The sequence below is a fragment of the Lonchura striata genome, chromosome 4, assembly GCF_046129695.1.
Source record: "Lonchura striata isolate bLonStr1 chromosome 4, bLonStr1.mat, whole genome shotgun sequence".
NCBI lineage: Eukaryota > Metazoa > Chordata > Aves > Passeriformes > Estrildidae > Lonchura > Lonchura striata.
Genome location: NC_134606.1, coordinates 31,889,210 through 32,009,326, shown reverse-complemented (window position 1 = coordinate 32,009,326; position 120,117 = coordinate 31,889,210). Strand labels below are relative to the sequence as shown.

Genomic DNA, 120,117 nt, shown 5'->3' with positions numbered 1-120,117 from the left:
ATCACAAAATTAGGTTGGCAGAGACCATGGATGTCAGCAATCTACCACCTCCCAAAAAAACACTGCGGCCTAGAAGGTGACTGTGCACTCCTGAAGTAGGAAAGGTCAAGGAAGAGGTTGGGGAAGCAAGACATAGGGTGCTAAGTAGGACAGTAAAATCAAGCATCTCCTTCTAAGCTTCTATAGAAACATTCCCAGCAGTAAGGAGAGGTCTACATTCATGTGGAGGGACGCAGGTTCCCAGAGCAGCTGCATAAGAGAAGCAAGGAAGGTACTACTCATATGGCTAATATTCCTAGATACTTCCAGAAGATACTGATTTCCATGAAGTCACAGGGGAATGAGAATGAGGGTCATGTGACACCTGGTTCAAACTGGGATTTTGACTGAATAGATGTGTAGGGAAAGAAAATATTCAACAAGACATGGTAATGACAGACCACAGCTTATGTAGGAGGGTCAGACTAGGCTGTGGCTATAGGGAAAGGGGCTATGAACTACATGACAAAAGAAGCAGCAAAATCAGCAAACTCCAATAACTAAAGCCAAATTTTCACAGATTTAAGGTCTAACTAGGATAATGGTAGGGTATTAGTGCCCTCTGACCAGGTTGGAGACGGTTAATATGGCCGGGTTGAATTAGAGAGAAATAAACTGATTGAAAGTGAGAAATTTCTAACCAATTTATTCCCACTCAGAAATAAGATCTAACAGTTGAATAAGAAATAAGAAATAACTAATGGAAATGAAAGATAGAAATAAGATCTAACATATGGAAGAACTGGTTCAGAACTCCAAAACTATCCCAAAGCTGGTTGGAGATGGCAGAGTGAAACGCAAAGAACAGAATGGGGAGGGCTGCAACACAGCAAAGATCCAGGGAAAAGCAACAAACATAAAGAAAAATATGGAGCCACTCTAATGTTAGAGTGATTCGAGGATTTAAATGACCAAGATTATGCAGGATGGAGAAGTGATAAACAACAAAAAACAGACCAGAGAAAATAACGAGCAGAGAGGAGTAGGCATGGATTATTTGCTTTCTTTTCTAATGTAAGAACTAGAGAGCATCAAGTGAAACTAGCAGGTGGCCAATTTAAAACAAACAGAAGGAGGTGGATCTTCATGCAGCAGGTAATTAAACAGTAGGACATCTTCCTTTGAGGTGCCAGTGGGGATCCCAAAAAAGCACCTTTACACATTCACAGAAGAAAAAACTCCACGAGTTCTATTAAATGTAAAAACACCAACTCTGACTCAAATAGCCCCCAAAGCCACAAATTTCTAGGGACTAGAACCTCTTTGGTGCCCTTCAAAAAGTCCTGCCTGCAAATGGCTCAGGGCAGGAATGCTACTCCAACACCTCCCTCCAAGCAAAGAGCAGAGTGACCTGGGCTGGCTTTTGCAATACTCAGTAGCTGTTATTTTTTCTAGTATGTGCTTTGAATTTGTTTGCAGAATAAGCCAGCTGTGAAAAATACTATAGTTTATGTATCAGTAAGTATTGGGTAGAAAAAATACCATCATTTTAATAATTTAATGTCTCATTCAGAGGACACTATTCACTAAGTGCCATTGCTATGAGTTACATTAATTAGTTTTGGTCAAGGGAAACAGTCAACTTCCCTGAGAAACGCTGGCCAAGCCATCGGGCAGAACTTGCAGCTCGCTCTTGCCGTTTCCTCCTACTACCTGCACCTGATCTCAGTGGAGCACCTTCAAGGATTGTGATGCATTCTGTGCATTGCAAAGGCCTTTCCTGACACATCTCCTAGCACCACGAAATCAGAAGTTATGCCAGAAGTTAAATCTTCTGTTGTGATTCCTTTTTTTAATGCTGAAAGGGAATGGGAATGGGAGCTTTAATTTTTTAAACTTAACTTTCAGCAGTGACTCATTTCCTCCAAAAAGAGACTTTAACTCTTGTGACTTTGCTGTTTCAGGGAGATATGGCAGCTTTAAAATCAGAGAGTTTAACCCGGAAGTGTCACATATCCACAGCCTTTCCTCAGCAGCACTGCCAAATTTTGCAACTTATTATTTTAACCATCTTCTTTATGGATCTGGTTACTGGAATTAGTTGTTTCCACTAGAATCTTGCCTTTCCTTCACAAATGAGTCTGTTTTCTAGTCTGGAGTTCATTTCTGTGAGAAAAAACCTTCAAACTGGGAATCTCTTAAGTTCCAGAAGGTAAATAAATATGCAATATGCCAGCCATTGTGGTGTGGTTTTTGTTTGTTTTATTATTTTGTTTTGTAAGTTTAATAATATTTTTGAAAAGCTAAATAACATTTATGACATCTTCCCTTTTTGCTGTTTTTGTTTTGTGTTTTACCCTGTCTTTATGTGGAGCTGATTATACCAGCATTTTGGTTCTTAAAATCACTGTCACAGGCATTGGGACTATTCATATATAGAACTGGAGAAGGTGAATTTTTTCATGGAGCTGGGACTCAAGCTTACCTACTCACCTACAGCTGATCTGTTTATTTTTCTGATACATTAAAGTAGGAAAGCTAATTTATGTTATGGGCCAGTATCAAGAAAAGAAATCAATTACTAGAGTCTTATAATTCTCACTTTAATAGTATTACCCACATCTTCCTGAGTGCCTACACCCATTTTTAAACATGATGCACAGTTAAATTTATTTTCAGTTTTAATTTGTTCTGTGAAAAACATTCTGATGGTGATGTAATCTTTTGCACAGATATTTTTAGATACTAGATAGTAATGACATCTTATTAAAAAAGTGAAAATCAGACAAACAAAAAACCTATGAGATTTTTAGGGCTAAGAATTTAAAGTATTTGCATATTAGTGTAACACAAATAATCACCCAAAGGATAATGGAAAAGTGTTGACTAACCTTTTAAGAAGTTCTACATAATTTGTCCTCTGAAATCAGTTTCATTTGTTGGAGGGTTGGTAAGTTGGGGGTTTCTTGTTTAATTTACTTTGTGTGTATACTGTTGAAAATAAAGGGACTGTCTGGGCTTTGGTTTTTCTGCAGTGTTCTAAAAGTATTTATGCTCATGTTAAAATTCATAGAAACTAAAGCTTGTTGCTAGAACCCTGGAGATACAGCTGGATCTCTTCTTCCTTACCCAGCCTCTGAAGGGAAAAAATTAACTCACTTCAGTCCCAATTGAGCAAATAGTCTCTTAAATAAAAGGACATGAGCAATTCCTCTCGAGTACAGGGAGAGCCTTCATGCATCTGTAGTTAATATGCACACAGGAGTGTGGATGGGTAGAACCTCCCACCTCTCCTTCTTTGCCTTGATTTAGTCCAGGTTCCTTAACTCAAACTTTTTGTGGTCTTTCCCCCGTTTTTTCCTCCACTCTAATGGCTGCAGGGAAGTGTGCAGCTTGCTCGGGCTGCTCCTATGTTCCTGGCAGGGCGCAGCTGTGTCACCTCCAGCGGCAGAAGTCCGGGCTGAGCCCTCCTGGCTGGACAGCAGCACCACCCCAGTGCCAGTCACACAGCACAAAGAGGGAATTCCCTGAACGCGCTTCGGGGCAAATCCTTCCGTGGGATATTTCCTTTGGTTTTGGTTGGGCTGTGCCAGCAGGGACAACTACCTGTGAGAGGCTTAACAGGGTATCTAAACTAGGGAGTACTTCTCAGCTCTATAGTCCAGCTGTGCTGTTCTTCTGACTGCTAAGAAATGAAATGGTGGGAGCATGGCTTTGTTTGTATTGGTAATAATTAAGGTAATAATTACAAAAAACTGTCCCAGATGGAAAAATCTATTTGCTCAGACCAGATATCTAAAGAATAGCCTCTCTAAACTGCAAAATAAAACTTTTCCATTGCAATTCAAAGCCTTTTGTGCTTTCAGGAAAGCCAAGTGTCTTCACAAAGGTGTTGTTTTATCCAGCCCTTAGCAAATTCAGTCAGAAAGAGCCAAGAGACAAAACAATAACCTGTGACAGACATTATTCTATTAGGATATTGTTATGCCTTCCCAATCATAATGGTCTGGCTGCAGCCAGGTGCTGCAGGAGGACAGGTAACTGAGAAGAGCCTGTTTCCTGAGCCCAAACCAAATAGATGACATAGCAGAACACTATTGAGGGCTATTGTGCCTATTCATGTTACTTGTCACTGCTTTTGTTTGGCTGCAGTACTTCAGCCCATCGCTCTGCCAGCTCAGCTGCTGCACACAATTAGCTTTAATAGGAGAGAAGAAAGAGAACCAGGACTTTGCTTAACAGCATTGTGAGATGGTTTTGGTTACTCACATCTCTTGGCCCACACAGCAAAGTTTAGGGAGGAAAGAAGTCCTTAAAAACACATACGGCTGGCTTGACATTTCAGGGCTGGAGTGGAGTTTGGCACAGAAAGCCTGGATAGGAGGCAAGCTGCTTCAGCAGATCACACCTGAAAGTAATCCTGCTTAGCCCAGCTTCAATAGAGTGTTTCACTGAAGTGGAAGCTTTTATGGCAATATTCCCAGTGAAACTGAGGTAGAATATAAAGATAAGTGATATGTTGCCCATTGGCTTGACAAAGCAGAATGAATATGTTTCTTCAGGATAATAATCAGGTATTAAGAGCTTTGCTTCATATAATGTATAAACACATCCTTTGATTTATTAATGCAAAACTTATTTATTTTTAAAAACAGTTCAATTATCTTTGTAGAGGGGAAAGACACTTTTCTCTTTTCACCTTCCTGTTTGTAGTGGATTTTCACATTAAAAGGAGACTTTCCAGGGATATGCATTGCAGAAATGTTCACCAGGAACATTGTCCCATCAATCACTCTCCCAAGCAGATGATATTCTTCCTTAAATCCTGCCATGGTCCCATGGCTTTGTGGGGAGAAAAGATCCCCCCCATGATAGGGGTGTTTTCCTCCCCTCCACAACAGGAGGACAGGAGGACAGAGGGAGTCAATCCACCCCTTGGTCTTACCCCAGACCACGCTGGGGTAAGATGTGCCCACATGGACAAACCAGCATCCCAGCTCCCATCCCCACTTGTCATGGTCCATGCCAGTGCACCCCTTTGCTGGGCAGTGGGAGTTGTCAGGGGCCATTGCCCATCTCAGAAGGAGAGGCAAGAGGTGCTGGGATGTGGCCACCTCACTGACTTCTCAATGGTGGAGGAGACATAGGGGTGTCAAAAAGCAGGGAGTCCTCCTCAGGAGGTTTCCTGCTGACAAAACAGGAAATTCTCTGTGTGTCCCCCAGCTTGTGTGACCCTGCAGCAGCTTCCTATGCTACAGCTTTGGGAGGCTATTTAAATATAGCTCCAGCCTTTCCTCCTTGATGCACTGCAGCTCATACTGCAACACCACCCAACATGACCACAAAAAGAGGAAAAAAAGAGGGACCCAGTTATAAGCAGTTAAGACTTTTCTCTCTGAAGTTAAAATGGTCACTACAAGTTAGAAATCTGTTTCCAACTCACCACTCTCTTTAAAGCTTTGGCTCTTTCACCTTTTCTAATCAGTGTTTAATTATTAACAAAAGAGTAATTTTTGGATAACAAGTCCTGTCTGCTGACTGTCTTCATGTATACGGTCTGGCAGCACTGATCTCCAGAGTTCTTCTCCATAACCTCTGCACATCCAGCTCACCATCCTCTCAAAGCAAGAGCAGATGCAGCATCTTCTGGATGCACTGTATTGAGCTGAGCTCCCCTGCTCAGTGCTAGCTTGTCAAGTCCAGCAGGTTAATTTCATGAAAGGCAGCAGCTGGCCCTGCTGAGCTGTTTCTGGAGTGCAGCTCATCCTGACTCATCTCTCCTGCAGCCCATCTCACTGCACTTCTTTTTTGACAAGTAATTTCTGCCACTGTGGCCGTTGCCCTGCTCTCAGGTTTGCTAAGCCCACATAACTGAGGCTTTCAGAAGTGAGTGGATAATCAGTGTCAGAGTCTGAACAAGGAACCTTTCATGGCACAGTAAAAGTTGACATCAATTTTAAGTAATCTATTCCCAGAATCTTCCATTGCTAGTGACATCTTGATAGCATTACAGGGACATCATGTGGCATATTTTTGAGGAAACCGCCTTGAGTTCTTCAGAGAACTGCTGTAATGCAGCTGGGAAAATGCTGAGTTGGTGTCTGAGCGCAAGGGATCTCAAAACCATGGACAGGGCTGCTTTATCACTTTAAATGAAAGAGACTGTGGGAGGGTAGGGTGGAGGAATATTAATAAAGAACATGAGTAGGAGCTTTATTTTGAATGGCTTCTTTAATTAGTGACATGCAAGGCAGAAGAAAGGCTCATGATGCACTCTACCTGCTGACTTCCCAAGCGCAGATCAGAGAGAGGCAGACAGATAAAAGACCATTGCCATGCAGGGGAGTTTTGAATAGGCTGAGCTAAAATGCCCAAATTAAAAAATAACCAGGAGATCAATCAACCTTGATCTTCAGAGGGACTGTCTCTTAAGTTAGGCTAGTGGAGTCAATGCCAGCTCAGACTCAGGAAATTTGTTACCTTCCCAGTCTTGCCTGTCTGCTGTGAGTTTTCCTCATTACTTTTATTTCTCTCAGGCTATGTGGATGATAAGTTCCCAGAGATAACAGCTGTCTCTTCTTACTCACTGTTACAGTGTCTAATACAAAAGGGTCTCTCTGTCTCAGGAGCCCTGCTCTTGTGCAGTGCTACAAGAAATAATATTGCTTTGTATGGTGGTTCTCCAGTAGCACAATTAATTTGTGCTTGTGTTTTTAGAATTTCAAATAAATCAACAACAATCAGAAGCAAAAATGTAGGCAATTTAAAGCTAGGAGAAGGCTTGCTTCCTTTGCTCTGTAAGTCATGGAATGACACCTGGACCCATGAACCCAATTGGATTTCAGTAGTACATTATGACAGTGGGACTATTTTGAAAAACATAACTCAGGTGCCTGTGGTCACTATTTGCACCTTGCTTTCAGTAATTGCATGTGGGGTGGCAAATCCTACTGAAAGGACTACTCCACAGGCATGCATGTTGTGATGCCTATAAGCAGTAACCAGCCCTGCAGGAAAATTTTAGTATGCAGATACCAAAAGCAGAGGCAAGAGTAAACAGCCACCTGGCTGAGGCAGAGTTCCTTCTTCACAGTAAAATAGTTCCATGGGAATGCTGACTCACCTGTTCCCTGTATAGTAGAGGTGGAGAAAAAGCAATTATGTATAATTTCACTGCATTTCTTTTCCTCCTGCACTGCCATTTCACTTGCGGAGTGGATCTGGGTGAAGAGTCAAGAGTTCTCTGTATGAGAAAGCCTTATAAAATTATGCCTTGGGCTGGATATGTACAAGTCTGATAAGCAGGTGTTAATAGTTCCAAATCAGCTTTAAAGAAAGGGTTGTGTTTCACTGCTTGGCAAGCCAAATCTTAATGCAAATAAACCTGTTGTAAATAGTTTGTTGAATAGTTGCAGAGAACATTTACACAAAAGCTGTTTGAAGATCTGCTGGTAGTGTTTGTGCAGACTTCCCCACTCTTTTCCAACCGAACTGTGTATTTAAGGTTTTCATTACATTCTCTCCCCTTTCTTCCCAACCGGGGGAATCTTGTTCTTCTTGAAAAAAGAACATTTCAGCTCATCTGCAAGTACTTGCTCATCTGCTGGTACTGGTCCATGACCAATTGTCCAAAGCAGCGTGACTTTTAGAACCTGGCACTCCGCAGCATTTCACTTCACCAGCTGAGAAGTCACAGACATTGTCCAGTCAGTGACTTCCCTCCCTTGGTCAGAGCCAAATACCAGTGCATTAAATGGTTTCATGTGCAAAAGGGAGCAGACATGGAAGATAGCTCTGAGAAGAGCTCCACTCTCTGGCCTGTCATCACTCTGACTACTCATGTCAAGAACTTCAACTACACTGTTGCTTTCCTGTCACTCAGCTTGACAGCACAACTAAACCAGAGCCAATCAAGATACACTATTGTTTTTTCTCCTTAAGTCACAGGGTCTGAATTCATAGAATCAATAGAATGGCTTGGGTTGGAAGAGACCTTAAAGATCATCTAGTTCCAACACCCTTGCCATGGGCAAGGACACCTTTCATTATACCAGATTGCTCAAAGCCCTATCCAATCTGGCTTTGAACACTTCCAGGGATGGAGCATCCACAACTGCTTAGGGCAACCTGTTCCAGTGCCTCACGACCCTCACTTTAAAGAATCTCTTCATACTATCTAATCTAAACCTGCCTTCTTTCAGTTTGAAGCCATTCCCTCTTGTCCTGTTGCTACATGTCCTTGTAAAAAGTCTCTTTCCATCTCTCCTGTAGGTACCCTTCAGGTACTGGAAGGCCTCAGATAGGTCACGCTGAAGCCTTCACTTCTCCAGGTTGAACAACCTAAATTCTCTCAGCCTTTCCTCATAGGAGAAGTGCTCCATCCCTCTAAACATCCTGATGGCTCTCCTGCAGATTCACTCCATGTCCTTCCTGTGCTGAGGACCCCAGAGCTGAACTCAATAGTCCATGTGGGGTCTCATCAGAGTGCTGGCCACACTGCTTTTGATGCAGTAGTTATAGTAGTCCTGATAAGCTGAAGACATGAGGAAACTAAAAAAAGACAGGTTGCTCAAAATGCCTCTTTGTTCCACTTTGTTCATAGTTCTGGTGAAAATATGACCTCTCGCTAAAAGCCCAGTGCTCTTCAGATCCTCATCTCCCACTTTGTGCCAGAACTTCAATGCTGTTACTTGCACACTAAGGCTAATTAATTTGTTAACTTAAAGGAAATTCACAAAGGGCAAAACCCACAGGGCTTGGAGGACTCATTGAACGTCCATTATCACAGGACTGCTGTCCACCTGCCTTTGTTAGCTATGATTGTGGAAAACTGGGAATAGTGGATGAAAAGCCCCCAGCTCACCTGACCTGACATGTTTGTCTGGATTTTACCAGGTCAAAGCCAGCTAATCCTTGCTGGAAGTTAAATTTCTGTAAGGCAGCAGGGCTTGATGCACTGCCAGGTACCACAGCAGTCAGGGAGGCACACGGGTAAGACCTCAGGTAAGGCCTCTCCTCGCTGCCCAACGCTGTGCCTATGGCAGGGCTGATTGTGCCTTAAAATGCCTTTTCTCCCATCCCTCCCTTCCCACACAGCCCCCACTCAGGATCTCACTTTATCTCATTAGATCTGAGTTTCAGTTTTCCCATTTCCCAACCAAAATCCCCGTGAGACCTCAGTGAGTTGAGCTGCAGAGTTTGGCTGTGGCTGTGCTACTGTCTCCCATATACGCCTCCGAGACGCGGAGCAGAATCAGCCTGGAAATGGGCGGCACCAGCAATGCTGTTGACTTTTGCCTGCAATCAGTGTTTGGAGTGTTTTGCAATATTTTTCAAGATGGCAAAACAAATGACCCTCTGTTTTAGAAAGGAGGTAAATGGTGAACTCCACTACAGATACCTTATCTCTTGTAGTTATGGAATGATCAGGATACAGTTGAAAAAGGAAGCCTGAAGTACAGGAAGCTTGCCTCTGTATTTTTTACACTTTTCAGCTCTTATTTTTGGATTTGTCGCATTTTTCTCCAATCTTTTGTGGGGGCTTTGCCCAGAAACATCTCATTGCTCAGTGCCACATCTGCCCGTACATCCATGCTGAAATCTTGTTTCCCAGCTTTAGTGTGATACCACCATGGTTTTTTTGACTTGCTATCATGATTCAGCTGCAGGTGTCATTCCAAGGGACACAGCTTAGAGCTAGAGTAAGGCCAGAGAATGAACTGGCTCCCAATGAAATCTCCCCAAAGCTTCATACTTGTAACCTAAATGCAAAATAGTGGCAAGTTTAATGGGGTAATTATCAGTCCTGTGAAATGTAGATTCTTTTTAAATCACCTCCATCATTAAAATGAAGGAATAGTAGTAGGTTACAATGTCTTTGCACAGCTTTCATTCTGCTCAGCTGCACACAGGTTTCAACACCCTGTTAATCTCAGGCACCATAAATGCCTGTGATCAGTGCAAGAACAAATCACTCTCAGCAGCTGTCGCTCACCTTCTCCCTGGTGAACAAACATGCACAGGAGTCCTTTGCCACAGGCACCCAAGAAACCCTGATAAGACCTCACCCCTTCATATGTGTGGCATGAAAGGAACATAAACAGGAAGCAAAAGCCACAGGAAATTTGACAACTGAAATTTCTCTGTTCATAGGGTTTGGGTTTTTTCCTAGTTCTATTGCTATGTCTTATGTTAGTAAAGAGTGTTTGCTTTCTCACTCTGTTTAGACCTTGGGTAAGAAACATATCCAAGGTATTATCCCTTTAAGTTATGGATTGCTTTTTGTTCTACCTCCCATGATGTTACAACCTGGTAATACCAAGCTCTGAAGATTCACACCAGGTGATGCTGAATCTGAGCCATAGGGACACAGCTTCAGCCAGAACCTGAGAAGACTGTATCAATGGGAATATTGTATTGATTTAAATGGGTTTTAGAGCTTGGCACCTGTGAATGTTGCTGCTGTCACTTGTGCATGCACTCAAGTGTCGGCAATGAGACCTTCAGTTGCAGTACTTGTTTCAGGCACTAGGACAAGGCTGGTAACTACTATTTTGTTTTAATGGAGGAAAAAGGTATGTGCTTTGTAGCATCTCTCAGAGCACTCTTTTTAATCCTTCACAACACCTCTTTTTCTGCTTCTCTCAGCAAAATTCTCTAATCTGTGGATTTCATAGATGAGCTGTTTTACTCCCAAATACTCCCAACTTTCAGCAGTGAATGAGGAACACTCCGTGCTTTTCTCCTCCTTTTGTCCTGACACACATCTCCTCAGGGATTTCTTTTCACAGACACAAACTCCATTCCATCCCGTGCGCTGCTGATCCATTATCCTGTCAAACTGAAACCCAGGCTATACTCAGAGGCAGGACAGAGTTAAATGTGAGCTTCCAGGTCGGTCTGTCCTGAATAATCCCTCTCTCTATTGATCTGCCTGCTCTGTGAGCTGGCCGGGAAACAGCACAGGGAGACCTCAGCACCTTTCCGAAGGTGGAAGCAGCGTGAGACGGACACCAGCAGAGCTCACCTTCCCTACACACTTGCCTGCAGAGGATCCATGACCCGGCGTTTGCGGGGCATCCTCACAGCTGCAACTCTTGCCCAAGAGCTCCACAGCTTGGCTGCCGCCGGCGCTGTGCCGGGGCTCCCGCAGGTGCTTTGCCCACGGACAGCTTCCTGCGGGCGGCTGCAGTGGTTTCCCAGCCCAGCTGGTCAGGGCTCTATTCCTCTTGCATCTCTCTGCTGCTTCACTGTTCTCCTCCAAACACGGCTTTTTGACACAGCTTGCTTGTCTGTTTTCAAGGCCTTTCCTGGACCCCATGCTCACCAACACCATCTTTGCCCCACTCCATTTTCTTCCCAGCTGCCACTCCCATTTGGATGATGCTCTAGAGCAGAATCCTGCAAATCTCCTGGTATCTCTCCAGTGACTCCTTACAATTCCTCTATTTCTTTAGAAAAACCCACCGCAGGTCTCTTTCTACACTGCCTGGCATAATTTCCTTGCCTCTTTTTCTGCCCTGCTGGTCCTGCCTACTGTTTCAATTGCTTGTGAAGTCACAGAATCATTTAGGGTGGAACAGATTTTAAGATAGTCAAGGCCAAATCTTGACTGATTACCATATTGTCAACTAGATCACAGCACTCAACACCATGTTCAGTCTTATCTCCAACATCTCCAGGGATGATGACTCCAAAGTTTGAGGTTGCAAAGTTTGGGCCTTTCCAGGGATCTTTCCTGAAGCTTTCCTCAACTCTTTGGAACAGTACAGGTTTAGTAGCCACTGCTCCTCAAACTCATGGCTGATAGAATCAGCTGCTCCTGGGTACATTTTGTGCCCATCTCACAGGGCTGGGCATGATTCTCAGCTACAGCAGGTGTCTCAAGCTGTTGGTCACTCACAGCTTGCACTTCTCCTTCCCTACCTCCTTTTCCCTCTCTTTCTGCCAAGCTCCATTAAATGCTTCCACAATTAGCTGAACACAATTAGCACTGATAGTTTACTTGGAGGTTTTTAGTGTATTCCCTTACTTTATTTAGTGCATTCCCTTACTTTTTTATTATGCTGGTTTAGTCTTTTTTTATTGCAGGTTATTGTTGTGTTTTAACTCTGAGGTAAGCCTGGTTCATGCCTGGACTGGGATACCTCTCAGTGGCTGTCCTCCCTCCTTCTTGATTTTCTCTGCTCCCTGGCCTGTTCTCCCTTGTCTCTCACCCCCAGTTTTGTAAGCCAGGCTGCTTCCTCTTTTCCCTCTCCCTAGGACCATTTTTGAGTATTTTTTTAGCACTTCCCTTTTCCAGAGTTGCTGTGCAGCCATAGATGACAGAGGCACAGCATCTTTAGCAGACACTGGAGTAGCCCTCTGCTTCCAACTGCCTGTGGCAGCACATTTTAATCTCATCAACAACTGCACAAACTATTTATAATCAGCTCTCTGATTACATTCCTGAGGTCAACATCCAAGTTAAAAGACTCAGTATAGCTGATACAGAGCTGCAAAGCCTCCTGCCTCCCAGAGGTTTCCAGAGCTGCTGGTCAGTAGTTCAAGGCTGCAGTCAGAGGTCCCCCTTCTGACCTCCTGATCAAGTCTCCCACCTCACTGCTGCCCTTCCCCTGCCTTCCCCCCTGCCTCTCACAGTGGTACCTTTGGGAAAAGCTGATCAAAATGTGCCTGTGTTGACATGGCCCAGGGGGTAAAGCCTGCATTCCATATTCCCCAGCTCATCCAGCCTGTGTCTGGCCCTGAGGGGACTCAACCCTTGCAGCACCCAGCTGGTGACAGGGATTCCATTGCCCTGCTGCTGTCCCTCCCTGCTGCTCAGGCTGTTGTTCTGTCATCACCACAGAGCCAGGACACTTTGAGCAGCTAAGGCACCTGCTGTTTTTGAGCTGATTTCAGCATGACCCAAACTCTCACTCTTCTTTTGTGGCTTACTGGGAAGCCCCATTAGAGCAGGGTGCTGGCCAGGGATGCTTATACATCACATGCAGGCATAAAATATGGGAACTAGTGAAAGGGGTGGAAGACTCTGGTTTTCATTTTGCCTTTGGATGTGGGTTGGTCACCCCAGTGGAGGGAAGGCTCTGGGATGACCTTACTGCATTCATTTAATACCTGAGGAGTTTTAAAAAAGTTTAAGAGGGACTTTTTACAAGGGAATGTAGTGATAGGGCAAAGGAAAATGGCTTCAAACAGAAAGAGGATAAATTTAGATTAGATAAGAGGAAGAAATTCCCTACTGTACAGAGAAATTGTGGATGTGTCATCCCTGGAAGAGTTCAAGGCCAGGCTGGATGGGTTCTGAGAATGTAGTCTGGTGGAAGCTGTCCAGGCCTGTGGCAGGGGGTGTTGAAACTAGATGGTCTCTAAGGTCCCTTCCAACCTAAAACATTCTGTCAGTCTGTGCTTTCACCCAGCAGCAGCTCAGCAAGCAGAAACTACCAAACATAAGGCTGAGCTCCTGTTGTGCTGCTGGAGACTCAGTAAAGCTGGATCTTACTTCTGATGCTTCTCCCATCTTCCATAGATCTCAGGAGACAATTTTATCATAATAGTGCATGCATTCTTATATAGAACCCCTCCTGGGAAAGGTTAACCAAGAGCTATGGACTCTTGGCTTTAAATGTCAAGCCTGAAGAGCAGAGATTAAAGCCCACTTGGGGTTTTTTATTGGCTTCCTGAGGTCTTAATAACAGGCAGGCTGAATAAAGAAAGCAATACCTGTGGAGTCACCAGTCTTACCAGCAGTCTGGGCAATGGGACCACATGTCAGGTGGGAAGCCACAGTCTCCTGAGTGCATGTCCAGGCTCAGGACCTTCTGCAGCCACAGCATCCCCATCACCTAAAGGTCATCCTGCATCCAGAAAACTCACAGCCTCAGCTGAGGCGAGGTGAGAGTGTGCTGGGCACAGGGAGCCAGCTGAGGATGAGGAGGCAAAGAAGAGTGAAGAGGCTCATCAGGAAAAGCACTCTATGCAGAGAAGGTTCCTCCTGCTTTCAACCAGCCTTTTTGCATTGCATCATGCAGGAGAGGTATGGGCTGTGCATTTGAGGAAGTGGCTTTTAGCTGAATGGAATAAAAGGAACACAAAATGTTCTGTGTTCAGAAATAGAAAGAGGAAATGCTTGCATATGTTAAGAAGGATCTTGCAAATTTAAATCACCCTGTTGGTGTTTATACTATTAATCATGTTTTTATGCAGATGTTGGTAAATTGCACAGTGATGGCTCTTTCCACTACTCTTTGTAAAGGTCTTGTAGTTAAATAAATAGAACCAACAATTTTTAATGGTCATGAAGTACTGTGGTTGGTACATCAGATACTCTCAAACCACTCAGACAATATTACTACTGCTTTATGCATATTCTGGAAAACCTGTTACTGGTCGTCCTTCAGAGGTAATGAGACAGATTTGCACAGTACTTTTCTGTATACAAATTGAAACCAGGAGGACCTATTAGATCATCTAGGTTGGTCTTCTAACACTCCATCCTATGGAATTTTATCAAGTAAGTCCCTGTAAAACTCACCATGTTCAACTCGACAGAAATATTCTGGTCTTGTGCTCAGCAGCAAAGGAAGAGCATCATTGCCAGTCCTTTGACAGTGGGGGTAGCACTGTGAGCTGTGTAACCTGATGCCAAATCTTGCCTGCAAACACTAAGCAAAAGCACTTTTGGAAAATGACTACTGAGCATCTTGTTTTCTTTTGAGACACTTTAATTATGCAACTGTCTTTGTGACAGAACATCTTGGTCTCTTGGAAGAAAAGAATTGCTTCATTTCTTAGAAGAAGACAGGTCCTGATTTTTTGGTTTGTGATTATGTGGGAGAATCTGAACTTCAGAATTTGATTTGAAGACATAAAATTAAGAGTTTACAAGGTTTTGTTCTCTCTTTTTCGACTAATTGACTGTTATGATGCAGGCAAAGCAAGCTATTGCACCAGTCTTGTTTGAAGACCATTGCCACAGAAATAGCAGAACCTATTTTGTGGGAGCACTGTGGATTTTTGAATTAAATGTAACAGGACTATCTGCGGTATGAAAAGTATCTGCAGGGGGACATGCTCCATAGTTGGAAGTATTCTCTGTGTAAGCCTAGGGCAGCAAAGACAACGCTTTTTTCCTCAAAATCAGTCAATTCTTGTTTACTTTGATATGCAATAAGACAGTGTGGCTTTCTTGGGAAGCGGCAATACGATGCTCTCACATACTTTGGGATGCAAGTCCCAGGATGCAATAAACACACAGGCTGACAGCAAACAACCAGTGACAGCTGTGAAAGCGTTGCTTCATTCAGCAGGCCTTTGGATTTCATTGTGCATGCTCATTAATGTGAGCTTTGGAGACTATTGTGCTATCTGCAGTGACACCCGGTGGTGATGAAGCAGTAGTTTACCTCTGATCCTGGTCCCTCAGAAAGCCAGAGTTCCGTGACTGTTCTGCTATCTGCTATCAAGAGCAGGAGAAAATACACAGCTGAAAGGTTGTTTTTCCTGGTAATGAGTACCACTCCTCATAGAATATGAAGTGACAAGTCTTAATTTAGCTGTTATTATTCATACTGTTAGTATTTCTAATCACTAGATGTGATTTCATATGCATACTGCCTGGCTTTAACAAAAACTAACTAATATTATAGTTAAAAATATGAATTGCATGTGACTGTATATAATCCAGTCAATGTATAGTAAAGCAGTTTAAAATTTAGGGAGAAACCATATAAACTTTCAAGAGCAATGCATCATGCATAAAAGGAGACACAGTACATGTAAATAAGCTTATCATCATAGAAGCTAAGAATGATTTGTGTTGGAAGGGACCTTTAAAGACCATCTAGTCCACTGCTTCTGCAGCAAGCAGGGGTACCTTCCACTAGACCAGGTTGCTCAGATCCTGTCCAACCCAACCTTCAGCATTTCCAGGGATAGGGCATTCACTGGGCAACCTGTTCCTGTGTTTCACCACCCTCATCATAAAAGAACTTCTTCAAATTTAGTTTGAATCTACCCTCTTTTAGTTTAAAACCATAATCCCTTGTCCTATTGCAACAAGCCCTGCTAAAAACTCTTTAGATACTGACATGCTGCCCTAAGGTCTCCCAGGAGCCATTTCTTCCCTAGACTGAGCGACCTCAGATTTGTATTTTAAGTAAATTCTATGGGTTTTCTTATGGAGCAGACTACTAAAAGTGTGGATTTTGTTCTCAAGGAAAGACTGTTTCCATGGGACTTACCATCATTAGTGTCTGACTTGCCTTTTTTCTTTTAACAGACTCTTTTAGTACTTGAAATGGGTACTCTCAGAGACTGTTATAGGAAGAAGGCAGACTGCATTCAAAATAAGGATTTGCTTAGCTACAGGGGAATATCTGACCTGCTGTAAACCAGACAGCACGAGTTGACTCCCCAGTTTCAGCCTCCTTCCATTGCTTAACATTATAAGTTTTTATTTAAAAAAAAAAAGGCACTGGTTTTATTGCTTTGGTTTTTTGTTTGTTTTGTTTTCTAGAAAACAGTAAAAATAGGTAGGTATCTCATATGCCATCTTTTTTTTAACTTCCTAATTGATTTTTTGAAAAGTTTGTGGTTCTGTTGGCTTTTCAAGTCAGCAAAATACTAACATCAGACTTCTTAAAAGTCTTCTGGACATGATTTAACTGGACTTAATGATCCAGGTAGTCACAGACCTTCAGGTGAAAATAGTTGTTTGCTTTCCAGCTCAGCTTGAAACTGCAGCCACACTTGGCATGAAAGATCTCCCTTGTGGAAGTGATGAACTGTTCCCACCTGGGTATTATACTCACTTTCATGGAAGTGTTTTCACCCAGCCTTTCACCTGATTTGGCTTGGCAAGGAGATGGTGAGTCAGTGAGCTCACAGATAATTAGAAAAATGTGATCCAGTAAAAAGGTTGAATTTGAGTAGGAGGCAGTGAGATGAAAGATTATTACAAACAGAGTATTTAGGAAAGACATGAAAAAAATAGGAGAGACAAGTAAGACATAGCAAAAAAGGATGTTATCACCTCTCCTCTGCCTTCTTCAACAGGCTCTGCCTCTACAAGCAAGTCCTACAGACTGGAACACCATCCCTCAGAAGTATCTAGATGCCTCCTCAGCATTGTGCAGCAATCTACTGACTTGGAGTAAAATGTGGCTCCAAGTGGCTGAAGACTTGATGGGAGTACCTCATTTCCTAAGCCCTAGCTCTAATAAATGATTGGTACTTTGAGTATAGAAATTCAACAGAAAATAAACTCCTTTGCTTTCCAACCAGTCCTCAGAGATCAGAGGGGCTGGATGGGGCTAGGTTTAATTTCTGATTATAACTAATTCAGCACTGTAAGTCTGGTTGTGTTCAGTAAGATCTCAGATGCATAACGTGGGCTTCATTCTAAGCCTGGCCTCATTCATGACCACATGTTAACAAATAGTGCAGTTTACTGGAGCAACAGGCAATCTAACAGATCGCTAGATTGCCAGTGATAAATTCACTAGAGCTACATAATCTGAGAGTACAGCACTAAACACAAGTGTTTCCAGGCATACTCTGGTGCAGGTGGAAATCTTACCAGAGATGTCCCTGCTTTAGGGAGAAGACAGGAACAAGCCCATCACCTTGTCTCCATGGTGGTCACATTCTCATCCTCTGCCATAGAAGATTTCAAATACTTTTTGGAGAAGTGAAAGTGAGACTGTAGTCAAGTATCCTGTTACTGTCATCATGAACTGTGGGGTGGTGCAGCCACTTCATATACAGAAGAGGGATATGGAGAGTTACAGAAACTCCAAAGACTGTGGTCATGCCTGGGGTAGAACATGTAGTATCACTCCCTCTTCCATCTGGTCAGTTACAGAGCTAAGGTAAGATTAATGAGAACCCCTCACCCCCCATCACCAGGCCATCATGCCCACTGTAATCCCTCCAGCACCTATTTCTTGGCATACCTCAGGAAATCCCTTCACCACATATGCCAGAGTGTATCTCAAGGCTGCAGGCATCATTTCTCCAACTGGCTACTCATTGTAGCCCAGCTTTGGTTTTGTTTTACTCTATTTGAAGGACCACTAGAAAAGCTGTACAGTAATTTTCCTTTAAAGGAAAGAGGAATTAAGACATGTAGGAATTTACAGCATGTAACCTTGCAAATGCTTGATGTAAATCACAACCTACAAGAAGAAGAGGCCTATTTAATTTTTCAACAGGAGCATGGGCAAGAATCTGCCCAGAAGTGAAATTTCAAGGAGTTAAACTAGACCTACCTTTTCTCACAGAACATTTCTAAAAGAGAGAGACAGTGTTGCTCCTATCCAGCAGGCAATCACCAGGGAACTCATTTACAATCTTTAAAACTGCCTCCTCTACATCCCTTTTGAACCTGCATTTCCCATGTCTTAGTCACTACTCTACTACCTGGCTATACAATGGCATACAAAGCTTTAAAGTAGATTCTTTTCTGTTTCAGGTGGCAAGGCTGATGGGGGAGAAAGGACAATAGTAATTTGAGGAAAAAATGATAGAATTAAAGTTAAAATTAATCTGCAAAAGCTACCAGATCCTAAGCAAATAACACACATAGAAAAGCATGATACAATCCAGGAAACAGTATTTAATTTTAAAAAACAAGTACAAAATACTTTGTTCATTTTGTGGAAGTGAATATCAATTTGCCAACATTGTTTTTGCTACAGAGTTTTAAGAGTTGCAAATCTTGTTTTACAAGCACCTATAATAATTTAATATTCTGTCTTCCACAGATCTTAAAGACTGATGCAAGTTGAAATATCAGCAAAAATGTTTTTCAATTTTGTAAAAGCCTGTCTCACAAAATTCAGAGTCGAGATAGAAATTTACTATTTGTTAAGCATGGAATGAGCATTATGAAGTGAAATTTCTCCAGTATCACAAATCTAGGTTTTCACACAGATTTCTTGTGCCACGCACAGAGCCAACCCATTCTTATTTAAGGCATAAAAGAGGAAAGCAGACTGTTAAGAATGCAGACTTCCTTTTGCCCTGGTTCTTATAGCCCCAAATATGCCCCAACCGCTCTGCCCTTAGGGAGCTGCAGAAAAAGACATTTTGGAAGACTGGTCCCTTGGGCACTCAGCTTCAAGGTCAGAATACAAAATTTCTTTTGAAACAGCCACCATGTTGATATAATTGTTTTGTGTAATATTCCATACACAAAGTTAGTAAACTATCACAAATTATCAGGAAAAATTGACTGTACTCTAAACATGCTTCGTAATTGTATGCAAAAATATGAAATGTCCTTTTTCCACAGTTTATGCCCAAAAGTGTAAAAATAGTTTAGGTTAATTTATAACCTAAACTTTAAGAACTTGAATTAAGAAGAAATGTATGACAACACTACTATCATATTACCATCAATGGCATTCTTAATCTTCTTTGTAAGATATGAAACCAAACTATTTACAAGCTCTGTTTCTTTTCTCTGCCCCTTCAGCAAAGTGAAATGTAGCACCAAATATCTCCAATAAACAATTTGATCTTTCTTCGGTCTCCCCTTCCCAATTTTTTGCAATACTCAGAGCACTGCTTTCAAATCTGCTTCAGCTACTCAGCTTTTTTGCATTTCTACACAAACATAGTATGTTTTACCTCTAACAACAGACATATATCTAACTTTGAGACACTTCATTGTGCCACAAACAGTAGTGAACAGTTATTCAGATTTAAAAGTGGTATTTTGAACTAATATTGCATATAAAATGCAGATAAAAATGCAGAAAAAATATTTTAAGAAGGGAAATAAAATTCTTTGGTGAGCATAGAGACAATACATGGAATCTGCTTCTTTGCATTAAAATCCTGTCGAGTTGAGCAGGATTCATACTCTGCTACTCTGCGATTGACACGCGTTAAAATCTGCATGAGTTCAAGTTTCCTTGCGTGTTCCTTCAGCATTTTACACAGTGACTGAATAAACCACGAGCCTTCAGCTGAATTCCTCCAGGAGTAATAGCCTGTGGAAGAGAGCAATGTCAAAGTGATCAGATGGAGCAGCCTTTGATACAGGACAGGTCAGCAATTAGGAGAACAAAGCATTCTTTCCAATAGCAATCAATGTTTTAAAATAACAACTCAAAGCCATGAACCAACAACATGTAGATTATATAATCTCCACAAATTCCAATTCAAAATTTTTTATCTTTTATAATCTAAAAAAACTTAAGAGGAAGAAAATCAAATGTCAGGAAAATTATCTTCTGCTGCAGGAATCTTAGTCATCAATCACTTACTAATTTTCATGGGGTACACAAATACAAAGAAGAGGTGACAGTATAGATGGAAAATGGTTTATTGTGTCATTATGTGCAGAATTAAATACTGAACCTACTTCTGCTAAGTGGAAATAAGACACATGAAGGGCTTTGCCATTATCAATTTTGCTTAATATAATAATATGCTGGTACTTATCATCCAGTTCTGCATATCTGATTGTTTTGTTCTCTCAGAATAATATACTTTCCTCTTGCTGTAAATTATTTGCACAACTCAAATTAACTGAATTTCCAGCAGAGGAACATTTGAGGGTTTGCTAGTGAGAAGGATATATTCAGGGTTTGGTAGGGGTTTTGTAGGAACTGAGAATACCAACTACTTCCATAAGAAATCAAGTCAAATTTTAAATGAAGTGATTGAATGAAGTAAATATTTATTTCCATGAAAGAGTGTATTGGGTCTGGCTGAGCAGGAGTTCATAACACCCAGTGCTTTGACTACTGCTGAGCAGTGCTGCCTCTCTCAGAAGGAGCTGGGACAGGGCAAGATGCTGCGAGGGGACACAACTAGGGCAGCTGATGCAAACTGACCAAAGGGACATTCCATACAAGTGACAGCACCCCCTGACTGGGTCCAACTCCAAGTTGTAATTTATAGCATGAGTACAGGCTGACAAGGATGCAGTCCCTCACCTGGAGCTGTAGAATAGGCATACAGGAAGTCTGCCTCTACAGGTATTTTCTGACACATTGTTTCTTCTGATCCACTGTCTGTCTCAATACCGGAATCTAATTCTGTCCCTCTACAAGCCTGTTTGGTAGAAAGAAGAATGGGAAATAATATTAAAATAGAAAAGGCAGTGATCATTATAAAAACATTGATATTTTGTGTTTTTAAAATTATAATATCATGATTAAAAAACTGCAAAAATAGCAAGAATTTATGTGTCACATTTCCATTCAACAGACTCAGAAAAAAAGTAGTAACATTTGTTTAAATCAATTACACAATTTGGGTAAGATAGATATTCATTCAAAAGTGCACTCAGAAACTCATTAAAATATTACCTAAGATTTTATTTAATACATAGAACTAATGCAGCATCAGTTGTTATAAATACAGCCTATGTAACAGGGAAAATTATGCCACTTTTGATCTGAAGAGAATCTTACTCTGAAAATAATTATATTCAAATCTATTTTAGATTACCTATTAGGATTAACTTTTTGCACTAATAATTAGTGGAAAATGGTATTTTTTTTAACTATCTGATGGTCATTGTTCAGCTGTACATCACCTGAATGAAAAAGAGCTTGGGTTTTCCTGCTAAACTTCTGCACCTGTCACCTCTGAAAAGGCTTGTCAGTGCTTTCAGTTCAAGAGGCCCATCTGTACCATAGATCAATCCTTCGTCGCCGTGGCTTAGCAACACGCAAACAAAACTGCTTCGCTTGCTGTGATCTTCTTCAGAAACTTCAGAGAAAAAGGAGAATTATCTTAACTTCCTGTACTCTCTAAAAATTTGGAACATTTGATCCTTCCTAGGTTACAGAAGTCTTTAAGAACTAATTTGTATGTTTAGAAACCTCCAAAGAGTTTTCACTTCGGAACACAAGAAGCCTACCTACTTTGGGCACAGGCAACCCCAAATTAAGGGCTAACCCTACCCATTGCAAGACACAGCCACAGAGCTAGCCCAGGAATACTGTAAGGAGCCAAAAAGGGTATTTCCACAGTGTCTTAAAGTTGGAATGATACACATCATTCATGCAATAATGGTCAGTCTCATGATCTGGGATTGGACTGATGGAATAACCTGGGTTTTGGGAAAGAATGGATGACTTGTTCAAATTTATGAAAAATACAAACAAGGTTAGAAGAAAGGATCCAAAAGAAATGATGAGTGGTAACTCAAAAAGATGCAAGAGTTTGTAGATGAAAAATAGTAAGAGTCCCTAAATCTGAAGTCTTACTGTTTTGTGCTTAACAAAATACTAAATTTCTGTTCTGGAAGAAATTAATTGTTTCAGCTTTACTCAAGTGATGTACATTCAGGCATTTCTACAATTTATGGACAAGCACTGCATTTAGAAGAGTCACATTTTCAGCTATTGTCAATAGACCAGCTGCAACAATACTAATGAATTAACCATGTCTGGGAACATTTTATGGCATAAATATTAACTGGTACTAAAGACCTACATCTATGTTAGCAAACACTTTCATTAAAAAACCAACCAAACAATCCCAAACAACAAAACCCAAACAAAACCAAACACAAAAACCAAGACCAGGATTGCTGCAGGCTAACTGCTGTTGGGAATAACCACTGGAACACTTTTACTGTTTAAGTATGACCTGGAACAGTCTGGGAGAGCACTGGTGGGCATGAGGCCCAGCCATGGCAGAGAACCTTCCAACACTTAACTAGAATGGCCGGTGTTCCAGGGCTACTGATACCTCCAGGCACCATTTAGTGTACAGGTCTAGATGTAGCCAAGTCTAAAGAAAGCAGGACTGACACAGTAATATAAAGCTTTCACTTGAAAGAAGGGTGTTTTGATTCACAAGTTAAACAAAACTTGAGTTGTTTATCCAAAAGAAAATTCTGTCCACACACCTGCGCTTCTGGTCCCTCAGTCAGAACCTCTCTTCGGGACACACCACTAAGCATTAAGCACAGAACCCCTCTACCCAATCTAGCAGTTTTCTTTCCAACTCACAGAGCTTCAGTGATCCCAGGGTCAGAATATAAATCAGTCTGCATTTAAGTTTCAGCCTTTTTTCCATCCTTCTTTAGAAGATGAGAAAGGATATGGAGACAACAGTCATGGCAGACAGAGAGACAGCTAAGATTAATAAACATAGAAACTATGAAGTACATTTCATCCTTAGCAATAAATCACCACAAAGTGTGAAATATCATCTAAAGGAACCAGAAAGAAGAGATGTGAGGGCTAGAGATGTATTTGGAAACAGTGGTTGACTTAATGCACACACATAACTTACCATTTTTCAATAAATTAAAAATGCCCTCACATGAAAGATCATTGTTAATCTTTATTTTATATCCCAACTTCATAAAAACTTCTCTGACACTTGCAGCATCCGCATCTGTACCTGAACGGGGCGACATCCCTGTACAGAAGAGAAATGTGCTAATTTTTTTATATTATATAGATGGCATGGTCTGATTGAGACAAATTCTTTTTCTTGTTTATAGTTGTACCAGTCTGAAATACTCCATTATTCCAGATTCACTGTTGCAGAGACAACATTGCATTGTTACATGGGCATGCCATCCCAACCCTCTGTACCTGTACTGAAGATTTATCTGCATCTTATTTTTATATCTATTTATCTATTTAAGGACATAAGAAGAATTTCATTTGCTAAATAGAAATAATGACTAGTAGACTTGTAATAGACTATAATAGACTTGTACTGCTGATCAGTTTTCCTCCTCATTACTGCTACACCCTAATGTGTTCCCTCTATGCATATTTGGAAGAATGGACTGAAGTGAATCACACCCGTGACTTAATTTTAGAGCGCAACCAAAACTGGTCTGTGTATTTAACTTTGAAGAGTACACACAGCACGAATTTATCTAAATAAAGGAAAAAGTCAAAAACTTGTGAGTGGTACCTGTATATCTATGGAAGTTCTTATTGTTTATTATTACACATTCCCCCATCTCTGGATAATCCATTCTGTAACTGTAGTCTGGCAGAATTCCAGAGTCCATAGACTTGCTAGCAGGTAGGTTCTTTCTGCATAGAAACCAGACAAAATTTCTGATTTTTTTTACAAAAAAATGACAACAACAGACCATTTCAGCAAGCCCAATGAAACTGGTAATGTTGTGTTTGTAATAATCTTCTGTGAAACTTGCAAAAAACTGGAAATTAAAAGAATCAAGGAAGAACTGTATTTAAAGTTGTAATGCCTCTGCACAGAACTATTATGAAAACTATGAAAACCTGGTTTAAGGATGCAAATTACTGTCAACAAAAAATCAGTTTGACTCTTTTTCTATAATCTTTTGAAATCTATGTACCTGGGGGAAAGGTTAGCTCTGAGAAAGCAAATCTTTTCTGAATTCTAAAAAGAAGTTATTATCATTGAATTTCCACAAGAAAACATTCAAAACCTAAAAAGATATGGCAGATATGTGCTCCTTTTCTGCTTAAGCAATAGCCACCAGCATGGTGGCTACATCTGGTTGAAGCTGGACTTTGGGGAGACAGCTAACACAATAGCTAAGAGCTGTAAGTCTTTTTCAACATCTAAGGGCTAGCTGAGCATGCACCATCCCAAAATATGGCTCATATGCGAGTATGTAAGTCACTTGTCTTACTCCAGATACAGCAGGCTGCACACCAGGATCTCCCCTCGAGATGGGATGCCTCTCTCAGTTACTCCTTGAGGCTGAGAGATCCCTTGCCACAACAGCTTCTTGCTAAGTAATTGATAGCATGCTAAACTTTAAAATCTTAGCTCAGTGATATTAAGGATTGATTGTGCACATATAATCCCTTAGACATAAACTGCTGACCAGACTTAAATTGAAGACTTAAACCAAATGTATCCCACTTACCCTTTAAAACCTGGAATAGATTTTGCATCTGCCAGATCTTTCCCCAGATGTGCTCCATCTCCTATGTCTGTCATTGTTGTTTTCAAGTATCAGCTTGAAAATGCAAGAAAAGAGAAGTATTATGACAGTTCACAGAACTACTTTAGCCTAGGATATTAGTAGGCAAAAAAAAAAAAAAGCTGTCTGAGTAATCCCTGCACATATTTTATATTTGAAAGAAGAACATTAATTATTGCTTTCTAAAAGGACTCCGGGAAAAAGTCTGCAGATCCCTATGACCAAATCATTCAAAAGACCTACAAAAAGCAAGGTAAGAGAGAAACAAAAAATCTTTAAAATATTCCAATGTCCCCACATGCACTAGAAATTAAGAACCAAAATCAATACAAGTTATTAAATATGTGCAAAGACTAACATAGATTAGAAATTAGGTCACAGTAGTTTGAGAAATGAGTCATTTCTCTGCATTCCATTTCAAATGAAACATCACTGCGTCCAATTCTAACTGCTGTATATGAAGGCAATTGCAATAGTAGTGAAATAAAACCACAACAACAGAACTTAAATCAGTTGATGAAATGAACTCTATGCTGTGGGCTATTTACTTTTATGAGAACACAGGTCAATAAATTATAATGGATACCAAATCAGAAATAATTTTAAAAGCATTAAACCTCCTCCTTGGTTACTTTGTATATATTCATGTAACATACTACCAAAAGTTACCTTAAACTCAAGTTTCTGAAAACTATTCAGAAAATTATGCATCATAAATTTAAACCACCAGACAGGACAAAGTAATAAATGCTTAGAAGTGCTGGGACCTCAAGAAGGTCAAACAAGGCACTACAAGGAAAGAACTTTGCAAAAACTTACTTTAGCAGATATATTTATGGTAAATAAGAAGGTATAAGTAACCAGACCAAGTAGCAAGATTGGCTGGCCAGATATGATGACAATTCTTATTTAAGGCTCAAGTTCTTTGGAGAAAATTATATTTGCCATCTTACATCATGATATTATTATTATCAGCTTTGTATCTCTACTCTTGTTAGTACAACACAAACACCCATTTTTGTGGCAACAATTACTGATGCATCAGAAGCACTAATTTGGTTATGTATAACCTTCTTTCCTAACTTCATTCCAGGAAGACATTTACTTACATTTTTAGTGGCTTCAAAAGATCTTCAATTTTACTCGGAATATTATTTCAGAGCACTGATGTAATTAAATCTTCTTCTTCACCAAATTATTCCTGACTTGACAACTGTATTATGTAATGCAGCAAACAGCAATTTTCCTGAAAATCAAATTTTTATTTTAGAAATTTACTTTAAAGGCAGTATCATAAGGTTGGAACTAAATCTACAATGCTGAACTTGACTGCCTAGCATCTTGATCTGTATTCATTCATCTAAACTCCGAAGCCTAATTCATTAAAAGTACCTTGTGGGAAAAAAAAGGCAAGCAACTCCCAAGGGCAATTCAAGTACCTCTGACTATGGCATGACAGTGATCCAACCCTATGCTCTAGGGAGCAGGGAACATTAGCACTGCCAGCAAAGTCTAGTCTACAGTGACAACTGGTGTGTGCACCCAGCCCTAACTGAAGAGCAGAGCTTCTGATCCCCAGCAACTGGAAAGCACAGCTTTTATTGACAAGGAAGTTCTGCTCCAGCACAGTCCAGCTTAAGGAGTTTCTATGTCTTTTCAGCCATCCCTACTACAAAATCTTTGGGTTTGGCTCTCAGCTTTCCCGAGCTCTCAGCCTGAGCAAAATTTGTAGGAAAACATCCAAGCAGACTGACCTACCATTCTGGTGCCACTCATACTCTCCCTTCTGGAGAAGAACTAGGTGCATGAGCTCAACCCAAACCCTTCAGTGTGGCTGGGATTCATAAGAGAGACAGGGAAATGGTTAACTTCCTTCATCTGTTCTTTGTCTCTCAATAGTAATAAATAGCCACATGATATAAAAAAAGCACAGCATCATGTGCCAACTCTATTATCAAAACCAACTAGCAGGTGCACTGACAGCAATGTAGCCATGTCAGCACAGAAATCAACTTCTGCTAAACCCCAAGTGCTCATCCCAGCTGCTTGGCCCTGTGAAGTTCTGCAGTGCCTGTGCTCCAAGTCCATGAAGGAGAGAGTGTAAACTAGTAAATATGTGCCTCCATAAGCTGTGGCCAGCTCCTGTATATCAGATGAGCCACCTACCAAGAGCTACTTGAAGAAAGACTCAGCCGAAGCACAGGGAAAGCTAGAGCTCTCTGGCTAACAGATGAACGCTTGGAATCTCGAGGGAGGGAAGTGGCTTATTAGGCTCTCCCAGGTTCATATCAGGTGTGTTATGAACAAAACAGCCTGGCTGGGACACTTGGCTCAAACTAAGTACTGACATTGAAATGTTAATTAGCCAATTGCTCCTGGGAATCACCTACAACCCCACCCACACTAGGACCGGGATGCAAAATAATCCAGAAATAATCCAGTGGAATCATGGGGGGGGGGGGGTTGAGGATGAAAAACACCCCAAAATGAAAAAGAGGGGCACAGTGGAGGGGGCTGGATGGGTATGCAGGTTGGGGAAAAGGGAACCCCATCCCTAGTCTGTGTTTGACCTGTCACTATACCCTGCAGAGGACCAGATTGGACTGGGCTGTGGGAAGCAGGCACAAGGAATCAGACACTCTTCCTGGTGTTACCAGGAGGGAAGGAGAGGGATAGCTGCTGCTGGATCTCGGCAGCAGGCTCTGCACATCCCCCCAGCCTTGGGCTACCAGTGTGCCAGGAGGAAAGGAGAGGACGGTCTGCTGGGACTGCAGATACAGACTGGACACCTCTGCACCTCCGGCTGCCAGCGTGCCTCGGAGACTCCAGGGACAGACTGTCACCTTCTCACCCTTCGGCTACCGGAAAAGCTACAACACCCCCCTGCCGAGCTGACTTTTTAATAAAGAGCTGAACACTAATAAAGGCATAGACCCTGTCCATTTCAAGGTGCTCCAACCAAACTGCTGAACAGCAGCAGCCTTAACTAAGCAAACTGCAGACCCCTGCGAGCACTGAATGCTGCTTACAACGTAAATGTAAAGGCACGATGCAAACACTAAGAGAGATCTCCAACATTTAAGTGACCTTAAAATAAAACTTATCTCCTTGACCCTTTAGCAACCTTCAATTTTAAAGCTGTAAAACTGCTGTTCTTGATCCAGCATCAAAGAAACAATGAAACTGGAAGAAGTAGCTAGCAAAACCTACAATTCCAATCAATTATATTAGTTTCTTTCTGAAAAATTTAAATCACAACTTGTATCATAAAAATACTTCTTACTCTGCAAGCCTAGTTCAGAGTCTACAGTTACAGTTGTTCAGTGAAGTGTTAGAGCTTCCTGCACTCCATCACAACTGGAGCTTGTCTCAGAGACTTTACAGAAGCTATAGGGATTATCTAGAAAAACTGGTTATAACACGTTAAGTATTTGAAATGTGCATAGTTTCTCTTCAGAACAGAATCCATAACTCACTTTTAATATCCATCAGTTCCTGAGCACCCTCAGGCACCAGGTCACCTGCACTTCTTTAAAGAACAAAAGACACCCTAGGCACTCAAATGCGTGCCTGAATCAGCAGGGCATTTTGTGCTCTGAAGCAGGGTCACAGCAATGCTCTCTGGAGGATGCTGCTGATTCTAACAGGCCAGTAAGAATTGCCTCATCTTGCTTTAGGTAATGCAGTGATGCCATGCATTTCCCTGTGGAGGATGATCTCATCCTGGTGAGGGGAGGTGTGGGGGGAAGAAATCATTGCAGTGCTTTAAAAATTTATTACAAATTTTTATGCTGCTCTTTGATATTTTCTCTGAAAGCTTAGGTAAAACGAGGTTTCAAGTGTAAGGAAATATAAACAAGTTATTAAAAAGAGCAATAGCATTTTTATAATCTAGCAAAATATATTCTGTAGATTTTAGGAAGCTTATTTTATAATAGTGAGTCTGAAAAAAAATACAATTAAAAAAAAACATGATACAGAGACAGCAAACATAAAGGTGATGCTACAATGATCTTTACATATACTAGGTAATAAGAAATAAAGTGTCTCAAAAAGGTTCAAAGCTATGTTCTGCAAGCTACCAAGAAATGACCAATTCATCTCTGTACAGCAATAAGAGCAAAAAGATTTTTTCCCCTACATAAATGTAGTTATTCCAATACTTTTCTTTTGACAGGAAAACAATAAATAAAACAACTTTTTACTCCATTGCAGCCTGGATTTACTTATTCCACCTGGACCTAAAGAAAATTAATTCACATCATCATGTGTTACCACATGGTTACTTATGGTGGCCATAAAAACCATCAGTTTTTTCTTTTTAAAGCAATATTTCTTTGAAATGAGAACAACAGAAATGTGATAAAAATATATAGTGATAAAAATACCAAAGCTTCCGAGATGGGAGAAAGCAAATAACTAAACTGTCTTTAGTTACCAACTGGATCCTGAAATATGCAAACCACAGGAAACAACACATGTTCAGAATATATCTGTTGCTACAAAGCAATGAGTATAGCACTGCTAAAACATGCTCAAAACAGACATCAGCAATGTAAAACATCTTCTTAAAGATAGGAAAAGGGCAGTTTTCTACATCACATGAATGCAAGAGAAAATGTCAAGCATTTAAAGAAGGTATTTTTTGTAGACAAACATATACATGACATATCATGATACTAATGCAGACATGCAAATTAAAAATCTTCCCCTCTACAATGTATAATGCTAAACAATAATTATCTGACTAATAAGAGAAGGAAGATACAGAAGCAGACTATATGAAAAAACAAAAAACATCTGAAATACAGCATTACATTTTCTGTGAGACACTATCCCCCTGCTAAATACTGCTACCAAAGATGGAAGCAGGCCCATACTGAGACAGCTTTTCCCATTGCTTCTGGTCTGGATGTAGTTGCTGGAAAGTCCTGACACTGGGCCAGCATTCTGATCTTCCACAACAAACAGACTTTTAGGTACTCAGCATGAAGCTGTAAAATCAGCTGAAATTACTCCAAGTGTAGAAGGGACCTTGGAGTTATTAATTTACCTGTAGCTATTAATCACATCTATATATATATATAATCACACTGCTATAAGCAACAGCCATATCAGCTCCTTAACATGAAGGGCACGGTGTGCTAGTTTGAAACCTACCCCCTGGCAAGCAGATACCTGAAGGAGAGAGCTCTGAGTTACAGAGTAAAAGACAGACAGACGATAGATGGCCAGCCCTATCCTTCAGCCCAGCAGGGAACAGGCAGGACACAACACACGTCAGGGCGTGTTGCCTGCTACCAAAAGTTAGCCACAGTGCCTGCCAGGACCCCAGGCATGCTTTTCGTCAGTACAGACGAGGTTTAACACGCTTTGTTTCGGAAGATCCAAATACAGCTTCTGACCCCGTGTTTCCGGTTAATGGTCCACCGAGTGGTCACCAGAGAGCAGCTCAGAATTACAGCGCCTTTTTTTTCCCCTTCTCTTTGCCCTCTGTTTCTACAGCGTCCCCACAAAGACAGGCTGAAAGGGAACAAACTCGCTACCTTAAGCTTCTGGAAAGCTAACACCGGAGGCCCGGGCTCTGCCCCCGGGCAGGGGAAGCGGCGGGGGCTGAGATGGAGCCGCGGGCGCTGGGATGGGCACGGCGGGCGCTGGGATGGGCACGGCGGGCGCTGGGATGGGCACGGCGGGCGCTGGGATGGAGCCGCGGGCGCTGGGATGGGCACCGCGGGCGCTGGGATGGGCACCGCGGGCGCTGGGATGGGCACCGCGGGCGCTGGGATGGAGCCGCGGGCGCTGGGATGGAGCCGCGGGCGCTGGGATGGCGCCGCGGGCGCTGGGATGGCACGGCGGGCGCTGGGATGGAGCCGCGGGCGCTGGGATGGAGCCGCGGGCGCTCTCTCCCGCCTGGCCCGAGGGCCAGGCCGGGGCTCACCCGCCCCAGCACCGCCCGAGCGCCGGGCCTGCGGGGCCGGGAGCCCGGCGGGCAGACGGGGGAACGGCGCGCTCAGCCCGGCCCGCCCCGGCCAAACGCGGCTCCCCTCCTGCTCCCCGCTGCCGACTTCCTCCGGGACAAATGCTGGCGGCCACGCGGCCCTGGAGAGCCACAGCTTGGTCCACCCCCACCCCCACGGCTTTGTTCGGCTCCGCCGCCGCGCCCGCATCCCGGCACCGCCGCTTCCCGGCACCAATGCCCCTCACCGGCTTCACTCACCGGCTGCTCGCTGCGCTCTGAGCCGCGTTTTCCCGAGCGCCGCTCAGCCGAGCGCTGCCCCGAGCACAGAAAGCCCCGCCGCCGCCGCCCGGCCCGCCGGCGCCGCGCTGGCCCCGCCCCGCGCTGGGCGGGCGGCGCGCACCGGCGGCGGCGGCGGCGCGGGCCGTGAGTCGGGCCGGGGGAGCGGCGCGGGCCCGGCGGGCTCAGCTCGGCGGGCTCTGCGGGCTCTGCCGGCGGGAGGGAGACGTGCGAGGCCGCGCTGGGGAGGCACGGGGTGGCTGCTCTGCTCTGCTCTGCTGGCAGAGCTCGCGGGGCCGGGCCCTGTGGCGGAGCCACCGCGCTCGGAGCGCTGAGCCGGGTACGGCTGTCCTTGCTGCTCTTGGGTGTGAACGATGCGCTGTTGCTTGAGTTCCTCTGCCTGCTGAAACAAATGTAGCGTTCTAGTATATTACACCATGTTGGTGCGGCCTCATATTAAATGCTGTGTGCAGTTCTGGGCACCCTGAGGATGGTGAAGGGCATTTCCTCGTTGGGAAACCATAGGAGGAGCAGCTGAGGTCACTTAGTCTGTTCAGCCTGGAGAAGGGGAGGCTACGGGGAGACCTCATTGTGGTCTTCAGCATCCTTGTGAGCAGGCACTGATCCTTCTCTGTGGTGACCAGTGACAGGACCCGAGGGAACAGCCTGAAGATGTGTGAAGGGAGGTTGAGGTGGGATAATAGGAAAAGGTACATCACCCATAGGGTGGTTGGGCAATGGAACAGGCTCCCAGGGAACTGGTCACAGCACCAAGTGTGACAGAGTTCAAGGAGCATTTCGACAACATTCTCAGGTACATGGTGTGACTGTTGGCGGTGGCAACTCAGACTGTTCTGTGATTCTGACAGAATGGTGGTTTGTAAAGGAAATGGCCATCTAGAGCAATCTGTGGGGACAATAACTAAATGAGCAGCCCCCCCTCTTGACCTCAGTGAGCGAGATCCCCATGGATGAGCTGGCTTGTACCATGGCAGTACCTTCCCTTGGACAGGGTTTTCACCCACCTGCGTGGTGGCTGTCCCTGGCTGCCCACAGACCTGCCTCGCAGAACAACAGCGCTCTGACGCTGAGGCCTGATTTTGGCTTCATCAACTTTCAGGTCAGTTAGTTTCATATCTGTACACTGACCTTCAGTATCAGAAGTCAGATAACATTGGAAGCTATGTATTCCAGCTTCTGATAACAGGTACTAACCTACTTTTTCAGGTCTTATCACCAGGTCTGATCTACTGAGTTTTGCACTTGCAATCTTAATTTGAGGAACAGGTTGTCCAGAGGAGTTGTGGAGTCTTCCCCACTGGAAATACTCAGGAACTGACTGGACACAATCCTGTGCCATGTGCTCTAGGATGACCCCGCTTGAGCAGGGAAGTTGGACCAGATGACCCATTGTAGTCCCTTCCAACCTGAGCCATCCTGTGATTCTGTAAATGTAGAGGCAACTTCCTCTATTAGGAGGGCAAGATGAACATTTGTTATTGGGAAGATGAGTAGCGTTTGTTAATGTGACATTCATCAGATGAATGTAAGGATAGCTAATTTTCACTAATGTTAAGGAATTTAATGTGTTCTTCTAAGGCTGAATCAGTAGCTGGGAGAAAATCTCATGGATTTATTTTTGTCAAGGACCATGAACTCTGCCATAGAACTATGTTGCATGGTACACACCAGCCAGGAAACAAGTGTAATGTTATTTTGAGTAGCAGTTGATTTGCATGTCTGAGCTGCAGGTGTGTGTAATACGTTTTGCTGTTATAAGAAGTAAAGGGAGAATAGTCTTCCATAAAATAGAGAAAATTAAACAGCAAGTTCTTTAAATCATTGCTCAGGAGACATTTTTTCCAGGCTCTTCATGCAGTCATCCTGCTGAGTCAATAACACTGAAGTCCAAACATGTTTGTGACAAGATTTCTTTCAGTCAAGTCAAACAAAAATAAGTACTGCCCTTACTTCTGGTGGGACATAAGAGAGGAAGATGAAGTGAGAATTTCCCAGTGAACTCAGAAGGCTGATCTGTGTTAACTGTATGTGCTCTAAGTAGATGTGTTGTGTTATAGCTCACACAGGAATTGAAATTGCCTTGAAAAGACTTGACATGTTGGACTCTTGAGATATCGAGTGTTTGGACTGCAAGAACCATGATAGTTTCAGTTGAAAGTAAGGGTCATCACTCTTCTCCCAGGTTCAGGTCCTCCCAGCTGTGTTTCTGCAAAAATACGGCCTAATGTAACTAGAAAGTTTAAAATTAATAAAGAATTATGGGGCTTCTCCTTTGCTTTCATTTTTTAATGGTCACCTTGTGGGAAAATGCTGATGTAGGGATTTCTTTTGCACCTAGTTAATTTACAGCCAGCAGCGCCAAAATGAAACTGAAAGTTTTGTTAGCACTTCTGAGAAATGCTGATTGCTATCTATAATCTAACTTTTAATTCCCAGAGAAGAAACTAAGAGCATAGAAAAGGAGTGAAGAAAATGCACAGGTCAGAAGATGGACAAGGGGGATAGAGGTAATATGTTTGACCCCTGTTACAGAAAAAACATTCTGTTACTTAGACTTCATTCAGGCACTGACTATCAAGACATTGGCAGGCTTCAACAGTGGGCAGAAATGTAACTGTTCCAGGAAGATTTGCTATGGAAAACCTGGAGGGGGAAATGAGAGGATCTAAAATTTGGGCTTCAGGGCTCCACAAGAATATTTAAATACTTAAATTTGCCTTGTGGATCCAGCTTGTTAAAGGTTTGAATACCTTTGAGTACACTCAGTTTCATTTTTATCTTTCACTGCAGCCCAGGAGCTGTTAGAAGAATGAAGTGGTTATGCTGGGCAGAACAAGAAGATTCCCCTTTGTGTTTGTTACTTCTTGCCTCTCTTCCTCTGTTTCACAGTTTCCTGGCAGTGCTTTTTACTGATTTCCTGGTGTTCCACTTACAGATAGTTGTACATAAATGTGTTTATGCTTTACTACATTACTCTGCATCATTTGGATTACTTTATGGGACTGGAAACTTAAAGGTTGCAAGATAGCAAGAGTTACTGCATGGCTCTATTTCTTGAAAAGAGATAAGATTGCTGCTGTAAGGTTGTGAAAAGTACATGAGCTTTTAAAGCAGGTGAAAGTATGAGTGATCAATAGCAAAGGCCAGCATGGAGAATGGAACTCTCATTTTGGATTTCGTTTCTTATACTTTAAGATACAGAGCTCAGAGCTAAAGTCACTGAAGTCTTAACTCCTCCTATGAACTCAAATATTATACTACCCGTAGAAATGATCTCATTTGTCTCCTCAACCACAAAGGAAAAATATTTTTTTACTTTTAGTATTATTTTACTCCTTACTAACGTTATGTGCCTAGTCAACAGTTTGTATACTTTCTGAGGAGTGTAATACCATTCTGTAGACCAAAATGAAAATTCCTAGGCCTTCTTTCACTGTCTTTATTCTGTTGTGTTTATCTTTGATAAGTGTTAATATGAAGCTTTTGTACTCCCAAAACAGTGTAGAGACATTTAATATTAAAATGAGTATCATAGCAAGGTTAGGTGTTGATTTGGAACATTGGCTACTCCCAGTTAATTAATAAATTACATTCAACAAAATCAGAATCAAAAGCAGTGAGGAGTACAGGATAGATTGAAATTAAAATTGCCTTGCAAACAGATTGATACTGATTTGACTATCTGTAATTGCTTTAGAAGAAATGAAGAGAAAATGGCAAGAAAGACTGAAGAAGGTGGAAGAACTAGCATCTCACTATGAAAGAAATCCTCTTCCTACAGTTTATAGACCAAGACTTTCCAAACCCTCTATGCCATCCTCTGTTTGGAAAATATTTTCACGACAGGCTGAAGCTTTTTCTTATGTAAAAACCTGCCAAGAGGTATATTACGTGTTAGGTGAATGTCTCTACTCTTTATATACTTTCAAGATTGAACATCATTTAAAATTGCTGTTGGGAATGAAATCTTTATCAGTTTACAAGATCTTTTTATTCCCAATCCTGAAAGAGCAAGTTTTGGTTTTTTTTGTCTTTGTAGGTCATGTTGCACTGGAAGTATCTCTAAGAAGTACTAGTTCTGTTCTAACATACAAGTTGATATGTGGTGTTGACTTTGAACAGTAAAAGTGCTTTTTGGGAACATTGTAGTGATAAATTTGTTCCTCCTCAAGATGAACAAGCTGTCAGGGTGGGCAGGAGAATGGGAAGGTAGTGAGAATGAGTAGGAAGAAAGAGGAGGAAAAATTGATAAGAAAAAGAGATAAAGAAGAGGCAGAGACTAAATAAAAACAATACAACTCTCCAATGGCATCTGAGTAGCAAGTTCAGATGATTAGACGTGATTAGCCAAATAAAAATTGTTTGAAAGGTATCCTCTGTTTTCAGTTTAACACTTTTTAAATTGATTGCTCTTTTAAAAGAAAGTATTGTGTTTTTCTCCATACCTGTTTCAGGTATTTAAGTAATCCTAACAGCCTCTTTTCCAAAATGGGTTCTCACTGGCTTGGCAGTAGGTTTTTTTCTATTTTCTTATCAGATTTCTATTTTTGGATCTAAACAACATAATGTCTGAAGAATATTTGCCCATAAAGCTTATACTGCCATCATGTCCATGAGGCTGCTTCTTTCAGGACATTGTTCCTCCTCCCTTTAGATGCACTTGATATTGATCAGAAAAAAACAAGAGTTCAAAGAGAAAACCGTTTACATTACTGCATAGCAAAGAAGAGCTTCACAGTTTTACCTGTGTAAATGAAATTAGAATTATGTTCAAAATTAAAACTAGATGCTACTGAGTGTGGAAAAGTATCTGTTTATAGTTCTCTAGTATTTACTAACCTTTAACTGATGCCAAGCAGGAACTTATATAGATTTAAACTGGTTTTTAAAATAAAATGAAAAAAAATTTCCATGTTTTTATTTAAAAAGGATGTTCATGTGTTTGCTTTGGAAAAGAACACACAGACTGGACAGAGGTTTTACCTTGTGACAACGTATGAAGAGCTTTGGTTTTATTACACGTGAGTATTTGAGAAGGTGCCATGTGTGTTAGTAGAAGTTAGTGGTATACTGGATATCACAGCTAGTAAGAGCTATCACTGGATAGGCATTCCCAGAAGCCATCTGCTGCTCTGAGTAGCACAGAGCTGTAATGGGTTACCTGAGGTTTTATCTTGGCAATGGGAAAAATCTTCATGAGGACAAAACAATATATTCTATAGTGAGTTTCAACTAACTTTTGAGTAGCAGGTTGCCATTATTTCCTGTGAATTAAGTACTCTGTCTACTGAACTGAAATTTATTAACAGAAGATTTGCTTTTGCTATCAGCTTTCCTCAGGGGATCATACCAACACATGACAAAAACATACTTTTCTGACTAGTCATACACCAGTTTCAGTGGGCATTAATGCAGATGTCTGGAAACTGATTTATGGGTTTGCATTTGCATGATGTAGTTCCAAGTATTGACAATTCAGTCATGTACTGAAGTTTTTCTCCCATTTGTTTCTTTTACAATAAAACATTTGGCTATGGAGTGAAAGAAATCTGAGTCAGTTTTTATATTTAAAGCCTGATCTTTTTGTGAAACTGACAATGAGATTATTTTTTTAATTTAGTTAGAAAAAAATCCATATTTTTGTGCTAAAGACATATAAGTGATGACTTAAGTTTTTTACTGTAGTTTTCATAGTTCCTTGAATTCTCAACATTTCTGTATGTATTGTAAGACTGGGGGGTTGTGGAGAGGAGAGTACTCTACAAAATTAAAAGTCTAGGCCAGACAATCTTTGCTAATACTTGATGCTAATGTTAGTTACAAATTTTTCCAAGCATTATAGTGCTACTACATTTTAAAAATATGGATGGTTGATTGCAGAATGAAATATATGGGATCCTTGTTTGCAACTGATAAGCCTGTTTATCATGCACATAATGTTTATCATGAGAGGTTGTGATTTGTTTTTGTTTCTCCTTAGCCAAGGTTGTAAAACAAGTCTTATGCATTGCTATGAAGTAATTCCTGAAAAAGAACCTTGCAAGCTTTATTTTGATTTGGAGTTTTACAAACCAGCAAATCCTGATGCAGATGGCAAGAGTATGGTCATGAAGTTAATTGAGGTAAACTGGAGCAAAGTCATGCTGTGGATAAATATGAATTTGTTGTTAATTTAATATGAAACCAAAGTATTTACTACTTTATATTGATAGTAAAATTAAAATAATTGCAAAACCAGTGTATATTTTTAATTAAGTAAAAATATATTTTAATTAAAGCAAGGGCTTAGTCTAAGTGAGACAAAAAAATTAATTGAAAGACAAAAATAAAGAATGATGGCTGTTGGACTGTTTTTATTGGTGGTAGGTTTACTGACATGGTAGGTTTGCTTTTGAAGATTGTGTTATGTGCTCTGCCACTTCAAAGCTGTAAAACTGGAGGAATGTTTAGGTACTCTTTAAAGTAGCATCAATAAAAGTTCCATTCATATGTTCCTTAGTTCATTCCCTTTGCCTAATGGTGCAGTTGTGTATCAAAGCTTAGATTAATCTCTCCTGAAAGTTTCTTTAGATGACAGTTCATTATAATTTAGTTAAATGATGATGTAGAGAGCATCATGTGACTGCATTTACCAATTTGGTACTTAAAATTAAATACCTTTACTAATTATCTATTTTATTAAATAGTGCAGTTTCTATTTTATTGCATTTTTTTTTGTAAATTAGCTCTCTGCAAGTTCAATATGGCGTTCATATGTTTTTAGAAGAATATCTTCTGTTTTAATAAGATCTCATTGTCTGTTTGTGAGACTTCTGTCACCTACATGTCTCTAGCTAGAAGTGAACAAAAGTAAAAGATTATTGATGTAATTCCTTCATAAAGAGCCCTTAATTGATACAGCATCTGGAGGGGTTTATCCATTGTGAATCAACTCTGAAATACAGAGACTCCTCAGGTTAAGAAAAGGATTTTGGATTTGCTGGGTGGGGAATCTGAGCTGCTAAAACCCAAAGCTTCCAGATCATTAGGTTCTGAGTCCCAGTCCTAAACATGAGTAATCACTAACTTGGTTTATGAAAGGTTTTTTACGAGCTAATTTAGAGTGAAATCTGTTTTCTGCTTTGCTATTGTTCATTGGGCCGTACCAATGAATTAGCGAAATCATAACAGTGAATTTGCTCACCAGTCCTTTATGTCATGACAGCCTCTATCTTCCACTCCTGGTGAGTCTGCATTGCAAACATTGTCACTGTGGGTGGGAACTGCTTTGTGGCGGAAAACAACCTGCAGGGTAAAGCCTCCTAACCAGACTTTGACTTTGAAACTGAAAGTCTTCTCAGCTTATCACTGTTAGCTAAGTGACTTGTGTATTTAAGGAAATAAAGTCTATTAAGTCAAACTTGGTTAAAACTTGATATGAATTAGTTTGAATTAAATTATTTGTATGCTCAAAATGAGGGAAAAAAAGACCTTGAGAAAAATGTAGAATCTGAATTTGTTAGGTTTTATAGATACAACTACTAGAGTAAAACTACATAATTAATGTGTATAATTTCAGCTTGTCAGCCAAAAATTAAAAGAATTTTATGATGTAAATTGTTCATCAGAAGATGTCTTGAACTTGGATTCCAGTACTGAGGAAAAATTTAGTCGGCACTTAATATTTCTACCTGAAAAGACTGTATTTAAGGATAACACTCATATTGGTAAGTGTGTTCTTTTCTCTTACACCTAGAAATAAAAAGTGAAGTTTTGACTTTATACAGTGCCATCTCCCATATGAGTATTTATTTTAATGGAGTTATATGTGGAAACAAATATGTATTCCCAGCATAAACATAATTACTATTTCATTAAGCCTCATTTTTTCTCATCCTCTACCTTCTTTTCCAATAATTAGCATGTGTGTTTGCAAAAATGTAATTTTTGTGCCTGTATGTTTTATTTACAAAAATACTGTTTTCTATGAAACTGGCAAGTCTATGACTCCTTAATTTTCAGATTAATGTCACTCTAAACAATTAAAGCTGCTGGTTTTTGCTCAAAATGCAGTTAATTTCTGCTCAGCACATTGTCAGAAAGGCAGGACAAAGATGATTTCAAGCCACCTGTGCATAAACATGCTTAAGAGAAAGCTGAAAGCAATTTAAATTGCAACCCCAACACAGAGAATTGCCAGTTTAGGGTTGTCTTGACTCATTTGTGTGTCCCAGTAGTCCTGTTATGAATTATGAAGATGATGATTTTGATGCTTGATATGCTGAGTCATTCCACTGATATGTAGCATGGGAGAAACAGTATTTCATATTCATTCATGTTCCCTGTGGAAGCTTCATCCAACAAGTGCAGAAGCATCCTTGCCAGTATTCCTTCCACTTTGTAGTTTTTTTCCCCACAATGCAATGTGCTGTATTTATTCTCTTTGCTTGCTTTACCCTAGCACTAATTTGGCCATGGTTTGTATTTGTCTGTCTTTGGTTACCATCTAGCAGAGCCTGGAGGTCCAGTGGGAATTGAATTACAATACTGGGAGTTTGAAAAGTCATTACAAAATACTTTTGTAAAAGTAATTTGTTGTTTGAATAAGCTTTGGTCAAGCTCTTACATCAGTAAATACACCATGAAGCTGCAAGTAAACATTTCAATAATTCTGAAAGTGAAATTAGGGAAAGCAGTAGTGAGGGGGACAATCACAACCTTATTAAAATTCTAAATCTTAGCTTGTTAGTATTTAGGGTTGTTTTTTTTTTCTTAAAGACATCTAGTACAAATTCTTGTGAGGCATTGGTTTCTCAGTCACTGGCCAGAACAATTTTACACAGTGGGCTGGTCAAAAGATTTCTTTTTAAAAATCCAGATGGGCTAAAAATACCCCAAACTTCAACCACTTCCATCTTGGCTGTTTTGAAAACTGTTTGCACAGAAACTCTGTACGTTCTTTCTTGACTCATAAATGATGTCATCTGCTTCTGACCTTTTTTGGTTGTTTTTAAGGTAACTTTGTGAGAACCATTTTGCAGCCTGCCATAAGATTAATGGAGAGCAGGGCTGTTGTGATTCCAACAGAAGAAGCAGAGAATGTTTTCCGGTGTTCTGCAGGACCTGAATTAGATGGTTCTCTTACAAACCTCACAACTGTTAAAGATGATTCTAAAGATGGGCCAGCCATTGCTCATGAAACAAAGGCTATGGAAATGCCACACCAGGGAGAAAATTTGGATTTTTCCTTCCTAATAGTAAAGGATAAAGAAGGCAACAAGCAGCTTTTTGTGGATCTAGGCAAGTATAAGTGTTTTTAACCCCCTTTGGGATGCAACAAAGGTTAAGAATGAAATGTTCCTTAATCTTCAATTGCTGTTGTCCCTATGGTCTTTAAATGTATGCTGGAACTGTTATCATAAATGCTATACTTTTAAAGGAACCTTAACTTCATGGTCTATGGAACTTCTTATATTACTACATTTAATTATTTTGTTCTGAAGTTTAAAGTAATTCTTTCCACACAAGACTAATTTTTTTCTATCCTTAAGGCTTCAGTGCTCCAATTTGGATTGAAAAAGGATAGCATATACTGCATTTTTGTTATTTCAGTTGAATTAGAAGCTGCTTAATAAAGAAACGAGTCTTACAGGCATGGCTTTCTGTATTCTTCTACATGTATGAATTGAGCCTTTCCCTGTTTGGAATGGCAGCTGTTAGCTTTCAGTGATGGAATAATAGGAATTTTGGGTTAGGCACCTCATGGTCCAGCTGGGCATAGCCTGCTCAGGATATTAAAATGTTACAAATCTCCAGAAGCGTAACACCCATAGTGTTATGGGTAGAGTTTAAAAGTTCCGCCCTTTTTGGACTCCATATCTGTTTTTCCTTTTTTATTTTTTTTCTTTTTGCCTTATCTCAGGAAAATAAAAATAGTATGCTTTTGCATAGCACTGTGTTACATATTTCAGGACTTTACTTTGGGCTTTATCTTTGGACTCGTCTGAAGAACCCCCATTCCTTCAAATTTTTCTCATAATATTCAGGATCACTTTTATTGTGGGCCTCTTCAGTATGCCTGATCTACTGAAGTGTAATCCCAAAGTTGGCTACAGTAGGCTTTCCTGTTACTGAGTCAGAGGGGTTACTGTCACCTGCTGTTCAAAATTCTTAAAAGCATATTTGTGAATGGAATTTAAATCAAACAATCTGTTTCCCGTCTCACTTTTTAAGAATTTGATGTTAGTTTCCCATAATTAACCATCCATCCTCAATATTTATGTTATACACATTACCTCAAAATTGGAAAGCTAAAGTCAAAAATGCTGAACTCCTGAACTATATCATGAGGCTGCAGTGACAGAAAGCTTTGTGTTCTTGTATGAGCTCCGTAAGTGCTTCTCTATTCATGAAAGTCAAATGCAACCTGCAAATAAAACTCACTTTCTCAATCAATCATTAGATAGATTATGCAATGTTAAGATACCTGATCATTGTTTTGCTGTTTGAGATTGGAATTAAGCTTTCCTGATACATACCTCAGACAAGTTATGAAGCAATCCACAGAAAACAGAAGGTTTGATTAAGTTCTTTCTGGTTAAAATAATTGTGCAGGTTTTTGGGCTCAGTTGTATTTCACAAGGTTATTGTGAAAGAACCAATTCCTTGTATTGAAGGGAAACTTCTAACAATTATGTCAGAATGATTAAAATGCCTATGTAGAGGTGTTGAGCATTTTTCTTAATTATTCTGTTAACATAAAGCTGTACATGTGTGCATGATATTGCTTTGTTGCATTTCTTTTATGGGCTGTGACCCAGTCAGTAACAGACTTTGTCCATTCATTAGACTCTTAGCTGGACCTAAGGAAAATTGTTTAATTTACAAGTGCTCAGTATCTTAGTTCCAGCTCAGTATCTTAGCCAGCACTGCCCTGTTAAGAAATATCTGTTTCCCTACAGGAGTTTATACAAAGAATAGAAATTTCCGGATGTATAAGTCATCAAAAGCAGGAAAAAATGTGATTCTGAAGATAGCAGAGGATAATAAGTTTGTTCCCAACTGTGAAAAGAGTGTTTCCTTGGAAGAAGCATATTTTCTTTCCTCTCTAATCTGCAATGTTGGGTAATTACTTAATTCCAGTCAAATGTACAGTATTTTTAAATATCTATTTTAAAGATAATTCTCCTGTAGCAGTTACAAATAAAAATTATGAATAAGCAATTATTCATTCAACATTGTTACAGTGTAATTTAGGAGTTCCTGGTAGAATTTCTTGGTTTGAAGAAAAAATTTCTTGGGAGTCTTGTTCTTTCATTAAACCTGCCTTCAAATGTGTTACAGCCTCTGAATTATGCCTCATTTCTCTATACACACTCAAAATGCCAAAACATAACCATTATTAAGTTTGGTTAGTTTTTGTGTAGTTCTGGAAGCAAAACTTAACAGATTTCTAGTCAGTTAAATGTAAGAAGTCTGAATAATTTTCAGAGTAGGATAAGAAATACAAAGGGTTTCTCTCTGTGTTTTTTTGCATACCAGATTTCCCATTTGATGATACAGACCCCTCTGTAGGCTGGGTACTTGTACAGACAATAATCAAATTCTCTATATCTAATCTAAACCTCTGATATGACATACCTTATCTTGAGAAGATACTAATCATTTGCTGTAGCAAAAAGGTTAAAATAGGATTAATATTTTTATTGAAAGCATATTTTTGTTGACTTCACGTTTTATGTCCTGAAATGTTTATTATTCTGAACTGATGCCAGTAAACCACACAGTGTATTCAGATCATAGACATCAGCTGAATCCACCATAAATATGGATGAGAATTTAGACTTCTGTTATCATCTGGCTTCCAGTTAGCAATATAGCAAGGAAAAGCAGTTCATTGTAGAGAGAAAAAAAAAGAAAATTAAACCTTCCAAAGGGTATATTTGCATAAATACTACATCTAGAGCACATCCTGCTGTAGGAGTGTGGACCAGCAGCTGTTAAATGGGTGGGTCCTGAGACTTTGGCCAGGAACCAAATGTTGCTGTTGGGGAGGAGGAACCCCTGTCCTGTGGTGGGAATCAGGGAAACTGCCAAGGCCAGAAGGGAAAAGTGCTCCAGGAACAGGGAAAGGTGCACAGTGAATCATAGGCTGGTGAAGGTTGGCAGGGACCCCTGGAGGTCTCCTGGCCCACCCCTGCGCGCAGGGCTGTGTCATGTTGTGCCACCCTGTGGGATGTTACAGGGAGTTATATTGTACTGTGTAATGCTGTAAGAATAATACTCTTTTCTTTGTATTCTCCCCGTTCTTTAGAGCAAGTGATGACATAAAAGTTCTATCATCTGGCTTTTCAGAGGAGAGAAAAATGTCTGCTTTTTTAAACAGCAAAACTACCAGAAGCAGCAGAGGTACCTCAAACCTTTTCTACTGCATAGAAAAAAAAACCCCAAACTTGCAATTCAGGTGTTCTGTGACTTGTACACCTGGTAATTTCTAGGAGGGCCCTTCATCAGCTGCCTTTCTGCAGGAGGCAGAATATATTTGCACTGAAGGATGCTCTGCAGCATCTGAATGCCACTGACCCTCCCCTCCTGTAACCACAACTGTCTTGCTTTGTCCCAGCTCCCTCTGCACCTTGGGGGTGGGGGTGGCACTTTAAAGATCTACAAGAAAGTAACAGTGGCTTTATCCCTGCTTTTATTTAAGAGTGTGATGTGATTCCTGTACATTTTCTGCCTATGGTCTATATAAAGTGTAAGTGTTACAATGGCATATTACAGTGGCAAACCCTCTAACAGTGTATGTTTGTGACCTTTGGTTTAACAGATCCCATGGAAGGTTACCAGGGTTCACCATATCCAGAAATTGATAATTTTGTTCATTCTTTGGTTAATAAAGATGGACTACAAGGAGGTAAAGAGACCACCTTACTGTTTACAAATGAGTCTTCTGCAGCACTATTTCAAAAGAATTTAAATATTTTTTTTTTTTCCTCAGGGATACGACAGTGGAGTTACTTCTCTCTCAAAGAACTACTTATTTATGATATTTATGGTTACCGTTGGTGTGAAAATATTGGAAGAGCTCACAAAAGTAACAATATAATGTATGTTCTTTAACTATTCCGTTTGAAACAGCTTTAGTTATTTTCCTGTTCAACTGATATTCTCTAGAAATGCTGAAAAAACTGTTATGGATAGAATCAGCAACTGTTACAGTTTTTACTGCCTTGCTATGTGGTGATACAATGTTTTAATCACAAAAAAAAGCCCACAAAACCAAAGAAACACTTTATGCCCTCCGCAAGTTTACTTTGTGATAACTGGACTTTTATTTCTAATAATTCTACGAAGTAATCTTCACAATATTTAAAATATGGGCCCAAAGATGCTAAAATAAAAGTCAAAGTATGTTAAAGCTATTAAACAGTACTATGTTTTGATACTTCCCAGCTAGGAAGCTGAAAATAAGAAAGCAAGCAGACTGCTTTTAAACTAATTTACAGTGCTTCCTAAATTATATTCTTATGTTATTCAAATTACTCTGTCATTTTATAATAATTGCGAATTGCTATTTTAGAATGGTAATTCCTGCCACATGAATCAAGATGAGTTTTGTTAGTGACTCTACAAGGATTCAGACTTCCTATAGTTTTAGCAAAAAAAATGATGGAAAGTCAGTTTTTTAGATTATATTAGAATTACAGTATATAATTAGTATAAATATTTAAACTTTAAAATAATTTTATGTAACATTTTAAACCACTGAAACATAAGGAATGCGTTCCTGAGAAACAAGTTAGCAATATAGCAAGGAAAAGCACCCCACAGCTGGATCAACTTGCTGTTTCTCAAGTGAATTACTTGAAGTTTGGTGTTTCTAAAGCACAGTTGAAAAAGCTGGGTGGCCTATTCAGTTGACAGAAAAGAGTGATTTTATGTGGCTTTTATAATGAAATTATCTGTAACAGCAGCAGCAACAAAATCTTAAGTCCCATATAATAATCTTAATTTGATCACTTTCTCTTCCAAGCTTAATGTAATGAAATTGACTAAATTTACTTTCATATGTTAGTCTTAAAAATTTATTTCTTTAAACTTAAGAAGCCTGAAGTTTACTAAAAACTGTACAAAACAAGTTTGTAGTAAGTATGCCAAGAATATGAAAGCAATGTCCATAGCTGAAGACAAACAAAACCTGTTCATTTAGTATTAGAATTTCCTACCACATGAATTCACTTAATTTATGTACTGTTACTAAAAAACTAAATAATTTCATTCTTAGGATTCTCATAGATCTAAAGAATGAAGTCTGGTATCAAAAGTGTCATGATCCTGTCTGCAGAGAACAAAACTTCAAATCTCAAAGTATGTAGCCTGTGATCTCAGTTATACTTAGTAAGTTTTGGAATGTTAACTTTAATTAATGTCTTACATTTGATTTAGGTTTTCCATTGCCACCTGGGATATGCCTCCCCTCTCTTTTCAAAGAGGTATGTTTTTGTCCTATTGAGACGTTTAAGTTCATGTGAGGCTCTGGAAGTCCATGGATAGTCCCACAAACATCCCAGTGTGCTGGGAGAGTGCCACACACTGTTACAGTGGTATAGAGATCCCCAGAGCAGCTGTGCTGGTGTGGTAGTTCCATATATTCATTTTTAAGTTCTCCAGCAATGCTAAGTTACTGGAATTGTCCAACTTCACCTGGAACTAAAGACTTTCTGTTCTGATGTGATCAGCAGTTCCCAATGTCTAAGCCACAAGGCTGCTCCAGGTGCAGAACAGAAAAACTGCCCTAGTTTAGCTCTCCTGTGCATGCAAGGTAAAACAGAACTGGTTCTGGAACTCTTGAGTCAGTCAAAGTCAAATGTAAGTCAGCAACCCTCATTTCTGAAATTAATTTATCTCCATTTTAGTGTACTAAAGCAGCATGTTTCCCCAAACAAGCAGAATATTCAAACTGACCTGAAACTGCACCCTAGACTCTACACCCTGAACATACAAGTTTTTCCAGTGCTTAAGCAATAAGAATTGGTATATTTTTCAACTTTTAACTGTACAGCTCTAAATATCATACAGCAGAATGGCAAGTTAAGCTCTACTCAAGCAGCTCATCAATAGCTATTAGTTTTTTAGAAAGTGTCATTTAACTCTATTTTCAGGTCCTGACAATATATTTGAACAGACACTTAAGTTAGTCTTAACCTTGTATTATTTTATGAAGCTGTATTCAACAGGTTACGTGTAGGGTGCTAGGAAAACAGTGGATTTCTACTCCTATTAAAATAGGCTTCCACAGGTTATGTGGCTATATATGAATATGCTGGAAAATCTTGTAGTGTTGGCCAGCTTTCTGCAGTGTCCATTCTATGTGACAGCACAAACTTCAAACTTGCAGAGCAGTTGAAGGTATCAAGAGTTATTTGCATATGGAATAAGTGGTGTTCTTGTCTTTCAAAGGAAGAGTCCACACTAATGGATGACAGGGGGCACACAGAAGGAAAAGTAAATCCACATTCTAATGTGTCAGACTTGTCAAAAAGCTCAGTATTTCCAGAGAACAGCTGGTCTCAAGACTTCCTGTTGTCAGACAATGAGTGGGAAAACACAAGTGATGATGCCCATTTCCTAGAAGCTGCTGAAGATGTGGAACTAGCTGAAGCTGCAGATGACAGTCTGAATTATGGCATGGAAGAAATCCCAGATGAAGTTCTTTTGGAAGCTTTAAGGAAAGAAGACCCCTACACTAAAGAAGGCAGCTAAACACAGTTGGCTAGCAGTGAATGACACTTGTGTGTCGCATGCTGATGTGGAAGTTCCTGCAGGGTGGTTCACAAGCACCACTCCAGAGCTGTAAGACAAAGAATGGAGTGCCTGGATGAACTTCAACAGGCATGAGGGGATCATGGAAGATTACGTGGGGGCTGAAGAGACTAAAAAACTCTTTATGAATGCTGCTCCAAGCTTAGCACCTTTAATGATCTTTGCTGTACAATTTCTATTTTATTAGTTGTATGTCCAACTTTTATTGAGAAACCAACAATTTATGGACTTCTTATTTCCATAAATGATGTGAAATAATTTATTTCAAATGTAAATTTAATAAAAAGATTTGTTTATTCATCTTTGTTCAACCAGAGTCTGTGTTCTCTTTATGAATATATCCCTTTCAAGATTACTCTAATAGGATAAGATTAACACCCAACATTGCTCAGAGTACAGAAAAGTTTTATTAACTGTGATCACTATTTCATTTCTTTGATATTGGACTATAAAAAGATACAATCTCTAAGTTGCTGACTTCTTTTAAACACTGAAACAAAATAGAGTAACAATGATTAAACAAGCTTTAAGCACTGACAATTCTAATAACTGTGACTACTAAATGTCTGAAAGTCTTAAAAAGACACTTAATTTTTCTTTGATTTCTGCTGTTTTTGTAAAGCCAGAGCCCCTTCCAGTTTCATATTGATATTCTCTAAGTGCCTTTCTGCTCCTAGAATTCTCCGAGATTCCACCAGAAGAGCAGGGAGGCTGAAAGTTCCATACTGTTGATAAGAAGATAAAATTACAAGGCAGCATTTTTAACTTTTGAAAATATAACTTATATATCAGTATTTATTTTTCCTCTAAAGTGGAGCAACATGACCTTTAAGAGTTAACAACATCCAAAATTAGAGTGTCTTCTGAAATGTGAGGATTTCCCTTACAAATGGCAGGTGTGTAAGCCTTGTCCACAGAAAATGCCACACCAGGTCCTTGGTACAACAGGAATGGGTTCTAAAGCTACATGAGAAGTGACTCTGGTCATGACATACCAGCACTGTTCTCAGCATTAAATATCTTACATGGAAGTGCCAGAGCTTTTTCTGCTTTTGAACAATAACAACGCAAAAAAAGAATTACTTCTGTCCCACTGTTAATCTTCAATTTCTGTAAAAAAGTTACAACTAAGGACAACAGTTTCATTTCTATTTCTTTTGAATTCTGGATACAGAGAGCAAGGCAGCAGAATCTTCTCTGAAATACTTTCGCTTCTAATACCAAAAGAACAAGTGAAAGACCAAAAGAACAAACTATAGCAAAGTTCAGCAGTGATTTTCAAGCTGCTTCCACAAAGACAATTAACAAAAGACTTCTACTTAAGAATGTTAATAAATAAATTTCATAAATTAAAATAAAAACACTTAGAAAACTGAAACACATGCAGAATATGTACTTACTACCACTTTTTCTTTTGGGTTTTCTTCTCTATAATCCAAACAGTCTTGCTGTAGCTCCTTTAAATCAGTAATTAATTCAACTGTTTGCCTCAAGGAAGATTTCCTTTCCTGTAACTCAGCATATTCTCTTTGTAGTTGTGTCAGTTGTGGTTCAGCTCTGAAAGACCAAGACTTTTATGCTTACATCTGCATATTTATTGCATGAATAACTATGACCCTATTTCCTCTGAAGGAATTCTTACAAGGTTGGTTAGAAATACAAAACATAGGTTACTATGGAATAGTGCTTAGGTAGAGCAAGCAGAGTACTTAAAACAAGGGTATGAGTCCAAATCCACCAAAAATACCCAAACCTCTCTCGAGTCTGGCAATGTAGCCACTCTTTCTTAAGCATTTAGGTTTTTGAAGTGTAGTTTCTTAAATACAAAGTGTTCTGCTTCTGCACACCCCTGCCTGCAAAGCTCAGTTGTTCAGAATCTACAAACTACCTACACCTCTGCTAAATAAACTGGAGTGCTTGATCCATTAAAGTAGCACTCCAAAAACTGAGCAACAACAGTGATTTTCATACAACAGGGTTGCAGGAAAAAATGATCAAAGGATTAAAACACAACACATAAAAATGTGAAGACAGTTTCCAGGGGTTTCAAATAGTTCTCTGAGAAAAGTTTGTCCATAGTACTACATAGAAAAACACCTCTCATGGCCATAGAGAAAAGGTTTTTACCCTGTTTTAGTGGATCCAAGCCCATGGTTCCCTACAGTGTTACCTTACAGGGTAAGTTACAGGGTATGTTAAATGCAGCTTCAGTATAAAGCTTGTCACTACCAACCCAAGGGATTTGGGGTAGTCTAATGGTTCCTCCAACCACATAATTCCTGTGTCGTGTATCTAAATGACATTTTAGATTAATGCCAAGTTAGAGAAGGGGAATTGTGTGGCCACATGAGAAGGAAATAAGCCATGTACTCAGAGCAACCCCTGCCCACATGCAGAGGTGAAATACAATCTCCCACCTCAAAACCGAAGAAGTCTTCTGCATTACCTTTGTAATTTATGATCCAGCACCATTGCAATTCATATCCTAACACTGGTGTTCTTCCAATGACCATATGTTGTGAAATACCCTCCTAGTATCTAGTTAGCTAAGAGAACTTGCAAGAATCACTGTCTAGACAACTGAAATATGTAAAGGAGAGGTTATCACGAGCTTTTGTAAAAACAAAAAAGGAAGAGTGGTAATTTCATCAAAATAAAACAAGCAAATGAAAAAAAATTACATTCCCTTCTGAGTTACAAAATACCGGACTCTTTAACTTCTTCAGGATATTACTGTGCATCATTAGAAACACACCCAATTAGCTCTTCTCTGACTTGCATCAGTTGCTGGCTTTTCTTTTTGATGTTTGTTATTGCCTGAAACAAACAGTGAGAAAAGTCTGTAAAGCAGTTCCTAAAATTTCAAAGGCAAACAACTCAAATTTCATTGCCTTTTACTTTTCTGAGGTGTTACGCTGGTTGTCATTGTGGAAGATTCTAAGATACCAGACCTGATAAACTGCCATATGTTACATCTGTATTTTAAACAATTTAAAGCTGTTTAAAATGTCAAACTCTAATCTCCACCCAAATTTTTTCTTAAGAGACATTGGATTTGCAAGCATACAAAAGGAGTTTGTGACTTTTAAATTTTAAACCTTATGAACTCTAGGAGATTTTAGGTTTAAAAATGAAAATTAATACAAATGTATGTTCCGGATGATTGCCATAGCCAAAAAAGCTTTCTTTTATACAACATACAATTAAAAAAAAACCACCCAAAATTTATCATAAATTTAAATATAGCAACTAAAAACTTAATTTTAACCAAATGTCTAAGAAGCAGACTAAGGATAAATCGGAGTGGCTGTCAATGCTAGGTGTGTATTAAGACTTTCATTTTACATGCAGAGCAGTTTACTATATCACCCCAAGTCAACAAGACCTTAGCATATTAATTGCTACTTCCCAGGATAAGCTTTATGTTGACTATTTGTTAAAGCTATTTCACCACTGAAAATTTTGCAGAAGATGTTAATTTGTGCAGAAATCCAGACAGTGCCTAAGCTGCTCTTAAATCTCTCTTCTGTAGGGCATTCACCTCTTCCTGATGAAACCACTGCAATGTTTTTCTGCCCTTACACTAGTGCCTCCTTCTGTCAACATTCCCATTGCATAGTCAGCAAATTCCTACTTGCTATAAATGAAGAGAGGAACTGTTTTCCTCTGAACAAAAACTGCATCTATTTAGGGAATGCAGCTGCCTGAATCTTCCCTTCTTTAAATTAAGCAATCCCATTCCATCCTCAAAGGTTGCTATCTTTGCTGCTCTCCTAGATTTTATATTCATTTATGTTTCTTTAAGGTTAGCTCATTATTTAACTGGCTCTCCAGAGGCCTCACTCTTTAAAAAAAAAAACAAACCAAAAAGTCAAGAGTAACTGACATGCATAGATCTTACCCATCCTAATGTGCATTCATTCTTTTTACACAATATAGCAGTATACATCTGGAGTTTGCAATCCACAACATTTACTCAGATCTTTTCCAAAAAACTTTGTGTGGTTCCCTAACCTCTGTGCAGTTGATTCTGACTACAGTACACCTTTCTGTAAATTATTCTGTCTCTTCTAGTCAAGTTCTTGACATTTCAATGCCCACAACTGTATGCTCTACAATCTAGTGATAGATATGTATTTACCTTAGCATTTTTTTTCTTCATATTCTTTAATTCCTGGACTCCTGCTATCTACAGAGAAGAAGAATTAGAGGTTGACAAGTTGAGTTCATCACTATCCTCTTAAAAACATGGTTGCAAGAATTACTTTGGAATAATATAAAAAGCTGGGTTTTTATTTTTGAAAAAACAACCCTGGTTCAAAGGGACATCACTGGTTGTGTATTGATTCTTTCCTCTCTCCTCATGCCAGAAGAAAACTGTTGCACAAAAGGAGTTAGTGCAAATAATACTCCTTGTACCAATTCCTATAATACTACCTACCTTAATTTTTCAGTATCTTTATATAGATGTATAAATCTGGCAATTCCAACACTTGTTACTTCTAATGAATCACTCAGAACTGTAGCTTTAGTACTTAGCCATTGCACTTGGCACAACTCCTGCAAAGTCCTGAGTTCATTTTACTCATCATAATCACCTTAATCTTTCCAGCCAATAAATCACAGGATGGCTCAGGTTGGAAGGGACCACAGTGGGTCTTCTGGTCCAACCTGCCTGCTCAAGCAGGGTCATCCTAGAGCACATGGCACCGGATTGTATCCAGATGGTTCTTTAATGTCTTACACTTACAGTTATGTTCAAAATGTTTAAAAGGATGATTTACCCTGGAATACATTAGAGGCCTTACTAAGAAGTCACTGAGACAGCAGAAAAATTAAATCCACCTTTTAAAACTCTAGTCGATGAGCTTTGAAAACAGTGTTTGACATAGCTGTATGCTCATTTAAATTATGCAGCTCACCAGTTTTACTACATAATGATTTAAATATGGCCAGCATTTCAGGATTAATGGATGCTTCCCTATTCTCAAAAGGTGACAATTTGGCAAAGTACTTGCATGACCCGTGTTGTGTCTAGAGGCAATTCTTGTGAAAGCATGCACAGAGGCAGCCAACCACAACCTGCACACAACAAATTGTCTTTTCACATTACTTATACTAACAAGAGACTGGAAACTTTTGCAGCTTGTAAAATGAATGTGTAAAGGGCAATATAAACTCATCAGTATTCTGACCACAAAACTGATTTTATCTCTGGTGTACTTACAAGATCAGTGATTTGATCCTTGAAAGCAGAAGAAAAGTCACTGATAGCCTTTCTGCAAATGTCTGATTCTATGCTTTGTCTGGAGAAGTCAGAGGGACAAAACATATTTGGTTTAGTAAAGGGGAAATCTCATTCAAAACCCCTCCTTTGAGTAACAAATAAAGTCCAAAGTTAAGCAGCTACACAACTGCAGTTCTTTCATATACTAGCAATAGCTTCATTTCTACCTTGAAAAATACCAGCTGAGATGTGTTGTTATTGTTTGGAAAAATATGAAATCCCTGGAGACCATGTTAAGAAACATTTGTATCACAAATACTTAATAATCATTAACATCAGAATGTAACCATGCAATACTGATTCCCTAAAGGAGAGCCCATTAGCAAAAGCACAGATATTTCTTTTTAAAACTTTGATTATCCAGTCATGGAAAAGCAGAATATGTACCTGTAATTTTCTGCTATCTTCTCAACTTCAGCCAGAAGAATATCCAGTTCTGTAATATCTCTAGGAGATCTCTTCAGATCTTTGGGACACCAAATCTGTACAGAATGTGGGCTATCCACTGGAAGAACAGAATGAACATAAACATTGCACAATTCTGGTACATGCAGTAAAACACTAGAAATCTCTTGTTCCCATCATCAAAGCAACCATCTAAAAGTTATGAGTATTTTAACATTAAATTTGAGAAGAAGAATATTCTATTTCATCTGTCTTTGCATGCGTAACTTTGATAGATTTACCTGGGAACACCTTAGAACTGATGATAAATTATATGTAACTTAATTCTTATTTTTATTGAATCAGACAAGCCCAGGAACACATCAGTAATAGGTAATAAACTACATAGTGTACTGTAGACTTGGTTTTTTGTGTTAAAAAACCATTAGCCTAAATTTTCACCTTGCATTACTCAAAGAATCATGAGCTTTTATATTTATATACATTAATTTATTAATACCATATATGTTTCAAAAACCCACTATACACAAATACATTTCTTTAAACTTTACAACAGCATCATAAACCAATTCCACAAAAAGTGAAAACATGTTTCTTCACACACTCCCTGGTGTAAATCCAGTACTAAAACATCATGGAGTTCTGTTCAAAGGAAGCAAGATGACATAAGGGACAGTTTCTTCCTACTGAAAAATGCCACTGTCTTGGAGCTCCCTGTCACAAAGGTCTTTACACCAACAGCTGTGCCTGTGCTGCAGTCACAGGCACTCCAAGTTCTGCCCCACAGCTGCTGCTCCAGGCTTCCAGACCAAGGAATGTACTGACACCTCCTACAGCTTCACAGCCATAGCTCCAGGCTTCCCCACAAAGGAAACCAGGCTGACTTAGAGTTACAATGCACATCTATGCTTTACCCTTCAGGAGAGGAACGGGCAAGTCTAGGGATGCCAATGATGGGGATCAAACAGGGGTCTATACCAAAACTGAAATTAACACTTCCCATTTCTAGAAGCACTGTGTTGCTACATTCCAGAAATGAAAACCATTGAGAAATTTAAATCTTTAATGAAGAAAAGCTATATGGGAGTTCCAAAAAGTGTACTTTACCAGAATAATCTGATGTGCTCTCATCTGAAGACTGCTTCTTTTTTGCCTTGAATTGAGTAGTATTCAGAGTTTTCTGTGACATGAAAAGCACATTAATTTCCAGAATAAACCCCAGGTTTACTCATCTAAACTCCTGAGAGATGACAATTAGGCAGAATGCAGAAAGCATTTCCTGACTGAAGCATCAGCAACATTTCCTTTGGCCTGTTCCACCAGTCCCAGCTCAGTGGTCACCTGCTGCGGGACAGTGGGTGCCTGACCACGCTGGCCACTGATCTGTCAGCCACTGGCCAGGCAGCAGGGCTGGAGATATCTAAGGAGCTAAAGGACCCTTGGTTCAGCACAGTCATTGACCAGGATTACTGATTGCAGAGTGGCAGCCACTCTGGCCAACAGTGCCTGCTCACCTTCCTTTTCACCCACATTCTGTCCCAATCCTCTCTCTACTTCAACTACTTTTGACACCACAAGAGCACTTGTACAAAAGTGCTGCATGCATCTAGCCTTCTGATGAAAGACTAACACTTTGTACTGAGTGTACAATTTCAATAAATTTCAATACATAAAAAACCCTTGTTCCAACTACTGCACAGCTTCTTTTATCATAGGTTACTTTCTTGAGCCTGAAGACAGTTGATTCCTGCTGTATGTTTGGCAGCTAAGTGGGCCAAAAGCATTTTACACTAATTGTGGAGTGTTCAAAAACACTCATTCAAAACTGAATGGCATTTAATTCTAACACATATTCAAAATTAATTTTATCAATATTATTTTCCCCATAAACCCATTTTGCTTCAATATCAAACAAGTACAAAGGATTCATATTCCATCTAGTATGCCATTCCTCAAGAACATATATTCTAGATACAAAGAAGATAACTGAAAAAGAAAAGAATATGCTCCCAAATGAACAAGAGAATAGGCTGCAGGATCCAGGAACACCTGGCTGTTTGATTCCTTGTTGACGCGATGACTTGTAGCTTTAAGCATTTCACTTGGCCACCTCACTGGAATACTCTGAGGACTGATATTTTGGATACAATTAAGTACTGAGAAACAAATGGAAGGTCTTTCTCTCTCCCCACCCTCTAATGCAGGCATGGCATTAAGTAAACTAAAATTAAATTGACTGATACTAATCATGAAACTTTTTCAATACCACAGTCTCCTTAAGGGGTTCCTCTTCAGCACCAGCTGTGTTGAATTTCTGAACATCACCATTGGAGGGCTTTGAGTGACGTGGTTTTTTACTGGGAAAAGAAAAACATATACTACTGACCTCTGAGGAAGGATGATCTTCAACCACAGATATAAAACCTTGTGTTTTGGGAAGCATTTTGTACAGCTATGTCTCATACAAGTACTATTAAAGTTCTTGCTTGAATTAAATAGCAAGACAAATTTGGATTTAAACCAAATTTGATTTAACATATGTGAAATATACTAATAAAATTATAATTAAAATATTGAAAAGATAATTTTCTGTGTTACGTATAATTTAAGTAGAACACTTTCCCCTTTAAATCTTAAAATCTAAAGATTAAGTTGAATGCTCACAAGTTTTTTTTTTTTCCACCAGACCGTCTGTCTGTATTTTGCCCTTGTGGTGCTGAAACATGACTGAGTGCCTCGTTTTGTGAATGTTCCTCTCCATAAGCATCCACAGCAGTACTGTGCAAAGGGTGATCTATAAAGAACAAAAAATAAACTGTATGAGCACTGCTCCCATCTTTTATGGTGAAGAGCACTGCCAGCCATTAAGCATTTAGTTAGAATATTTTTGGTTTGCTAACTAATAAAAAGGAAGTTCTTGTTACAAGTATTATTTGAGGATTATGGAAAATATATAGTGAAAGGTTTCATAGCTTCTGTAGCCATCCACTTGCTATTTCTTTATGAACCCAAACCAAAGGTAGCTCAGCATGTACACATGGCATAGAGCAAGCAAAATACTTGGTACAGTTTATTCCAAGTCTCTCTTTGCTATGGCATACGTAAACCTTCTACACATTCAAACAACTACTTTCTTTTTTTTAATATAGATTTTAAGCTGCTTTAGTGGATATTATGAGAAGGCAATCACTGCTGCTACAGAATATTTGTAAATGTGAAAAATGTAGGTTTTAGCATGCCTTCCACAGTATAAATTTCCTTTTCAAGCACACTGAAACAAAACTTTTGTGTTAATTTATTTTTGTGTCAGTGGGCATCCTTTTTTACAGTCTAAACACATACCACAGAAAAGGAAAAGCACTTTCCTTTTTACAGCCTTGCTGTACAAACAACCCTTTTGCTATATTGTTTATATAGCTCATTGTCAATGCTGTTCCTAAGCCACAGTTATATTTCCGTAGTTTTCTCAGAATAATAACTATTACAGTTGAGAAATAGCTGTTAACATTTTCTATACAGCTTCTAATTACACACTGGTTTAAAAAAAAAAAAACAAAAAACAAAAAACCCAAAAAACAGATACAACAGAGGACTCTACACAGAGGTGCATTTATGTCATCTAAATTCTCTTCCTGTGTATTGAGGCCTCATTACACAATTCCAATATAAAGCATGGAAGTAATTGTAATCCTTCACCAAAAAATATATGGTTTTTTTGCTTATATTTTTTTTTAAGTAACATCTGAAAGTGGCAGAAAAACACCCCTGCAAATGTCCGAGTCCGCTACCATTAATACTCTTAAAATAGTAAAAATGCCAATTCATAATTTGTGTCATTTAATAAATAATAAGTTAAGATACTGAACTTTGGTTTTTAACTGTAAGTTCTTACACAGTGCAATGTTATGATGTGTGAAATTCTACCATACAGACTATAAAGGTGGAATAGCCTGTATTTTTCCATTGGCTTTTATTTGCATATACTACAGCATTATTCCTGTTACTTACTAAATTACAGAAAATAACACAAAATCTCATCTGTCTCTCCTCTCCATTACGTTCTCTTGCAAAGAACCAAAACCTTTTCCTAAGTAAGAACCTCAAGTATTTTGTCCATGTGGTTGGTTTGTGAAAATCATACATTAAATGGCATTCAAGATAATACTAACCGAAAGAATCATCCAGCTCCTCAAGTTGATTTCTTTCTGCTACCTTCAATATCCTTGAAACATCTGGTTCCTCAAGCGGAAGTGATTTCCACTGAAGATTGGAGCCAGCTTTGTTGTCCTGGATGGGTATGAAATTAACAGCCAGTTTACCCAGCTCTTTGAATGTACAACAGATTAAATGCGACAATAAATTTCAAGAGCATTTGGCTAGGACCATACTGACTCCTAAGCTATGACATAAGGATTTGAAGCATATTTTTGTCTCAGGCTATGGGGTTTTTCCCCTAAAAGAAGTGATGGTATAAAATGTTTATGTACTGCTATTTGATACTGTATTCCACTGCAAGTTTGTCTTATTTCATAAAAAGTGTATAAGTTTAGAAGTCTTATAACACTCATAATACCTAGTTTCTATGATCTGTAGTTTTTTTCCTTTTCAGGCATTAAATTATTTGTTCTTTCATCTCTATATCACATAAATTTCCACCTTTGTCCAATTTAATTACTTTCAGCTTAAGAAACTAAAAGGCTACAAAGTAGCTTCTTACTAAAAAAGTGGAATTTATAAATCAAGGATTACAGAGACACTTCTGTAAAGCAGAAGGGTAAGTTTATGAAGGGTAGTTTATGAAACAGTTGTGGAAACACTTGTGAGCCATTCACAAAATGCATGAGTGACTTTCCTCTCTAATTTCTGTGTATACCTGTAGGGTGAATTATAACCAGAAAAGACCAACCTCCGGAGCTTTTTTATTTTACCAGTGCTTAGCAGTGCCCCAGCATTTCTATTATAGTACCAATAATAAATAAATCTCTATAAATTTTCTTTTGTGAGATTGTTTTTTTATCTTTTGCCTGTTTGAAAGTGAATGGTCCATTTTGTGTTACTCCTAAAAGGAAAAAAGAAAACTCCACATCAACACCTTAAACCTGCCCCAGCAGGGACTACACAGCACTTCCCAGCGCAAAGCAAGCCCTGCATTACCCCTGTGCATCCGCCTCTAGAGAAAATGCCCTGACTGCACAGTAACACGGAATCACAGAATATCCTGCACTGGAAGAGACCCACAAGACCCTGCACAGGATACCCCAAGAGTCACACTCTTACTCCCGTGCCTAAGAGTCCAAACAGTCCTTAATTCTGTCAGGCTCGCTGCTGTGACCACTTCCCTGGGGAGCCTGGTCCAGTGCCCAACCACGCCAACAATCAGAAGAAGTTCTAATATCCCGCCTCAACCTTGGAGGCCGCCGCCCATGTTCCCCTCAGTGGTCCCAGAGCGAAGAGATCGTGTCTGCCCCTGCAGCCCCTTGGTCAGGAAGCTGGCAGCACCATGAGGTCTCCCTCCCCAGTGCCCAGCCCGACAGACCACTCCTCCCAGCACTGTAACACCACAGCACCGGCTGTTGGAGTTCTGCCCTACGTAGCGAAACTTGCCTCTAGCTTGTAGCTGGTATGGTTCTTCTTTATTTTCTTCTTTGAGGACATTTCGCTGTTCACAATATGCTGCGGAATACAAAACCGAGGATGAAGCTAGTTAAAAACCGTCCCCGATACAACCCAGCTTTCCCTATGTCAGTGCTTGGGAGAGAACGGGAAATCACTTCAGGCTGTGATGCTCAGCTCGCTTGGAAGCGGTAAAACCGCGCTCCGCCGGCCCGGCCCTCAGCGAGCCGCCCGCCGCCTTCGGACCGCGCGCGCCGCCGGCCGGAAGGAAGGGCAGGGGCGGGCGGAGCCGCCGGCCGGAACGGGACCCGGGACAGCGCCGCCGGACGGCGCCGCGCCGAGCCCTGCGGCGCTCCCGGGAGTGCACCCCGCCAGCACGCTCCTCCACCGCTCCGCGGGGCCCTGCGGCGCTCCCGGGAGTGCACCCCGCCAGCACGCTCCTCCACCGCTCCGCGGGGCCCTGCGGTGCTCCCGGGAGTGCACCCCGCCAGCACGCTCCTCCACCGCTCCGCCGAGCCCTGCGGCGCTCCCGGGAGTGCACCCCGCCAGCACGCTCCTCCGTAGTTTTCTGATAATGACTCTGGTTAAATACAAAAAACAAACCACAAGAACTTCCCGGTTTTTTGCCCTCTCCCTTTCCCTAAACTGACGCTGTGCCTCTGGAAAAGCAAGCGAAAGAGACTGCTTCTGCAAAGATAAAGCAAAAGCTATGGTCACAAACAGTTAAGAAATTAATTTAAGCAGCACCCAAAAAAAAAAAAAAATAGAAAGAAAAAAAAGTAAGCTTTAGCTTGACAACTTAAAATTCCCTCTCTGGCAGTTGTTAAGAGGAGACAGCAATTTGTCAAGCTTCGTCATTTGGAGGGACTGCCACAACCTCTTTAATCACTGGCGGTGGTGAGTGACACTGACACCCACACACAGCCCTTAGGCTTTAGACAAATAAACTACAAAACTGAAATAGACACTTCAGGCTTAAGAGGTGGTAAGTTCTCTTTAGACTTCTATTTTGCTGGCTATAGCACCTAGCCCCATGAGCCACAAATAATACAGTACAAATTTGTTTCTGTAGCAATAGATGGCTTTCCCGAAAGGTTTCTTCAATAGAATGTTGTTAAGAATGTACACCCTGGATCCAGTTCTCATCCATCTCTCAGCTATCTCCAGTAGGAGCCGTGTGGTGACACTTCCCTGCCTTTCCAAGCAGCATACACACAGATTTCAGTATGTTACTGAGTAAGTGACCAATTTGGTTTAGGTTTCCTTCACCTATGGAAGAAATGTATAAAGGAACATGCAAAATTACTTAAGAGGAGAAACTCTGCAGTGAGTAGAATCAGAAGTTGGCTTAGCATCTTGCACTGACATCTATATTCACATGGAGCTTCAAATAGTGTCCAGATGGTGGTGCTTCCTCTCCCTTGATCTGGTAACTCCATCCCTGAAATCTCTCAAACCATAACCCTGATTTAAGCCAAATGCATGGTGTGAGGGCAGGAATAAGGAAACTCACTACCACCCAGGCAAAGTTTCAGAAAACTCCACCTTTCACTTAAAGTCATTTGAGGTGATGGTAAGAACACAACTGCCAGGAAAAAGACAAAAATAAAAGTAAAGACTTGTTTGTTTAGTAATGTACTGAAAGAGCAAATTACATACAACAGCATCCTTTTCTTACAAATATTGGCCAACATCTTAAACATAAAAAGTCACTTTCCAAATGCAAAAATGTAAACAACCAGCCTTTATACTGTATTTAGCATGTCTGTACCAGTGGAGTTTTACAGCTTGTCAGTTAGAATATTACACTCAGGCTTGCTAGTCAGCAGCATATTTCCTTGATAAACAAACACATCACAGCACTGAAATGCAGAAATATTTATTTTGGTTTCCTTCATTGGTTTTGAAAATTGTTTTGGTTTTTATAAAACATAGAAATAGCCAACACTAAGCAAACATCTGAGTTTCAATGTAAAACTACTGCTCTAACAGTTGACTTGGATTTGTGTACCTGAATTGTATACACATATGAAATTATGCTACAGAGTAGTGCATTACAATCACACACAAATCTTAGTGCAAACCTTGTTGTGCTTGTATTTTACATATATCCATGTTTTCAAAAAACAGCAATGAATGTTAATGCAAAACCAACTCTGTTAAGGATAACAAAAGACTTATGCTGTAATAAGGCTTATTTCTGCTGATTTTTCAAACAAAAGATAATAACTAGTTATTATTTTGCAATTTATCTGGGAATTAGGTACTTATCCCTGAACAAATACCTATCCTGGACCAACACACAGTTTTGTTGGCATGTCTAAATCATTCCAATTGCTGCAAAGCATCAGGCAAGAACATTCTACCTGACCTATTTTGCAATTCAGTGGCTCATACATACAGCACAGAAAACAGATTATGTCAGAAGCTCTTCCACTTACAGAGGGCCTGGCACATTTTCATAAAACACATTTTAAATACAAGTTCATTGCAGGTAAACAAGTGTCTGGTACAGGTGCAATGTTTACCCTGACTGTTAGCATAGCCCATCCTTCTGATTTGGTTTTTAGGTCTCTAGTGTTCTTGCCAGAGTTGGGATCTGCTCATTTGCAGGGCTGGCACCACTCCAGGATCATGCTAATGTAGCAGAGGCTACACTTGCTGAATGAACTGCATCCACACAGTGCAGAACCACCATATGCAGACTCTGAGGAACTTCTATTCATCAGTCTTCTTTGTGTGGAGTGCTGACTGCTACCTTATAGAAGTACATCCCATAATTGGCTGTAGATGTAGACAGGAGATAGAGCTCAGATGCCTTGTCCCAGTTAATATTTGGACCAACAAAAGATGTGATACCAGCCATGCAAACTGTAAGGGTTTGGGTTTTTTGGTGGGGTTTTTTTGAACACCTTAAGTAATTTTTCTGAGGATGCAAGATACTTAGAGGCATTTTCAAAACTGCCAAATCCTTTGTGGAATTGACAACTGCAAAACACACTGCAGACAGCAAACATGCTGGCAATAAAACCTTAGCTCCTTGGTGAAGGTGAGTCCCATTTTTGACCAAGGAAAAATTAAATAACTTACATATAGTTAGCATTTATAGTTAAGGCTCTTTTAGGAAATTGTAGGTCACCATAAAAACAGTATGCAACACGACTTGACAGTAAGGCAGTGTTCCATTTCTTCAATGTTCCTATGGCAAGTACCCATTTTTGTACAAGTTAATGATTGCACAGTTTCCTTCCCTATTTTTGCTGTAGTCAAAATACAGATATGAAGGCTAACAGTAGACAGACGTGTGCCACTCTGCTCATTCTGCTTGCAGTTACATTTTGGCATTAGCATAGAGTTCATCTATCTGTGACTGGAAGTATTTTTGCAGCTCTGGTCTCTTCGCCTTCAGTGTGGGTGTCAACAGGCCATTTTCAATTGAAAACATTTCAGCATGCAGGACAATGTCTTTCACCTGGAAAATAAAAAGTTACTAGCCAAGCTGTATTCCTTGAAATACAAAAGACTATTAAAAACTTGCCCAGTCATCTTGAAGCTTGTCACTTGAAAAATTTTCCAGACACAAATTAAAAGCAGAATTTTTTGAGAATCAGATCAGATGTTGAGAAGTTTAAAGAATTAGGTATTTGGTTCTCATAAGCATCATACCTGTTCAAATGACTTCAAACCAGATTCTTTCCCAATTCTCACCATGTCCTCCAGAATGTATTTTTTTACATCCTGTGGATACAGAAATACGTTGTATAGCTTCATACTTCCATAAGCAGCAACTTGAAAAAGTACATGCAAAACAGCTAACTGTTCAGATATGCCTTACCTTGTTTCTACATAGCTCTTGATAGGAGCCTTCAAATCCCTTTTTCTTGGCCCAGTTGAGCAGTGTATCAGGATCAGGTACCACAACACCTACTAAAAAAGCCTAAAAAAAAAAAAAAAGAGAAAAACTGACAAAAATTCTAAGTCAGCAGTTTAGTTCTTACACATTTATTTGGGGAGCATTTCTGATCCTGCTGCAAAGTCAGCAGCTTTCTCTGATGCCTGCCTGAACACAAAGTGCAGTTCAGTTCAGCTGAACTGACACAATGAAGATCCCCATTTTTCTTTACACTTGAAAACCCCCAAGATATCCAGGGTCTTTATTGGTGTGCATGGGTTTTTCTGTTGTGGTTTTTGTTTGCATTTTTGGGTTTTTCCCATTGCACACTGTTAGCAATTTATATACAGTCATTAATACACAAATTAGTTCAGTTCCACTATCTGGTGTGAAGCTAAATCCAGAAATATGCTATGTAACTGCTGGAATCCAATCACTATGCATTTCAGTTCTGATAATAGTTTACAATAAAAATTTAAAAAATTTCAGTCCCAAAGTTTGGGGTGAGGGGAAGGAAGAAAGGAAGTCTTCTTTTGCATTGATTTTTAATATTACCTGAAAAATGCTTACCTGCAAACTCTCTCCATGGACAAACACCTGTGAAACAGCTTCACATCTCAGGTACACATTCTCTATTTTCTCTGGTGCTATGTACTCTCCCTGGGCTAGTTTAAATATGTGTTTTTTCCGGTCAATGATCTTCAATGTACCATTCTGTTGACAGAAATAACTTTCACTCAGAGGAGGCACTTCAAGTGAAAAACCAATCTACAAACCTTAGGCATGCCACACTGACACAGTAAAACTGTGCTAGAGCCAGAGAACTGTCAAACTAGATTAGATTGATACATAACCTATTTTCTTCTAACACTAAACTGGGGAAAGCCTCAGCACTGGCACTGTCAATACTTTTTTAGGTCCAGGCACACAGATTCAGTTACAACAGTGATTATCCACAAATTCTTGTATTTCACCAAACTAATTCTATTAAATACCAAATGTTTTTTAATCTATTTACTAAATTTCTGCCAGTAACTGTAAAAGTATCATTCCAGCTATGTAAGTTAACTTACTGGTAGCCATTTCCCAATATCTCCTGTGTGAAGCCAACCATCTTTGTCCAGAGCCTCTGCTGTTTTTTCTGGATCTTTCAAATAGCCACGAAACACATTTATCCCTTTAATACACACCTGAAAAGAGCCATTTGTTAATATATGCTACAATGAAGGAAAAGTTAGCAATCACTGCTATCAGCAAATGCTTTCTCCAATGGTTCTTAATGCCCATTAAAAAGACAAGAGGAAGTTTGTGTTTGTACAGGAACTTCTATTCATGGGTTTTGGAGACCTAACTTTTTCCATTGGTATGAAATAGAGTAAGAAGCAATTGGAAGGATTTAGTATCTTCCAGTCTAAAATGGTGTTCCTAACCAGTATTTGAATAACTGGAACCTATCAGAAGAAATTTGGTTTTATTTATGTGAAAAAAATTCTGCTAGATCCATAAATACTATCTCTCAGCCTGGCAACATGTTCATTTCAGCTTTGGTAAACAGCAGGGGCATTGTGCTATAACTAGTGGAGAAAAAAAACAGTTGTATATCAAGCAAATGGCACATCTGTTGTCCAAAAATTAGGCTAGAAGGAATTACTAATGCAGTTCAGCAATCAATTCTTGAAAAGCTTTCAGTGCCTGCCCAGCATCCTGGTGAACTACAATACAATGAACATGAGATGTTGTCAATAGGAGTGAGATCAGAGTGTTAGTGAGGGTTCTGATGAGGTCATGGAGACAGTACAAAACTCAGGACCAAAATAAAGTCATATTTTACAAAGCAAGTAATTTCTGTTCTAAAATAGACTTTATCTGGAAGGATACAAATAAAAGAAAACTCTACATGTCCCAGTCAAGTCAAAGACTGACCCATCAAACATTAATTTTTCACAGCTCCTAAGATCACAGGAAGGCAGTAGGTCACAGCTTTTCCCAGTAGAGAGAGCCAACCATTTATCCTGCTAGCTGGCACTGAGACCTCATCTGCATATGTTCATATATAATTCTATTCACAAATTTATTCTTCTTGACTGGCAAAAGTAAAAATCAAGGCTGACAGAGCAGAGAAGGAGATTAAAAATATTTAACCCAGATGAAAAGCAGAAAATAAAGAAGAATATTTATTTTAAGCAAATGGATAAGGAGAGCAAATTCAATAGCCATGAGCTTTGAGTTCTGTGAAACAAGTTACAATACTTTTTTGTCAAATTTAGAATAGTTTATACTGAGGAAGTTAGGCTTGAAAGACTAAGATGGCACCCGATATATTAAGGGGCTACCATTTTTATTCAAGTGTGAAGTAACTACTAATGCAGCAAACTTTCATATTAAGTGAAAACAAAACACTTCTAGGAGATTTTTTTAAAACTATGTAGCTATTTCTCATTATAAGAATTTATACTTAGCTCCTCTAGCAAAGCAAGCTCTAAGAACATACTGAACGAGAAGCAAACTTGCTGATGAAGACTAAATATGGAATCATATGCAAGACAGAAGAATTTTGACATTGTTCTTCACTTGGAAGCAGTTTCCCACCACCAAGACCAACTAAATCCTTGAGTATTTCCGGGTGTTAAAGCTCAATGATTTGTTTCCAGTCTCATACAAATCACAACCAAAACAAATAAATATTATAAATCCTTTATAGCCAAAAATTAGTTACTTGCTTAAGCTACTTTTAATTTCTCACTCCCCCAGCTGCCCCCACAGCCTCTTGAAAGCATATGAAAGACACCACAGTTAATCTCTTTTGAGGCTTGGGGAAAATAAATTACTACATGAAGAACATGTGTTCAAAGTATACACAAAGTTAAATCTGTATACACTTTACTTTGAAAAAATATTTTAAAAGAGCATATAGCATCACATATAAAGCTGAGTCCTCAAAATGCAATTTGTAAAACATACACGTTCAATTTGTGCAGACTGCATAAAAAAAAGTTATGAATGTGCAGGCAGGCATGACAAATCATCAGCAACCTTCATGGCACTTGATCTCCATTTCTCATAAGCTCACAGCCACTTTAAATTATCTCATTTCACACATCACAAGCTGGGTAACTGGCTATATGCATCAGCTGTTCTCTGGCCCTTGGCAATAGGGAGGAAGGGAGGGAGGGAAGCCCTCTGCCAGCATTCTGCTGAAGAGTAGCTGCAGTATGAGGTGGCCACACTTCCCAGCTGTTCCACAGCTGGAAGATGTTGCCTTGGTCATACAGCCTTATGTATGGTCATAAAACCATCTGTTAACCTGTGGGATAGCATTAGTATGTAATATACATTACTAGTATATCCCATATACTATTTCCTGATTTGCTTCTGTGAATCATTAACTGGTATGGCATGAAGCATCTTAGATTTCAGGTAGCAAGCCATGTTTAGCACTTTTACTAAACTGAGTTATTTCAGGGACAAAAAAAAAAACATTTTCCAAAATTTCCCAAGAGGCTCATATTGCCTTTCTGAAATTACTTACCTCACCCTCTCCTTTGGCAGCCAAGTAATTCATTTCTTGTACATCAACAAGCTTGATGGCATTGCATGGCATTGGTGCTCCAACATGACCTATTAAATAGGGTAACACTTCAATAGCCTGACACAGATTCTGAAAAAAAATAGTTGCTTACACACTGAAGAAAGATGGAAATGATTTCTGGTAGCTTAAATTTGCCAGGACTGAAGCATTAAATTCTCAGATATCCCTAAGAATGTTACAAGCTTGACTTCCCTTACAATCAGTAAGAGAAGTAATCAGTAAGAGAAGTAATCACTCTGCAGACATATTTAAGCAGCAGAAGTCCCACTATAGTTTCCATTTGCAATATTACTTCAGTTGGGGAGCTAGAGATGTAACAGCTGAGGGGAGTGCAAACTCTTGATTCCAAACACCAAAAAATGCTATTTGTATTTCCAGTACTGCCTTTATACACAGAAGATTTGTATTTGATAGAAACTACAAGGGTTAGTGCTATGACCTTTGTTCTCCTAAAGCTATTTCAACTTACAAGAACAAATCCTATTAGAAGTTTGAATTACTGAACATTCATAGCTATTTAGGGGTAGCAATGTCAAGGGATCTCTTCAAAACTTTTTTATTTCACTCAGCCAATATTATCCTTCATGATGGGTGTTACTGAAGATCAAATAAAGTGATTAGGGACCTCTACAAATTTCAGCAATCCTAAAATTTAACAGACAGGTAGATAGCTGAACATTATACCTGCAGTCCAGTCACCAGGCAATGACAGGGAACATCCAGCTGTGCATTCAGTCTGTCCATAACCTTCATAGAACTAAAAGGTGAAATCAAGATATAACCTAAGACCATTACTTTTCAACACCAAGTTTCTTCATTAAAATGCAATTAATATTTTGTTTCTTTTCTTCTAATTGTTTAAATTTGAGTGTACCAAAACCCTCAGCACCTTCTAAAAAAACCCTGAAATATTAAGACAAAGTTTTAAGTGCTAATATTACACCTTCAGTTCCAATATTTACTCAAAAGTTTCACTCTGTTTCACCTGACACCTGTTTAGATTAAAACAGAAAACAGTTGAGGAAGCAAGAAAAATTACAAACATAACACTAGCAGTGACTTCATTCACATAACTTAAAAATAGGTTTGTCTGAGACAGCCAGAAATGGAATCCCTATGCCTCATGACAGGTCTGTGATTGCTATACACATGACAGGCTTCCCTTTTCTATGCAAAATGCATTGTTACACCAGTACACCACTGAAAAACTTCTGGAAATTATGGAAGTTTGATATTTTTGATTATTTTTGCTTTCTATCCTTAAACTTATTTAATTTCACCACATTTGTTCTATTCTATGCCATCACTGTTCAAATTTTACCTCCTAAAGCATATACTTTGAAGAGGCTCTGAAGATAAACGCAATGTGTGCAATTTGATTCACCCCAGCCTCATCTTCAAAACAGCAATACTACAATAATATCACATTGATTATTAGATTTTCTACAGTAGGTACAAATACTTCTGTAAGCAAGGCAAACACCAGAAAATTAAATAAAGTAGGTAATTTATTGCTTACTGCAGCCCATGAAAAAAAAAAAATCTTTTCTCTAAGACAGGTCAGTTGGTTAGTTCAGTGAAAAGACTTTGGGATGAATACAGAAATTTTAGGGGACCGAGAGAAAGCCAGGAAGAGAGCATGCACTTTTATAGTCTCCAAGAATACTAGAAAGAATTATCCATATAACCAGACTACTAGAAAAGCTCTAGCAAAGCCAAAGCCAGGTATTAAAATATTAAGGGTCTAGGACTAAGGCCATGCAACTCACCTGACAGCCAAGAGCTGTTCTCAGGAAGGTCAGTACACTTGCAGACACAGGTGCTGCTCCTGTAATCATCAGCTTTACTCTTCCTCCCAGACTTGCCTACAATAAACACAAGATACTGTGGACACCAAAAGCATTTTAGAAATATTTCCAGAGTCATCTTCTATGAGACCCTTAGCCACTGTTCACCTACAGTGCCACCCACAAATGTTAGATATGGAACCTCAAACACACAGTATCTGTACTTGGTGTCACTGCAATGCAGACTCTGCAAAAAAGAGCTTAAACCATGGCTGTATGGCAATGGCTTTATATTTAACTGCCATGTATCAGCTTCTAATTCATCCTGAATAATATTAAAAGCAGCAACATAGGCATGTTTTACAGCCAAGGTTAAGGCCATAGCAAATAAGTGTCAGATATAACAGCAGGCATGACTTACTAGTGACCAACAGGGAGAAGACAGTGGGAGCTACAGATGGCACTAAATCATACTTAGCAATCTTCCTTTAGAAGGACAATGTTTGCTTTCAAAGTGGTAAGAGAGAAGCACCAGACTGATTCACAGTGACTTCCTTAATACAGTTAGCTGATACTATGACAACTAAGGGAATTGAAAATATGAGGTTGAAAATAAAAAGACAGCTCTGATTTTTTACTCTGAGTAGACAGGTAGTCTTAACTCAGTGAAAAAGCCATAGAAGATTTTAACTATTCAAATGAAATCCAACATTTGCAAAGTTTAACTTGGAGACTTTCAAGCATACCTGTATTTTACGGAAGATGACTTTATCCCAGAAACTGTTATTTCTAACTATACCACTTCTGAGCTCTGCTTCTTTCCTCTTGGAAGCAAAGTCCAGCAGCCACCTCTTTAATGAAGTATCTGCCTGCCCAAAAATCTATTAAGAAAGATGAACTATGGTTAGAATCCTCATAGACCACCATTCCCTTTTTCTTACATATGCATGCATGCAGACTCCTAACAGTGAAAACCAAATAAATTAAAACAATTTTTATTGATGGGCATCTTAATTCTTGTAAGAAATATTTGTGCATTTTTATTTTGACCTCAGTTCAAGAGTTGAAATCAGCACTTAACTAATTCTTGATATCCATTAAACTGTGTGATATTGTTTCAAAGCATAATTTCTTCATTAAAATGTATTTATGAAAATGGATGGTTTACTTCTCTATTCTAGTATCATCAAAATTCAAATTGAGCATAATTCTCAGCATTTCTGAAAAGAACCCTATCATAATACATAATGTAACACAGGGTGTTGTGAGGATATGCAGGTCACTTCAGAAACACCAAATGGAGATTTGTCTTGCATATACAAATTTGCACTTTAGATCAGATTTCAAAGGCTCCTTCAAGTTGTTCTTAGGAAGCCAGAGAGCAGACTCAACAGTAACCCACACATCAGTATAATCATTTGGCAAGAGGACAACTCGGCATTATGACTGAAAGCATGCATACTGCAGCATTATGCTCCCCTGCCATGCCAGTTCCCCAGCTTGCTGGCTTCACTTGTTAGATTACTGCAAGGGTGGGTGAGGCTGAAACAGTGGAAGCCTCTGGGCACCAGACTAAAGAAGCAAGAGGAAATAATGAGAACAAAGTCCCAAGCTTTTTGCTTCTCAAATTCCAGTAGAGAATGTTTGAGCAGAATAAGGAGCTACATTTTAAGTACTAGAAGCTGGTCTCAGGTTTTCCTCACCTCCAGGTGGATTCCAGTTGCACTATTTGTTCCTGAGCCAAACAGAACCTTGTGTTTCTTGGTGTTTCTCTAGCCTCATGATCAGAGAAATTTCCTGCCTAAGACAGCATAGACAGCTCTGCCATTTCTTTAGCAGTCATAGATTTATTATATCCTTTAGCTCCCCTGGCTATATCCTAAAAGGAGTCAATCACCCATATGCAAAAGGCCAATTAAAATCTGAAGCACAGGAAAATCTACTTTCAAATTCCCACCTCAATTAACTGTGAGCCGGCAAGCAGCACACACAGGCGAGTGGGGCTACAGACATCTTCTCCCCAGCACTCCCAACTGGCTGGTTGACAGTTCTCCCAGCTAGAACACACTGTACACACTCTGGCTGCCATGTAGGAAATTTGTGTGTGTCCATGCAAACATAGGCAAACACCTGACTTTGCTTTGCAAATTCCACTCCATGAGTCAGATGCTAAAAGCGTGGTATGTGGATGCCAAGCCTCATTTTCGTGTTGTAGACTAGACTTAAATAACTTGCTCAGAGCAAAACACTAAGTCATTAAATCAAGACAGTGAGAATCAAGTCCCCTGGTCAGACTTCAACACTAGTATTTGCTGCCTGAAAGTATTTTAATGCAGTATTATTCCCTGCACTTTCAGCTCTTTTAGAAAGAAATGCACACATTTGTTAATATCCCAGGCGGAGTAGTTACTCCTACTCTGGCAGCACAAACTTTATGGAGTCTCTTAAAAGCCTGCACTCATGCCTGTAAGACTTACCTTGTCAAACATTCTGTTCAACAGTCTTGGTACTACAGGAAATACAGTTGGCTGCAGTGTTTTTAGGTCATCCATGAGTAGTCTGATATCCCCTTGAAAGAATCCTATCCGGGCTCCATGGCATAGAACCACACACTGTTAGAAAAAAGTAAACACTCTGAAAACGCAGGAGGTACAATGTGTTCCAGCCCTGTATGTATGACAGCCCTGTGCAGTAGAGATTGACCTTAAATCCTCTCAACTTCTGGACTAGTTTTGCAGCATTCTCACACTCCAAGATAGCACTAGAAAGATCAACTAGCAAGACACATCTGGTGTGCACAAACCACACTTTCAAGCTTAGCACAAAAGCCTCTATCCAAAAAGGGCAATTGGTCAAATAAAGCCAGTGACTCAAAAGCTAGCAAAAGACTGAAAAGGAAAACTTCTCCATTTAAAATACTTAGCAAAGCTTATTTAAAAATATTAGACTTGTTTGTCCCCTGCTTTATACCTAGAAATTCTGCATTTATAGTCAGGACATACTATTTACTAGGACAGTGAAGATTCCTGCCTACTTGCTACTTCATTTCCAGTCCTTGCACTCTGGTTTTCCTTCTCATTTCAAAGCACTGATGTGAGCAGAGGACTTGTTCTTAGGTGATCAAGATGCTCTTCAGAAGATTCTAGCAGAGCCAGAGCTTATTTCTGCATAACTTCAGACCTACACAAAGGTAGGCAGACTTAATCCTGTTGTGTTCTATATTTTCTGTCTAGAAGATTCATCACCTACCTTACACCCCTTTCTTTTCCTTTTTTTTTTACTGTTTAACATCTCTCCTCTCCTTTGTGTTCATACCTACCTCATTTTATTTCTTCTGCTTCCTCTGTAACATCTGCTCTTTCACTCCCTATTATCCATCCCCTTATTTACTGCATGAGACATGCAAGTCACTTAGCCCCTGTACCTATATGTTGCCACCATCTGCTAAAAGCAGCAAATATATCAGTCCATATAGACTGAGCAGTAACTTTACTAAGTGGGAGCATATTTGGCAAGTCAAGTTCACTGACCCTCTAACTTACATATGATGCCAAAACAAAGGAAATGTCAACTTTAAAACAGAACTGTAAAGACTGGTTCTCACAGAGCCTGTGTTCATACCCCAAACAGCAAAGAATCTTTTCTCCTTTCTACCACTACTGTCTTGGTTAATTTCCGTATGCAGCTATACCACCTATTATGTACAGGCCTCAACCAGCAGAGGAATACTGCAATCCCAACACTCTTCATTTTTTCTTTTGAAATGAAAGTTCCTATCCTGTTTCTACTGCATAATCAAGAGCAGATCTGTTAGCTGTACAGCTTGTATGTTCTGGTGCAAGACAGGGGAGTAAAACAGACACTGAGGTATAACTGATATCAGGATGACCAGGAAGAAGTGCTGAATGCTAAGAGGCACCTGTAGACCTCAGTTGTGTACTATTCCAAATCTCTGCAACATATATATACACACACATAGACATGTATACACACATAAAAAACCACACATATGAAAATATACACTTTTGCATATATATACATACATAGAGAGACTTTTAGTAGAAAATTTAGAAAAACAGAAGTCACACAGATTTCTGGCGTCATATGCATCCTCACACTTGCATGAATACTCCCTCTGTAAACTTTCAACATATGTACTTGCAATCTCATCTGAGGAAGAGGTGTTAATTCACCCTCAGGAAGTGCAGTAATTAATACATTAACTTATTACATACATACTGTAGAAGCACAGTGGAATTGCATCCATTCAATAAAGCACAGCACCCAAAAGAGGCCCAGAGGTCTTCAAGACTGCCAGCATTAAGACAACTGCAGCTCTTTCATTCTCAGAAATTAAGCCTCAGATTTTGTTATATGGTAAAACAAGTGATCCAAGAGAACTTCAAAGTTTGTCACTGAAATGGCTTTAAAAGCCACTTCCATTTCTGGAAGAAAATTCCCTGGAAACAAAGTTCCTTCCTCTTCACTGAAATTTCCTGGAAGCAATGGTAAGTTTAACTTAAAACTAGTTTTGGGTAAACAAACAGGATGCCTCCTTATAAACTAAATTTTTGAAGTTTGTAGACTAAAGAATGGCATGGATTTATAATAATGCACTAATTATACTGGAGAGGATTTCTAGGCAGTGTACATGTTCTAAGGGATTACCCCATGTTCTAGAAAACCAGAGCTAGCTCTAAGGTTAATGTTTATATTTTGGCATGAAAACCAATTGTCGAGTGCTCATTACATACTGTTTATGGGACATTGCTTTCCTGAATCTTACTTCAAGCTTTCATACACATCTACAAGAGCCAAAAAGGAAAAGCATATTTCACCTAGGTGCATTCTGTAAGAAAGTAAGCTTCTCAATAATTTAGTACAACAAACAGATGCTTACCTCAACAATTCTCTCAAACATATGAGCCAGGGGCAGGAATGATATCAGAACATCATCAGAAGAAGGCATAAATGATTTCTGGAAGTGTTAGCAAAAAGTTCAATTATTATTGAGTCTCTATTTTGCCCAAGTTAAAACACAACAGTAAAATCTAGCATCTACACTCTAGAGCACAGCTCCTGCTTTAGTTTTGTTTGTAATGGAGCTGCATTGTCATTTTTTTAATTAGAAAGACTACAGCAATGACTTTCTAGCATGAGTAAAGACAAACAGCAGAAATAATCTTGTAGAGTTGAGTACAATGACCAGATTATTACAACCTATCACTCATAAGACTCTGAAGAGAAATAAATTCTGATAGAGACCACAGAGTTCCATTACATATATTGGGAGGGTAGGGGGACAATAGAAGTTAAAATAGTATTGGTTTGAAAAAATACAATTTCATCTTAGATTAAGAAATTTGTTTATCTAATTTACCCTAAGGTTAATATCAAAAGTACCTTACATGAGCTAATTGTGAGACCAGTGATTAATCTAAAAACAGTATTCCTTGCACTAATGAGAAACACCATAAGCCCATGACAGAATGTAATGTACATTGACATCAGGATCATTATATCACTTTGGCTACATCAGAACACATTGTAAATCTGCTGGGTTTTTGACCCTGACAGAGTAACCAATAAACACTGACTTCTGACTACTAGGCACAGAGTGCTGTCAAGTTACATTTTCACTTTGATCTTACCAAAGCTTAAGACCAAAGTTAGAGGTTTAGATGCTTGTTTTACTCATGAGATCATTTCCCCTCAAGAAAGTTCACAATTTTTATCTTTTCAGTTTACCTCCGTAGTTTTCACAAAAGCTGAAGTATTGCTGACTATGTTTTGATGAGTGATCATAGCTCCTTTAGGGTTTCCTGAGGAAGAAGGACATCAGAATTCAACAGTGAAATTCAGATCCTTAAAGTTAAGGTAGCAGTGGCAAAACTAATGTGATAATATCTTTGATATTAATACATTTCTTTGTGTATCAGTTAAACAAAACACTGTCAAGAACAGCTGGCAACAGTTAAGTAATCAGTTTATGACAAAGTCTTATAACTTTTTAGGGTGCCCAAAGCTTTAAGAAATCACCATGTTTTTGGATATGTTTCTCATTCAAAGTTCAACTCTTCTGTGAAGATGCAGCTACCAAATCCAGATTAATTTTTATTCTCACATCTGTTTTAAAAATGCAGCTTGTTGCTGCATTCTTTCCTTATGCTCCATGCCAGTGGGTATGAACTTCATGAATGTCAAGTGAGTGACATCTAGATAGTCTGTTTGGGTCGTACAACAAGGTTGCTTAGACCTATGGAAAAATTTTGCTGATAAAGTACAAAAAAAGACTATGGAAGAATTGATAGTCTAAAGTCTGATACAGAGCCCTTATTATTATGTAAATACAAATTATTTCTTTCCAAGCCCAAAAACTTAACACCTCCACCCCCCAATACTGCAAACTCCATATTAATAAACAGGAGAAAAAATTTAAAAATCCAAGGGAACTTTTACCATAACACTACCCCAGCTACTACTTGCCAAAAAGGTGCAACACCAGGGGAAAATCTTGCGGAGAGGGAAGAAAAAATAGGAGGGCTTCTGAATTAACTTTGCACATACAGAATAATAAATTCTACATAATGCAATGCAGTGTACCTGTTGTTCCACTGGTGAAACAGATGACTGCTAGATCTTCTGGCTTTGGAGGCTATGAGAGTTAAGAAAGTATTAGTATGGTTAAGACAGCAAGGGAAAATATTTTCCTGGACAAAACATCAAGGTACTAGTGTTATTTCTGAGCTACGGGAGATAGGGAGATCTGCTAAAGAATGGTATTTAAGATAGGGAGCTTGATCTAAAGAATGCTAACCAGCTTCACATTGTCATTTAAACCAATTTCACACTTACCATAGGTTTTTGCCTGTGTGCTCTTCCTAGTTCCTACAGAAAGAAGAGAGAAAATGTGTATACAAACACATTTCTTGCTTTAAATTTATCAGACATTACTAAATACCATAATACGTCATTATTTAGACTCTCTGTTAAGGCATTTTAACTTGTTTAGCAACCCAGTGCAGCAAACCCTGCCCATGGCTGAAGGGTGGATGGAAACCAGATGATCTTTCAGGTTCCTTCCAAGCCAAACCATTTTGTGATTCTCTGGTTAATGTAAGAGTAACAAAAGCCTTAAAATACATTTCAAAAATATGTAGAATAACTACCATGCTCTACAAATACAAAAGCAATAATTTTTCTTAAACTCACAGGGCTTTTCTCCAGTTAATAAACTAGAAGTCACTCCCTAGGAAAGCTCAAGGTTATAAGACAACAGACAGTCCTATAACTCATGTGAAAGATGTGCCACCAACAATTACTGGTTAAATGAAGGAAGATTCATCTCTTGCTTGCTTGGAGCAAGCACCTCCAAGGAAGACTGAATTTTACTGCTGGTTTGAACTCCTATACAGGAGAAACTCTCATCCATCTTCCTCCTTAGTTACTCAGTCCTACCACTAGTGTTAGGGTTCTTTAGGCAGAAGGGTAAGGATACAAAAACAATCCTTTAACCACCAAGGATATTGTGAGTAAGAGGAGATACTTGCAAGCCAATGTTCAGTATCTATGAACTTAAAATTTCAAATCAAGACTTACCACTGTTATGCCTACTTAAAACTAGAAACAATACTAGCTTAAGAACTTATGCAAGTTAAAGAGGACATTCCGTTAAGTGTATCTTTGGAAGAATCATTTGAGGACAGACATCAACTTCACCACTGCCTTTACATTTCAAGTACACAATAATAGTGTATGCATTCCTTTGAGCCCCAGACTTCTTTAGTATCATGTACCTCTTAGATTTACCCAAGGAGGTTTAAGACAAAGGGACTGTCTGGAAACATAGTTAGCATTCCCATACCTGTACGCTTGCCTTTTTGAAAGGGAGCATTATGCAAAGATTTACCACTATGGCAATACAGCTGTCTGCTCAAAACAGCACCTCCACTTAATGTGCCACCAGAAGGTTCAGTACCTTCCCTACAACCTGCTTTGAGTAAAATCTGGGATTTCCTGAATATACAGCTAAAGTCTCCAGGCATTTGTTTTGATCTCTTAAAACACAACTCCACCATCTCTTCCTGTTAAGAGTCATTTATTCACAGTTAGTCAGCTACAAGTAACCACATGATAAATACAGATACTGGGCATCAGAAACTAAGCTGATGGCTTCTAGGGCATACACAGAGGAATGGTTCATATAACCGTTCACAACTAAGCAGTAAGCTCAAGGCAGAAATGCAGAAAACAACTACTCAAAGCTAGAAAACAGTAATTCTAGTCTAATCTAAGCTCCTAAACAGCTCATAGTTACCTTTCAGGACACACTCTAAATCTATATCCCCTTAAAAAACCAAGTGACAAAACTTCCCTGTTCACTGAAGAACTATTACAATTGTTTAAATTTGCCCCTAACTTATTTTCAGAGATTTAAACAAAAGGCTCTTAGAACACCTATTACTTAACACTTGATGTTTGCATTAATGAAATAAGAGCTATATAGTACTACTGAACATCACTACTTAAGCATACAAACATTTTTTGTAAAGGCAACATTTACCCTCACTTTTGTTTTTCCATAGCTAGAAGATCCAATAGAAAGCATCTTCCTCTGTCAAAAACTGCAGTTCAACTCAAGGAAAGAATCTCATTTTAGTCTAACAACTTACAGTTGGGCCACTCTTTTTCTAAGTTTAACCCAATGCTATGGCCAGTAAACTGTGAGCCACTTAACTCTAGCCCTACTTCATATTTTTAGCCCCATTTTAACCTGGAACTCTCTGGCCAGCTTGCCAGTCCATCTTCTTTTGAAATAAGGTGTGCTGACATTTTTGTACCTTTACCAGAAGGTGGCCCTGTTAACATAGCTGTCTTAACTGCTATGAAAACAAGTTCAGTGAAATGAGGCATTTCACACCAGTTATTGACACCTGTACGACAAGCACATTTATCTGGAGATACTCAAAGTCTAGCAAGCCAAGCCTTCATCAGAACTAAAGCTGGAACCAGGCTAAACCCTATTTCATAATCTCAGACCAAAGATGTACTTCATGCAATTTGATCCTGGAAGAGGGTTCTGCAGATGAGTGAAGTTATGAAATAAACTTGCATAAGAGATCTACGCAGACAAAAACTACAAGCAAATACAAGATTTGACATCAGGTGGTTAATTAAAATGATTTCCACTTCCAAAGCCTGAAAGCTCATTCCCCTGTAACACCAGCACCTTATCCTCTAAGAAGTTGACTGACATTTTCCTTCTCTACCAGAAAGCATCTTGTAGATTCAGGGTACAGGAAAAAGTGCCATTTTTCACCAGACCGAAGCCTACATAGGCTGTTCTTGAATAAGAATTTCTGAAATATTAGTCATAGTATATAATTATCACATTATGCTTCACATGGGCAAGCCTTAACACTCAGATCTAGTGTTCAGTCTTGGACTATGTTAATAAGCTTTCATTCTGTCATCTTGGCATATCCACTTTTATACTTGGAGCATTGTGAAATACCATTAGCAAGTTGTTTTCCTCCTATTTTTTCTTAATATTTTTATGTAAACTTCAATCCAAGAGATAGTTAAGGATTTTGAAACTAATCCATGGCAAGTAAACGGGATTAAAGCAGTTAAGCAGGTTAAGCATTCTTACCTCTATTTCTCTCATGCTGAAGATTTCCACACCACACTTTTTACCACGTTCCACAAGATCACCACCAAAAGAATCCATGATAACAATGGTGTTGAGTATTGGAGTTTCTCCCTTTTCCATACTGGTTAGCAGGAGTTTGGCCTTGTCAGGTTTGTCACAGAAAACCAATGACAAGTCAGCTGATGAAAAAGAACTATGTTATCAACATGAAAAGTTCAGTTCAGACTAGATCCATAAATACTTCAGTATGTTGCAATAGAAGGCTTTTCTGAAGAAGGCTACAGTTCTGCCCTCGCTCAGCTCTGTCACCATAAATTCAATTGCTGAGCTACTGAAAGTGTCCTACCTTTGTTCACAATGTACGTAATAGCTTCAGCTCCCAGTGTATCATAGAGTGGCACCACCACCATGGAGAATGCATAGCATGCCTGTTCAATGATGACCCACTGCACAAAGAGAAGAGATGAAAGTCACTACGTTTTGCTTATTGCAACAGACCTCCAAGAAAAATTCATTTTTAAAATCTAACAAGGAAGCTAATAGGACACAGCTCACATGGACAAGTCTTTCTAAAAACTGACAGTTCATATTGTTTTTTCACTTTGAAGACCTACTCAATTTTTATCTGTCGAAGGAATAAAATATCCCCAAAGAATAAAGAGCTATAAGAAAGAATCCAATAAAATTCAACCCTATCCCTAAAGTCATATTACGTACTTTTGAAAAAAGCAGTTAACATAAACTGTCACCTTTGTTTACCTACTAACAGAAAAGCTCTGAGCAAGAGTACAATATTTTTATTGTTTTTATGCTATTAAGGTAGGCAAAGGTTTCAATTTTCCTTATTAGCCTGAATCAGTGAAGGACTCATTTATGTCTTGACCACACATTAAACTTATATACACATAGTATTCTTACCCCTACATTATGTGCATCTCATTTGATGGTCAGACATGTAACACATGCAATTAAAGTAAAAGTCCTGTGGAGAGTCAGCCCCAGAAAGTTTCTCAGCATTTCTAAACACTAACCATTCTTCTTTATAAGAATCAAATATGAACACTTCTATTAAAAAATGCAATTACTGCAAGCTGCAGCAAGGATCTACCTACTAACAAGTACAGTACTCAATAAACACAATGAATGTTGCAACCTTACAATGTGTTGAGTTATGCTTTACAGCAAGCCTATTTTCATCCCATGTACCATCAAGGTAAGACAGTAAATTCTTTTTTTCTGATAGTAACTCCTGGGTGTAGTTTGTAATGAACTAGCTACACCTAAATACAGAATAACATACAACTTCTCAAATAGGAACCTCCAGACATATGAAGAGGCGATTGGAAATAGAACATTACTGATTTTCTCATCAGACTGACAAAAATTCTCAGTACCTTTAGTCAGTCACAATGACAGAACAAAACAGCATGCATCTTTAAAACCAAGCAGAATTTACAAGACTTGCACTAACAGGGTGTTTCCCCTTCCCCTCCCTCAAACTGTTACACTTTCCAGACCTTTTCAGGACTAGCAGCTACCTCATCCCCACATGATGACAAGTTTAAACATGACTCAGCTGATTATTCCATAAAAAACTAATAGAGACTAAGTTGCCAAATCTCAGTTTTACAAACTGTTTATTAGGGGGCAGTTTCCCAAAGTACTCTATTGATTCAGACGATCTTAAACAGGAAACTCTTCAGACAGCATTCATGCAATGGGCAAGCTGTACACCTCTTGTCCAAAAAGACTTATAAAACTAGTACAAAGCCAGCTGACAGGTACCTAGACTTTCATGGAGGCATTACACATATTGGTAAGTCTAAGCCACATTTATAATAGCCATGAAAGGGTCCACTTGCTAAACACATCCTCCAGGAATGTAACAAGGGAGCAGCTGTGCTGCTGTTCAGCACCCAGAAGTTTAGAAGTTATTGTAATAGGGTGGGGGTCTACTACAAAGACTTCAGAAGCTGCACAGAGTGATAAAAGCTTCCTGTTTCAGACTCCAACAACTCCTGCACATCATTCTCAACGGTACAACCAGCATCTTTATTTTCTGGGCTACCAAGACACTTTTTTTCCATTTTGCATTTAAAAGTATGAGTAAATGTAAATATCAAACCATGACACTCAAATCCTCTCAAAGCCCAAGCAAGCAACTAGTACTAAATATAGACAGTCGGACTTTCAGCTTCTTTTCTGACATGGTTCTGATCTTCTGTTAGGGAAAGCCATACTTCACTGTCATATTTTCTCTCAATCCAAAACAAAACCTTCCCATTTCCAGAAGAGAGGGCTGTTTTCCAGGAACTCAAAGAAAGTAATACTTTTATTTACAAATCCAAGTTTTGGTTTTGCTAGGATTTTCCCCATTAGGGGATTTCCCCAGCAGTTGGTCCCTGAAATGAGAAATGTGAATAATTTCACACAAAAAAACCCTTCATATATTCTCCTGTCTGGGGATTAGTAACTCTGATTGAGATGTCACAACACCAATCCAGTACTTTTGAGAAGGGAAAATCCCAGATTTAAAATTACTGGTTTAAACAAATCTTGTCAGCTCATTCCTGACCCAACTCAAACCAATACAACTTAAGCATTTTATCTCTGTGATCCAAGAGCCAAACTCCATGCTCTCCTTCCTAAATTCACTAACCCAGCAAAGACCTTGCACATATAGAGCTATAAAGAAACACTTCAAATTGGCACCACAGAAAAATAGGTCTCCCTTTTTTACTTCCAGTTCATCATGTCATACGCACAGGAAGCTAAACTGTAGAGTCTGTAGCTCCATGTCATTTAACAGCTTCCTAACTGAATATATTCCAGCCTTCTTTATTACAGAAATAAATCTACAGCTGTTACAAATAAATTTCCATCAGGAAAACCCAAAAGCCTGGGAGTTTCTTAGGATGTAAGGTGAGAAGAAATAAGGAAGCCAGACACTGGTCATACAGCTTGCATTTTATTGACAAGAAGAGACCAATGCACTGATAGCAAGAAGAGACCAAGGCACTGATAGAACTTCTAACCCTGTCAGAACTGTGGATGTCCTTTGATAATGAATAGCACAAATGGGAGCATTTAATCAAGAGGGACAGCATCTTTTTGATAAAAGGTAAGAAGCAGTCCCCTGTCTTAATATATACATGTTTACACTGAACTAGCTCAAACTACTAAACACAAACCTAGTTCAGAGAAATTCAGTTCTATTAAACAGATTTAACAAACAAGTCTAGACAATATATACTTACTGAGTATTTCATAATATTTTTAGAAAGGGCAATCTAGAACCACTTTATGGGTTAAAATAGATGGCACTGTCACCCTGAATATCCCCATGGTTGTCCCAGGTAATTGTAAATGATGCCACTTGCAGTCTTTCTACCCATTTTTACTAAATTAATTTCCAATTTTTGCCTTCTGTAGTAGCTTTCCTGTCCCAGAATCTTTGTGCCCAGGACCTCTGGAAGAAACAGAATTATCACCTTAACACATTTTTGTCCAAATATTTAATCACTAAGTGTTCCTTGGTGTTTTAAAAGTTTAAACACCTCCTTGCGACTTCCTGTCAATTTCAACTATCTAGGTTCTTCAATGTTACTTTTTAACAGAAACCAAGTGTGTTTACATTCACTAGGAACTACATTCACTTCCTATTAAACAAGCTACGTCTATAACATGGAAACAAGATAATTAGTTAAGTTCTTCTGAATTCACTGGGTTTTGGTTTTTTTTCTGCTCTCTAGCCTTCTGCATTTAGCTCTAGGGGAAAAAAAATCCCAACCAAAATGCAACAATTAACCATTGTGTCAACTACCAGTTTTGGTTCTTAGCTGAAAGGTGCTATGTCTATGGCTCAGTATCAGTCTTTAGGCTTTTCCTGACACCAAATGGGCTCTCTGTAGGGAAGTACACTGCCAAGAGATAAAAGAGTAGGTCATTTTAGTAATGGCCAGACCGCAAATAGACAAAATGTTAGTTTAATTACCTCAGGTCTGTTTTGTGAAAAGATTCCTATATACTGAACATGAGATGGTTTGAACCCTCGGTGGAGTAATGCAGAACCCACATACTCAGCTCTGTCTGAAACCTGAAGAGACAAAAAAAGAGGGAGAACAAAAAAAAGAGCAAGCTCATAACTGCTAACTTTCCTCAACAATTATTAATTGGTATGAATGTGAGAGAAGGTTTTTAGGCTATTTTGGATGCCCTCTGTGATTCTCATAACCTAAACATTGCAGTGCCACTACATGGCACTGATTTCGTAATTATTAGACTCACACTCAATATGCGGCATATGTCGACCCTGTCAGACATGAAAGTATTAAGTTTAGAAGTTCAGCACATGAAGACAGAAAAGGCTGTTTTGCTGTATCTGTATTAAATTTGAGAACTGACCCCAGAACAATGAAACATAATATTTCTGTTTAATCCACAGGCATTACATACACCCTCCTTTTACTTCCTTCTGTGCCTATGTAGCATTTCTCCCTTCAAAGAGCAAGAGAATAAGGAGGCAAAACCCACTTAGTTCTATTAACCAGCTTGGGAAGGCAATTATCTAAATTCTTTCTATATAGCACATGACTTGAAACCATGTTAATCACATGACCCCAAAAGCAAAGCTTTAATAAAAGAGGTTGCACTTTGCAGCAAAGTCACCTTGGGGAAAAAAGTGAGGTCTGTTGCACACAGAAGGTGTTTAATGACCTTAACAGTTTGTAATAGGCAAGGTTTATGCAAATTTGAAGACCAACTGATTAAATCAGGAACAACCTAAGTGTGCACAGCTGTTAATGGAGATTTGCATACAGATACTTGCAGGGATCAAGATACAGCATGCTGCCAGTTAGAAGCAGATCTGCTAGTACTCTATATAACCATCATTCACACTATGGAGAAAAGGTCAGGATACCCAACAACACCCATAGATAGAACTTCGCCTAGTGTAAAGATATTCCTCTTGGAAGCAAGCACAGTTTGAACCCCTGAACATTACTTCAAAGCTGCCGCACCTAAGTTCTAAATAATTCAGTACTGAGATGCCAAGATAACAGTTTTATTTCAGAATTTTTGGGGGCTTACGAAACAAGTGCAGGAGGTGCTCTTTTTCTCTCCCTTGCACATATATAAAGCTGCTCCTTTAAGATACTGTAACAGAAACTAGAATCTTTCTGCAATATTCTGCCACAACTTTAAAACATGTAAACAATTCAAATTTGTTATATCACATTACTGGATGTTGTATCAATGGTTTCAGCAAGCAAAAGCAAGTCTAGCACTAAGAGACTACTTACCTCTTTATAGGAGATCCATTCATATGGTTCATTTGGTTTTCTAACACCAAGACATGGACCATTATCTGAAAAAAAAAAAAAGTTACTCAAAATTCACCTCAAACTCCTCTGTCCTGACAGCACTCTTAGTGTTAAGTCCCTAGATTCACAGCAGACACTTTCAGATGACAAATGGGGTTTTTACAGGGGTGCAGGGAAGGAAGCTGAAAAAGGACAGAGGCAACAAAGTTGGTTTAGGCCAAGGAATACAGCACTGACTTTATTCTCAGAACTGTTTCACAAAATAACAGCTTAATTTGTCCTCAAGAAAATTCACATCCAATACATTCAGCATATAGCCAGACAGAGATCCCCTAGGCCCAGCTGCATTTCAAAAGAGTTCAAATATGTAGTTCTTGACATATTTAAAATATCTTTCATTTTAGACTTACTTGATACTTGTAAACCCCTTTGGAAAATATCATAAACTGTTCTCACATCATCATAGTAGTATGTCAACAGTTCATCGCTGCTGAGAAGAGAGGACCTTCGAGCATGCTCACTGCCCTAAGAAAAGCAATTAGAAAGGTTAGACACCCTTGTTGGCTGTAAATGAATGGAAATTGCTTGAAGGAATATTCTTCTTCAGAGAACTTGAGAACTATGCAAGGTTTTCTGGGATATTGTTTCAAGAATCAAACTGCTCCCTACATTACCAAAAACCTGCCAAGCAAAATCTTATTCATCAGCCACCTATGACAGCACAGAACAAATGAGAATAGTAAAGACTAACAAGGGGCATTTTGTTAAAAACACTTTAAGAAATATTTTACTCTATTGGTGCAGTATAGACCATAATTAATTTCATCAAGCTTTCTAAATCCAGCCTCAGAGCTGTCTAGACATAATATTAACAATCCAAATATATTTTTCTAATTAGGATTATAGAACCTAATCACACTTCAATATGTGGTTTTAAACCCTAAATTTTAAGCAAGGTCACCAACACCCTGAACAAGTGTTCTCATAAGCAAAATATTCTGTTCCAGATAGAGTCCTTTAATACAATTAAAACCCACATCTTACAAAAAAGAGCCTCCTGATTTATTTAAATGCAGTCAAGACAATACTATCTTGAAAATTAAAATCACCATTTTTTAGTTGTTGAGCACTTACATAAGCTAAAATTGGAAGTCAATACAAGAGTTTAGTAGTTCAGATTTAACACTGCTTTTTTCAGAGTGACTGATTAAATGATCTCATTTTATAGAGAGCAATCAAGTTTTACAAACTACAATTATGCAATTACTATTAGGCCACAGTTGTTAATTAGTCCTGTTATGATGATAGACACCTACAAGCAAGTTCTTATCAGGAACAGCCCAGCTGGTTAAACAGAGGGTCTCTAGTAAACACTGTGTAAGATTTTCTCTATCAGTGTAATCAATTTCTGGCTCTTTCAGAAAGTCAAGCCCTAGACGATTCAAGCACAGATTTAGTCAGTCTATCATCCACAACTAAAATCTGTTCATATGTAGTTCATAGGTTCTTCTCCTATTTTCAAAGTATCCTGGAAGACCAGCCATCCCCTGTTCATGTATAAGCTAAATAAATACAGGTTTATGTGCATATGTACCCATGCCTATAGAAATCATCTAGCACATAAGAGGCATAGAGAGGAAAAAAATATTTTTACACTAAAACAAGCCTAACTTGTTTTAGCAAAACAGTATGAGTAATGCAGTGCTTGCCACTCCTTTGACAGTAAGCAGAAACGTACACTGTGAACATGACCCAGAACAAGTTAATGAGTGGCTTACCTCTAAAACTTCATAACAACAGAAATTCAGGAATATACTTGCTCTCAGACCAACATCTACTCTACAGGAAATTAACAGATCACTTGTACATGCCTCTGCCTGGAAAGAAAAACAAGACTGCTTGCTTTATTTCACTGGGTTCTCAGATCTTTGGTAATCAAGGTCATTTTACAGATTTTCCCAGCGTTGCCACTCTGGAGCTAATCTAAGGAAGATCACACAATGTAGTTTGTTACCATGGTAACAACAAGTGCAATGTATCACTATGTCTGAGGTTCTACAATTCCTACATCAGGTGAAATACAACAGCATAAGCCATTCCTCAGCAAGAGTCAAGAAGTATTTGTTTCTCCTCATGTGGGCTACTACTATTTTGTTTACATGCCCTATTACACAGCACCACAAAAGCAATTTTTTTAGGGCCTGAGGCACTAACCAAATTTGAAGATGAGTTATCAGACAGTACACTGCTTAGATACAAGCCTGATAGCACTGTCCTTCTGAAAAAATAGAAACTGCAACAGACTGCTGTTGAAAAGTTCCCATTGGTTCTTAAAGGTTTTCAGTAATGGGAAACAAGAAACTTTCAGTTTTGCTTACTTTGTTGAAAATCCAGTTAATTCTACTTTACTATAGGAAAAATAACAGTCTTAGACTAAGTTTTTCTAAAAACCACCCAGCTGTTTTTCTGAAAAACACCCAGTGTGAAGCCAATAAGGACTTCAACATTATTGATGCAGTGAAATACTCCCAAACATGTTGAAGGTCAAACCAGGAGCATAATGCAAGGTATAAGTTTACTCATCTACTAAGCAATAGAACTCATCGACATTTTGATTGAAAGCAGCAAGAACTGCTATTTTAAGACGTAATCCAAATGGTCCTTTATCCAGAATGTTTGTATAATATGAGCGAAAGTTATGTTTGCAGCAAACTTGTTTGAAGATCATTGGTCATTACCAATGATCTGAGTATCTCAGTCCCAGGACTGGAATGTTTAGCTGACTTCACACAGGTTAGTTGGATGGCATCTAACAGATCTGTCCAGTAAAAGGATAAGCAGCCAAAAAGGTTGTCAGTTTTAATAAGTGTTCTTATTAAAAGCAGCCATGCAATAAAATCTGATTGAGAACAGATTCTAGTTACTTGTGTAAAGCAGCCATTGCAGCAGCTCAGGGATTTGCAGGAAATTAACCTACTGCACATCAAGTGCTAGTCATTAAATAAAACCTTGGCATTGGTTAAAAATAGCAGCATCTGAGGGAAGCAGATTTATTCCACAACAGAGCATTCCACAACAATATATTACTCTACCAAGCTCTATTCAGGTCATATAAAGTAACTACTTTTGTTCAAGCCATGAGATTGCTTCTTAGGATTAGCAGTAATGTCAGAACATACTGTAGACTCCACTATGCCTCAGCGACAAGAGAAATTTCTCTTTACCTGAGGGGGAGAGTATACTAGCAAGTGGTGCTTAGGTCACCAACATACTTATTCTGAGCAGCAAGTAGTATAAACCAGGGTTTTCAAACCAGCCATGTAAGTTTAAGCATGCTACTCCCTAAGTAAGCATACAGCACGTAAAACTGTTCATTCATAGGGAGATAAGCACAAGTGTAATCAAGTTATTCTTGAAAGATAAGGCACACTAAGATTCCGGTAATGTATCAGAACAACATAAGAAGACTTGAAGTTGTCATGAGCAGAATACTTCTCTCCACATTCAAATATATTTCCTTAAGGGAACAAAACAGCCAGTCAAATCCAGTCTTACTTCTATAACATACTGACATTTTAATATTTATTTCTATCCTATTCTTCTACATAGCATAAGTTGGGACAAATAAAAGTTTTTAAAGCAAGATTTAATATATTTGACAGCCATACACCTGCACACAAAATCAGCAGCCAAAGTTATTCAGCTGTTAGTCATCAATGAAAAGAAAGCAATCTACAGGCAGACAGATCCAAAGCCAGGCTGATAGGGACTCTAGGCAACCTGGTCTAGTGCAATGTATCCCAGCCACTTCAGTAACTCTTTGCACTTATTTTCAATTACGTGTGCAATCTTTTTGCTCATCCAGGGATTATTAAAATGGGTCATGGGATGCTGGCCTACCAAATCAAAACTTTTGAGAGATGGGAAGTGACCTGGAACAACAGTAAATAGGACTTCTTTCTCCCACATGAAGTTATAAAGATCTGGTATCAAAACATGTAGAAACCCTACTCCAGCCAATGACCTCACTTATTCCTTTGGCATCTAACAAAGTTAAGTCACAAGTAAGAAGCAGAAGTTTATTTCTAGTTCAAATTTCCTTATGTAAGTGAACAGGTAGACTAGATAGTTAAATAGTAGCAAAGAAGCATTGCCTTCTGCCATGTCTTTTTTTGGAGCAACCACTCAGGCCTTTTAAAATCGTAGTGTTCAGGCAGAAAAAAATGTTTAGGCAATTTCAGAGCAGTATTCAATTTTTTTCCCTGTAGAAGTGACAACCCATCTTAACATATAAGAGAATTGAGTATATGAAGTTAAATTTTAAGCAAAATGTAGTGAGAACCTGAATCCTGAGCACTGTAATAAAATCACTGTTATAGGAGTAGCAATTCCAACAGACAGCTGAAACTTGATTCAAAACATGCATTCTCATTTGATTACAATTTTAAATATTATTAATAGTTCAGATACAACCCTTAATGAAAACAAAAGTGGACAGATCTTACTCAAGATGTGCTCTAAGTTTGAGCTCTTATCACTACAACATGCTAACACACTCAAGTGTTTTTCATTTAAGTCTTATTAGTATTAAGCCCATTAAAACATTCTAAAGAGGCAGTGAAAAATAATACTGTTATCGCTATCTTGCTCTGATCAGAGCCAATTAGTGTAATTAGATCAATGACACTTAAGTAGCTTAGTGAAGCCTCATAATCAAACAATGATTTCAATCTCAGAATCCAGCAATGACAAGTAATTTAACTTGAAGAAGTAAAGGCAGTGAACTGAGATTACTGTCAAGAGTCTCAAGCAAATATGCATTTGTCATGGGATTATGGACAGCTAAAAGCTACTGTCTTACCATCTTAAAATGCAATGCCCCCCAAAAATCTGCTGAAGTCTACACTGCCTAATAAGGCACTCCACAGCTGGAAAACTTGCACTGCTAGCTCATTCCAGCAGCCAAGATGTGCTGGTTTACAAGACTACTCTACCCGTTGTCAACACATCTGCTAACAGACTTGGAAAAACTCACCAAGAAGAGACACCTAGCTTCTAGATCCTTACTCTACATGTCACTTGAATGTAGGTGTTCTTTTGGTAATTATCACGCTGCGACTGCATTTTTTTGTTTCCCTTTTGCATACTTCTAGTAGCAGACCACTATTTGCTACAGTAACATGATGTGTCCATAAACTTGCTGTATGCTTCACTAAGAAGATTAGGAAATAAACTGTGAATGAAGGAGCCAACTAACATGTCATTCTTCAATCTCAACAGTATGAAACATTGAAAAAAGTGCCCAATTTAAAGTAATGACAGGAGTTTGCTAGAGTTCACGAAGCTGATCTACTGTACGTTTCAAACTCTGCCACATTTGTTTACATGAGTTTGTAGTCACATCTGCTCTTAAGCACAAGAGTCATGTTAATTCATTTAATGCAGGACAACTAGATGCAGTCTATCAACACAGAAGAATGTAGTGTAAAGGGAGACTTCAGTTCCAAGTATACATATATAAATCTATAGTAGTAGTCTCTGACTATCATCAGTAAGGCAAGAAGCTCTCAGCTTTACAATTCTACCCTTTGTAAGTACCTCCCTCAAAGATCACAACCTTGCAAAATTCCTCTTGCTTCAAAAGGAGAAAACACCTTGTCTATCCTGAAGAAAGAGAACACTCTTGAAAGAATAAGTATGACTCTGTAGTGAGCAAGAGAATCAATAAAAACACAACCCCAAAAAAACACCAGCCTTGCAATCTGTTGTCTATATTTGTTCACAAAGCAACAGTTTCTCCCACTCAGAGTCTTTTCCTATTTGATGTCACCTTTTAAAAGCCACCACCTAAAAGTAACTCTGCTTCTACAAAGTGTAAGACAAAAGCTAAGCTAACATCCAGAGTTTAGCAGGTGGCTGGTTTAACTTTAACTTACTCTATGGCTGGAATCTCTTGGCAGACTAATATTTCTTTCCACAGATCATCTGAAGACAATTAGTACCCTCCTCATGCTTGTAACACAATATAAAGTCTCATATGTCAGCTATTATACATTAAAAATAACAGAAGAGTAATTAGCCTAATCAGTATATACCAGTATACATACTCTGACCCCAGGACCTAATTTAATAGGTTGTCATGCAGTCAGGAATTGAAAACTACACTGTGCCAATTCTAACATAAACACGTTTTGTCACTAGTGAGATCAGAAGCTCAGTAGCCTCAGCAAAGTCTTCTTCTCCTCTAATAGTTATTTTCTCAGGCCTCAAGTTGATTTTCAAACTCAGAAAGACAAAATAATGAGTTCAGCCACATTTCAGAAATATATTCTCCCCACACTACAGGTTTAGAAACACCCTAATGTAAATCAAGTGTTTGGTCTCTCCCAGTGCTGCATTCAGGGTTCAAATTTCAGTGAACTACAGCATCCATCAAGTGGCACTTACCTCTATTTCCACAGACTGCATTGCTAAATCACATGGTGGTTTTATTGCTTTTGGTCTTGTTGCATACCAGTAGGTTGTGAGAGCTGCAAAAGCACCGAAGCCCATCAGCGTATTTGTCGGAAGGGTGCGCACATACTGTCTGACATCCCCAAGTTCTGGCATTCGTAGGTATCTGAACAACTCATGTGCTTGCATTGCAGTTCAGTGCAGTTGTTCCAATGCTGGAATCTGTTGGTATGAAAAAAAGTCATACAAAAAATCTGAAATCTGCTTCTGATTCACTGTTGCTGTAGGATAGCAACGTATGCTTTGTCCTACTGGCCTCCCACTGTCAAAAGAACTTAATCTGCCACTAAGCAGGCTATATCTTTAGCTATCCGTGCTGCAATTAAGTAAGCAAGCAATTATTAGTTCATACTCTAGAAAAATAGGTGGGGATGAGAAGAGGGAATTTCATCAGGGTTTTAGTATTGCTTTCAACAGAGACTGCACTCAAATTTTTAAAAAAGACAGACTTTTTGTTAAAGGAGAGAATTTCACAAAAGTAAAATAGATATTTGCAGAGTAGATGTACCATAAGATTGTTTAAACAGTAAGTCATCAAGGAGGGAAGTCTGGGAAATGAAGGGCAGGGACATATGTTATCTTGCCTGCATGTAACAGAGTATTCCAATCCTAAAGGAGCATAGCAGGAGCACGATTATTCTTTTCCTAAATCCAGTAAAATAAACTCTTTTCCACTCTCCCTTCAGACATGCACAGAAAGGTCAGTACAGCAAGCTGCTTTCAAAGCCAACATCCTCCCATAGCTCCTCCATGGTACTTAGCAAGTTTCCTATTTCTCCCAGCACCATGCCAGTAATTTATCTCTGATCATGAGGCAGACTAAAGCAGTGGCAAACGAGGCCCACGGCAGCAGCACACAGCAATATAATCAAGCACAGGAAGCACATTTGATTTGTCACGTTCGCACAGAAGAAGAGCTGGAAGAGGCTGCTCCCTGCCAGCACTCACTGACACGGATATTCCACAGCAAGAACCAGCTGCAGAAAAAAAAGAAGGGATTGCAGTCAGCTCAGCTGGTGCTCTCCTCTACAGCCAAGGTCTCCCGGGACGTCTGTCACATGCAGAGCCCCGGCCGGTGCCCATTAGGGCAGAGGTGAGCGGAGCAGCCGGCCGCGCGGGGCCAATGGCAGCGGCGGCGCCCGGCCCGCCGCGCTCACCCCACCGGCTCAAGGGCGCCCGCGGCCCCACCGCCACGGCCGGCAACAGCGCTTCAAGAACAAAGGGATGCATTTACTTCGGTAATCTAGGTCCTAGCCATTTCCTACGGACAACAGAATTAAACAAATGTCCTAGAGAATGTCAAAAGAGGGAGCTGACAGCTACAATCATGTTGTGCAAGGAGCCACCACTGCAGGATGGTGACACATGAGACTCTGAAACCCAAACGTGCAGAATTACATTTGTAAGTTTTAAGATTAAACTATACCCGGTTAACATTTCATATTTCTACAGGAAAATCTCTAGTTTACAGTCTGACCTTGAAACCCTTACTGCTGCAATCAGTTATTCAACCAAACAATAGAAAGGTAGTCTAGTTCACAAGAAGTCTAACCAGTATTTGGACAATATTTGCTAGAGACAGCAAAATAGTAATAAAATTAGGTCAAAGGGCCCATGCTTTCACAACGTTAACAGGACAGGCTGAGGCAAGGTCATGAGTGGGGGCAGTCAGGATGGAGTAAAGTTCCATCTCTGGAACAGTCCTAGACCATAGAGTAATCCCCAGCCAGCAGGCACTCCTCTCTCTCCCCCACACTTTTCTCTTCTGGTATAGCCTTAGGGCACAGGGCTGCATCACCTGGGCAGGCAGTGCAGGGCCACTACAGCAGTGCCTTTTTGTTATTTGCACAGCCATATACAGCAAACTATAATCAAAATCCACAACACATCAGGCTGTACCAATAGAAGGTAGAGATGAACTGAATATATAAACAAGCTCTTAATCTTCCTTATTGTAAAAAAGAATCAGTCATTGACTTAACAGCTACAATCAACATGCAATTGCTTTTTATGGACCTAATCATGTTCATTAGCATTGCAGGCATGAAAACTACTTCTTAAGTATTACTAGACACAGTTGAACAGTAAGAATAAAAAAGCTTCATACACCAACAAGGAAATCTGGGTTTAAAAGTTAATTTTACATTTATCATAGACACCATGTTATGAAACTAGACAAGGAGGTCTACGATGTGGCTAATGGCTAAGAGCAATCTTAGCCCTTCCCTCAGGCTCCACAATGAGCACCATTGACTTTTAAAACTGCTTTCCTGTCTGCATTAGTCATGAAGTGTCCTGCACACACACCATGATTTAGGCATGCAATGTAATTTAAATTACTCAAAAGGCTGTGATGCCTTTACAGGTAACAAGAACTGAAATAAACATCATTTAATTCACACAAGAGTCCCATTATAGTCAAGTATCAGCTATGATTTCAGCCTGGGAGAAGAGAAGAAATACACACCTCTGCTTTTAATTTCCATGACCAGTTGTTTTTAGGGAAGCCTACAATATAAAACTTTTCTTGAGCAGTTATACCACAAGTTATCAGGTATACAGTGATAAAACTTTTTGCTGCTTATGTTTATATTGAGAAAATAGCTTATTATACCTTCTGCCTCACCCACACAAAGACACAGTTTTCTGCAAGACTAAGCAATTGAAAGCTTTAACACTATCTGTTAAGTCATATGAGCGCTTGTCTTCCGGATTTAGGGCAAAGCCAGGTGTAACCAAGACAATAAATTCACATTCTTAACATATGCATCCAAATATACCCCATCAAGAAAAGAGGCTTCAATGCCTTTCAGCCTTTAAGTCATCTCAGTATTTAGTTGGCTCATGCTCCAATATCAGACATCCTGGGTTTTTATCATGACCAAGGAGAATGGTTTAGAGCCTTCACACCAAGATCTTCACAGTGGAGCTTGCATCTAGCTTCCAGTTTTTTCCTCAAGGAAGCACCCAGCTAAGTTTGCTCACTCAAGTAAAAAAAAGCCATGCTCTTTCCAAATTCTAGTTGTGCAATTCCTTCTTACAAAGCAGGATCTGGAACATAAGGGACAGACCCAAACAGTGTGAGAAACAGCTGAAGACCAAAAGGAAGGAGATGCCAAATGAAGAGTACCAGTCTGTAATACTCAGTTTGCGACATGTATGGGGGGAAAGAGCAGAACTGACATTTGAGGTCAAAAGCACTTTTTTTCTCAATGCAATCTGTAGACTTTGGTCTTTTTTTCTAAAGGACCAGAGGGAAGGCAGTTTGGGTAATGAGGCAACACTGCTTCAGAGACAATTATCTGTCTTGATCACCTCCAGAGAAAGAGTTCCCCCAGTGCAGCCCAAAATGGTACCCCTCTGAACTCAGTGTATCAATTTAGCTAAGGAGTTCTCTAAGTTTCAGACAAAGCCAGCTCTTTCCTCACACACACACACCCACCCTGCAGCACCCAAGACTCATTCTTTACAGCACAGCCAGTATCTCAAGGCAGTGACCCAAGTTGGCAGGGCTCTGCCGTTCTTTGCTGCTCCTACTCTCGGCATACAATGGTCTATTTACAGAGGGCAGCAGCCTGCCTATTGTCTATCCATAGCCAGACATCGTTCCAGTGCAACGGAAGAGAACAGGAGAGCAGCCACCAGCTTCTGTTTTGCAAAGAAAACAACCCCAAGAACCAATGGCCTTTCTTTCTCTGTTCTATTATTTAGATAAACAACACACTAGCACTGCCATAAAGACAGGTCCATCATATGGTGTAAAAGAACAGGCTGTGTTATTTCTACAACCTCTTGCAGGGAGGAGAAATCTACAAGACAAGTCGCCCATCTCTTATTATGAGGAATATAGCACTAAGATGTTTTCATTATGATATGCTGAAACAGGGAACCAGCCACCGACATACCTTTGAGTTGTCCTGACAGCTATCTGCCACTGCAGTCTGTTTTTTTTTTCTTACTCTTACAGGTTACACTGCACAGCTCCCATGGATCTAATTTTTTCTTTAAGCCTTTCTCCACTCAGTCTTTGAAAGAACAAGTGCAGAATCATGTTCTATCCCCTTTATTATGTGTAACAGGTAGAACAAATAACTTTGGCTATTAACCTGAGAAATCCTTTTGTCTGAATAGAATATATAATCCTAATCTCAGAGTGCATTGACAATCACCTTAAATTTGAGTCAGTCCAACCTGTCCTAGGTAACACGCTTCCACAACCCTTTCCACACTAGCCAGGCAGTCACAAGGGAGGTGATCTGGCAAACACCATCTTTCTATATTAATCACAATGCTAGTTCTCAGCTACACATTAAGCACAAAACTGTAAACACTGCTTACAAGTCCTCACAGGATTTTCTGCCCATCCTGCAGTGAGAGAGGAATCTGACTGAGGTCTTGCAAACACCTGTAACATAACCAAACTAACCAGCAAGCAAACCATAACCACCTTCAAGATATAGCAAAGGAGCTTTGGTATTTGAGACCTGAAGGAGAAATCCTAGTTTAAGCTTTGTATAACAAACAGGACAGCAAGATGCCTACTGTGGTGCAACCTGTCATGTCATATATGAGGACTCATATATGACTCCTCAGCCAGAGAAGATTTGTCTGAACAAACTAAATACATTGAACTGTTTAATCCACTACTATTACCTCCTCGCTACCACCCTGGCACCTCCCCAATTTAAAAAAAAAAAAAAAAAAACAAACCAAAATCTTACCCAGAAATCAGCTTGTTCACCCAGCCAAGCATGAGAGCTATAAGCCTTCCTTTTAAAACAGTACCATATTTACCTTCCTGAAACAGTGAAGAGGAAAGAACTAGAGAACTGTTAATAAGGAACACAATCCTGGCAAGAAGGAACCACCAGGTCCTTAATATTCACACCTCACATCCAACTCCTCTCCAGCTCCTTAGGTCAGGTTCTCAGCAGGGCATCATGCACTGGGGTGATAAGTTGCCTCTACTGGTTCAGTTTCTGTTCCTGCATTTGGGACAAGGCAGAACTGGAGGGAACCAACCTACAAGCTGGATTCAGACCCATAAGTTAGGACACAGTGACTTACTCCATAAAGTGCAACCAAAGTTAAGGCTTCTGCCACAACCTTTAAGGAGCACAAGATCTGAAACTGGCATTTCAAGGTTCTGTTCATATCAACAAGGAAAGTCACAGGCCTGTCCTCAGACATTTGGCCTCAGTCCCCTTGCAATCAAGTAGAACTCCACCTGGATTCTTGCCTCTCAGTGATGTCCAGTAAGTAATCTGAGTGCACACTGGTGAGGTCACTGGAGTTTATTCAAGTTCAGGAGTTGAAACACGTGACAAGAATCTGCTCAATGTCTTTTGTGCAAATATAGTCCTCCAACAACACTTGGTAACTCTGTATATAAAGGAAAACCAATACTTACCACTAAAACCTTTCAGAGCATGATCGACTGAAGTTACCTTTAATCCATGCCTATACATACACACCATGGCACTAAGCAGTCTTACTGGTTTCTCATCTCCAAAAACCAGATAAGATGCCTGCAAATATTTATTTTTCAGCCTACACCGCTATCCATTAGAATTGCATCCCTGCAACTCTGATTTGCAAGTACATCATGGCACTACTCTGTCAATCTAGTGTCATTCCAAACATAATTTAGATGAAAACCACCCTACAGAACCAAACAGCTTTTTTTGTGGAATGATCTACTCAGCTTGAGTAGATCATACAAACTTATTCGTTCTACTTCTCCCAGGAAAAGGCTACTATCCACAAAGCCCAGTATGCAATATCAAGCTAACACATGGTTTAAGTGCTTACTTGAGACTCTGTGAGAAGGAGTTTCTCACTCATACTTCCGATACCTGAACTCTCACAGAAAGGAACCTCGGTCAGGCACGCTAAGACCCATTGCACTGCACTGGATAGGGTTTACATCCAGCAGGTTACAGAAAAAATAACCCTTAACTGCTGAGACTGGAAGATCAATAAGTACTTATGAGAAGCAATTGGTTCACTGAGTGACTTCCCAACACCAGCAGCCCAAAAAATAGTATGACAAACAGAACAATCTTTTGACCACAGGTATTAAAGTATGCCTGCATCTACTCTTAGTCAGTGATAGTACGTATTTCTTCTTGCTTTCCCAGGAAACCAATTCAAGCTTACCTGGCTATTATTGCAGTCTGACTGCAGAAGTCAAATTTCCAAAACATGGCACATGCAGCATCAAACTAAAAAGCTTAAGAGTTCTGGGTTCAAGAACAGTCATTCATAAAACAAGGGAGAAATCGTCTTCCTGAAATGGGACATCATGCACTTCTGCTATAGCACTTAAATAGTTCAACTACAAAAGCAATATCCATTTTTCCTCTACATCTCTATAAAATCATGCAAGCTGTTTTCAATCAGTTTTGAGCAAACTACTATTATGAAGATTCAAATCCTAACCAAAAAAAGTATTTTACTATCACAGAATGGTTTGGTTTGAAAAGGACCTTAAAGATTATCTAGCTCCAAACTCCCTGCCAAGGGTAGGGAATCATATTTTACCCTGCGTAGATGAGCAATTCTCAACACGAAAGGCAGCAAGAGAGCAGAAGCCTTATGCTATCAAGTGTCCTTGTTTCAGGAGTCAGGTGGGATCTGCGGAAATGCAAGCCCCACATCCGCAGGCAGGGCTCAGCCTACAGCCTGTAAAGGTCAACACTGTACAGCAGAGCTTCCCTGAGCCACACAGCATTGTAAACTCCTCCACAAAACCATTCACCAATGAATAAACCATCACCCCTCTCACTTTTAAAGATTTCTAGGGAGTTACCACTGTTACACTTAGTATAGTGAAATATTTAACACATCTGAACTTTTAATTTAGCATAGCAGAGATCTTGGAAGTATAAGAAAGAAAAAAAACCTTTTACTCTGCCCCACTGGAGAGCAACACGCACAAAACAGGGAAGGTACAACCCACCTCTGCCTCCTCCCAGAAACCCCATGAAGTATTCCTTCCCAGTGAAGCAAAGAGATAGGAGAACCAGCCACACAGACTTTGCTCTAAAAACAGGCAAGTCACTTACCTACACAAATATTTCAAAGTTGTCTTACCATCCACTAAAAATTGCTGATTTTGTTTTTTCTACCAATATAAACCTTGTACTTGTCCTTGAAGCAAAAGGCTACTTGGAGATTTTCTTCTCAAAACCTGAAGACTAGCTTCCAACCTCATGTAGGCCAAGTTGTAGAAAACAACACCTACCAAATTTAGAATCTACTTTTGTAAATTCATCGTAATCATGCAATCCTCAGACTAGGCTAAAGCTGTTTACTTAAGACCTTGAATTGATAACACAACACACAATAGCTACTTGTAATGACAAGCTTTAGATTTTTTCCATCAGCCATCTTTCAAACGTTTCCCCATCCCAATAAAAGCAAGCTACATATCCTTAAACTTTAAAAAGGCAGTAACAGCAAGAGTTCATGAGGAACTCCATGTATCAGTTTTTGCATTATTAATACTGCTATTGTTGCAAGAGGAAGAGAAAGGTATTTTTCAGTAAACTCAATGCCCTCTTATATTCAATTTCTTGATGCAAGAAATCTGATCCAAATCCTGGGGCTGAGAAATCTCCGCTTGTGAGATTGAGAGCATGTTCCAAAGCAAAAAGGCAATAATAAACTTTCCTGGCCAGGCTCAGGAGAGTGCATGATTCCCTGTAAAGCAATGCAGATGGAAAAGAAAATCTATTAACACCACATGGATGAGGTCTGTTCTTTCCTATCACAGAACCTGACCATCATATCTCAAATGCTAACCCAAGTGAGGCAGACTTTTAGATTACGTAGTCCAAGAGGGTGTCCCTAATACTCCAGACAGCTCACAGACATGCCGTTTAGAAATTTAGATGGCTTCAAGTGTTGCAATTCCTGTTCAACAGGAACAAGAAATGTATGCATCCTAGAACAAAAGCATCGGGTAACCAGGCTAAAGCTCGGCGCCGTAGCACTGCAAGTCCTACCTAGCAGCAGAAGAGGCCTACGAAGTCAAAGCCACTCAACCTTCCATTTTAATTTTTCCATTTTAGGCCAGTTTGGCTCACGCTGCATTTCCATACGCACTCTAAGCTGCTTTAAAGCAAGAAGAAAAAAAAGCTGCATCAAGTACACCCTGCATTCATGCCGGAAAGAGCACCCTACCTGAAGGCAAAGTCCGGCAGCTAAAGGAAGGTGAAGCCCCGGGATCAGCAGGCAGCGCCGCGCTGCCCAGCCCCGCTCCCTGCTGCCCGGCCCGGCCGAGCGCTCACCCCGCCAGGCCGAGCCGAGCCGGGCCGGGCCGGGGGGCAGCGCCGGCGCCGAACAATGCCCGGCCACCCGAGCTGCCGCAGCGCGGGGGAAGGCCGGACACAGACAGCTACGCCTTCCTCAAGGCTTCTGCGCGAGGGGATGCCGAGCCGGCCCCGGGGGCCGCTGATCCCACTGCGGGCCGGGAAGGAAAGCTCCGTGGCCCCGCGAACACAGGCTCCAGGGACCGGCGGCAGGATGGGACGGGACCGCCCGGCCCGCGGGGACAGCGGCCGCGCACAGCGCCCCGGCCCCCGGCAGGCCCAGCCAGCCGCCCCGGTGGCGAGCTCCTGGCGGCCCCGGCGGCAGCAGTGCCCCCGAACCCCGCTCACCTCCCGGCAGCAGCAGCGAGCACGGCTGTGCGCGCCGCCCCGGCGCCGCCCTATTTAAGCCGAGCACGGCGGGAGCGGCGTGTGCGTGTGCCGAGCCCGCCCCCGCCGCCCCCGCCCGCCCGCGCCGCCCGGCGGGGGCTGCGGCTCGGCCTTCTCCGTGTCTGCCCCCGTCCCGCCCCTTCCCTTGCCCCTGCCCGCAGCAACTCGCACAAACCCGCGGGAGGGCGCGGGAATGTTGTACTGCGGGGGCACAAATGGCAGAGATGCGCAGGGAGCTGAGAGGAGCGCTGGCGCTACTGCGACTTAATACCTTAAAGGTCGGGGTGACAGCTTGCAAATCAAGGGCTTTCTTACGGCTTCCGAAAGGACATCTGCAGCCGGTATAAATATGCTAAAAGGACATATGTTGACGTATGAAGGTGTTAGAAGAGGACAACGACCTTGTTGTAATTTGTTGCTTACCTCTGCCAAACTTTTTTTGTGAGGTGCTGTGAATTTGAGGGGCATATGGAGGCAGCCGGGGCTTTATCAGGACCCTGATAGTTATCACAGAATCATAGAATGCTTTGGTTTGGAAGGAACATTAACGATCGTCTAGTTCAATGTTACTGCCGTGGGCAGGGACACCTTTCACTAAACCAGGCTGCTCAAAGCCTCATCCAGCTTGGCCTTGAACATTTCCAGGGACATTGAATCTACAGCTTTGCCAGGCAACCTGTTCTCGTGTCTCACAACTCACATAGCAAAGAATTCCTTGTTCAGGTCAAATCTAAACCCACCCTCTTTCATTTTAAAAGCCATAACCTCTTTTCCTATCATTAAATGCTTGAGCAGAAATTCCCTCTCCAGCTGTACTGCAGACCCCACACCCTCACTTCAGATATTGGAAGGCTGCTGTACTGTTTCACCAGAGCCTTCTCTAGGCTAAGCAACCCCAACTCCTTCACCCTGTCTTCAAAGGAGAGGTGCTTCTGATCATCTTCGTGGCCCTCCTCTGGACCTGCTTGAGGATGTCCATGTCCATCATGTGTTTGGGACTCCATAGCTGGATGTAGTATTCCAGATAGTGTCTCATGAGAGCAGTGCAGTGGCAGAATCCTGTCTCATGCCCTGCTGGCCACACTCCTTTTGATGCAGCCTAGGACACCTTTGGCTTTCTAGGCCACAAGTGTGCATTTGCTGGCCCACATCTAGCCTCTCATCCACCAACACCCCCAAATCTTTCTCCCCAGGGCTACACCTCAATCTGTTCTCTGCCCAGCCTGTATTCATGCTTGGGATCACCCCAACCCAGGTGTAGGACCTTGCACTTGGCCTTGTTGAGCTCTATGAGGTTCATGGCTCCACCTCTCAAGTCTGCCCAGGCCCTTCTGGATGGCAGTTAAGTTACCTCAGCTGGTTTTGGTTTGGCTATGTGCTGCATCAGTCCATTAGACATGTAAATCATCAACTCACATGTCAAAGTCCCACTATGTTGCACATTCTACATTGCCATAATTTCCCGATGTTTCCTGGGTATTATTTATTTTAAGTGTGTGTAGGGGTGTTAAGGCTGTACACTTTCATATATATATATACACACACACACATATATATAGTATTCTATAAATTACTGGAGGTACTTTTTTTTACATAAAACCAACTACCGTCTCCTAATGCTTCAGTTTATACCAGAGTATACCAGGGAAAGGACTTCCTGCAGAAGAGTGTTTAAGAAAGGAAGGAGCCTATATTCACTTTTTAGCACAAGGGAGCAGGGCAGTTGTGAAGCTGCTGATAGTCCCCACATAACAGCACTTGGTTCACACTAAGGAGTGACTCAGAAATTCAAAATAAATTCCTTTGTCAGGAAAGGAAGTGAAAGCACATAATCCTGAAGTGCGTCTCACTGACTGCTGCTGCTAATGGGCACAGAGTCTCTAGCAACACACTAAAGCTACTTGAGTAAAGCCCCAGAGCAGAAGCAGCATGGACGCCAGCTGCTCTGCCATGGGCAGCCTGTCCTGCTTCCCTCCCATTGCACCACACTTTGTGTTCATGTATGTAGTGGCCTGAATAGCTGCTAGCAACTCTAGGGTAAGGAAGTATGAAGGGCATGGTATCTAGAGATGTTTTATTTAGCTGCCAGGTAAGATGCGCAGGTCTAAGGCACACACACACACATGGAAGTTCAGGTTTCCCTCTCCAGGGACCCTGGGGGTGACCCTGGTCTCAGGGCAGTACAAGGATAAGAGCCAATCAGGGCATAGGGAGGGAGTGGCCCAGGGACATAGGAATAGGGGAAGGAGCCAAGGGGGTCTTGGCAGCTTTTTGAGGGAAGCTTCTTGTGTCTCCCTAAACCAGGGAATTCCCCTCAGGGTCTCCACAGCTCCCCTTTTTGATATTATTAAAAAAGCTTCTCTGAAGGATCAACTGAATCAACACAAAATGACAAAAACAATTAAAAGTGCTCATAAGACAATTTTACATCAGATATACCAAATAAGTAAATAAAGACATCCAAAAGAAGATTCTGGCTTTCTTGTTTAAAGGGAGTTCTCTGTATTCCAGTCTGTGTCCAGAGCCTCTTGTCCTTTCATCAAGAAGGGTCAGCCTCCATCTTTTCCTGCCAAATAGGTATTTACACACCAGCAAGATCCTCCCCTAGCCCCAAGATTTTCCTTCTTGAGGCTTAGCCTCACCTCATATGACAAAAACTCCAGTCCCTTTACCATATCCATGGCCCTTCACTGGACTCTTTCCAGTATGTCCATGTTTCTTTTGTATGGAGGAGACAAGAGTGGACACAGTGGCCTCTCCAGCTGTGGCCTCTCCAGTGCTGAGTAGATGGGGATGATCATCTCTGCTTCACTGCATGTGGGGATGGACCACTCCTGAGCTTGGAGAAAGTGATCCTTAGAAAATCAATCAATTTTTTTGGACCCCTCCTCTCTCCAGGACGTTGACATAATGTTAATAGACATTAATAATTATCCCATAAAGAGATTACCCAAAACAAAGGATTTCCATTTCAGCATATGAACATTATAGAATTTTCAGCTTGGTATTTTTTTTTTCCTGTAATGTTGATATCAGAGTACTGTTCTTATATATATGTACTGGTTGTCATTGCTGTTTTCTTTTTATTTAATTGTGCTCTTTTTATTTTTCTTTACAGGGTATGCACATCACTCTACTGAATGGGGTAATCCTAAGTGTACCATCTCAGAACCATCCCAAGTGTATCAGTTTTACACAAAACAGACTGTTTAGCCTTCTACCATACTGTATCTGCATCTGCTAACACTTGTGTGCAATCTCAAGAGAAGAAAATCAAAGGAATGTTATATAAATAAGCACTTCAAATTGTCTAACATATATAGCAATTAAAATCCATGAGCTACTGGGTCCATGGAGCAGGAATAGTTACTTATGTCTTGACAGCCCTCTTCCTAGTGAGAAATGGAATAATGTGCATTTTGCATTTGTAAATTTCATACACTCGAGAAATGGAATGTCAGCACTGGCAGGAAATGCCAGGGAGCAGGAAAGGGGGGTGGGGTCCCTCCAGAGTCAGGAACCAGCAGGACCTGAGAACAACTCCAGCAGAAGCAATGCTTTTCCCTGGGAGCTCTGCTGTCCCCCAGGGCACTCAGACAGATGATACCAAGCAGTTTAACCAACAGCCTTGTGCAACTTGAGGTGACAAGTCATGTCTGGGGTCTATGTGGAGGCCCAGTGGGAACAACAGGAGCCAGCACTAGGACTGAGGACAAGGCTAGGACATATGTCACCTCCCTTGACCTGCTGGCCACTCTTCTTTTGATTCAGCCCAGGATGTAGTCAGCTTTCTGGGCTGCAAGTGCACTTATTCCTGCCACATATCAAAAGACAATGGTGAAATTGGGACCTAAATTTGAGGTTATATGACAGTTACATAATAGTGGGATTAAACCTCAGAGGTCTTTCCCAAATGAAATGATTCCATGATTCTGACAACTAGAGCTGGGATAAAAAGGTATTATGTGAAGAAGATACTAGCATAAGATACTGTAGGCTTGCAAGAGATGAACTGGTTTGTTGAGGACAACTGAATTTGGTTATCTCTACGCCCTTTTTCCCCCTGATCTATGTCATCATCATGCAAGTGCATTTTCATCTAAGAAACAACATATCATATTGGGCACTGCAGCAAATCCCAAAGGTAAGAGAGGCCCAGAAGTAAGAAACTCTGTCCTAGGTCAGAGATGAAAAATATATGTAAGGGAATTCCTACAGATGACAGTCATCTGCCTACCTTTCACATGGATGAAAACAAACTCAGACAAACTGAGTTAATGAATGAGCTGCACTGGCAGGGCCCTAGATGAAAGTCTGCGCAGAGCCAGCCTAAAGCTTGCTTCAGTTACCCTCAGTACGTTGCCTTAAATAGTTCTTCAACTCGGAAAGACAGAAGTAAAGAAGTCATGAGTGCATTGAGTATTAAGTCTTCTGAACAATGAGATACCTAACCAGGAAAATAAAATGTTTAAAAATCCTCTGTATAAAGGCACAGATAAAAAAATGGTGACATTTCTATGGCCCACCAGAAAGGAGACTCAATATATATATATACACACAGATACATACATACATACAAAAATATATCTAGAGAGATTTTTCAGGGAAAAAAAAAAAAAAAAGGAAAGAAGTTAGAAAGCAAATTCAAATAGCAATTCCGTGTTTTTAAGCATGTAATGACTTTGTTGTGTTTTCAGAATTTTGCAGGGTCTTTTTTAAATACAGGAAGGATTTTTCATCTATGCTTACTACTCCTTCCACTTTCTATTACTGTCTCTGTTTGTCAAGTATTTCTCCATCTCTTGCTCCCTACACTCTACAAGATAAATGTGTATCTTATGGTTTGGGATCTGTTTAGTTCACACTCAGCACACAGGAACTGCCCTTTGTGCAGCATTAAGGTGTCAGTTTGCATCCCAGAAGATATGAAGGAGACAGAGGAGTCCTATGGAAACAGTATTCTGCCCAGTAGAAACAGGACAATCTGGTCATAACTGATTCAGCTTGCTTATGTCAGGCTAACAAAAATGTTATTTCCTCAAATGACACGGTGTCTATGTAATGACACAAGACTGGAAAAGCCTAAAACAGCAACAGACTAAATTGTGCCAGTTCATTTACTGCCAGTGCTACTTCTTTCTCTAAACTTTGGTTCACAGGCTACATTTACACCCCTTTCCTCCTCTAAGCTATACATGAGTGCAAGCTTACTACTTGCTTCATCAAAATGATCAACATAAAGCTTTTCAAATTTGAAAGTTATTTAAGTGAAATGACAAACATAACAAGAATGTTCTGCTGGTTGTTTATGCTAATGCAATATGAATGAGCCAACTTGTTCACTTTTTCTGTTGTAAAAATTTTCCCCAATCGCTATTCTTCTCTATATCAATATTTTTGAGGGTTAAAGGCATCACACAAAAGAGATAAAGTTTATGTTCTTTACTTCTAACAACTACTTAAGAACAGAAATTGAAATGTATAAAGCTATATTGGTGAAATAGATGAACCAACAATAATGTTTCATCTGCTTAACTGAAGATCAAGTAAACTATTACACAGAAATAATCAGAGCAAGAAAGCTCAGAAGTTAAATATTTATGTTTAGACCCCAACAAAGCGTATGAAAAAATAAAATACCATCTATTCTGCTGAAACATGTCCTAATCACAAAGGCTGACAAAAGGAGTAAGTTGTTCTATTCAGTAGAATTTACAGTTCACTGGTACATGTTTAACACAAAACCAAACAGGAGAAACACAGATATTGTCAGACTACCATATATTGAATATCCCTCACCAGCAACAACCTCTAAATGCACAGCATGTTCTCACATTCTTCACATATCCACACCTCCTTGCAACTATTTCTAATGAGAATTGATGCACAAGCCAAGTTCAGCCCCAAGAGCAGGCTAGATGTCATGGTAAGGAACATATTTTCAAGGAGATGTCTCAATCTGAGTGTGCTCACCTCCCCAAAGCTGTCAGCTAAAAAGCATGCTCCACCTTTACAAGGATTCATTTGGGCTCCTCCAACTCAATGCTAGTGCCTACAGGAGTCAGAAAGTGAAAACAGAAAAAATTAATGAGCACCAACTTTCTCCCAAAACCAAAGATCTTGTACATAGTGATTTTGGGGCTCTGATTTTAAATTAGTGTCTAGCATTTTAAAAAGCCTCTTATTTCTTACAAAACACATCTGCAGACTGGAACATGTACATTAATCCTGTCACTTGCATTTTCATGTAACACTTATGTCAGAAAATACTTGAACCATGTGTGTAAACAGAGCTCTGCTTTTGAAAGGTTGGCCCCACATCTCATCTGTCCCAGGACATCAAATGCCAAACAAATCAATCTTGCAGATGCCAGACCAAAACAATGGACAAGCAGGTGCTGTAAGTTATCAGCTGCCTGCCTTAAATGAATGGAGAGCATCCACAGCAGCCACCCCTGTAAGCACCAACAGATGCCAAAGCACAGGCTTCTGGAAAAAACTTACAGTTCCTATGTGTGACAAGCCGCATTCCCATGATTGACTTCTGTGAGGACAAGGGACTAAGTGCAGGGAGCTCAGGTTGGCAGTTGGAGTAGCTCAGGTATTGGTTAATGCTCCTTCTTACCTACAAAACTGAGGTTGTACACTCCTTCCTGCTTCAGTGCAAAGCAGTGTTTAGACAGGGACAGAGACAGAGCCAACTCACAAGTTAATTCTGTGGTGAAGAAAAGTCCTGGGAATACTTTCAGTAAAAGGCTTGAAGGATATGGATAAGATCACCATACAGCCCATGAAAGTATTCCATAGCAAGGTATGTCAGTAAACTACATCTTCATTTGGGATAAAAGCCAATGCAGGGATTAACTGAACAACCTGTCAAGGCCCTTCATCATTAATCACCTGCATTGTCTTTGAAAATGTGTGGAAACAATTCCACCCTCCTTCCTTCACTGCAATGGGGTGATTCACAAAGCTGCTGCAGGGAAAAAAAATAGGTCTGGCTCGTGAAAAGCAAACTTGCCTACACAAACTTGCATTTATGGGAAATAAACATGAAAGCCACGTTGAATATGCCTCTCCTTGATTAAACATTGATTACAAGAGGAAAATAAGCATTTTTGGCCATGTCTGTGTTATAAGGAACCAGAATTAATCATGTTATCTGTAGCACATGTATCCAGTTGTCTACACAAAACAGGACTGGGTATTGGCACTGTTTCCCTGCAGGTGAGTGCTGGCTAGCATGAACTCTGCCATCATGCATGGACCCAAGAAGCTTTTAGAGCTGGGATACCAAATAGTTCTTAGAAATGAAGCTTCCCTATTCCCTTCCTGAACACATGAGCTGTTCAGACCGTCACTTTTGCTTCCCCAGCACATCCCACTTAAAACACTTACCACTCCAACTACCTATTGGAGAGATCTCACTTTATCACACCCCTGATCTTTCCTTGTTCCAGCCATGGCCTGCAGTCCATGCTAGCCTCCATTGCCTTATGTAACACCACAGCCCAGCTGGAGCAGAGTGCATTATCTATTTTGTTTTCTTAAATGTTAAGATGCAAAACTCCTAGAGTGATGACAAGGTATTTATTTATTTTTGGAAAAAAATCTTTTATTATGCATCCTGGTAATGAAATTCCCATTTCTTTATATAGAGATGGGCCTGTAGGAATATTTGACTACTACTTCTTATAACAAACCCCTAATGGTACTAAAAAATTATTATTTGAAGTGCTTTGCTTTATTTGTATGTAATATTCATGGACACCTACATATTGGTATTTTAGAAAACTGATTTTTCAAAGTCTCTGTCTAGAAATATCTAGCAGCAACAATGATTTACTAGACAGAAAATCCCCAAACTTTATTTGTCTCAAAAATAATACATCAAGTTTCTTTCTTATATTTTATTCTATGAAGCAAGGTTGTTTAACTTCTGTGTGATAATGCAAATTTTATCTGACTAGGTCTCGTATGTATTTCTGAGCCTTGAATCACTACCAGCCTGAATGCGGATGTACGGGCAGAAAACCCAGCAGTCGGGTCATTTTTAGATAATGACTCTTTTTCTCCACAAGCCAAAAGCAGCATATATATATGCACGAGAGATGTAAATAGTTAGAAGCTAAGAAATTAATAGCTGAATATGACAGATGAAGAGATCAGATTTTAAGTTCAGACTTAAAGTTTAATTTTAAATAAAAATTATTTAAGTCGATCTAGCCAAACTTTAGATTAACTAAACTAAAGGCAATTATTTTACTTCCAGTTATATAAACATTTTATGGTTTGTTTTCCTATTTGATCCTCCATCCACAATTTGTTTTCTGAAATGAATTAATATTACAAAGATGCTTAAAGAGGAATCATACAGTTAATCATTGTGAAAGAGCATTTTTAACCTGGGCTCCCTGCATCAGCAGCCAGCAGTGCCTGGTGTATCCAGCCATGGTAGTGGCAGTACCAGGTGCAGGTGCTGGCAGTGCCAGCAGGGAGGAGCAGTGCTGGCAGCATGTGAGGCCTGCGGCTCTTGTCCCACTCACAAGTATTTCACGTGCTCCAAACCAGACTGTTCTGCCAAGCTGCTTCATTGCCCTCCTGAGCTCTTCTTGCTTCTCCTCAGGGAGGTCAGTGCTTGCTCTTGTTGGCTGGCACAGCCTACTTTTGGATAAAAAGGGCAACAGGTGGCAAGTCTCACCCCAAGGTCATGGAGAAGCCTGTGCCTTCCAGCTGCCCAGGAAGAAAACTGCCTTCACATTCCCAGTTCACCTGCATGGCAGCAGGTACTGCTGTAGTTACACATGTAGTTCCCATTACATAAGCATTTGCTGACAGAACTTTAAAACCCCCACAACTTTAGGGCAGTTCTTTTTTTTTTTTTTAAATTTTAATTTCCTGATGTGACTATGGAGAATGATGATCCAGGGATATTGGCTTTGAGCACTGAGTACATTAACAAAAAAACCAACAAAACACAAAATAAGATTAAAACACACTCTTAGATGAAATTACTAAGGGTTGGAACATGTGATTTGGCACAAATTATTGAAGACTGCAACAGATATCAGTTTAGCTTGACAGAGTTAATGACAAGCTGAAAATTATTTCATAAGCCCATATAAGAAAGTCTTTGCTTGCTTGTTTTTGTTCTTAGGTTGTTAACTGGATGCCTACAAGGTTAAATACAGCCCAGGGTGTCCTAGAGTGAAACCACAAATTCCAGAATTCATTAGCAAATCTCAAATGTGGTAAAAAGTTCCATATCCCATTATTCCCCTTCGGGCTTTGACATTAAAAGAGTTGCCAATCTGCAGCTTATATAGGCTCTTTCCCATTTCAAGAGGGCAAATGCAAATTTTCCTCTTCTCTCTTTGGCTAACACACCTAAACTGGCAACATAAAGCAGAGGTAACTTTTTAATAACAATTTAGAGATTAGCTGGTAACAAATTAGAGAAATTAGAAATTTAAAATTAACAATTAACAAAAAAAAACAAAACACAAAACAAAACAAAACTATTTCCAATAGATAATAACCTTTCCAGAAAGTGGGACAGTATTTTCACCTCCATGGCAAGTGCTTTATTGTCCATAATGGTGGTGCTCCGCCTGCAGCTGGCCTGTGGCCTCCTCGGACAAGGCTGCAGCATGCATGATCCCCATATTCTGCACCCCCTTCAGAAAGAAAGCAAAGAAAATAACATTACACCAAGTGAGTCCAGTAGCATGTCCTTCTTAATAAGCACAGACTAATCGTGGATCTTTGATGGTAAGTGATGAAGCTGAAAGTTTAGCTTTTAGCTTTGTAAAAAGACAGGTCATTCAGTTTCCTTCAATACACTCACTATTCTCTTTTTGCCTTCAAACACTTGTTGAATGCAACTTCCACTCAACTGTTATCTAGCCCACTAAGCACAGAAAAAGAACTTTCAAAGCTCACACTATGAACCCTAGAGTAGCCACAGTCCCAAATTATGCTGAGTTATCAGAGATCCTCCTTTCACAGGGATGAAAGGACCTTAATCATATTCCCAGAAAGCAGTGGAGGGCATGGCTTTGCCCCATGCAGAAGGAGTTATCCCTCCCACGAGAAGGTGGTTTGAGCTTGCCATGATGGTATGTTGGTATCCAGCTGGGTGGTGCAATCCTTCAGAATGCAGAGTGAAAGCTGTATAATTCTAAACTTCAGGAAAAGCTACCCAACTGAAGCACATCAACAGATGTTTCCTGACATATGTTATCACCTAATGTAGCATAGGGTGGTGAACCACAGGGACATTTCTGACAGGTTAATTCAGTAAGAATTGTGAAACAGAAATACAAAGGGAGAAGGAGAAATGCAGAGATCATCTTCAATTGTTTTCAACTAGTCCAAATAGGCCATATTCAGTAATGGTTGCTTCCTTATCACTGTAGTAACTATAGCACTGAATATTTTAAGTCCTCTAGCATGATTATATGTGCACATGAACACTGTGGTCAGATAATAATCTTATTCAACTTCTTCTGGAGTTGATGAAAATCTTCCCCCTAGCTTCAGCAGAATCTAGATTAGGACATTAATTCTACACAGAGTACTGCCTAGCTCTATTGCTGTTTAACAAGCTTTTATCTATAGTAAAATGGCACTGGTTTTCCAGTTTTATTTACCCTTGGTACAGTCAAATTTTAAATGCATATATAATTTAGAGAATTTGTATGTCTTTTACATTGCAAATTCTCCAGCAAGTAGAAAATTCACTTGAGCATCCATAAAAGATTCCCAAAGAATATTACAATCCCAATGCAAACAGCTTTGACCAAATTGTCTCTTAAAATTTTAAAACTTTAAGTATCTAAACTCTTCATGGTATCAAAATTTTTTCTCAAGAAAGAACCTTTACTGAGCTTTTCAACAGATAGGGCATGTGGCATGTTGACAGATAAGCAGCACCCTCCCACAAAACAGGGTCTTTTCTGCAGGAAATGAAAATATGGATGGGCCTCCTCACCAAACTGCAGTTGTGTAGATGCACAACCACAGGTCCTGGATTGAAAAAGGGCAATCTAAATTTGCAGAAGCGGTATACTCAAGGTATCTTTTTTTGGAGGCAATGTCTTTGTTTTTAGTCTTTTGAGACAACAACTGTAAAAGTAATTAATTCATTACCCTTAAGAAATAAAAGCATAAAATAAATTCAAAGTAGAAGGTCAAAACTACTGGTTTCATTAATAAGAAGCTACAAATGTCTTTCAGATAATACTGCAGTTTAAAGATTTATGTGATTATTTTTGTGCATCAAAATTTTTGCAAATATCTCCCAGTCCAACAGAAACAAGTTACTGTTGTTGCTGAGGGACACTCTCAGCCCTGCTTCCACTGAAATCTAGGATAAGATTCCCCTGGCTTTTCACATGGTATGGTCTGGTAAAAGAAGGTCATCACCAATTTGCCTTATGTTTCCTCTTTAAATCAGCAACTCCAAATTCAGACCTAAATCCCTAATAAACATAAAAGGAGTTCGTTCTTCCTCAGACATTCTTGCTCAGTGTACACTTGCTTATTCAATAACCTGGCATAAAAGTGTTTCAGCTTCTCAGTTAGGGAAAGTGTGAGGCCCTTTTAAAAAATTTGTATTAGGACCTGGGGTTTTTTTGCTTGCTAAGCAAGGAGAGGATCAAGAGTAAGGATATGTGATCAATGGGAAGAACCAAAGGGATTTCACCCTTAATAAATTCCCCTTTCTTCCCCAAGAGCCACATTTCTGTCCTGCTTCCTTCCATGCAGAAAAATTGATTCTTTTCCAAAGCAAGCAAAAAAAAGAATTTTTTTCAGTCCTTTAAGTAATAGAAAATCACTTGCCTGGGGACATTAGTCAGGATTAGTTCTTCTCTTTCCTGTTTGCAAATATCAGATAAAGTCCAGAACTCATACACTTTTTTTTCAGGATGGCTATGAAACATTCATTTTCAACGTGATACAATCTTGTAGACTTTCCGTTTCCTTTATCTGTTTTATTCATACACAGTTGTGTGCCTACAGTTGAAGTAGACTTATTCAGAAAACTACGTATATATAGTGATATTAGACTTGCTACAAGTTTCACAAGCTACAAAAATACTTGGGTTAAGTGGAAAGCAAAATAATTGTTCAGTCAATACCTACATTTGTCAAGGGACCAACAAAGTAGAAGATATTCTCATTTATATGTACACCATCTGAAAATACCTAGTGCAAGTGAAATTCAAAAATATTATGGAGAGATGACTAATCAAAAAATCTCTGCTCAATGTAGAAGCATGCAATTGGCATCTTGCCTTGAGTGAAAGGGCTTGCAAATAAGTACAGGCTGTAGTAAGTATTCACTAACTAAAGCACCAGGCATAGAATAGTATATCCATCTTAAATTTCAGCAGGCTAATTGTCCTAATAATTCTGACAGTGCTCTCCAGATAAAATCAATAGCAACATCAAAATCTTTGGATCATGGTTAGGAAGAAGAACTCATCAAGGTAAGCCTGTTACTTGATGGAAATTTGTTTTAATACCTTAATCATTACTTCCAAACTTCCTTTTTCAGTTGCGAATCGCTGGATTGACAGTCCGCATGCTGTTATCACACCATGATCTCATTTTTCCTTTCCTCCACTACACTGCTAACCCAGCACAGTTATTCCACAAGTCCCACCCCAGGACAACAGGTCACTCTAGGCATCAAAAATTATTTTAAAGGATTAGAAATGAACAGTTTTACACAGGCTGTGTATCACATTGGCAGATTGTGGACCAGGTTGAAAGATGCAATGTTTAAAACAACATTCATCTGAGGTTCCTGTTGGAGACCCTAGTATGTAACCAGTAACAGGGTTGAGCTGACACATACACTGTTAGATAATCCAAATCCCAGGCTGCATAAAAAGATCAGGTCAGCAAGGACTCCTGAAACCAACATCACTGGGTTACTTAGAAGCATCCATACACTCTGCTTCTCTCTCTGCAGAAATCTACTATCACATCTAGGTTGGACTTCAGGAGCATGACTGTGAGACAGATAAATCAGGAATTAACACCTTCAGAAGCAGCTGATGGGTTAAGCATGGTTACATGGAAGGAAAACCAAGAAGCTTTTCTCAAGCTAGGGGAAAATCATAATTCTCATGAAGCCTCCACCCCACACCTTGGGTGCAAAACCCCAGTGCAGTGAAGGCTTCCAGAACCTTTGAAACTTTCCCTTCAGTTCACCCAGGCCCTGCAGGCAGTTCATGTGCCTCTTCAAACAGTACAGCAAAAAAATTGAAGCATAGGTATAAACTGAGTAAACACCATGCAAATGATTAAGTGCTCCAGAGACATCTCCACACTTGTGCTCTCGGGGGTACAAGATGATTAAATAATTCACAAGATTAGCCTGGAGCTGACACTCTACTTAGACAAATGACTCCAAATGGCTTTGAATAGCTCATTATCCATCATGGTTGCACAGAGCAAGCAGAACCTGAGAAGTGCAACAAATACAGCTCCCTCTCTGCAGTCACTAAGAGTTAAGAGAGGCTCAGCCATCAGTGGACATTCATCTTATTATTACAGCAGAAAACAGCTGAAAACAGTGCAGCTCTTCATATTGTACCCCAGTCTGTGCTTTAGCTTTATTCCCCTCCATTATAGAAGATCCAAGACTCCTCATAGCAGGCTTCACAAAACTCAGTGTTGATCATTTTCAAGGGAACAACAGCAGCAACAAAAGGATCACTTTGAGTTCCAAGCCAGTGCCACTGCACAGCCATAGAACGCTGTTCAATATCTTTCTTGGCCAACAGAAGATGAGAAGTAGGTTACCCTACTGTCCTGCAGGAAGGGAAAAGCAGAAATGCTTCTAATTCCAGGGAATTCTTCCAACTCTGCCCACTGCAGCATCCCACACCTTGCAGTGACTTCAGGAGTAGTCAATGCATTTGACTCCTCTATAATTCCTACAGGAATGCATACCATTTCCTCCTTAAAAAGCTTGCAAGCTTCATTTATGTGAAGACAGGCTAAACTTCTCTTTTAACCTTTACGTTCAGTAATTGTTCTTTCTAGCAATCCTCTCTTCTGTGTAATGAGCTAAACCCAAAGCAAAGCTTAATCACCTCCAGGCTTCCAAAAACATATGAAATCACACTGAGCCTTTGCTATAACATGCTACTGTTCTCCAGGCCCCTACCCAGCTTCACTTACACAGCAACTTAATTTTGAAACCTCAGACATGCACAAATGCACTGTGCTGCTTCCATCCATCACATGTTGAAAGACCAAACATCTGAGTGTTATTTTGGTGGAAGTGCCGTAATAGCAGCTTACCTGAATATTTTCATTTTGCTACCTTGTGTTCCTCACATCTCCAGTGAAATGTCATGTTCATTTGCACATCCAAAACTAGCATCAATTTCTATAACACAGTGTAATGCTCAACAACCCTGGGCTCATAAGGATTGCTGGCAAGCTTCCTTATTTCTTTTCAAGTCCCCTACCATTTTCCAGGAGTTGCACTTCCATTTTCATTAGGAGATAAATAGCTCTTTTACCATCAGAGCTATTTATAAGCATCAGTAATAAATCCTCAATGAGACAGGAGTGGGTAATACAGTACTAGTCTGGACCTAAACACAAATGGTCATAGAAACTTCTGACTGATAAGAAGGGTTGATCTGGAAGTGTTATATTTAAGCAAACCATTAACTGTTAACAATATTAACAGTTATTTAGGACCTCGTTTCCATGGTAGGTAAAAATGCAAGTCTGGATTTTGTTCTGAAGGCTTTATCACTTTAAATAAAGCAAGCCAAAAATCCCCAGTGCACAGGAAGAAGGGAACTTGAGGCTTGGGTGAGATGTATAAAATTAAAAGCAAGACTGATTTTTCAGCTAGTTGTGGCACAACAGTGGCAGAGTGCTTGATCATTACCCCTTGAGGCACAAAGCACTGCAAATGCTTAAAAATAGAGAGATACCCACAAAGAGATGGAAAGAACTGGTTTAAGATCTGTGACATAGCCCACTACACACTATTGGTCAGGCCACAACAGCAAAGGAGCACAACAGTGAGGACAGTCATAACTACATCTCTAAGCAAGCCATTGGTCTCCACAGTTAGCAAGTACAATTCTGACTTACCTTTTCACATAGCACACAGTTATCTGCCTCTTTCCTTCTGACTAGCTCAGCTAGGAGCAAAAACTTTCTGACTACCAAAACAAAATGTTAGCTACAGTAATATCTTGAAAGAAGGTATTCAAATAGCTGCTGCTCCCCTGGATTAACTTCATCCTCTTATTCAGTGTAGATTGCTAATTCTTCATTAGTGTGGTTACATCCACACTGCACAGGTGTGATGTCTACAGACAGCAAAGTTGGGAACTTGCAAAGCTTACAAAGTAATTTAAAGATGATGGATGGGCAGGAAATTATTTTCTAACTGCACACCCTCTGATAAGTATATACTTCTTGCTTCCTTTCTCCTTAACACATCTGCACATGGTGGTTGGAACTCCACCAGCCCACGACTCCATATCATTATATGCAAAAACAGCTCTCTCCAATTTCTGCACTACAGATCATTGCCATCTAAACCAGATCCTTTTCCACATTAATCCAACAATAGTGGTAAAAGTCCACTAATCCCTTGGTACCTGCCCTCACTTCTGGGTTAAAATCTACCCTAGAGTCAGTTCAAGGATTTTATATGTTAATAAATTGGGAAGGGAAATGTTCTTAGGGTTAATTTGTTTCCAGGTGGGCTATTTCCTGCTTCTTCTGCCTGGAGAGAGGAATTTAGCACTGAAAGGTTCACCTATAGAGCTGACACCTCCTCAAAAAGGATGGAGCAGCTGAGTTATGAAGTCACCACCTCTCTGCAGTGATGTTTTATAGCTTTGCTGCTTTATGGCCATGCTGCTGGGAAGCACTTGATGCCAGAACAGTCTGATACAGTGAGTGCATGAGCCACACATTCATCCATGCTCCCTATGAAAGTTCAAGAAAAATAGTATTTATTGAGGTTTATACATGCACTGGCATATTTGTTCAAGGATGTGTTAAAGAAACAAGAAGTCCTGAACTCTCCTCTGTTACTCAAAGATATCCTAATACTGCAGCTGCCTTTAAGGAGGAACTCCTTTTGCTTCAGAGAGCTCTTGTGGTGCAAGGTGGGGAGAATCAGAGGTCTGACTGTTAAGCTGTGCTACTGCAATCCTGAGCCCAAACCACCCCGCCTATGCTTCAAGCACTCTGATAAGCACAGCTAATTTACATGAGTAGGGGAGGAAGGGAGAAAGGTTCCAATATCATCAGAGAAGGACAAACAGAATAAGAAGCAAAAGACACCTATGTGCTACAGTAAGGTCAGAAATATTTGGACACATCTGAAAAACAATTGCACAGACTCTCTTTCTTAAAGTATTGATCATATTTTGGAAACAGGGACAGAAATAACACCTGATGCAGAAATCAGGAATCTGGGAGATAGGGTAGTACTTGACCCTTGCATAAATCTAGGCTATAAAGCTTGGTGCTGACTTAAATATTATTTGTTCTAAATATGTAGTTTGGCCAATGGCCAGATAGCAGCAGAGAAATAATCTGGCCTTCCCCTGAGCCCCACCATGCCTGTGAGCACAAACCACCTGACTGTGGAGCCTGCACACAGTTTTCCAATCCGGCTCTTTGTCAACAAAGAGCTTTTTGCTCCCTTGCTCCAATGTGCTGTGATTGATCAGTGATCAAAAATATTGTTTCTACATCAAGGGCTCCCTGCTCCAGTCTCCTTCTTGGTAAGTATTCCCTCTTCCTTGTAATTTATCCCAAGGAATACACTTACTCTCTCTTGGCAGTAGTGTTTTTGCTTGCTCTCCCTAAGAAATTGCAGTCAGCTCACACCAGCACATACCTGAGCCTTCCTTCCTGTACCTAACTCTTCTTACAGGCACAGCACCAGCATGACCAACACTCCTCAGCTTCAAGAAGACAACCCACAAACTTGGCATCACAGTTTTCTGCTGCTCAAAGCAGAAGTCCAAACATAGAGAGGGGAGTAGTAACACCCAAAAAAAGACCCCTAGTTCCCTTCCCACTCCAGATCGGCACAGAGGTGTGACACAGGATATTCTATGGGACAAACTTCCAGAGAGACCTGTGGCAAGAGCCACTTCCAGGAAAGCCACCTGCTTCCACTGCATGGTGCAATAATGGATCATCAGGCTCATACGCATGTGATGCAGTCAGAGAGAAGAGGAAGTCCTGACCCATTTTGTGTCAGCACAAGTTTCTGGTATGTTAAGAAACTTCCTGGGGGCTGAGCAGCCAGACAACTATGATTAATAGGATCCTGCAAATCCTAATGGTGTAAAATTGAAAGGTGACCATTTTCCACTATGATGTTACTCTTTGTATGCATCAATTCTCTGATGACACCTACTTACCCCAAACACCACTATGATTTTACTCTTTGTATGCATCAATTCTCTGATGACACCTACCTACCCCAAACACCACTCTGAGAGACATAAGAGTATACCAGCTACATCAGCTAGCAGCAATGCAGCAAAAGCTCTGGCATAGAGTCATTGCAGGGCCTGCATGGGGAATGGAGAGCCAGAAACAAGGATTTGTGAAGACACCAGTCTCTTGTCACTCCAATCAGTGTTCTCTGGGATTTTAGTTTTCAGGCAACATGTCAAATTAGACAAGAGCCCTACAGTACATTAAATCTACTCTGTAGAGATTTTGGGTGATCTCTTTTTGCTGCTAAGGTAATTTGGAAAAAAACCCAAACAACAAAATACAATCGGCATTATAACCTGAAGTGGAGTAATTTTGTTTCCTTCACAACAGAGAGGAACAAGAGCAATAGTGCTAGGGCTTAAGAGCTCCCAATGTGGCAGAAAGACAATTTACCACAGTGCAGGTACTGCCTGACATTTTTCCTCTGAGCATACCCTCCAAGCCTTAAATAGGAGGTGGTGAGACTATAAACAAACATGGACACTTCACAGGGCTGCCCAGAGGGCAAGCTGAAGTATGACTTAGGAGAGCTTGCTATAACTAACGGAGCCAGCCTTTCAAGAAGTCTCTTTGGAATAAAATATTTCTTATTTCCAATGATAAAGGAAAACAGTCAGTTCCTGTTATCCTATAGGAGAGAGGGTAATTGTCTCCTAGTCTCTCTGGTCAACATATTTTTTTCTTTCACAACCACATTTCTGAATTTCATTCCAGACCTACAGCTACCACAGAAGCAACCACAAGACACTTACTATATGAATGTACCAAAAGCACATCTCCTTCAACAGTGCAGATCTTTCCTTGCATTTCACAGTGTTATCATCACTAGTAGAAAAGTCACAGTTTCAATCTTACCCTCCTGAGGTTAATTTTTCTGCTGACACATACCTCAATCAAACCAGGACTGTTCCCAACTAAGTCACAGTGATGCTGATTCCTTCAGGTTTCTGAAACTGCTCTGGGATTTAGACCACAATTGCACTGCCCAACCATCTCAAATCTCAGAGCAGATTGAGAAAGAAGGGCAAAGAGAAGTGCACTGATTTGCCCACACAGCAAAATGAATATCAAGAATAAGATATTCTTAACCTCCAAATGTTTCTCCCTCTATGCCTACTACTAAGACTTCAATGAAAAGTGGCAAGATAAAAGTATGTGTTTATTCACTTTTACTCTATTGCATACTCATTAGAGAATAAACCTGAAAAAACAGAGATCTTCTATTTTGAATTAAACAGGTCAGATAGAAATTGCAAAACTTCTCTGATGTAATTCAGGGAAAGGTGGCAAAAGATAAAATCCCATATCAACACAGTTTGGTAAGGGCCCCTGGTAACAACACAATGACTCGAAAGAACTGGTATGATTTATTTCGTCCAGAAAAATAGGAAGTCTTGCCATGTCTGCCCTGGTTATTAAGTGCCCTGACAACACACTCCTTCACCAGATTTGGCTGTGCTGCTCCACTCAGGATGGAACTGCTGCAGCTGAAGTTTTAGTGCTAGTCACTTCTTGAGTAGTAGTTGAAAAAAACAGAGAAAACCCCACCCATTCTATGTATGTTCTCATTTACACATTTCTCAATATCAAGTATTTTTCTTAAAGAACATAAAGTGATAAAACATTTTTCAAAGCAGAATCTCAGTACCCTAGTTTACTTTGTAATTGTCAGTTTTGAGCTTTTAAATTGTATAGGATTCGGTATCTAAGATGATTGCAATAGGAGTCAATAAAAACTAGTTCTTCCTGTTCCAACCATAGTACTCACTTTTTTTAGGCTCTTCTTGCTCACAGCTTGGCAAATTCCTGAATTTCTCCTCTTGCAGACATCCTCAAAAACTATGCAGGAACACCACAACTTGAATCACACTGTTGACAGCATCAAAGCTAGCAGATCTCACATTCAAGTGCACATAACCGTCATAAACTTAACCCTTGGGTTTTCCCAACTTTAGTAAGTAGGGAAATAAATCAGCATTGAGACCAAATTATTTCTATCTTATTTCTAAAATTATTTTTGGTACTTTGTGCCCTCTTTACTTTCCAGGATTCCCACAGGATACCTGGAGTCAGAAAACAAATCATGTTCATTCACCTCTGTATGATGATCATAACAAAAGGAAGAAAAAAGATATTCATTCTTCGAACTTTCAAGAAAAAGTTCTACAATATCTCCACTCAGACAAAAGCCATGGTAGCACAGAAATTTATGCTCTGGGTATTTTTACTTTATTATTACTTTATTATTACTTTAAGGATAATTATATGTTGAAGCTGATGCATGTCTTTCCCCATTAAAAAACCTTCCATAACAATAAAACACCTGAAGATAAGAGGCTGAGGCTGAACATTAGAGTGGCTAATGTCATCAATGCTGAGCTAAAAGTGACCAAGCTTTGACTTACATTTGACTGTCAAGCAAAGCTCTTCCTATTGAAACTCCCCAGCAGTTTCTGGCAGCACTTGTCCTTCCCAAGATTAGCCCAAATTGGGTCAGAGTTTTTCTGAGGAGTGGGGAAACTCTCTTTTCCACTTTCTGAATGCACACTGCTGGGGAAGTGGTAAAAATAAGAGCTAGTGTTAGGATCTATCAGATGCACTGGCATAAATACAGAAAAACTCTCCAGAAGTAATGAAAACTGACTGATGAGATGCACATTTTCAAGTTCATTTTTAGATTACCCCTCATGACTATAAACCTCCTGTATAATAGCACTAAACTCCAAGAAATACTATTTATTCAAACTGATGAACAGAAATCTGCACTTTCAGAATTGGCATGTACTTTTGTCCTTCCATAAACTACTTTTATAGTAAATGCAGAGATGTCACTTGTGCTGATTTGTTTTTTTAAGGAATTTAAGGTCATTTGAATACCTTGAGATATATTGGAAACTTGTTCAAATTAGTGTCTTTTCAGGGTAAAGCCTACATCCTACATTGATCCTCTGTGGACAAACTCCTTTCAGCAGTTTGAGGGAGAGTAAACTATAGAAGGAGTCAGACTTAAACCATCAGTGTGATTTTCATTTGCACTAAAGGCAACTGAGTGCCACAAGAAGATGTAGTGGATACCATATAAAGCCAAGATGAAAACAGTAGTAAAAGGACTCACAGATGCAAGATTTGGGTAAAAACTCAGGTATCACTGGAATGATAAGAGGTTCTCCTTAAGAATGATAAGAGATCACACATGGCATTCCCTGAACATTTGTTCAACTGCTTTGTTGAGGATTCCTTAACAGCAGGAACAGGCCTGAGACTTTACTGGGCTGCACACTGTAGGAATGGCAGAGATTATCAATGGAACAACAGGATCCTGGGAAAAATGTGTCAGATTTGAGATTTACCTGAAAAACACAGGGGGAGGATGGGCAAGAAAATAGGAAGAAAGCCAAACACAGCCCATAGGATGTGAAGTAAAAGCAATTAAAAGTAAACTTTGTTTGTACACACAATGATGATTCCTGAGCCAGTTTTCTCACTAGCAGAATAGGAGTCATGTTCACTTTGAACAGAAGTATTATTTTTCTAAAAACATAAAGTCTTTCTAATGAATAAAAAGATCATGATCTGAAAATCTCTATTCTTTGGAGGTGGTAAAAATTCCCCCAAGTTACTACAATGCTGCTGTCGGCATTTCCTTGATATTCACTGTTTACAAAAATCTGCAAAGTAACAACACTGCTAAAAAGTAAGCACTGAAATGTTACCCTGTTAAGTGTGCACAGTGGGAACTTTGCTGTTCTTAGAAAGCCAGCAGCAGTCCTCTTTTGAATCTGACACAGTTATGGCCAGATGAGGAAAAAATAAAAAGGAAAAAAAAAAAAAGCTGTACCTTCCAAATGTCCAAATGCATTTATAAGGCCATTTTGGTACAATCCATTAGGAAACATCAGTGCAAGCACACAATTTTCCTAGGACTGTAAAAAAGATAGCCCAAAGGAATTTTGGGCATGAACATAATTCAATTTTACTGCTCTGCAAAAAAAATGTAGCCACCCTATTGAAGGCAGTGTAGTCTCCCCATAGCCAGTCATTGAAAAGGACAGAAACAATGTAGGGACTTATACAATAAAGTAGTTGTCAAAATGTAGATGCCTGTAATAAAGATCACTACAACTGCTCAATTATTGTTGCTTTCTGCAACATGCATTGATAAACAAAGCCCAAGGCCTTGCAAAATAACCAGTGAGCAAAACAGTCACAAAAGCTCACTGAGATTCTGAGCAGTGTGGTTAGAGTAGGGGTAAAAATCACACCCAGACTAAGGCATGCATCAAGTGTTTTCAAATCCTTTTATACTATTGTTTGTTTTAGTGACATGAGCTCCCCTCTGCCATCACCCATCCAAAAAGAAAAAAAAAAAAAAAGAAAATAGAAAGATTGGAAATTTTCTCTTTTCTCTGCAAGCATCTAACATTTGCCCAGCACTGTCAGGGTGGTCCAAGCTTGTGCAGTCCATAGGCACAGCCCCCAGCACCCTGCCCTGCCAGGCTGTGCTCACATGCTGTCTCCTTCCTGGCTTTTAATTATGAAGACCAAGGGAACTGAGTTTAATGTATAAAAAAGCAAATTAAGAAGACCACAAAACTTTAAAATTTACTCTCCAATACATTACCATCCAATTAATCAGCTATAATTTCAGGATATGTGCATCATGCCCTTGCTTATGAGGAGCAATCCTGTTGCCTGTAATCAGGTTACTTTTTATGAATAAAGGCTTCTTTTATGAATAAAGGATCTTGCCCTTAAACAGAAAGAATTCAAGATTCATGCAGTCTGAATTAAAAAGTTAAGTAGTGACAGTACAATTTGCAACTTCATTTCACATAATTTGTCATCAGATGACTTTTCTTTCCACAGTCCACATTAGCATTGCTT

At 39.8% G+C, this 120,117-nt stretch overlaps 4 protein-coding genes across 13 annotated transcripts; 1 reads left to right on the top strand and 3 right to left on the bottom strand.

The window, feature by feature from the left end:
- Positions 1–18,575: 18,575 nt before the first annotated feature.
- On the bottom strand, positions 18,576–31,221 carry CASP3 (caspase 3). Its single transcript, XM_021543375.3, has 8 exons — positions 31,110–31,221; positions 26,002–26,138; positions 24,836–24,928; positions 23,884–24,008; positions 23,245–23,373; positions 21,533–21,708; positions 20,928–21,045; positions 18,576–19,976 (listed from the first exon to the last, which is right to left on the bottom strand). The coding sequence occupies exons 3-8, from the start codon at positions 24,907–24,909 to the stop codon at positions 19,750–19,752; spliced, it is 849 nt and encodes a 282-aa protein (XP_021399050.1). The 5' UTR covers positions 24,910–24,928; positions 26,002–26,138; positions 31,110–31,221; the 3' UTR covers positions 18,576–19,749.
- Positions 31,222–31,234: 13 nt separating this feature from the next.
- Positions 31,235–47,265, top strand: PRIMPOL (primase and DNA directed polymerase). Of its 8 annotated transcripts, none has more exons than XM_077782888.1 (14): positions 31,235–31,274; positions 33,585–33,655; positions 34,846–35,030; positions 36,078–36,169; positions 37,129–37,270; positions 38,707–38,854; positions 40,143–40,427; positions 42,089–42,251; positions 43,441–43,535; positions 43,954–44,040; positions 44,125–44,233; positions 45,412–45,494; positions 45,573–45,619; positions 46,587–47,265. In XM_077782888.1, exons 2-14 carry the CDS (start codon positions 33,637–33,639, stop codon positions 46,887–46,889), a joined length of 1,758 nt encoding a protein of 585 aa, XP_077639014.1. In that variant the 5' UTR covers positions 31,235–31,274; positions 33,585–33,636; the 3' UTR covers positions 46,890–47,265. The 8 variants fall into 8 exon arrangements, with proteins under 8 accessions (XP_077639014.1, XP_021398462.1, XP_021398290.1 ...); XM_021542787.2 differs by lacking the exon at positions 31,235–31,274 and adding an exon at positions 31,345–31,467 and having other exon boundaries at positions 34,849–35,030; XM_021542615.2 differs by lacking the exon at positions 31,235–31,274 and adding an exon at positions 31,345–31,467.
- Positions 47,266–47,337: 72 nt separating this feature from the next.
- Positions 47,338–58,514, bottom strand: CENPU (centromere protein U). 2 transcript variants are annotated; one of them, XM_021543255.1, is made up of 12 exons: positions 58,413–58,509; positions 58,246–58,314; positions 56,811–56,928; positions 55,306–55,435; positions 54,908–54,998; positions 53,749–53,821; positions 52,624–52,741; positions 52,177–52,255; positions 51,091–51,138; positions 49,705–49,766; positions 48,350–48,506; positions 47,338–47,674 (listed from the first exon to the last, which is right to left on the bottom strand). In XM_021543255.1, the coding sequence occupies exons 2-12, from the start codon at positions 58,294–58,296 to the stop codon at positions 47,537–47,539; spliced, it is 1,065 nt and encodes a 354-aa protein (XP_021398930.1). In that variant the 5' UTR covers positions 58,297–58,314; positions 58,413–58,509; the 3' UTR covers positions 47,338–47,536. The 2 variants fall into 2 exon arrangements, with proteins under 2 accessions (XP_021398930.1, XP_077639017.1); XM_077782891.1 differs by having other exon boundaries at positions 58,246–58,514.
- A 1,603-nt stretch (positions 58,515–60,117) lies between these two features.
- Positions 60,118–97,776, bottom strand: ACSL1 (acyl-CoA synthetase long chain family member 1). Of its 2 annotated transcripts, none has more exons than XM_021542411.3 (21): positions 97,675–97,776; positions 88,946–89,173; positions 82,909–83,023; positions 82,478–82,542; positions 81,169–81,270; positions 77,521–77,620; positions 77,175–77,353; positions 74,378–74,410; positions 74,126–74,177; positions 73,271–73,344; positions 72,423–72,500; positions 70,000–70,134; positions 68,269–68,403; positions 67,505–67,600; positions 66,420–66,492; positions 65,676–65,764; positions 63,220–63,336; positions 62,717–62,860; positions 62,090–62,191; positions 61,921–61,992; positions 60,118–61,726 (listed from the first exon to the last, which is right to left on the bottom strand). In XM_021542411.3, exons 2-21 carry the CDS (start codon positions 89,138–89,140, stop codon positions 61,586–61,588), a joined length of 2,097 nt encoding a protein of 698 aa, XP_021398086.1. In that variant the 5' UTR covers positions 89,141–89,173; positions 97,675–97,776; the 3' UTR covers positions 60,118–61,585. The 2 variants fall into 2 exon arrangements, with proteins under 2 accessions (XP_021398086.1, XP_021398168.1); XM_021542493.3 differs by lacking the exon at positions 97,675–97,776 and adding an exon at positions 97,199–97,283.
- Between the last annotated feature and the right edge of the window lie 22,341 nt (positions 97,777–120,117).

Bases quoted from the DNA above. Each gene is read 5' to 3' on its own strand.
- ACSL1 (XM_021542411.3), bottom strand. From the start codon at position 89,140: ATGCAAGCACATGAGTTGTTCAGATACCTACGAATGCCAGAACTTGGG. The intron at 77,354-77,520 runs GTAGGACACTTT...CTTTTTCATCAG, and splicing joins TACGTACATTGTGAACAAAG to CTGACTTGTCATTGGTTTTC. The intron at 61,727-61,920 runs GTATGATGCTTA...TTTATTTTCCAG, and splicing joins GTTTGAAGTCATTTGAACAG to GTGAAAGACATTGTCCTGCA.
- PRIMPOL (XM_077782888.1), top strand. The intron at 36,170-37,128 runs GTGAGTATTTGA...GTTTCTCCTTAG, and splicing joins GAGCTTTGGTTTTATTACAC to CCAAGGTTGTAAAACAAGTC. The intron at 43,536-43,953 runs GTACCTCAAACC...TTGGTTTAACAG, and splicing joins AACTACCAGAAGCAGCAGAG to ATCCCATGGAAGGTTACCAG.
- CENPU (XM_077782891.1), bottom strand. From the start codon at position 58,296: ATGTCCTCAAAGAAGAAAATAAAGAAGAACCATACCAGCTACAAGCTA. The intron at 53,822-54,907 runs GTATTGAAAAAG...TTCATGTCACAG, and splicing joins AACCCCTTAAGGAGACTGTG to AAAACTCTGAATACTACTCA. The intron at 49,767-51,090 runs GTAAATACATAT...TGTTTGTTTCAG, and splicing joins TGAAGAAAAAAAATGCTAAG to GCAATAACAAACATCAAAAA.
- CASP3 (XM_021543375.3), bottom strand. From the start codon at position 24,909: ATGACAGACATAGGAGATGGAGCACATCTGGGGAAAGATCTGGCAGAT. The intron at 21,709-23,244 runs GTAAGTTATGTG...TTTTCTCTGAAG, and splicing joins TTTTAATTTATTGAAAAATG to TTTCTGAAGAAGATCACAGC. The intron at 19,977-20,927 runs GTGAGGGACTGC...TCTCTTCCACAG, and splicing joins TGCCTATTCTACAGCTCCAG to GCTATTACTCCTGGAGGAAT.